This window comes from Heloderma suspectum, chromosome 2 (assembly GCF_057233095.1).
Source record: "Heloderma suspectum isolate Gila_16-S chromosome 2, 16-S_ref, whole genome shotgun sequence".
Taxonomy (NCBI): Eukaryota; Metazoa; Chordata; class Lepidosauria; order Squamata; family Helodermatidae; genus Heloderma; species Heloderma suspectum.
Window position 1 is genome coordinate 396,907,116 of NC_139459.1, and position 142,542 is coordinate 397,049,657.

Sequence of the window (142,542 nt, forward strand, 5' to 3'; positions counted from 1 at the left end):
TCCGGCCTCGTCTTGACTGCCTCCAGTGTGGGAGAGCCCACCACCTCCCTGGGTCATGGGTTCCATTGTCAGATTGCTCTAACAGTCAGGAAGTTTTTCCTGAAGTTCAGCCAGAATCTGGCTTCCTGTCACTTGAGCCCATTATTCCGTGTCCTGCACACATGGTGGAACCCTTTTTTTTTTTTTTTAACAGAATGGCCTTTTGTGACATGTATAATCTCTGCTTTGTCCTGAAAACAAAACTAGTCCTCCATCTCTTGCTTTCCTTAACAGGTCAGTTACGCTTCTGTTCATCATGTCCTTGACAAAACCCAGTTCCCTTTTGTCTTCCGGATGGTTCCAAAGAAAGAACCTCACTATCTGGGGATTGCCAAACTGCTCCTGCATTTCAGATGGATATGGATCGGCCTCTTTGCTTCCAACAATGACAACGGAGAAAGGTTCATAGATGCCTTGACGCCTGTGCTCATCAGGACTGGTGTTTGTGTTGCCTTCTCACAAACCATCTTTGGACTCTCTGTTTTTAACATTCATGTGTATGAAGGGTGGATACGCAAGCATTTGTTTTCCGCACACAGACGGCCCAATGTATTTGTTTACTATGGGGAGTCTCAGTCCTTCAAAGATGTAGCATGTATGCAAGAAATAGTTTTCAGAGCCTTGAAACCGATTTCAGGGAAAGTCTGGATCACGATAGCTTTGCCATACTTCAGCCTGATCATGTCTTACAAGCTGTATCATCCCCCGTACATCCATGGTTATTTATCTTTATTTATCCAGACAAAGAAAAGAACAAAACTTCATGATGTGCTATTTTTAACTGGTGCCTTCATTGGTCCATTTTGGATAGAAGGATTTCACTGTTTATATTCAAAGCATGCGTTATCTGTGAAAGGCCGGAACCGATGCACAGCGAAAGAGAACCTGGGGGGCTTGCCTCAGCATCTCCTTCAAAGAAGCCTGTTCCAAGACACCTACAGCATCTACAATACTGTCCAAGCTGTGGCACATGCCTTAAATGCTGCTTACACTTCCAGATCCAAGCGGATGGTGATGGTGGGTGGAGGCAGGTTGGAATGCAAAAGGGTTCAGCCCTGGCAGGTACTCCTTTTCCTGTTAAAGATGGCTCCATTGTTGCAAAATGCAATCAGTTGTTCAGCTCTGTGAGTGTTACTTTTGGAGCCAGAGTACCTTTTGGAAGCAATGGTGAGATGAAGTAGAATTTACATATTCCCAAGGCAAGGTGGACTCCCCTCATCCTAAGCTGCAACTACTCTGTGTCTCCTGGAGCCCACTGTCTAGACTCCGTCCCTGTAGGAAGCCCCCAGCTTCAAGTGAGTTCAGTGGACAGGGTAATTTTCACTCACTCCATCTCCCGTCTTCTTCCTCCTGACTGGATTCCTGCTCAGGAGGCGACCTGGCTCTTCTGATATCTAGCTCCCTCCACCCAGTTCCCCCTTTTTCTGGAAGAGCTTCTCTGCTCCCATGTAAGCCCTGGGCAGCAGGGTGAACATACCACAATGGATGTCTGCTCTGTATATAAGTCCAGTCCTGGCTCACCTGCACTACTTACCCATTTGTTTCTGGGCCAAATTCAAAGTTGTGGTTTTAACCTATAAACGTAATGATTTAATTGGTGTGTGTGTGTGTGTGTGTGTGTGTGTGTATGTGTTCTGTTTACTTGCACCTGGGCTGATTCTGCTTCAAAGCTGCTGGTCATCTGGCACAGCTCAGTGCCTGGTTGTGTTGTGTGATGCAGAGAAGTCTTACTTACTTACTTACTTATTATATTTCTATACCGCCCAATAGCCAAAGTTCCCTCCCTAGCATGCATACATATATAGTGAAAATATAACGTATAACTGAGCATTTCTGGCCCTTTAGCTGGACCCAGAATCTACTGCCAGAAAAGACTGGCCTTCCTCTTCCTAAAGATAGGAACAGCCTTCGCTTCTGGAATTTGTTTGGGATGCAAATGGGGTTTATATCTCTAATTCCTCTGGCTCTTGCAATGCCTAAAATGGTGATGCAGAAAGCTGAGCGTTGCAGAATTGGACTTCAAGCCCTTGCTGAACATGAACATTAAAAAAAAAACCCTGCATGTCCCCTATATGTCTTAAACATATGTGCACCATTCATGAGTCTTAGGGCTTCATCACACGGAGTTTTTATCCTGCGATTGAGATGGCTCCTTCACAGAAGTTTGCAGGCTCTTTACATGACTCTGTGACCCTACTGTGAGCCTCCTGCACGAAATGCCCTTTGTTCTGTTTTTTAAACATAGAATCATAGAATAGTAGGGGTGGAAGGGGCCTACAAGGCCATCGAGTCCAACCCCCTGCTCAATGCAGGAATCCAAGTCAGAGCATCCCTGACAGATGGCCATCCAGCCTCGTCTTGAAGGCCTCCAGTGTGGGAGAGCCCACCATCCCCCTAGGTAGTTGGTTCCATTGTCGTATTGCTCTAACAGGAAGGAAGTTTTTCGTGATGTGCAGCTGGAATCTGCCTTCCTGTCACTTGAGCCCATTATTCCGTGTCCTGCACTCTGGGATGATCAAGAAGAGATCCTGGCCTTCCTCTCTGTGACAACCTTTCAAGGACTTGAAGAGTGCTATCCTATCTCCCCTCAGTCTTCTCTTTTCAAGGCAGATACTGAGCTATCAAATTACCCCGTTGTGTTCCGCTTCAGTTTCCTCCATGAAAAGAGTTAAAGTGGCAAGAAGAGGAGTGAGATCAATGAAAGATAATGGAAGGCTCAGATATGGGGAAAAGCGGGGGGGGGGGGAGGCGGGAAGGAAGCATGTGTAAAGGGAGTCAGTGGTGATCCTGCATTTAAAACAGAAGCAAAAAGCCCCATTTTAAATGCAGGATTTTAGGCTTGTGTAGAAATGCCCTTAGGACAGCATGGAAATAATCAGCTTCTAAGTGCTGGTGTTTGCTCTGCCATTCTAGCTTTACCCTTTCCTGGGAAACTTCCAGTTCTACAATTCCTCCACAGATGGAGTGTATTTGGATGAGAACGGAGACCTGGCAGCTGACTTTGACATCATGAACTACGTGATACTTCCCAATCTGTCCATCCATACCGGGAAAATTGGGAGTCTAGAGAGACAGGGATCCTCAGATGTGACAGTCACCATTGACCAGGATGCCATTGCATGGCCCAGCTGGTTTAACAAGGTGTGTAAAGCCATGCCTTTTATTTCATTCCTTTCAGCATTTGTTACATTCTAATAATGTGTTCGGTATTATTATATATATTCTTGGATATATATATTTTTAAACATACTTCTGTTTTACTAGGAGAGCTGAGGTTCTTACAAATTCACGAGTGCACCAGAAAGCATAGCATTTAGAAATTAACCTTCCTTTCTTAAACTTCTACACCTGGGAGCAAAAGCAACATTTGGTCGGGGACTAAACTTCCCTCCACCAGGTCCTCTGTGGGCCAGATGGCGTCAGTGGATGTGGTGGAACCGAAGGAGGCTCTGGATGTGGAAACTCTGTGGGCTGGATTCGGGCCACGTGTCAGAGGTTCCGCATCTGTGTTTTACATCATTTAAGTAAAGCGTGTACACAAATGTTGCACTGAATACGACCTTGAGCTGCATTCACCAAAAATGCATCCCAAATATCCTTCTCAGGAAGCAGAGCAAGCCAGCTATACAACCTTGTTAACTGGGTTTCGTGGAAGACTGTAGATTTTAATGGGATTGGAACCACTACTCCACAATGACTCTAAGTTTTTGTTGTGTGTGTGTTGCAGGGGGCGGGGGGATTTTCCTCTCTCTTTCGTCTAAGGTTTTGTTTATGGTGCTCCTGGGGGAATGGAGAAGGTGTGAAAGCCTGAGTCTATTGGTTCAAATGAGCAAATGGAGAGAAGGAAGCAGAAGACAAAGGTGTATACTCCCCACAAGTACAATTAATGTGAGAAGCAGCTGATATGTTTTCTATTCCTAAGTGGCATGTCCCACACACATGCACACCACTGTCTTGGGGCTCTGTACTAAGGATGTCAGAATCAGGAGCTTACCAGAGTTCCCCAAATTCCTTCTCAAAGCTCCTTCTGACGTGAGTCTGTATCAGATTACGAGATTCTATTTTCTTTTCCCATGAAAATCCGTGCATAATTTTGTGCACATTTTTCCAATTGTACGCACCAACTGTGCGCATCTTCGAAATGTGTGCATTCTTCTCCCAGTGATTAAAGTGTATTTGTGCCTATTTTCCAAACATATGCATTTTTTCACATGCACTTCTCAAATGCACGCACACTGTTAAACACAATTTTTTGGTCTTCAAATTCCCTTGCAAGCTCGGAAATGTACGGACTTGGACTGCAGATCGCTTCTGAGTCTTGTGTTTGGTCCAAAAGGTGCAAACTGGGTAAATCCTCATCAACAATGAACTGAAACAAATTTCTCATATATCCCTACTCAGAACCCTGTAAAGCAGATACACTCTGATCTGAAAACCTACTCAACAAACTGTTCGCAGACAGAAGATACAGGTGTTATAAATTCTTCAACCCATCCCAACCGCACAGTTAGTAGGGATTCTGGAAATGATGTGTTGGGGTAATGTCAAACAACACCCATCAGAAACTGAGAGAAAAATGTAGGGATGGCAGAGAATTCCGCCACAGACTCCAGTGATGCCGGATTCTAAGAATCCGGCCCCCTGGAGTCCGCAGCGGAATGAAAGACTCACCTCCACCACCCGGGGGAATCTGTGCTGGCTGGATCCTACCTGCCACCGTCCATCTGCTGCCCTCTGCTGCCGGCCGCTGCTGCCTGTCTTCGGACGCAAATGGCATCCGGCGTAGCGGATGCCATTTGCATCCCTGCCTTTTGCCATGATAGGCTACGTAAAGATTTACGTAGCCTATCACGGCAAAGAGCAGGGATGCAAATGGCGTCTGCTACGCCGGACACCATTTGCGTGGCAGCGGACGGATGTCTGGCTGCGGACGGCCCGGCCAGCAGCTCTGCAGACTTGCCATGGAGTGGAGCCATCCGGGGAGGATTCCAGGGGGAGGCACAGACCCGCCCCCCCGAGCAGACTGGTGAGTATGTTTCATACACCCCTAGAAAAATGAGACCAAACGCATTCCTTATCCTCACTGGAGAACTTTTCTGTTTATTGTCTTCATCCCCTACTTCCATACATTTAATAGATTGTTTCAACTTGTCCAACTGTCACGGAGCAAGCCTTCTTTATATATATTATACCTCCCCCAGAGAATAAAAAATAACAATGGGGAAACATACCTTAGGCAGAAGAACACACAGATTTGGCATAAATGTACTGTACAGAAACAGTTCCTTCCTGTATTGCTGGTAACTACACTGCATTCTGTACCCCCACCCTTCGAGAAAACCAGTAAAAACACTCCATTCAACATCCCCCCCCATGAACTCCATAGCCTAAAATGGGGTGAACAATCACACTTTTTACAAAACCTACACATACCTTATATTTCATATGGGGCACAACACATGTTATACCTTCTCCTTTACCTGTTTTCCAAAGGACGCTGTACAAATGGAGAAATTTGGCTAAACCCCATGTAAATCTATAAGGGTTGTGGGTATAGGCAACACCTGTCAAACTGGGCGTGGTTACTCATCAAATTTCAAACTCCTAAAAATAACACGTTTCCTGCCCTTTCTACTTCAGAATGGGCACAGACCATCCTCAAACCGACCTCCCCAGACCTGCCAAGTTTTCTCAGTAGAGGCCATAGAACCTGCTGCTCTCCATTTCTTGTCATAATGACAGGATCCATAATTTCAGATGACAGGGTTGTGAACTTTAATTCTCACAAGCAACCTCTTGCGAAGGGTATCGTAAACAGAAATCACATACATGATCAACCTAGATTAATAGACAAATTACATTGACATTTCATATATCACTTGTAAATAACAGCTACTGCGTACATGGGGGCTGATCCGAATTGGGAGTTTAAATGTTCCCTCCCATGACAAAGTCCTGATGAAAATTTCCCAAGCACCCCCAAACTGCTATCTGATGTGATAGGGGAAACTCCTATTGGTGCCAGCTAAGGTCCATAGATAGAAATATCCCTAACTCTCAATGCTCTGTCTTGATGGGTAGACGGTGCCTCATTCCAGATGTAGCAGAAGCTGCAGGCCGGGAGATGTCAAGGTGATCCGGGAAGGAGAGCCACGGTGCTGCAATGACTGCGCTCCCTGCCCACAAGGGACCATTTCCACTGAGGAAGGCAAGTGACTCCAAGGGAAAAGGTGGTCCATAGGGGATAGGACAAAGGATTCCCTCTTTTCTTTGGACAACTTTGGACTTGGATGCATGGTGTGGTGCCTGGGTCTGTGTGTGTATGTGGCGGAGGTTCCAGGCATCCTCTCCCAGCCACACACACAAACTATTGTAGGTTTTTTTTAAAAAGAAATGATCGCATCCCACCACACAGACCTCCCACTGTCACATGGATCCACATTCAAATCCCTTCTGGGTTGATTTGGACTTGGCTCAGTGTTTGCGAGTTTTGTCAATAGGTCTTCAGCAAAAGCTTTTCTTTTCTCTCTGAGCTCTGAATGCAAGTGCAAATTGGTTGATGGTGCTTGCAGATTATCAAATTAACTGCAAGGAAATGTAAATTCATTTCACCAGCCCAGTACAGCCACCACCACCATCCCGCCAGCCACACCAGCTATGGCAGAGGGTCACCGAAAAATTTATTTATTTCATTTATTTATTTCATTTCTATACTGCCCAATAGCTGAAGCTCTCTTATCCACAACCCCAGACAAACAAAGTACACATGGGAACAAGAGCATATTCATGGCGTACACCAGCTTTACCCAACGTGGTGCCCTCCAGAGGCTTTGGACTTCAAATCCCAGCAAACCCAGCCAGCATGGCCAATGGTGAGGGATGATGGGGGCTACCGTCCAAAAATATCTGGAGAATCACCAGTTCCCCAGTCCTGCTATAAATGATGTTTCTACCCATAATTCTGCTAGCCCAGTACAGTCTCTCTGATGGACAGTGCCTCTCCCACAGCTCAGGATGAAGTCCACCCCAGACTTAAAAAGTTCATTGTCCTTCTGCCCCTCCCCATCCCTACTGCACTTGGATAGTTCTTGGCCTCTTCTCCACACTTCATTTGTGTACCCGCCATGGCATCTAAGCACTCATTGCAAAATATATCAATGGAAGATTTTATTGATGCTGAAGTTGCTCTTCTTCTTTTCAGATGCAGACCACTGCACTGTGTGTCTAGAAGATCGACATCCAAACATTGACCGAGATCAATGCATCCCCAAGGTTATAACATTCCTGTCTTATGACGAACCTTTGGGGATCATCCTGGCTTCCTTTGCACTATTCTTGTCCTTAACCACAGGCTTTGTGTTAGGAATCTTCATTAAATTCTTAGAAACCCCAATAGTCATGGCCAACAACAGGGACCTCTCCTACATTCTCCTCATCTCCCTCCTGCTTTCCTTCTTGTCCTCCTTCCTGTTCATGGGCTGGCCAAGGAAAGTGACCTGCCTTCTCCGACAAACGGCCTTCAGCATCATCTTCTCAGTTGCCGTCTCTTCTCTGTTGGCAAAAACTATCACTGTGGTGCTGGCCTTCTTGGCCACAAAGCCAGGGAACAGGGTGAGGAGTTGGTTGGGGAAGAGTCTGGCCAACTCCATTGTCATTTCCTGTTCCAGTGTCCAAGTTGTCATCTGCACCACCTGGCTGGGAATCTTTTCCCCATTCCCTGACTCTGACATGTACTCCCAGCCTGAAGAGATCATCCTGCAATGCAATGAAGGATCTGTGGCCATGTTTTATGGTGCCCTTGGCTACATGGGCTTCCTGGCTGCCATCTGCTTCATGGCGGCTTTCCTGGCCAGGAAGCTGCCTGGGGCCTTCAATGAAGCCAAGCTGATCACCTTCAGCATGTTGGTCTTCTGCAGCATCTGGGTGTCCTTTGTGCCCACCTACCTGAGCACCAAGGGCAAATACATGGTAGCCGTGCAGGTCTTCTCCATCTTGGCCTCCAGTGCTGGGCTACTGGGCTGCATCTTTCTTCCCAAGTGCTACATTATTGTCCTGCGGCCTGATTTGAATACAAAGGAGCATCTCATGATGAAAGCTAAACATGGTATCTGATCCTTAGTACATTCTTTTCAGTCTTGGGGATCTTTGTCTAGCATGACAGTGAACCGTGGGCTGCTAGTGGAACTAGTCTCTCTTCCCTTCACAGATACCACAAAAGCAACTGGTCATGACAGCCGAAAGTGAATGCATGATGATCCTGGAATGGCCACAGGCCCTTTTGATTTCATGTTTGCCATATAATACTTTGCCTCCAGTATCAGAGACAGGATTCTTCTGTACGCCAGTTTCTCTAAAGCCAGGTCTTTCATTTTAGGTCTTGAATGTGAAGGATCCCCTGTCTAGTTCTCACCATGCCAACATGTCTTTCTTGGTCCTGTTACAAGCAGAGGGCAGCATCCAGTAGGACACTGCTACGGACATAAATTATGTGGCACCGGCATAAGCAGCCTCTAGCACAATGGCAATAATTTTAGCTGGCACAACAGTTTTTCTGGGTAATCCCATCATACCCACTAATGCTATTGGCAGATCCCTAGAGGTCATTTGCGCTAGCGCACCATAATCTGCATTAGTGGTAGTGCCCAACTGGATACTGCTCAGATACTTTACAATCAAAACTGGATGATCCCAGTTTTCAAATTCAGCTTCCCCTGAGGAAAGGAAAACAGACTGCAGGACCCAGGGAGAGCCACGTACCTAGAAAATATTGCTATATCCTCACTCAAAAACCTTCCCCTTCCTTTTTTCATTAAAAAAAAAATCCATCTGGACCAAGAGCCCTGTGTAACTAAGAAGCTCCCGTATTGCTTTGTGAACAATCATTGCATGTAATAAAGGCTTTTCTCTTTTTTTGTATGGGTCCTGCATATTCAATTTACACTGCTTTCTCAACTCTCAGTGACAGCAGCTCTGCAGGGCAGAGGGAATATGTCCCTTCATCTGCTCCATGATCCTTTTAAAGTGGACATGTCGGTGACTGAATCCCTCTGCATACAAAGCATGTGCTCCATCTCCATATCAGGTGGTCCAAAACTTAATTTGAGCTACAGGGGCATTTGAACTTCAGCTTCTTATTCAGGCTGGTCTTTTACCTCTATGTCAAGTTAGGAACTGGGACCATTTTCCACCTCCTGGGGAAAAGCTGCTGTTCTTCTGCCCCATGTGCCCAGTGCAAACCTCACTGAGCTCGAGGGGGGAAATTGCACACAGGTTGCCAATTCCTGAGCTGGTCTTTAACAGCAGCTGAAGCTGCAGACATTAGCAAGTTTCTGCAGATGAAGTTGGCTGGGAATGATGGGAGTTGCAGTTCAACACATCTGGAGGTTTGGAAGTCTGGATTAGACTCTCCACCTTTTCCAGCCCTACTTCTGAGAATGCAAGTAACAGTCTGATCCTGAGAGCCTTTCACTACAAGGCATTTATTGTGCACTTGTAGTTCCTCACTCACAGTAGTCTTTACACGGCATCGGCATCGTCCTGGGCCTCTCCCATTCTTTGGAACCATTTTAGCATTTGTTTGTTTTCTAATGAGGAAAGCCTGGTATATTTGTGATTGGATGCATGAAACCTCCATGTATTTGCACAATTCAGCTACACCACAGCACCACCTAGTGGTTGTGTTATGGAACATATAGAAAGGCACGGAAAGAAAAAGCCCAGAAAAAAAAAGTGTAAAGGAACCAGTCTTAATCCCGTAAGGAATCCAGAAGCAGAAGGCTCGGTAAAGTGGCGAGTTAAAAGCCTCATGTAGAAAGCCCTGACTGGTAGCATCTCTCTGGTGTCTTGGACAAGGAAGGGTCTGTTCTGGCTCCCAAGATCCTTTTTAACTACAGCACCAGGATTGGGTTTGGAACTTCTTCATGAAAACCAGGTGCTTCAGCGTCAGCCCCAGTCCATGTCCCTTCAAGGTTAAATGTGATGTGTCTATGAACCTCAAGATGATGGACTTGTAAACCTGATCCCCACTATAATGTCACCATTTGTGAGGGGGGGGGCATTGAGGAAATGGCCACAGGGCTTGGAGAGGAACACATTCCATGACAAGGTAGGATAAATCATAGAATCATAGAATAGTAGGTTTGGAAGGGACCTATAAGACCATCAAGTCCAACCCCCTGCTCAGTGCAGGAATCCAAGTCAAAGCATCCCTGACAGATGGCTGTCCAGCCTAATCTTGAATGCCTCCAGTGTGGGAGAGCCCACCACCTCCCTAGGTCATGGGTTCCATTGTTGTATTGGTCTAACAGGCAGGAGGTTTTTCCTGATGTTCAGCGGGAATCCTGTCACTTGAGCCCAGGTTTCCATGTCCTGCACTCTGGGATGATCGAGAAGAGATCCTGGCCTTCCTCTCTGTGACAATCTTTCAAGTCCTTGAAGAGCACTATCCTATCTCCCCTCAGTCTTCTCTTCTCCAGGCTAAACATGCCCAGTTCTTTCAGTCTCTCCTCACAGGGCTTTGTTTCCAGTCCCCTGATCCTCTTCGTTGCCCTCCTCTGAACCCTCTCCAGTTTGTCTGCATCCTTCTTCAAGTGTGGTGCCCAGAACTGGACACAGTGCTCCAGATGAGGCCAAAATGAACCAGCGCTACATCAAAATTGGTTTTCGCTTCTTAACTACATGTCTGCTCTATAAAAACAAACAAACCCATGTTTGGGGGCTCAGAACCTTGCAAGGAAGGAACACTCTCCAATCTTGGGGGGGGGGAACTATTCCAAGTCTTCTGGTTGACTCATTGAGGAGGAAATTCCATTCTGCACATGTTCCAAGGTAAAAGGAAAATTATGGTTTGTATATTACAGAGCTGGGCCCTGGCACAGACAATGATTGCTACAATGAGACTCCAAATCTGGTAAACAGCATCATGCTACTGCCACACATGATGTTGCACTGGCAGTAGAGCTTATGTAACCCACTGGTATATTTTTCTTTAAGAATTCTGAGGGACTACTCCTTCACATGCTCAGTAAAGGAGTGAGATAGGAGTGGCCACCATTTTAGGCAGTTACCAAATTTGCAGCATGGAAGAAGCTTGTCTTCTCCCTGTCAGACCCTGAACCCTTAAGACAGGTTAGTAGGGAGGGTTCCTTTTGAATTTTTTTAAGAGTTATGTTTTTGTTTCACAAACACTGAGTTCCTTGTTTCTTTATGTTCGTTTATATTGTATAAAAGGCTCTTTAACAAGTTGTTCCTGTGTTGCTGGATCCTGATCCTTTTTTGAGAAGATTGCTATGGAGCTGGAGGGAACTGAGTAGAGACTATTTTCCTTCTTCAGCCAGCAGAACAAATCAAGTTTCAGAGAGAAGTTTTATTTATATTTTTGTTGTTGTGGACTCAAGCTAAAAAACAGAACTTTGGGAGGGCTGTGCTCTGTTTTATTGTTTTGGTGGGTTATGCATGTAAAATTATTATATGCGCATTATTATTGTTTTAATTAAGATATTAAAATATGTGTTAATTGTTCCCGTGCAAAGCCTTTGCTGTGAGTCCCTTTAGAGACCCCAAAGAAAAAGTGTTATATTGTCCATTTTCTCACTTATAGTACAATTTAGCACATGCCTACTAAGAAGTAAGACCCACTGAATCTAATCCGCCTTACTCCTGGGTAAGTGGGTATAATAGTGCAGCCACCATTTGCTAAAAGGAAAGATGCTTTAAAGCACTGTAGCAGAGGGATGGAGTAGATGACCTTCAAGGCCCCTCCCAACTCTGAGCATTCTGTGTGGATAGCATTTGTTGCCGATTGGGTACTTGTAACATGAAATGGCAGCTTCAGCTGCATGACAACATGAGTTGCATAGACTCCATGTGCCTATTACAGTGAACAGACAAATCTGGGCTTGGGTCCATCACTGACAGACACTCAGCTCCAAGGTAGTGGTGAAGTTGGAACTAGCCACAGCACAGGATACCATCCCATATGCTTATTGACCAAATCATGTGCCTCTTATTTCGTATTGCCATCGACGAGCACTAATATGTAAATAAAGAGAAACATTCTACAACAGAGGAATTCAAAACAAAACAGAATCTAGGACTTTATCAGATAGGTGAGCAATCCTATGGCTGCTAGGCAGCGGCTAGCTGGCCATAGGATTGGTCAGTTCCCTGAGAACCGACCTCCACCCCCTCCTGCACCCCCTCGTAGGCAGTGTGGATTGGCCGCATGCTCCACGCTCGTAACAGCAGTGTGGAGCGGGGGAAACTGGGAGTTCCTGGGGGCGGGCCAGGGCAAGGAGGTCAGAAATGCTGGTACGACACTTCCTATGTGCCATCTGACCATCGCTTCCCGCACTCCGAGGTCCCATAGCTAGACAGCCGAAATTGGCTGTCTAGCCTCAAAAGCAGGGTGGGGGGAGAGAGGAGGAGAACCGCTCTTCACCACTCCTCCCACCCTGCCCTGGATACGCGGCTGCCCCCGGGGTCACAGGCGATGGTCGATGCAGATAGGATCGCTCCCTAAGTTCCAAACTCCCTTTGATAGTTCCATCAGATTTCTGGCCTCCTTATGTTCCACTCAATACATTAACCATTGAGGGTGCAACCCCGTGGCAGTGGGGCGATGCGAGTGCGTACCCTGTCCTTCTCTCAGCTGTCGTGCAATCCTGTACATGCCTACTCAGAAGGAAGACCTGCCGAGTCTAATCTGGCTTACTGCTGGGTAAGCGGGTGCAGTATTGCAGCCTTCTCTGGATTGTGCCCTCACTGCTCGGAAGCTTCCAAACTTGGAGGCTTCCTGGATTTCAGCGTCCTGCTGGGCTGAAGCCAGGAGGGCGGGAGGGGCAGCGGCGTCGATCTTTGCCTCCCCATCCTCCGTCGGTGCAGGATTTGACTAGATGGGCTTTTCAGCCCTTCTCATGAGAGTGTTCTGCTGGGGGAGAGGAGGAGGCCGGGATACCTCGTGTCTTGGCCTTCCTGGTCTCCTCCCCTCCCCACCCACTGGAACGTCCCCTTTTCCCCTCCTCCGAGGTCCCTTTCCCAACCTCAGATGGAAGCCGGACGTTGCTGGCTGCGAGGGGCCAGAGGCAGATCTCCGACTCCCCCTTCCGAGGTCAGAGTGCCGTCTCCGACCACAGGAGGGTTTGACCGGCCCTCCTGCCGTCTCCGGGATGCTTGTCCAGGAGCCACAGGGCTGCTCTCTTAACAGGCAGCAGGTAAACAGAATGTAAATTCTGGCCCTTCCAAATGGTGTCAGATTTCTTTTGTATTGGCCATGAAATCTCTTCCTTTCTTTTTCCATGGAGTTCCTCATTTCTAACTGTAAGTTGGCCTTGCTAGAGCAGTGTATGCAAACCAGTTGCTGGGGAACATGGGCGGGAGGGTGCCCTTGCGCTCACGTCCTGCTTGGGGGCTTCCCGAGGGCAGCTGATGTCAGTAGCGCCCTAGCTGCCTCTTAAAGTCCTCTCCAGTAGCCCAAACAAGACGCAGACAAAAGGGATTACAACTTAATGACTCTTTCAGGTGCTAATTGCCAGCGACTAAGCAAGGAACTGCAAAGGGTATGCTAACAGGGTAACCTAAGTTCCATCTGCGCAGTTGGTCCCCATTTTGAGGAGAAGGGCGGGAAAGCTCTGAAACTTATGGGCTAGGAGGGGAGGCTCCCCCCTTACCCGTGGGGCATTGGGGCGCAGCCATTGCCGTAGCCCCAAGCGGGCTGAGCGCCTCCTCTCAGCGCCCTCCACCTCGCGCCTCTCTCTGCACCGGCGCCTTGCATCTAGCAACAACTGATCTCCCACTATTTCACTGCCAGGGTCACTATCTCTTTCAGGAATGCGAGCAGGGGGGGCCTCTCCCTGCAGCTGCGCCTCTGAGAGACGAGCGGGCTCCTCTCCCACGGGTTGTAGCTCTTCCTCAGAATCAGAGCTGCTTTGGGGCTCTATGGGCTCAGTTCCAACCCTGACAGCTGGTTGGCCACTGTGTGACCAGGACGCTGGGATAGATGGGCCCTCGGTCTGACCCAGCAGGGCTCTGCTCCCGTTCTTGAGGTCTTACACCGCGCACAGACTTCTGCTTACTAGGCAGTCTTGGGACTGCGCAGCACAATGGAAGGAGTAGCAGGCATTAGAACACAGCACCCTTGGGAGGCCGCCTGCATGGACCGCTTCCCAAGGGCTCGCTGGGACGAGAGTGCAAGACTCATGGGGGCCGTGGGGGGCCTTTTGCCAGTCACGGAGAGGGAAGGAGCAGGACAGGCCGCAAAGCAGCTGTGAGTTGAAGCCTCCCACCCCCACCCTCAACGCTCCTCTTTTGCTTGCCTGGCCAGCATGGTCCCATCAGAGGCAACGGGGAGGGAATGGCCAGAACTCACACACACACACATGCATGCTGCACACAGCAGCTCCCAACCCACTTAGCCACAGTGACAGCCAGGAAACAGAGACATCACGGAGCATCTGTCATCCCCCAGCTGCCAGGCCACAAACCCGGTCATATGCGCCAGCCCCACACTGCTGCATAAGCAGCTCTCGCCCCGAGGAGCTCACGTTTCACGTGATTTATTTATTGACAGGTTTCTTTTTTATCCCGCTCCTTGGCCCTCCCGGTGCAGCTTACATCCAATTGGTAAAACAAGACAATCCCTGACCTCAGGCGTACAATTTCCGCAGCCTTACAGTTTGTGGAGGACACGACACACGAGGAAAAGGTGATGGGAAGGGAAGAGGAAAAATATGGAACAGTCTTTCTGCAGGGCTGGTCGTATGGCCCTGCTTCCTTTCCCAGCTCTCTCTCTCTCTCCCCCCACACACACACCCAAGCCATTGGGGAGTTGTTGTTGTTTATTCGTTCAGTCGCTTCGGACTCTTCGTGACTTCATAGACCAGCCCACGCCAGAGCTTTCTGTTGGCCACGCCCACTGGGGAGAGAGGCTGAGAAATACCAGTTTGTGGAGGACACAATACATGAGGAAAAGGGGATGGGAAGGGAAGAGGAAAAATATGAAATAGTCTTTCTGCAGGACTGGTCGTATAGCGCTGCTTCCCTTCCCTTCCCATCTCTCTCTCTCACACACACACACACACAGACTCAAGCCATTGGGGAGAGAGCTTGGGAGCCCCCACCACTACAAATGCACAGAGCGCGCATGGTTCCTGCGTGCTGCTGGACTAGATGGACCCTTGGTCTGATCCAGCACTGCTCTCCTTAGGTCCTTACATTCTCAAAACGTGATAAAATGCAATAAAGAAAAATACCTGTAGGTTTAACATGTTGCGTTAAGGACTTCCCCTGTCCACTCCTGTTCCAAGGTGCTGGGAAAGCAGGGCTATTAAGGGCCACACCCTGAACAGCCATGTTACGGAGGCAATGCGGAGCCCTGTGCCTGCTGTGGTAAAAGTCCAAAACTGGACTTGGAGGTCTGTGCCCAGCTGCCCTCCAGTTAAGCTCCGGACATGTGGGAAAGATCCAACTCGAGTTTATTCATGTACAATGAAGGCAGCTCTGTCAACTAGCTCTGTCAGCGCAGATCAACGCTCACCAGTTAAATTTATAATCACAGTGTGGCTAAATAAGTGACATCAGCCAAGCCCAGAGCGCATGTCTGCTAATTATCAACTGAACTTTTACTGAACCACCACCCCCATCTTCTTCCCTGAGAATTTCTGCAACTTTCTTAAAATTTATGACCCAATTATTTTGGAAGCACGATGATTCACAGGTGTGGGGTGAGTTGCTGGGCCAACAAGATAACTTATCTCTACTGTCCTAGCAGTTTCTCCATCAATATGGAAGAAACAGAGACAACAGTTTTAGGCCTTTGAGGAATCTGCCACATAGGCATGAAGAAGCCGAGACTACATGGCTTTGCCTTAGTTATTTTCCGCAGAGCTGGGTAGGGATGGCGGAGAATTTCTCCCCGAATCTTCGGGGGGCCGAGCGCCAACGCATTCGGCCCCCCAAAATCGGTGGTGAAATTCTCCGCCACCCCCCTGCCACCCCCCCCCCGGGATGGGACTTACCGTAGCCGAATGTCCCTCCCGGCGGCGGTTCGGCAGGCTTTCGGTGGGGGCGGGGGTGGCAGCCGGTCTTTCGACCAGCTGCCGCCGCCACCATTACAGCTGAAGTAAAAAACAACAACCCCGTGATAGGCTACGTAATGATTAACGTAGCCTATCACGGCTAGATCTCCAAAGTCAGCCATGTTAGGCTACGTTAATCGTTACGTAGCCTATCACGGGTGACTTTGAAAAAAAAAAAAAAGCATGTACACAAATGGCGGCCCCCATGGGGCGCCGCCATTTGCGTTCCTTATTTGGTCCCTGTAGTCTACGTAAAGATTTACGTAGACTACGGTGAAAATAAGGGCAACGCAGCGTTGCCCTTATTTTCGCCGTAGTCTACGTAAATCTTTACATAGACTACCGGGACCAAATCAGGAACGCAAATGGCGGCGCCCCATGGGGGCCGCCATTTGCGTACGCGCTTTTTTTTTTCTCAAAGTCACCCGTGATAGGCTACGTAACGATTAACGTAGCCTATCACGGCTGACTTTGCAAATCTAACCATGATAGGCTGCGTAAATCGTTACGTAGCCTATCACGGGGTCTTTTTTTAAAAACTTTCGTAGTTCGCGGCCGGGGAGACGGGGCGCTTCTCCCAGGCCTGAATTTCAGCTGGGCAAGGCGGGAAGCCTCCCCCCTGGCCTGAATTTCGGCCGGGCGAGGCGGGACGGCTCCCCTCCTCACCTGAACTTCGGGGGGAGAAGCGAAGCGCCTCCCCCGCACCGCGAAGCAAGCTGCGAGACCAGGTAAGTGACTTTCGTACATCCTTAGAGCTGGGTGGCCGTCAGTGGCAGAGTGGGGCACCGAAGTCCCAGGCGGCACAATTTTTTTGTTCTTGGCTGTTACTGTTAAGATGGCTGTTGGTTGTCCAGAGGCTCGAGGCCTCCACGGTTCTATACTCAAATAAATACTTCAATTCCTCTGAAGCTGTGGGCCGATCTACATTGCGCCCACCATCGCAACGAATTCGGTGTCCTGTCGGGCTAAACGCTCTCGCATTACAACGTGATTATCCACACTCACCCACTTTCCCCGTTGCGGTGCTTCATCGAATGCATGAGTCGGTTCACACTCGAGCGCTGTGCTGTTTTCCTGCTCTTAAAGACGGAGGCTCTCATCGGAGGATCAGAAACTCCTCCTGACGGCCCCATGTCGTCTTCCGGCTACTGATCGCATAGCTTCCTCAGCACTCAGTGTTTCCTCAGCAACAAGCCAAGGGCTGGATGTGTGCGTGCTTGTCTGATCTCGGAAGCTAAGCAGGTAGGGATGCCAGAGAATTCCGCCACGGACTGAAATGGGATCGAATTCCCTTCCGTCCGTGCCACGGAATCCTCTGCGGAACGGCGCCACGAGGTCCTGCGGAGCCAGCAGTCATGCGGCTTTTTTTTGGTCATCCGCACAGAGTCGCGAAATTTTTGTTAAGTAAAAACGCAAGGTAGGATATTCCGATAATAAATACGTAAGGTTTTTTTTTTTAATGAATTGTGCTCACTGCCTTGTTTGTGGGTGTTCTTTTTCAATTGAAATCCTCCGTCCCCGTTTACTTTCAGCCAAAACACTTCCTCCTCCTCGGGGCTTCCCAAAACAAGGCTGCCCCAGGTGTGCCTGAGCGATGCACTCTTGGTTTAAAGCAATGCTATTGGAAAGAAAGAAAGAAAGAAAGAAAGAACCTTTTAAAATGACCATGCCGGTCTGGAGCCCTGCACAAGTATTATTCCCCCTGCTAGGCTTTCGATTTCCACATCCAGCCTTGTTGGTGTCGTTGTGAGGCTAAAATGGAGAGGAGAATCAACTCTGTGCATGTCTACTCAGAAGTAAGTCTTACTGAGTTCAATGCGACTTACTCCTACACATGTCAGCACCCCACTTGCCCCCAGCTCAGCTTTGTATTTCCACATCCAGCTCATTATCAAAACTCCTGTTAGTTATCTCAGAAGACCCTTGGGTGAATTTTTTTTTTTCCCCAAGGGAACAGCTGGATGGAGGGAGATTTTACACACACACACACACACACACACACACACACACAATATAGAAGAATACAGTTCTTCATATTCCCTGGTGTGTTTATTCCTCATTTTGTCCATTCCCTGAGCATGTGCAGAGTGTGCTTTTTATTCAAACAAAGAGAAGGTTGCTGATCTTTCTCTTCATGCTGCATTTGTACAAGTGTGACTGCTTCAGAAAGAACTTTCCATTATACTGTCTCTTTTTCTTCATGAGTTTCATAACAGAAGTATGATGTAGTGGTTAGAGTCCAGCCCAAAGTCACCCAGTGAGATAACTAACAGGTTTGATAATGAGCTGGATGTGGAAATACAAAGCTGAGCTGGGGGCAAGTGGGGTGCTGACATGTGTAGGAGTAAGTTGCATTGAACTCAGTAAGACTTACTTCTGAGTAGACATGCACAGAGTTGGTTCTCCTCTCCATTTTAGCCTCACAACATCAACAACACTGGATGTGGAAATAAAAAGCCTAGCAGGGGGAATAATACCTCGTGCAGGGCTCCAGACAGGCATGGTCATTTTAAAAGGTTTTTTCTTTCTTTAAAACGGCATTGCTTTAAACCAAGAGTGCATCACTCAGGCACACCTGGGACAGCCTTGTTTTGGGAAGCCCCAAGGAGGAGGAAGTGTTTTGGCTGAAAGTAATTACTGCACATCTCAGGGCAAGGGGAAAAATAAGTAAATATCTACAAAAAATAGCCTTTCTTATGGAAGTTATGCAGAATTACCGCTGTCGGTATGGATTTATCTTTGTAATTCTCGGAGCGGGGAAAAAAGAGAATTCTGGGGGCTTGTGAACGATGGTACAGAGCACTGGCTGCAAACTGCGGAAGTCAAGCAGCATGGAAGGTACACAATTCATACATCCCTATAAGCAGGGTTGGGCCCCGGTTGGTAGTTGGATGGGCAACCACCTGGAAATCGGGCTTCCTGCATTGAGCAGGGGGTTATTTTATCCCTTCAAATGAGACTAAGTTTTACCCCCTTCTATCCCCCCTTCGGCTTTTTTTTTTTAATTAAGGCATTATCTTCAATGAATCGTGGCTTCTCCAAGATTTTTTTTTTTCTAATTCAGGCATGATCTTCGAAGATTCGAAATGCATTGAGATGCATTTTATTGGCTGAGAGCCCAGCCTGCAAGATCTCATGTCACCACTAGGGGCACTGTGGGCAAGTTCCATGCACCACCACTAGGTGGTGCCCTGTTGCTTAGGCCTGTGGCACAAAATGGTGGATAGAGCACAAAATGGCCACCATGCTTCTGTTAGATAAAAAAGGAGAAGCCATAAGTAGCTAGTGACTCGGTCACGTAGGCATGTCACGTGACCAATGACTCAGCTTAAGCCGAGAGCATGCGCAGAGAGAGAGAGCTGATGGGAAAATACTGAGCCGTTATGGGTGGCTATAAAAGGGTTGGGCGTGCCACGCTCTGGGTCCAGACTGCTCTGCACCCATTTTGCAAAATGATCAATAAAACTTCGTTGGCTCCACTGTCACCTGCCTGGCCTCTCATTTGACCAGAAGCAAGAACTTTTTCTAACAATTTGGTGCCGTGACTTGGATTGTGCCATCTGCGGCGCGTTCTCGTGCATCAAGCTGAGGGGCCGCGGTGGGGAAGTGGCCACAGGCAGTTAACTTATACTGCCTTCCCCTCCCTGGCGGCGGGGAGATGCTTGGGGACCAACGCCATTGTAAGGGAGACGAAGAACACCCTTTTAAGACACCGACAGTGGATCCATGAGGCAGCTGGACGCAGCTGCAGGTGGAGTACTAAGACTTCAGGGTAAGTGACAACTTACATTCGGGGAATTCGCGGGACAGTGGTGTGTGTGTCGAGATTTGTGTGAGACGCCTCAGGGCAAAGCGAGTGAGGAGCCCCGATCTGCATTTCCCTACCCCAGCGACGGGCTGGGTCAGAGAAGGGCGAAGCGTACGAATTGTTAGCTAAAACCACTGCTGTCATGGGCGGATCCCACTCCAGTCCTGAAGAAAAGTCTCAGACACCCTTGGGATGTTGTTTGAGCAATTGGAATCAGTTTAAGTTAGATTATGGTGTCAAGATGACAAAAGACGAGCTCATAAAGTTTTGTAATGGGGAGTGGGTGACATTTAGTGTTGGCTGGCCAACTGGGGGAAGCTGAAAAAAAGTTGTGTCCAAGGTATATAATAAAGTGATTGTTGATAACCATAGAGAACAGCTAAAAAAAAAAAAAAGTTGTAAACTCTAAAGAAAGAGATTTGTTTGAAGTCTTAAAGACTGTGGCAAAATTAAAAGAACAAAGACAATGTCTGGGTCTGTGTGAGCTTATCTCTGCCAGTCTATTGAGAGCAGAGCTAAGGGGGGGGGGGTTGCCCGGCCCCGCTAGAAGATGTCTGTGAGGACCTAATAGAAACAGTAAGATTTGCAAAAGAATTGCTCAAGTTAAAGCATCACAGCTAGAAAGCTGAGCAGTCCTTGCTCTTATCTGTTGAAGAATCTAAAAGAGGTGTAAGGTTACACCTTCCCCTTTTGAACTAATGAAGAGACAGAGAGCCTTTGCTAAAAACATCCCGTTTTTATTGCCCAAAGCTTTTTTGTTTGGATGCATTATTGTTTAAACTTTTAAGAGGCACTCTGCACATAGATTAAAACTTTAGACTGTTAAAGACTTGCCATAAAGAGTACTGTAAGGCTTGTCATAGCCTTAAACTCCCATTGTTGTAGTTTGTGTGTTTGTGATCAGATCAGTGCACAGTTTAATTTGTAACTTCAACACTCAGATAAAAAGCTGTATTCCCAAGGCTTTAATTTCGTTTACCCTAATGAAGCATACAGATGCAAATTGCAGAAGATTCACGGACTACAAAGGAAACACCCTTCAAAAAGTTCAAGGAGAAACTACAAAAGTTAGTTTCCGTTTAAAAAAGGGGGGCAATAAATTCTCTTAAGAAGTGAGAAAGAAAAATCCCCCCCTTCTCCTGTGGCACCTCTAAGCCCAGCTGAGCTTCTAAAGCCTGAAAAAGTTCCTGCCCCACGTGTTCCAGCTCTTTCTCAAAATCTGAACTGTCTAGACACTCTATATGCTCAGAGGCAAGCCTAACACTCTGTCAAAATTCATGAAGTGTGGAGTTGCCGATGCAAAAATGGTGGCTTAAAACTTTTTGCATATATAAAAATGCCCTCCCCTTGATCTTGATGGGCCCTAACTATGCAGCCGGAGGAACAGTATGATTGCTAGATCTGCTCCACCATGCCCTACGATGAAAAAAATGTTTTTCAGTCATGCTGTTAGATTTCAATAGTGTGAAGCAGAAAAGGCAAAAAAAAGAAGAAGAAGAAGAAGCAAATTATATAAAGTCCAGCAAGGACTGACTGAAGACCCTAGTGCATATCTTCAGAGGTTGTTTGATGCATTCCATCAGTATAGTGATATTAACCCTGATGCTCAAAAGAATTTAAGGATAGTTAACATGATGTTTATTGCTCAAGCGGCAACAGACATTAAGAGAAAGTTGCAAAAGACTGATGGGGCAGCGGTGATGCCTCTGCCTCAGTTGATAGAGATTGCTTATAAATCATGAAAAAGTAGAGAAAAAGAAAGTAGATAAGAAGGTCAGATGGAATGCAGCTTTAATTGCAATGGCAGTCACAGGGCAAGTCCCTGATTAGGCAGACAGAGGTTTAAAGAAAGATTTTAAGACTCGGAGAAAGCCGCGTTTAAAGAGAAATAAATGTGCTTACTATAAAGAGAAGGGACATTGGCAAAAAGACTGCCCAAAGCAAAAAGAAAAGAGGGGGGCGATGGTGGCCATAAAAGGAAAAGGCTCAGATTTGCCAGACCCATGTCACCTTCTTGGGCTACCTGATTCGAAAGGGAACCAGAGACCTGAGCTCTGCTTGGTTGGACGTCATACAGAAGACACCGAGGCCTAAAGACCCTCAAGAGTTGCGAGCCTTCCTTGGGCTCACCGGGTTTTATAAAATGTAGATACCTGATTATAAAGAGAAGGCGAAGCCCCTGTATGAAGCTTTGTCAAAGGAAAATATCGTCCACTGGAAATGGACAAATGAAATAGATAAGGCTTTTCTCAGTCTCAAAGCTGCCCTTGTAAGTCCACCCGCGCTGGCTATAGCGAACCCCAACCAACCCTTTAGGCCCTATGTACACTGGCCTGGAGGCCGTGGGATGCTGTTCCAGGGTCATAGACATTGTAGCGAGGGGTTGGCCGAGCTGCCTTGGAGCTGTGGCTGCCACAGCCTTGACGATGAGAGGACCCACTGAAATTTGGGTCCCCCATGGTGTGCCGCAGATCCTGGGATCCAGAGGAGGAAGCAAATTCCTCAACCCTGCTAGGCACTCCAGATGTAAGATGGGCCTGCTCCTCAATAAGAACCTCACTTTTAAGGCTTGTTCCAGCTTTGGCATCGCCACACTACTACCAATACTCCAGGGCCCAAATGAGCCCGGATCACCCGATCATGATTGCCTCGAGATACCAGACTTAGATGCAAGGGGCCGACCTGACCTAGAGGATGAGCCAATTGAAGGGCCCAAATATTTGTTTGCTGACGGGTCCAGTTACATGCTAGACAGAAAGTGGTACACAGGGGCGGCAGTCGTCACTCAAGACAAAAGCATACATGAAGAACAGCTACCGTCACATTTCTCCGCCCAATCCACCGAATTGGTGGCCCTAATGAGTGCGCTTCAAGCTAGAAAAGGGAAGCGAGTTAATATCTACACTGATAGCAAAAATGCCTTTGCCATCGTACACACCCATGGGCGCTTGTGGAAGGAAAGAGGCTTCCTCACGGCTAACGGGTCCCCGGTGGCCAATGGGGGCCTAATAATAGATCTCCTTAATGCACTTCAACTGCCCCTACAAGTAGCCGTCATCCACGTCCAAGCCCACGGAAAAGAGAAGGAGGACAAATGGAGGAAAGGTAATCAAAAAGCAGATGAGGCGGCGAAGAGAGCAGCCCGAGAGGGAGTTCAAGGGGTGTTCCTAGTCCTACCGGAGCAGGACTATTCCTCCTCTGAGCTGCAGATGGTGCAAGAACACGGAGTACATCCTCGGGCCGATGGGTAGATCCAGATGACAGATGAAAAGTTACTCCTACCACAGACCCTGCAGACGGCCATCTTAGAGCAGGTGCATCACTCCCTCGGACCCTCAGCCATGATTCACTACTGTAAAAGACTGTTCGTTTTCCCAGGTTTGACAGTCCGCACCCATCAGCTAGCATCAACTTATAAAATCTGCCAGAAGACTAACCCTGCAAGATCGCCTCTTCCACCCAAAGGGGGGAGGCCTTGGGCATATTATCCCTTCCAGAGGGTCCAGATTGATTTTGCTGAAATGCCACCTTGCAGGGGTTACAGATACCTGCTTGTCATTGTGTGTCAAATGACAGGATAGATAGAGGCATTCCCATATAAAATTGCCAGGCAAAAACTGTAGTCTCCAAATTACTGCAAGAGGTAATACCACGGTTTTCTTTGCCTGAAACTATTGAGTCAGACCAGGGTTCGCACTTTACTTCCACCGTTACCCAAGGGTTGGCCCAAGCTCTGGGGATAGATTGGCATCTCCATTGCCCCTGGAGACCCCAGCCGAGTGGCCAAGTTGAAAGGGCCAATCGTAGCCTCAAGGAAACTTTAGGTTGAGGCCTTGCCCGTCGCTCTGACAAAAGTTCGAAGGATGCCCAGAAAGGGGATAAAACTTTCTCCCTTTGAATTAATGTTTGGATTCCCCCCCCCCCCGGGTGCATTGCAGAAGAAGGGAAGAGGTTAAATGGGAATTGGGGGATCAGATGGTGAGGGGGCAATTAACTACTCTGCAGTCTGTTCTCTCGCAGCTACGAGCTTACTCTGTGCCGTTCCAGAGGCTACCGTTCGATGCACCAATCCACCGATTCCAACCAGGGGACGAGGTACTGCTGAAAAAGTGGGATAAAGAAGCTCTGAAGGAAGGGTGGGAAGGGCCTTACTTAATGGGACCTACTAGTCACTCATGTATAATATAAGTGGACTCACTGCAGTCAAATAAAACTTTTCCTGAGGCCCCTGCCTCCTCCTGTTGCCTGGAAAAAACAGGGGGACACGGGCAGAGACAACAGCCCTCTGCTTCCTGACACCCACCCGGAAGCTGTCAGGAACACAGGCGAAGAGATCAACCGGGAGCCACAATCGCCTGTAATATATAAATCTCAACATCTGGGTAGGGATGTCAGAATTTCCCCACGAATCTCGGGGAGGCCAAATGCCAGCGCATTCGGCCCCCCGAAATCGGTGGCGAAACGGTCTGCCACCCCCTCCCCGGGACGGGACTTAACTTGGGCGAATCTTCCTGGCGGCGGTGGCGGCGGCTCCGGCGGCACTGCATTCCATTTCCAGTAAAAAAACCAAAAAAACGTGATAGGCTACGTAAAGATTTACGTAGCCTATCACGGCTAGATTTTTTAAAAATACCGTGATAGGCTACGTAAATGTTTACGTAGCCTATCACGGCTGAGTAAAAAAAACCAAAAAAACCCCGCATGTACGCAAATGGCGGCGCCCATGGGCCCCGCCATTTGCGTTCCTTATTTTGGCACGTCTAGTCTACGTAAACATTTACATAGACTACGGCGAAAATAAGGGGAATGCAAATAGCGTAGACGCTACGCTATTTGCGCTCCCCTTATTTTCGCTGTAGTCTATGTAAATGTTTACGTAGACTAGACATGCCAAAATAAGGAACACAAATGGCGGCGCCGATGGGCGCCGCCATTTGCGTACACGCGGTTTTGTTTTTTTGTTTTTTACTCAGCTGTGATAGGCTACGTAAACATTTATGTAGCCTATCACGGCTGACTGCAGGGACGCAAACGGCGGTGGCTACGGCCGCCGTCATTTGTAGACCCGGCCGGCCAGGATTCGCGGCAGGGGGGCGCCTCCCCCCCCGGCCAGAATTTAGGGGGGGAGGGACGGGGCCCTGGCCAGAATTTCGGGGGGAGGGACGGAGCGCCTCCCCCCCACCGCGAATCAATTTCGTCATAAGGTAAGTGACTTTCGTACATCCCTAAGCCCGGACAGCCCTGAGTGCCTTAATTGTACATTGTGTCTATTTCAACATCCCAACACTTGGGGGGATACACATTGCCAAAATCAAGCTGTGAGACATGAGTAAAGACTTAAAGGGGGGAGTGTTAGATAAAAAAGGAGAAGCCATAAGTAGCTAGTGACTCGGTCACATAGGCATGTCACGTGACCAATGACTCAGCTTAAGCCGAGAGCATGCGCAGAGAGAGAGAGCTGATGGAAAAATACTGAGCCGTTATGGGTGGCTATAAAAGGGTTGGGCGTGCCACGCTCTGGGTCTAGACTGCTCTGCACCCGTTTTGCAAAACGATCAATAAAACTTTGTTGGCTCCACTGTCGCCTGCCTGGCCTCTCATTTGACCAGAAGCAAGAACTTTTTCTAACACTTCGGATTTCCGAATCCGAATCGGTGGACGGGCCAAGCTAAAACTCCAGAAAGCCAGGAAATGGGAGGCTAACACTGATGCTTTAACAGAGGCGCCCCATGATCAGTGATGACACCGTGCAATATCACAAACTCTGCTTGCTTAGAACTTACCCTCCATGCACATGCACTTTTCCTTGTACTTTCAGGCCTAAATCCCAATGGGGTGCAGGGAGTTTTGCCTGGGACCAGCAAAGGTGCCCCATGTTGAGGGTGCCAAGCTAGCTTCACCACAAGTGTGAGGCCTGGTTGCTTGCGAACCCCTCTCCAAGTGGGTTTTAGATTTTGACGTCTCCCAGACTCCCATTCTTTTATTAAGAATGGGACTGTTCAGAAACCTGTGGCGGGACATTTCAACCTCCAAGGAGACTCTGTGAATGACCTTAAGCTGGCCACCCTTGAACAAAGAATTTCAAGGACAGATTTAAACATAACGTTGCTGAAGTAGAATTCTATTCAACTCTATTTCCTGTGGTTTCAGTAAGAACAAAGGTGTTGTTGTTTTTATCGCACTGCACTGCATATCTTAATCATCACTGTCTGTGCTTTTTGCAGCTGGGGAAGTGGCCACAAAACCTTATGCTAGAATACATTTGTTAGTCTTTACAGTACAACAAGATTATTTGTTGTTTTATCTGCAACAGACCGACATGGAAGTTGGTGATTGTGTATTATTGTATTTTTGAATACAGCTAGATATAAAAAAGTACAGTAACTCTTCCAACTGAAACTCTGTTTACAATTGCAGTTTAAAAATAAAACATTATAGTAATAATGAAGAACATAATCAGGCCTGAATTACTGTAATGGTTTAGCTAAAGATCAAACTGTTTATAACAGTGTGTCCTCTGATTTTTTTAGCAAGGTTCATCTTGCAGGAATTCTTTCATTTTTGCTTGCTGCCTTTTTCGAAATCCAGCAAGGTTTGAAGCTTCTAAGGTGGTCTGATCATTTTATGGTGTCTCCCGTATGTGCATTCTTTGATGGGATCCAAAGTCCGAAGTCCACCGAAAGCTCTTTCCACACTCCAAGCATTTATATGGTTTCTCTCCTGTGTGGATTCTCTGATGTGAAGTAAGGCGTGTGCTATGGCTGAAGCTCTTTCCACAGTCCAAGCACGGATATGGTTTCTCCCCTGTGTGAGTTCTGTGGTGCTGATTTAGTTGAGTGCGGCAGCTGAAGTTCTTCCCACATTCGAAGCAAGAATATGGTTTCTCCCCTCTGTGAAATTTTTGATGTGTAGAAAGGCTTGAACCCTGACTGAAGCTCTTTCCACACTCCAGGCATTTATATGGCTTCTCCCCTGTGTGGATTCTTTGATGGGAAGTGAGGTATGTCCTATTACTGAAGCTCTTTCCACATGTGGAGCATGTATAAGGCTTTTCTCCTGTGTGGATTCTAAGATGCACAGTAAGGTGTGAGCTCTGACTGAAGCCCTTTCCACACTCCGAGCATTTATATGGTTTCTCCCCCGTGTGGATTCATAGAATCATAGAATAGTAGGGTTGGAAGGGGCCTACAAGGCCATCGAGTCCAACCCCCTGCTCAATGCAGGAATCCAAGTCAGAGCATCCCTGACAAATGGCTGTCCAGCCTCGTCTTGAAGGCCTCCAGTGTGGGAGAGCCCACCACCTCCCCAGGTAATTGGTTCCATTGCCGTATTGCTCTGACACTCAGGAAGTTTTTCCTGATGTTCAGTCGGAATCTGGCTTCCTGTAACTTGAGCCCATTATTCCGTGTCCTGCACTCTGGGATGATCAAGAAGAGATCCTGGCCTTCTTCTCTGTGACAACCTTTCAAGTACTTGAAGAGCGCTATCATATCTCCCCTCAGTCTTCTCTTCTCAAGGCTAAACATGCCCAGTTCTTTCAGTCTCTCTTCATAGGGCTTTGTTTCCAGTCCCCTGATCATCTTTGTTGCCCTCCTTTGAACCCTCTCCAGCTTGTCTGCATCCTTCTTAAAGTGTGGTGCCCAGAACTGGACACAGTACTCCAGATGAGGCCTAACCAGTGCTGAGTAGAGGGGAACTAGTACTTCCCGGGATTTGGAAGCGATGCTTCTATGAATGCAGCCCAAAATAGCATTTGCCTTTTTTGCAGCCACATCACATTGTTGGCTCATATTCAGCTTGTGATCGACGACAATTCCAAGATCCTTCTCGCTCGTAGTGTGGTTGAGCCACGTATCCCCCATCTTGTAACTGTGCATTTGGTTTCTTTTTCCTAGGTGCAGAACTTGGCATTTGTCCCTATTAAATGCCATTCTGTTGTTTTCTGCCCAGCACTCCAGTCTATCCAGATCACTTTGAATTTTGTTTCTGTCTTCCAAAGTATTAGCTATCCCTCCCAATTTTGTGTCATCTGCAAATTTGATCAGCATTCCCTGCACCTCCTCCTCCAAGTCATTAATAAAAATGTTGAAGAGCACTGGGCCCAGGACTGAGCCCTGCGGTACCCCACTCGTTACCTCTCCCCAGCTTGAGAAGGTCCCATTGATAAGCACTCTTTGAGTCCGATTCTGTAGCCAACTGTGGATCCACTGGATCGTTGTTTCATCTAGCCCACTTCGAGCTAGTTTGCTCATCAGGATATCATGGGGCACTTTGTCGAAAGCTTTGCTGAAGTCGAGGTATATGATGTCTACAGCATTCCCACGGTCTACAAGGGAGGTGACTTGATCAAAAAATGAGATCAGATTTGTCTGGCAGGACTTGTTTTTGACAAATCCATGTTGGCTTCGAGTAATCACTGCATTGTTGTCAAGGTGCTTCCAGATGGATTGCTTTATGATCTGCTCCAGAATTTTCCCAGGGATTGATGTCAGACTGACTGGTCTGTAGTTCCCAGGTTCCTCCTTTTTACCCTTTTTGAAGATAGGGACAACGTTAGCCCTCCTCCAGTCATCTGGCACTTCCCCGGTCCTCCATGATTTCTCAAAGAGAATAGACAGCGGTTCTGAGAGCTCTTCTGCCAGTTCCTTTATGACTCTAGGATGCAGTTCATCTGGCCCTGGAGATTTGAACTCATTCAAAGTAATGAGGTGTTCCTTGACCATATGCCTGTCGATCTCAAGCTGCAATCCTGCCCCTTCAGCCTGTACTTCGCCTTTGCCAGGGGGGTCATAGACCCTCTTTTGGGAGAAGACTGAGCCAAAGTAGGAATTGAGCACCTCTGCCTTTTCTTTGTCATCTGTTATCATTTTGCCATCCTTATTTAATAGCTGAACAACCATTTCTTTCCTCTGCCTTTTACTATGCACGTAGCTGAAGAAAGCCTTTTTGTTGTTTTTAGCATCCCTCGCTAACCTCACCTCGTTCTCCGCTTTAGCCTTCCTGACGCCATCCCTGCAATTCTGTGCTACCTGCCTGTACTCTTCCTTTGTTACTTGGCCTTCTTTCCACTTCCTATATGTGTCCTTTTTTGTTTTCAGGTCATCCCTAAGCTTTTTGTGAAGCCACATTGGCTTCTTCTGTTGTCTTCCACCTTTTCTTCTTGTTGGAATTGTTTGTGATTGTGCCTTGAGAATTTCCTTTTTTAAAAGTTCCCACCCATCTTGGACTCCTTTTCTCGCTAGCATTGCTTGCCATGGGACCTTACTGATCATTGTTCTGAGTTTGTTAAAATCAGCTTTCCTAAAATCCAGGGTACGCGTTTGAGTACACTCGGCTTTTGCTTCCCTTAGAACCAAGAACTCAAGTACAACATGGTCGCTTTCCCCCAGAGTTCCTGTAACTGCTACTTTATCCACTAAGTCATCTCTGTTGGTTAGGATCAAGTCAAGGATAGCCGATCCTCTAGTTCCTTCCTCTACTTTCTGTAGGAGGAAGTTATCCGCCACACAAGTCAGGAATTTCCTGGAGGGGCCATGTTTTGCAGAATTTGTCTCCCAACAAATATCGGGGAAATTGAAGTCCCCCATTACTACTACATCATGCTTCCTTAAAACATTGGCTATTTGCTTTTCAAAAGTTTCATCCTTGGCTTCTCCTTGATTGGGTGGCCGGTAGTAGACTCCGACCACCAGGTTCCTTTTATTCTTTGCTCCATTTATTTCAACCCAGATGCTCTCGATGGGGCTACCAAGCTCCTCCTCCTGTATTTCTGTGCAGAGATATGTATTTTTCACATACAGTGCAACCCCGCCTCCCTTTCTGTTCCTCCTGTTCTTTTTGAACAAGTTATATCCTTCAACTGCTGTATTCCAGTCATGAGAGTCATCCCACCAAGTCTCAGTTATATTCTTTGATGGGAAGTAAGATGTGCTTTCTGACTGAAGGTCTTTCCACACTCCAAGCATTTGCATGGTTTTTCCCCGGCATGAAGTCTCTTGTGTAAAGTAAGGTATGACCCATAACGGAAGCTCTTTCCACATTCCAAACACGTATATGGGTTTTCCCCTGTGTGAATTCTTTGATGTTGAGTTAGGCTTGGGCTATGACTGAATTTCTTTCCACACTCCATGCATTTATACGGTTTCTCTCCAGTGTGGATTTTTTGATGTGAAGTGAGGCTCGAGGTGTGACTGAAGCTCTTCCCACACTCAAAGCATCTATATGGTTTTTCCCCTGTATGGATTCGTTGATGTGAAGTGAGTTGCCTCTTCTGACTGAAGTCTTTTCCACACTCCAAGCATCTGTATGGTTTTTCCCCTTTGTGAACCCTTTGATGTTTAGCAAGGTTTGCCCTCTGACTGAAGCTTTTTCCACACTCCAAGCATGGATATCGTTTCTCCCCTGTGTGACTTTTCTGATGTTTAGCGAGGGTTGAACTCTGACGAAAGCTCTTTCCACATTCCCAGCATTTAAATGTTTCCTCTCTGATATGAACTTTCTGATGTGAAGAAAGATGTGAGTGCTGACGAAAGCTCTTTCCACACTCCGTGCATTTATAGGGTTTCTCCCCCGTGTGAATTCTGTGGTGCTGATTTAGTTCAGCACTGCAGGTGAAGTTCTTTCCACATTCGAAGCAATTATGCAGTTTCTCCTGTGTGTGAATTCTGCAGTGTGTGTTAAGTTTAGATTTGGAAGAGAATGTTTTCCCACAGGAAGGGCACTTACTCTTTCTCTTTCCCTTCTGATGGTCTTGCTGGACTGAGATTTGATTGCAGCCATCCATCAGGCTAAGAATGCTTTTCTTCCTCCTTTTCTTGCCTTGATTCTCCTGCTGCCTCCTTGATCCATCTTGACCCTCAAAGGTCTTTTCCTCCATCTGATCCTGGGTTGTTTTTGAGGAGATCCCTTCAGAAGGATGGCTATCCTGTTCATCTCCTGCTGGAATAGATAGAGAGAATACTCCATTACGCATGCAGTGGAGAAAGGGAGGCTATTATCAATTAGATAAATTGAAACAATTGCGGTTTCTAACATGGCGATGGGATGGAAACACTTGTGGTTGTCCTGGTGGACCATGAAATACCAACTATTCTGAATTAGAAGTGCCAGGAATGACTTGCAGAGGATGCTTATTGGAAAAAGGAGAGCAGCCCTCCAGCAGAGGTTATAATTGGAGATCCAAAGCGATCTGTTCAATCACCAGTCACTGCTGACGCCCAGCTCTATTTTTTAAAAAACTGATATACTGCCTTTCAGCGAAAACAGTCTATGAAGTGATGTAGAAAGCAAAAACACAAACCGGACACTTCAGACAACAATACTGAAAATAAAATGAGAAGCAGGGGGTTGGACTAGAAGACCTTTGAGATTCATCCCACTTCTAAGAAACAGCTGGAATTTTTTTTTAGAAAAATAATCTGATCAGGGAAGCCATTAAGAACATAAGAACAACGTAAGAACAGCTATGTAGACCCAGGGTCCATCTTGTCCAGCATTCTGTTCACACAGTGGCCAACCAGCTGCCCACGGGAAACACACAAGGAGGACGTGAGTGCAAAAGCACCCTCCTGCCCATGTTCCCCAGCAACATGCATATTGCCTCTGACACTGGAGGTAGCATATAGCCATCACGACTCTTAGCCACTGATAGTCTTCTCCTCCAGGAATTTGTCCAACCCCCTTCTAAAGCCATGCAAATTGGTGGCCATCACTACATCCTGTGGTAGTGAGTTCCATAGTTTAACGACGTGCTGTGTGAAGAAATACTTCCTTTTATCAGTCCTGACTCTCCCACCAATCACCTTCATGGGATGACCCCAGGTACTAGAATTCTGAGAGAGGGAGAAAATGTCTCCCTATCCACTTTCTCCACACCATGCATGATTTTGTACACCTCTACCATGTCTCGCCTTACCATCCTTTTTTTCTAAGCTTAACAGTCCCAGATGTTGTAACCTTTCTTCATAGGAGAATTACTTGATCATTTTAGTTGCCCTTTTCTGCCCTTTCCCCAACACTACACTATCCTTTTTTCGGTGCAGTGACCAGAAGTATACACAGCTTTCCAAGTGTGGTCGCTCCATAGATTGTACAAGGGGCATATGCTCTTGGCAGTTTAATTTTCATTTCCTTTCCTAATTATGCCTAACATGGAATTTGTCTTTTTCACAGCAGCCACCCACACTGGGTTGACATTTTCATGTAGCCGTCCACCACAACCCCAAGATCTTTTTCTGGGCCAGTCATTGCTAGCTCAGATCCCACCAGGGCAGATGTGAAGCTGGGGTTTTTTGCCCCAATGTGCATCACTTTACACTTGCTTACGCTGAACTGCGTTTGCCATTTCGATGCCCATTTTCCCAGTCTGGAGAGATCCTTTTGGAGCTGTTTGCAGTCCCTTTTTGTTTAAAATATCTTAAATAATTTGGCGTCATCAGCAAACTTGGCCACCACACTGCTAATTCCAGATCATTTACGAACATGTTGAAAAGCACGGGTCCCAATGCAGATCCCTGTGGAGACCCCGCTGTTTCCTTCCCTCCATTGGGAGAATTTACCACTTATTCCTACTCTCTGCTTTCTGTTCTTTAACCAGTGACTGATCCATAAGAGGACCTCTCTTCTTATACCATGACTGCTAACCTTGCTCAGGAGACTTTGGTGAGGGACTCTGTCAAAAGTATTTTCAAAGTCCAAGTAAACAATGAGTCACCCCTGTCCCCAGAGCTGACACTCTTAAGAACTCTAAAAGGTTAGTGAGACAGGACTTACCTTTCTGGAAGCAAGGATGATCCTTTCTCAGCAGGGCTTGTCCTTCTATATCCTTCTTCTCTATCAGCACTATTGGCCTCACTTCCTCAGACTCCCTTCCTAAGGACAGTATTCAGGGCCTATGGAAACAAAGCAACATTTATTAACTTTAGAAAGCATGATGGGGAAGAGACTAAAGGCCCACCTCCACATGGGCAAGGCACTGAGAATTCCCTGTCTAATATAACCATCTAAGGTTAAAAAGGTCAAACAATCAGCCCTTCCCCATTCCATCTACTGGGGAGACCAAATACACTACAACACAATTCAGTGAACAAAAAGCCTGCCCATTTAAGACCCGAGTCGGGGCTCTCTCATGCTGGTTCAAGCTCCACAAAGTGAGGAAACTGGAAGCTAAGGCTGATACCTTCACTGACATGCTTCGTGATCAGCGATGATGTTGTGCAACGTCACGTACTGTGCTTGCATGCAACTTACTCCCCATGCACCCAACGCTTCCCCTAGGTCTCTCAGGCCCAAATCCAGATGGGGAGGATGGAGTGCCTGGGAGCAGCAAAGATTCCCCATGTGGAGGGTGCTAAGCTAGCTCCATCACCGAGGGTGTGAGGCCTGGTTGCTTATGAATCCCTCCCCAAGTGGGTTTTAGATTTTGACGTCTCCTGGACTCCATGTAGACAGCCTCTCTGCTATATTTAAAATAAGATTGTATTGATATCTCTGAATCAGGCACACTATATATTGGCACATATACAAAAACTGGCTGCTATTTCTTTCACTTTTGGGGAATTGGCTGCTGACTATATTAATATTTTATTATCTGTTTTTTGTTTGTTGATTTAATGATCTTACGGAGGCTGATGAAGTCCTGAACCTGTTGTCTCGAGGCAGGTTTGGGATGGATGACGGCAAACAAGCTGAGACTTAATACAAGCAAGACACAACTACTGAGGATAGGAAAACTGACTGGTTTGGACAGAGGGTTTCATCTGGTCCTAGATGGGGTTGCACTCCCCCAGAGAACCAGTGTGGTGTAGTGTCTAGAGTGTTGAACTGGGAGTCAGGAGATCTGGGTTCTAGTCCCCACTCAGCCATGGAAACTCGCTGGGTGACTTTGGGCCAGTCACAGACTCTCAGCTGAACCTACCTTGCAGGGTTGTTGTTTTGAGGATAACTTGCAGAGGAGGAGGATTATGTATGCCCCCTTGGATTCTTTAAGGGGGGGGGGAAAGGCAGGATAAAAATGTAATAAATCAATAAATAATAAAATAAATAAGAACCAGGTGCGCAGCTTGGATGTGCTTCTGGACTTGGTGCTACCTGGGGGAGCTCAGCTGGCCAGGAGCACTTTTTACCAGCTTCGGCTGGCATGCCAGTTGCGACCCCCTCTGGAGATGGTGGATCGCCAGTTATTCATGCTCTGGTGACATCCAGGTTGGACTACTGTAATGCGCTGTATGTGGGGCTGCCTTTGAAGATAGTTCAGAAACCTCCGCTGGTGCAGAATACGGCTCCTGGACACTGGAGGAGGTGTGGGGGGGTCACCTTATGCGACACAAATAATGTGCCAGCTGCACTAGTGGGTGGTGCCTTTCTGAGCCCACCACCATGGTTGGATAGTGAGGGCAATAGAGAGGGCCTTCTCCATGGTGGCCCCACACCTCTGCAATCAGCTTCCATCAGGGTTTCATCAGGCCCCTTCTTTCAGGAAAGCGCTGAAGACATACCCGTTTTCGCTGGCTTTCCCGTAGGTCTGGGCTGTTGGTTTTCACTGGGAAGTCTTACCTTTATTGATCTTCATTGGAAAACTCTGCTGTTACGGATTTTATTGAACAAGTTGGAATGGATTTTTATTGTCTCCACTTTGTGTGGTTTGTATCTTGTGCGCTGCCTTGAGAGGGTCCTACCCTTAAAGGTGGCCTAGAAATAACTTTAGATACATTCGGTAGATATTTGTTACGTTGCTATCAGGTAACAAGATTCCGCTGACGGGCATCAACCGTGGCAGAAGATCAACGGAGCTCACAGTTCTCTGACTGGGGAGCCCCGACTCCTTGCAGCCCCACAAACAACAGGGAAGGGTTCTTCTCTTGCTGTCGAGCCCCTGACCACGGAGGAGGAAGCCGAGCTGTTGCTTGCACGCTTCCAAAACAACCCGCTCGCCCTCCTGCCCTTCCCTGGGCAGCCCCAGCCCCAAAGGAGAACTGATCTGGGCCGTGGCAGGGATGCCATCCCACTGCAGAAGGGCCGAGCCCACCGAAGGGCCATTCAGGGTGCCACCCCGGGCATGTTTGGATGGGGAAAAAGGTCCCACAACTTCCAGCTGGCTGGGGCGTGCTGGGAGGGGTGGGCTTTTTTCCTGCCTGAACATGCGGAGGATCGCGCCCTTATTCTCGCCAGCGTCTGCCTGGAGACGGGGGCTTCCGAGGGCAGAGAGGGGGCCCGGTCAGTCTCTCTGCACATGCTCAGGAACAACGGAGATCGTTCTTTTCACTGGCTACGAAGACAGCTCCTCCCAAGCTCCGGCGCACAGAGGCCGCATCAAGCCCGCAGCCAGCCTAAACTGGGGGGTTGGGGGTGCCAAAGGGGGGGGCAGTTCATCTGGTTGGCTGGCTTTTTAAAGACAAAGTTGTCAACTTCTGAAATTGTTTGTAAAAATAAAACAATACAGGGGCGCATATAATTTAGGGGGCTGCCCCCCCCCCCCGCAACCCGCCACCACCAGCTTGGGTTGCATGAACCTGGAGGGGCAGAATCGCATCTTTGCACCCGGACCCCCCCCGCCCCCTCCGATCATCCCCTGCACCGGGACCCAGCCACCGCCCGGCGGGCCGGAGGACCGCGCAATGCACGAATGCAACTCCGGGGCCGCTGGCTGCAAGCAGAAGCCCACCGGGAAGGGCGTGTCTCCCCCCCCTTTTTTTCCTGCTCTCCCCAGAATGCAGCACCTCGAATTCCGGTCGCCCTTCGGCTCTTCGCCTGGAAAGTCACGAGGAGGCCGATTTCCGCCCCGCCGCCCGCCCGCGAACATAGAGGCAGGAGAGGGGCATGGCTGAGACCCGCATCGCCCTCGCGTCCGGCTCCCTTTCAGCCTGCAGACGCAGCCTAAGCCGGCGAGGGGGAGCTGCTCTCGACCATATCTCTATGGTGCCTCCCTCTCGCCTCGCCTCGCCTCTGCGTGGGGCGCGCCAGCGAGACCCCGTTCGCGCAGCAACCGGAAGTGTGGCTGCGAGAAGGGGGCGTTCGCCACTCGGCCCCCCGGTGGAGCGGGAACTCAGCTCTGCTCCCTAGAGGCAGCGTGTCATTTTTTAAATAAAAAAAGGATGGAGACACCCCCTTCCCGGGGGGCTTCTTCTTGCAGCCAGCTGCCCCCGGACTTGCATTTTTGCATTGCGCGGTCCTCCTGCCAGCCAGGCGGTTTCTGCCCCCTCCCATTTTATTTGACTTCCCCCCCCCTTTTTTTTTTAAACAAACAATTTATTTTAAAAGTTCACAACTTTGGCTTTTAGCACCCTGCAAACCAGATGATCTCCCCCCACCCCTTGCTTTTTTGGTAGTTCCCCAAAACTTTTAGGCTGGCTGCGGGCTTGATGCGGCCTCTGTGCACCGGAGCTGGGGGAGGAGCGTGAAAAGGATCGCCGTTGTTCCTGGGCGTGTGCAGAGAGACTGACCAGGCTGAGGCTCCCTCTCTCTGCCCTTGGAAGCCCCCGTCTCCAGATAGACTGGCGAGAATAAGGGCGCCATCCTATGCATGTATAGGCAGGAAAAAATCCTACAACTCCCAGCATGCCCCAGCCAGCTGGAAGTTGGACTTTTTTCTGTCTAAACATGCACAGGATTGCACCCTAAAGGGCCCTTCGGTGGGCTCAGGGCCCTTGTGCAGTGGGATGGCATCCCTGCCATGTTCCAGATCAGTTCTCCTCTGGGGTGGGGCCTGACCAGGGAAAGGCAGGGTAGGGGGGGGGACTGTTTTGGAAGCGTGCAAGGAACAGCTCGGCTTCCTCCTCCTTGGTTAGGGGGCTCGAAAGCAAGAGAAGAACCCTTCCCTGTTGTTCATGGGGCTGCAAGGAGCCACTTCCTGGCATATAGAAGGGGAAGAAATGGAAGCAGTGACAGATTTTACTTTCTTGGGCTCCAAGATCACCGCAGAGGTTGACTGTAGCCATGAAATTAAAAGACGCTTGCTCCTGGGGAGGAAAGCTATGGCCAACCTAGACAGCAGAGTCAGAAGCAGAGACATCGCCTTGCCGACAAAGCTGAAACTACCTCACAGGGTTGTTGTTCTGGGGATAAATTGCAGAGGAGGTGGATTATGTATACCCCCTTGGGTTCTTTAAGGAGGAAAAAAGGCAGGATATCAATGTAACAAATAATAAAATAAGAACCAGGTGCACAGTTTGGTTGTGCTCCTGGATTTGGTGCTAACTAGGGAAGCCCAGTGGGCCAGGGCAATTTTCACCAGCTTAGGCTGGCATGCCAGATGATTTAAAGTGAAACCTCTGTTTTTATGGGGTTTACTGAACAGGTTTCAATGGATTTCTATTGTCTCCACTTTGTGTTGTTTTTATCTTGTACACTGCCTTAACAGGGATCCTAGAATGTACTTTAGGTAAATTAGATATTTGTTACATTGCTATCAACTAACAAGATTCCTCTGCTCCGCTGACAGGCATCAACCATGGGAGAAGATCAAAGGAGCTCACAGCTCTCTGACTGGGGAGCCCCAACTCCTTGTTGTTGTTCGGTGGTTCAGTCGCGTCCGACTCTTCGTGACCCCATGGACCACAGCACGCCAGGCCTTCCTGTCCTGCGCTCTCTCCCGGAGCGTGGTCAAGTCCATATTCATTGCATCGGTGATGCTATCTAGCCATCTCACCCTCTGCCATCCCCTTCTCCTTTTGCCTCCAGTCTTTCCCAGCATCAGGGTCTTCTCCAGAGAGTTTTCTCTTCGCATCAGGTGGCCAAAATATTTGAGCTTCAGCTTCAGTGTCTGTCCTTCCAATGAGCACTCAGGGTTGATTTCCTTTGGGATGGACTGATTTGACCTCCTTGCAGTCCAGGGGACTCGCTTCTCCAGCACCACAGTTTGAAAGCACCAATTCTTCGGCGCTCAGCTTTCCTTATAGTCCAGCTCTTACAGCCATACATTACTACTGGGAAAACCATAGCTTTGATTAGACAGACCTTTGTCGGCAAGGCGATGTCTCTGCTTCTGACTCTGCTGTCTAGGTTGGCCATAGCTTTCCTCCCCAGGAGCAAGCGTCTTTTAATTTCATGGCTACAGTCAACCTCTGCGGTGATCTTGGAGCCCAAGAAAGTAAAATCTGTCACTGCTTCCATTTCTTCCCCTTCTATATGCCAGGAAGTGGCTCCTTGCAGCCCCATGAACAACAGGGAAGGGTTCTTCTCTTGCTTTCGAGCCCCCTAACCAAGGAGGAGGAAGCCGAGCTGTTCCTTGCACGCTTCCAAAACAGTCCCCCCCCCTACCCTGCCTTTCCCTGGTCAGGCCCCACCCCAGAGGAGAACTGATCTGGAACATGGCAGGGATGCCATCCCACTGCACAAGGGCCCTGAGCCCACCGAAGGGCCCTTTAGGGTGCAATCCTGTGCATGTTTAGACAGAAAAAAGTCCAACTTCCAGCTGGCTGGGGCATGCTGGGAGTTGTAGGATTTTTTCCTGCCTATACATGCATAGGATGGCGCCCTTATTCTCGCCAGTCTATCTGGAGACGGGGGCTTCCAAGGGCAGAGAGAGGGAGCCTCAGCCTGGTCAGTCTCTCTGCACACGCCCAGGAACAACGGCGATCCTTTTCACGCTCCTCCCCCAGCTCCGGTGCACAGAGGCCGCATCAAGCCCGCAGCCAGCCTAAAAGTTTTGGGGAACTACCAAAAAAGCAAGGGGTGGGGGGAGATCATCTGGTTTGCAGGGTGCTAAAAGCCAAAGTTGTGAACTTTTAAAATAAATTGTTTGTTTAAAAAAAAAAAGGGGGGGGGAAGTCAAATAAAATGGGAGGGGGCAGAAACCGCCTGGCTGGCAGGAGGACCGCGCAATGCAAAAATGCAAGTCCGGGGGCAGCTGGCTGCAAGAAGAAGCCCCCCGGGAAGGGGGTGTCTCCATCCTTTTTTTATTTAAAAAATGACACGCTGCCTCTAGGGAGCAGAGCTGAGTTCCCGCTCCACCGGGGGGCCGAGTGGCGAACGCCCCCTTCTCGCAGCCACACTTCCGGTTGCTGCGCGAACGGGGTCTCGCTGGCGCGCCCCACGCAGAGGCGAGGCGAGGCGAGAGGGAGGCACCATAGAGATATGGTCGAGAGCAGCTCCCCCTCGCCGGCTTAGGCTGCGTCTGCAGGCTGAAAGGGAGCCGGACGCGAGGGCGATGCGGGTCTCAGCCATGCCCCTCTCCTGCCTCTATGTTCGCGGGCGGGCGGCGGGGCGGAAATCGGCCTCCTCGTGACTTTCCAGGCGAAGAGCCGAAGGGCGACCGGAATTCGAGGTGCTGCATTCTGGGGAGAGCAGGAAAAAAAGGGGGGGGAGACACGCCCTTCCCGGTGGGCTTCTGCTTGCAGCCAGCGGCCCCGGAGTTGCATTCGTGCATTGCGCGGTCCTCCGGCCCGCCGGGCGGTGGCTGGGTCCCGGTGCAGGGGATGATCGGAGGGGGCGGGGGGGGTCCGGGTGCAAAGATGCGATTCTGCCCCTCCAGGTTCATGCAACCCAAGCTGGTGGTGGCGGGTTGCGGGGGGGGGGGGGCAGCCCCCTAAATTATATGCGCCCCTGTATTGTTTTATTTTTACAAACAATTTCAGAAGTTGACAACTTTGTCTTTAAAAAGCCAGCCAACCAGATGAACTGCCCCCCCCTTTGGCACCCCCAACCCCCCAGTTTAGGCTGGCTGCGGGCTTGATGCGGCCTCTGTGCGCCGGAGCTTGGGAGGAGCTGTCTTCGTAGCCAGTGAAAAGAACGATCTCCGTTGTTCCTGAGCATGTGCAGAGAGACTGACCGGGCCCCCTCTCTGCCCTCGGAAGCCCCCGTCTCCAGGCAGACGCTGGCGAGAATAAGGGCGCGATCCTCCGCATGTTCAGGCAGGAAAAAAGCCCACCCCTCCCAGCACGCCCCAGCCAGCTGGAAGTTGTGGGACCTTTTTCCCCATCCAAACATGCCCGGGGTGGCACCCTGAATGGCCCTTCGGTGGGCTCGGCCCTTCTGCAGTGGGATGGCATCCCTGCCACGGCCCAGATCAGTTCTCCTTTGGGGCTGGGGCTGCCCAGGGAAGGGCAGGAGGGCGAGCGGGTTGTTTTGGAAGCGTGCAAGCAACAGCTCGGCTTCCTCCTCCGTGGTCAGGGGCTCGACAGCAAGAGAAGAACCCTTCCCTGTTGTTTGTGGGGCTGCAAGGAGTCGGGGCTCCCCAGTCAGAGAACTGTGAGCTCCGTTGATCTTCTGCCACGGTTGATGCCCGTCAGCGGAATCTTGTTACCTGATAGCAACGTAACAAATATCTACCGAATGTATCTAAAGTTATTTCTAGGCCACCTTTAAGGGTAGGACCCTCTCAAGGCAGCGCACAAGATACAAACCACACAAAGTGGAGACAATAAAAATCCATTCCAACTTGTTCAATAAAATCCGTAACAGCAGAGTTTTCCAATGAAGATCAATAAAGGTAAGACTTCCCAGTGAAAACCAACAGCCCAGACCTACGGGAAAGCCAGCGAAAACGGGTATGTCTTCAGCGCTTTCCTGAAAGAAGGGGCCTGATGAAACCCTGATGGAAGCTGATTGCAGAGGTGTGGGGCCACCATGGAGAAGGCCCTCTCTATTGCCCTCACTATCCAACCATGGTGGTGGGCTCAGAAAGGCACCACCCACTAGTGCAGCTGGCACATTATTTGTGTCGCATAAGGTGACCCCCCCACACCTCCTCCAGTGTCCAGGAGCCGTATTCTGCACCAGCGGAGGTTTCTGAACTATCTTCAAAGGCAGCCCCACATACAGCGCATTACAGTAGTCCAACCTGGATGTCACCAGAGCATGAATAGCTGGCGATCCTCCATCTCCAGAGGGGGTCGCAACTGGCATGCCAGCCGAAGCTAGTAAAAAGTGCTCCTGGCCAGCTGAGCTTCCCCAGGTAGCACCAAGTCCAGAAGCACATCCAAGCTGTGCACCTGGTTCTTATTTATTTTATTATTTATTGATTTATTACATTTTTATCCTGCCTTTCCCCGCCCTCCTTAAAGAATCCAAGGGGGCATACATAATCCTCCTCCTCTGCAAGTTATCCTCAAAACAACAACCCTGCGAGGTAGGTTCAGCTGAGAGTCTGTGACTGGCCCAAAGTCACCCAGCGAGTTTCCATGGCTGAGTGGGGACTAGAACCCAGATCTCCTGACTCCCAGTTCAACACTCTAGACACTACACCACACTGGTTCTCTGGGGGAGTGCAACCCCATCTAGGACCAGATGAAACCCTCTGTCCAAACCAGTCAGTTTTCCTATCCTCAGTAGTTGTGTCTTGCTTGTATTAAGTCTCAGCTTGTTTGCCGTCATCCATCCCAAACCTGCCTCGAGACAACAGGTTCAGGACTTCATCAGCCTCCGTAAGATCATTAAATCAACAAACAAAAAACAGATAATAAAATATTAATATAGTCAGCAGCCAATTCCCCAAAAGTGAAAGAAATAGCAGCCAGTTTTTGTATATGTGCCAATATATAGTGTGCCTGATTCAGAGATATCAATACAATCTTATTTTAAATATAGCAGAGAGGCTGTCTACATGGAGTCCAGGAGACGTCAAAATCTAAAACCCACTTGGGGAGGGGTTCATAAGCAACCAGGCCTCACACCCTCGGTGATGGAGCTAGCTTAGCACCCTCCACATGGGGAATCTTTGCTGCTCCCAGGCACTCCATCCTCCCCATCTGGATTTGGGTCTGAGAGACCTAGGGGAAGCGTTGGGTGCATGGGGGGTAAGTTGCATGCAAGCACAGTACGTGACGTTGCACAACATCATCGCTGATCACGAAGCATGTCAGTGAAGGTATCAGCCTTAGCTTCCAGTTTCCTCACTTTGTGGAGCTTGAACCAGCATGAGAGAGCCCCGACTCGGGTCTTAAATGGGCAGGCTTTTTGTTCACTGAATTGTGTTGTAGTGTATTTGGTCTCCCCAGTAGATGGAATGGGGAAGGGCTGATTGTTTGACCTTTTTAACCTTAGATGGTTACGTTAGACAGGGAATTCTCAGTGCCTTGCCCATGTGGAGGTGGGCCTTTAGTCTCTTCCCCATCATGCTTTCTAAAATTAATAAATGTTGCTTTGTTTCCATAGGCCCTGAATACTGTCCTTAGGAAGGGAGTCTGAGGAAGTGAGGCCAATAGTGCTGATAGAGAAGAAGGATATAGAAGGACAAGCCCTGCTGAGAAAGGATCATCCTTGCTTCCAGAAAGGTAAGTCCTGTCTCACTAACCTTTTAGAGTTCTTAAGAGTGTCAGCTCTGGGGACAGGGGTGACTCATTGTTTACTTGGACTTTGAAAATACTTTTGACAGAGTCCCTCACCAAAGTCTCCTGAGCAAGGTTAGCAGTCATGGTATAAGAAGAGAGGTCCTCTTATGGATCAGTCACTGGTTAAAGAACAGAAAGCAGAGAGTAGGAATAAGTGGTTGATTAATGGGTTGGAGCAACTCCTCTATGAAGAAAGGTTACAACATCTGGGACAATTTAGCTTAGAAAAAAAGGCAAGCGAGGGGAGACAAGATACAGGTGTACAAAATTATGCATGGTGTGGAGAAAGTGGATAAGGAGACATTTCTCTCCCTCTCTCATAATACTAGAACCCGGGTTTATCCCATGATGCTGACTGGTGGGAGATTCAGGACAGATAAAAGGAAGTATTTCTTCACCCAGCACATAGTTAAACCATGGAATTCGCTACCACAAGGTGTAGTGATGGCCACCAATTTGGATGGCTTGAAAGGGGGATTAGACATCTGGAGGAGAAGGCTATCAATGGCTTCTAATCCTGATGGCTACATAATACCTCTAGTATCAGAGGCAATTTGACTATGTACACCAGTTACGTCACCAACTGTTTTCGCTGAAAAGTAGCAAAGCAGTTTTAAATAAACAGAGCTGGGTGTCTTTAGTAAGTAACTGGTGAGTGAACAGATCCCTTTGGATCTCCACTTATGACCTCTGCTGGAGGGCTGCTGTCCTTTCTCCAGAGAGCATCCTCTGCAAGTCATTTCCGGCACTTACTGTATCATTTAGAATAGTTGGTATTTTATCCACCAGGGCAACCGCAATGTTTCCAACCCATCGCCATGTCAGAAACCACAATTGTTACAATTCACAGTAACAGCTAATTGATTACAGCCCCCCTTTCTCAACTGCATGCGTGATGTGGTGTTTTCTCTACCTGTTCCAGCAGGTGAGGGACAGGATAGTAACCGCTCTGAAGAGATCTCATCAAAAGCAAGCCAGGATCAAATGGTGGAAGAGAACTTTGAGGTTCAAGATGGATCAAGGAGGCAACAGGAGAATCAAGGCACTGAAGGCATTCTTAGCCCGACCAATGTCTTCAGTGAAACCCCAGTCCAGCAAGAACATCAGAAGGGAAAGAATAACTGCCCTTCATGTGGAAAAACATCCTGTTCCAAATCTAAACTTAACTCACACTGCAGAAGTCACACAGGGGAGAAACCGTATAAATGCCTAGAGTGTGGAAAGAACTTCACCTGCAGTGCTCAATTAAATCAGCACCACAGAATTCACAGAAACAAGAAACTGTATGTATGCCAGGTCTGTGGAAAGAGCTTCAGCAATAGCACACACCTTACTTCACATCAGAGAATGCACACAGGGCTGACACCTTATACATGCTTGGAATGTGGAAAGACCTTCAATCAAAAAGCACATCTTACTTCCCATCAAAGAACCCATACAGGGGAGAAACCATATAAGTGCATGGAGTGTGGAAAAGCGTTTAGTGTGCACTCACATCTTAGTTCACATCAGAGAAGTCATACAGGGGAGAAACCATATCCATGCTTGGAATGTGGAAAGAAGTTCAGTCACAGCTCGACCCTGATCAGAGAACACACACAGGGGAGAAACCATGTAAGTGCATGGAGTGTGGAAAAAGGTTTTTTCAGAGCTCACAACTTACTAGACATCAGAGAATTCACATCAGAGAGGAAACATTTAAATGCTTTGCATGTGGAAAGAGCTTTCATCAGAGGACAAACCTCACTAAACATCAAAGGGTTCACAAAGGGGGAAAACCATACAAATGCTTGGAGTGTGGAAAGAGCTTCAGTCAGATCTCAAGCCTCACTTCACATCAAACAGTCCACACCGGGGAGAAACCGTATAAATTCATGGAGTGTGGAAAGAACTTCAGTCATAGCATAACCCTAACTCAGCATCAAAGAATTCACACAGGGGAAAAACCGTATACATGTTTGGAATGTGGGAAGAGTTTCAGTACTAGGGCAGGCCTCGTGTTACATCAGAGAGTTCACACAGGGGACAAACCATACCAGTGCTTGGAGTGTGGAAAGACCTTCAGTCAGAAACCTCATCTTACTTCCCATCAAAGAATCCACACGGGAGAGAAGCCTTACAAATGCTCAGAGTGTGGAAAGAGCTTCAGTCAGAGCTCACAGCTCACTGTGCATCATAGAATCCACACAGGAGATAGGCCTTATACCTGCTTGACATGTGGAAAGAGCTTCAGTAATCGGACACATCTTACTTGCCATGAAAGAGTCCATACAGGGGAGAAGCCATATAAATGCTTTGAGTGTGGAAAGAGCTTCAGTCAGGGTTCAAGCCTTTCTACACATCATAAAATTCACACAAGAGAGAAACCATATAAATGCTTGGAGTGTGGAAAGAGCTTCAGTCAGGGTTCAAGCCTTTCTACACATCAAAAAATTCACACAGGAGAGAAACCATATAAATGCTTGGAGTGTGGAAAGAGCTTTCGGTGGAGTTCAAACTTCGCATACCATCAAAGAATGCACATACGGGAGACACCATAAAATGATCAGACCACCGTAGAAGCTTCAAACCTTGCTGGATTTCAAAAAAGGCAGCAAGGAGACATGAAAGAATTCCTGCGAGATGCACCTTGCTAAAAAATCAGAGGTCACACTGTTATAAACAGTTTGATCTTTAGCTAAACCATTACAATAATTCAGGCCTGATTATACTCTTCATTATTACTATAATGTTTTATTTTTAAACTGCAATTGTACACGGAGTTTCAGTTGGAAGAGTGACTGTACTTTTTAATATCACTAGTTGTATTCTATTTCATTCAATAAAACAATAATACGAAATCACTGACTTCCAGAGGGGTAGCGGTGTTGGTCTGTTGCAGATAAAACAACAAATAATCTTGTCCTGTAAGACTAACAAATGTATTCTAGCATAAGGTTTTGTGTCCGCTTCCCCAGCTGCATGGAACTTTAACCTCACCTTGACAGATCTATAGACACGTGTTGGGGGCGGGGCGGGGGGGGAGGCGTGGAGGGGGAAATGTAAGCGGTGTTGTCAGATGTAATTGAACTGTGAAAAAGCACAAACAGTGACTTTTGAGTAACCTGCATAGGATGATAGTTTATAGCAGCTGTAGTTCCCCTCTTTCCAGAGGCATAGGACTTCTGTTTGAGCAAGGCTTCCACCAAAACATCTGTTTCCCCTGTCCTCCCTCCAGTCTTCTGTTTGTCAGGCACATACACAGTCAGCAGGTGCCATTCACTCCCTCCCTGGCTGCGTAAACATCATCTGTTGCACAAAACATACTTATTTTAAATTAAGTCAGTGTACTATAAACCACGTTGCACAAAGTGGTGTGGCAAGCGCATAACGAGGCAGAAGCTCAGTGGGCAGAGCTCCATCCTTCGCAGCCGTTCCCCGAGAAGCGCCGATAAGGTGGAATGGAGCGCAGATGAAAAAAATCGAGACGATCCCTCCACGTTTGCGCACCTCTCCCATGTCGCTATTGGTGCTCAGGCTGCTGCTGGAATAGAGACTGAGAAGCGTTTTCTGGCTTCCACTAGACACAGCTTCAGTGGTAATAAAGTATTTATTTGAGTGAAAACAGTGGAGGCCTCGAGCCTCTGGACAACCAACAGCCATCTTAATGGTAACAGCCAAGAACAAAAAAATTATGCCGCCTGGGACTTCGGTGCCCCGCTCTGCCACTGATGGCCATCCAGCTCCAAGGCACAGGGCTCCCTCCTGTGTCCATATTGCCTCCGTAACATGGCTGTTCAGGGTGTGGCCCTTAATAGCCCTGCTTTCCTGGCAACTTAGAGCAGGAGTGGACAGGGGAAGTCCTTAACGCAACAGGTTAAACCGGCAGGTATTTTTTATTGCATTTTATCACGTTTTGAGAATATAAGGACCTAAGGAGAGCGGTGCTGGGTCAGACCAAGGGTCCATCTAGTCCAGCAGCACTCAGGAACCATGCGCACTCTGTGCATTTGTAGTGGTGGGGGCTCTCGGCGCTCTTCAAGGACTTGAAAGGCTGTCACAGAGGGGAAGGCCAAGATCTCTTCTCGATCATCCCAGAGTGCAGGACTCGGAATAATGGGCTCAAGTGACAGGAAGCCAGATTCCGGCTGAACATCAGGAAAAAAATCCTGACTGTTAGAGCAATATGACAATGGAACCAATGACCCAGGGAGGTGGTGGGCTCTCCTATGCTGGAGGCATTCAAGATGAGGCTGGACAGCCATCTGTCAAGGATGCTCTGACCTGGATTCCTTCACTGAGCAGGGGGTTGGACTCAATGGCCTTGTAGACCCCTTCCAACCCTACTATTCTAGGATTCCCCAGTGGCTGGTGTGTGTGTGTGTGTGTGAGAGAGAGAGAGAGAGAGAGAGGGGCAGGGCAGGGCAGGGCAGGGGCCATTTGACCAACCCTGCAGAAATATGAAAGAACCCTGCTTCATATTTTTCCTCTTCCCTTCCCATCCCCTTTTCCTCGTGTGTCGTGTCCTCCACAAATTGCAAGCGTGCAGAAATTGTACATCTGAGGCCAGGGATTGTCTCGTTTTACTGATTGGAAGTAAGCTGCACCGGGAGGGCCAAGGAGCGGGATAAAAAAGAAACCTTTCAATAAATAAATCACGTGAAATTTGAGCTCCTCGGGGTGAGAGCTGCTTATGCAGCAGTGTGGGGCTGGCGCATATGACCGGATTTGTGGCCTGGCGGCTGGGGGATGACAGATGCTCCGTGATGTCTCTGTTTCCTGGCTGTCGCTGTGGCTTAGTGGGTTGGGAGCTGCTGTGTGCAGCATGCATGTGTGTGTGTGTGTGACTTCTGGCCATTCCCTCCCCGTTGCCTCTGATGGGACTGTGCTGGCCAGGCATGCAAAAGAGGAGCGTTGCGGGTGGGGGTGGGAGGCTTCAACTCACAGCTGCTTTGCAGCCTGTCCTGCTCCTTCCCTCTCCCTGACTGGCAAAAGGCCCCTCACGGCCCCCATGAGTCTTGCACTCTCGTCCCAGCGAGCCCTTGGGCGGCGGTCCATGCAGGCGGCCTCCCAAGGGTGCTGTGTTCTAATGCCTGCTACTCCTTCCATTGTGCTGCGCAGTCCCTACACCAAGACTGCCTAGTAAGCAGAAGTCTGTGCGCGGTGTAAGACCTCAAGAATGGAAGCAGAGCCCTGCTGGGTCAGACCGAGGGCCCATCTATCCCAGTGTCCTGTTCACACAGTGGCCAACCAGCTGCCCTTGGGAAACCCCCAAGCAGGACGTGAGCGTGACGGCACCCTCCTGCCCATGTTCCCCAGCAACTGGTGTGCATACACTGCTCTGGCAAGGCCAACTTCCAATTGGAAATGAGAAACTCCATGGAAAAAAGAAAGGAAGAGATTTCATGGCTAATCCAAAAGAAATCTGACCCCATTTGGAAGGGCCAGAATTTGCATTCCGTTTACCTGCTGCCTGTTAAGAGAGCAGCCTTGTGGCTCCTGGACAAGCATCCCGGAGACGGCAGGAGGGCTGGTCAAACGGTTGGAGATGGCACTCTGACCTCGGAAGGGGGAGTCGGAGATCTGCCTCTGGCCCCTTGCAGCCAGCAACAATCCTATCCCAACGATAGGGAGCGATCCTATCTGCCTCTCCAGTCGCCTGTGACCCTGGGGCGGCCGCCTATCCAGGGCAGGGTGGGAGAAGGGGTAAAGAGTGGCTCTCCTCCTCTCTCCCCCCACCCTGCTTTTGAGGCTAGACAGCCAATTTCGGCTCCCTAGCTGTGGGACCTCGGAGTGCGGAAAGCGATGGTCGGACGGCACATAGGAAGTGTCGTACCGGTGTTTCCGACCTCCTGGCCCTGGCCCGCCCCTAGGCAGCCGATTTCGGTGGTCTGAGGAGTGGAGGCCGGGAGGCTGAGCAGTGCGGAGTGTACTGGACTCCAGCCCCCTCTCAGACTCCCGCAACATCCCTGTCTGTGACATGTCCTGTCCTTGGTATGTCTTGAAGTGCCGCTGGTGGAGATCAAAGGGGGAAGCAGAGAGTGATGTGCAATGGTCAGCAACTGGGAAACATGGTCCCTGGACATGGGCGCCCAGGGGGTGCTACTAGGGACGTGGCGGAGAACAGTGAGCAGTGCCCCTTTAGCAGTGGAGACTGGTGGCTCTGATTTCAGTGGGGTTGTGAATCTGCCCTGGGTTTCAGCCACAGCCAGTCAGGACTCTAAAGGAGCTATCCGAGGTGCCAAACCAAATCCCCCAAATGGGTTTGGCCCCTTGGACAGCTCCTTTGGAGTTCCGACTGAAACCCAGAGTGGATTCACTGCCCCACTGAAATTGGAGTCACCAGCAGTCTGCACCTTAGGGCAATTGCCTCCACTTCCTGGTGGGGAGACTGCAGGGACTGAAGCTGGGCATATTTAGCCTTGAGAAGAGAAGACTGAGGGGAGATAGGATAACGCTCTTCAAGTACTTGAAAGGCTGTCACAGAGAGGAAGGCCAGGATCCCAGAGTGCAGGACACGGAATAATGGGCTCAAGTGACAGGAAGCCAGATTCCGGCTGAACATCAGGAAAACTTCCTGACTATTAGAGCAATACGACAATGGAAACAATGACCGAGGGAGGTGGTGGGCTCTCCCACCCTGGAGGCATTCAAGATGCCTCAGCCCAACCTACCTCACAGGGTTGTTGTTGTGAGGATACAACGGTGAGGAGGAGGATAATGTAAGCCGCCTTGAGTTCCTTGCGAGAGGGAGAAAGGCGGGGTATAAATGCAATAAATAAATAAAATAAAATAAATAAATTCAAGATGGGGCTGGGCAGCCATCTGTCGGGGTTGCTTTGACTTGGATTCCTGCCTTGAGCAGGGGTTGGACTAGATGGTCTTGCAGGCCCCTTCCAACCCCACTATTCTATGATTCTAAGCCATACTTACCCAGCCCCCTGGAGGATGTTGCGGTGGAACTCTGTGTGTGTGCAGTGGCAGTGTGTTCTGCTCCTTGCATCCAGGCTGACCCTGCAAAGCAAAAAACAAATGCTCATGGCGGTTTGGCCGGGAGTGACAGAGGTTGGAACGGAGCGCCTGGCATTTGCGAATGGAGTGTTTACCTGCATGTAGAGGTGCATGCTTCCCTTTGTGTCTCCTCTTTGAGAGACAACGCTTCCTGCTGTTTCAAGGGCAGGGCCGACCCAAGATGCCTGAGGCGAAGGACAAGATAGCACCACCTCCCATTCCATGTACAAAAACTGAATGGACTGGCAGATGAATCTGTCTTCAGCGGTAATGAGGGGGCAACGTTCTCCACTGGACTTGAAGGCAGAAGGCAAACATACGGGGTGCAGAGTATAGGCTGTTCAGCACATAGTTCTCTCCTTGAACAAGATGCAGGAGACTTGGCTCAACAGTGCGAGAAGGATCTTGGAACTGTTGTAGATCACAAGCTGAAGATGAGCCAACAATGTGATGTGGCTGCAAAAAAGGCAAATATTATTGTGGGCTGCATTAATAAAAGTACAGCTTCCAAATCCCGGGAAGTACTAGTTCCCCTTTACTCAGCATTGCTTAGGCCTCATCTGGAGTACTGTGTCCAGTTCTGGGCACCACATTTTAAGAAGGAAGCAGACAAACTGGAGAGGGTTCAGAGGAGAGCAACAAAGATGATCAGGGGACTGGAAACAAAGCCCTATGAAGACAGACTGAAGGAACAGGGCATGTTTAGCCTTGAGAAGAGAAGACGGAGGGGAGATAGGGTAGCGCTCTTCAAGTACTTGAAAGGTTGTCCCAGAGAGGAAGGCCAGGATCTCTTCTTGATCATCCCAGAGTGCAGGACATGGAATAATGGGCTCAAGTGACAGGAAGCCAGATTCTGGCTGAACATCAGGAAAAACTTCCTGACTGTTAGAGCAATACGGCAATGGAACTAGTGACCTAGGGAGGTGGTGGGCTCTCCCACGCTGGAGGCATTCAAGACGAGGCTGGACAGCCATCTGTCAGGGATACTTTGACTTGGATTCCTGCACTGAGCAGGGGATTGGACTCGATGGTCTTATAGGCCCCTTCCAAACCTACTATTCTATGATTCTAACACCTTGCTGCCGCCTCCAAGCATCTGCCACCTGAGGCGACCGCCTCACCCTGCCTAACGGTAGGGCCGGCCCTGTTCAAGGGAATTGTTTCATTGCTTCAGTTCAGCTGTTTAATGACCTTCCGCCACGCATGAAAAACGTGGTTGTTCAGGCAGGGATTTGGGGTGGGTTAGGGTATGTTTAGAAATATGATGTTTGTACTGTGGGATTTTATTGTTTTAAACTGTTTCATTATATACTCTGTGCATCACCCAGAGTGGCTGGGTGACCAGCCAGATGGGCAATTAATAAATTTAATAAATAAATAAAAAATGTTGTTATGCCGTTTTCATAGCCTTGCGTGTTGGGGAAGAGATACATTTGTAGCATTTTCTTTAGGACAAGTAGCTCGAAGCAGGGCCGGCCCTACCATGAGGCAGAGTGAGGTGGCTGCCTCAGATGGCAGCTGCTGGGAGGAAGCAGCACGGAGGTGTTAGAGGACAGTGCTGTGTGCCTCGGGCCGGCCCTAGGATAATTAGTGCCCTGGGTGAGAAGTGCCTTTGGTGCCTCCGCCCCCCCTGCCCCGCCCCGCATGGTCAGTTTTGCAGGGCTACCCAGAGGATTTATGGGGCCTGGTGCAGGTGCGATGTTGCAGGCCCCGCCGTTGCCCCGACAAGGCCCCATGCGTATGCGTACAAAGCTGGGGCCCACGTGCGAGAATCATTGCATGGCAGAGCTTCGTTCTGCTTCCTGGGGCCCAGCCGCACCGGTCTTCTGGTTGGAAGACCAGCGATCCTATCCACTGAGAACGACATTGCTCAACACCTTGATCTCTCAGCCACCGGGCTACAGTTTGCACGAGCCAAAGTTCGAAAAGCCTCTTTCCGAGCAGTGGCGGTGCGCTACGCAAGGCAGCAGAACGATCACCGTTTTCACTTCTAATATCTTTTTGTTTTGTAGCAGTTCCAGCTTTTGGCAAGCATTCTTTATTTTAGAATATCCCGTATTTTTATCTTTAAAAAGAAGAGAGAAAAGTTATACATTTTTTAAAAAGTTAATCAGGTGTCCTCTTACGGCTCAGGGCTTTATGCCATTCCTATTTCTACAGTGCTTATACTGTTTGCAGTATTCGAAGTATTCGGCGCCTCAAAGGAAAGCTGCATCCCGCTGATTTTTTTATTTTACCTAGGCTAGCACAAATGACAGCAAAGTGGAAACTGAAGAAGAGGAGACATGCTTTAAAGCAAATTGAGGGAAGATCGTTTTTGTAGTTGGTACCCAAACATACTGCAGAACCTTGGAAGAAAGGTGACAGACGCTTGCTTTTTGCCACCCCAGCTCACTGCAGACAGTGCATTAAAAAACGCAGCCGTGGAGCTCAGCCTGGCTCCCCGCTCAGCTCAGCTTGGCACCCCCCCAACTCAGCTTGGCACCCCCCTTCAGCTCAGCTTGGCAGCCCCCCCAGCTCAGCTTGGCTCTCAGCTCAGCTTGGCACCCCCCCAGCTCAGCTTGGCACCCCCCCTCAGCTCATCTTGGCAGCCCCCCCAGCTCAGCTTGGCACTCCCCCCTCAATTCAGCTTCCCCCCCCCAGCTCAGCTTGGCTCCCCGCTCAGATCAGCCTGGCTCCCCGCTCAGCTCAGCTTGGCACCCCCCTCAGCTCAGCTTGGCTGCCCCCTAAGCTCAGCTTGGCTCCCCCCCCCAGCTCAGCCTGGCTCTCCCCCCTCAATTCAGCTTCCCCCCTCCAGCTCAGCTTGGCTCCCCGCTCAGATCAGCCTGGCTCCCCGCTCAGCTCAGCTTGGCACCCCCCTCAGCTCAGCTTGGCTGCCCCCTAAGCTCAGCTTGGCTCCCCCCCCAGCTCAGCCTGGCTCTCCCCCCTCAATTCAGCTTCCCCCCCCCAGCTCAGCTTGGCTCCCCGCTCAGATCAGCCTGGCTCCCCCCTCAGTTCAGCTTGTCTCCCCCCGCCCCAGCTCAGCTTGGCTCCCTGCTCAGCTCAGCTCGGCACCCCCTCAGCTCAGCTCGGCACACCCCTTCACCTCAGCGAGTCACCCCTCTTCAGCTCAGCTTGGCGCCCCCATCAGCTCAGCGCCCACCTCACCTGCCCCTAAGGCCGGCCCAGTGTGTGCCCCATGCCCTGCCTTGCAACCCATAAGCCAGCCTGCTGCCCTCAGGTGTAGGGAAGATGTTGCACCATCAACCGTATTGAGGTAAGATTCAGCCACCAGTTTGGTTGGCTTCTGTCTGTATATGGAATTTGAGGGTGTCCTTTGCTTCAGGCAGTAAAACTCCAAGGGGGAGGAGATGGGGGAGGCTTTTTGAGAATGCTCTTTTGTCCATAGAATGTTTGCTTGCGTAATCAATATTTATTTATTTATTTATTTATTTATTTATTTATTTATTTTGTATGCTATTTCTTGGCCAGCTTTCAGGGCAGAAGCCCTCCCAAGGCAGCAAACAGCAATAAGATGCATAACACTTGTATGATATTAAGAGTGATAAAAACACAATAAAAACAGTATATACAACTTATGAGAAAGTTTGTGTGTGTGTGTGTGTGTATATATATATATATATATGTGTGTGTGTGTGTGTGTGTGTGTATATCATATAGTATTTATATATATACACATATATACACACACACACATATATATATATTCACACACACATACATACATAGATACATACATACATACATACATACATATATACTGTATATATACTGTGTGTGTGTGTGTGTGTATATATATATATGAGATAGATAGATAGATAGATAGATAGATAGATAGATAGTTAGATAGATAGACAGACAGACAGACAGACAGACAATCTTTAAGTTCACTCCAGTACATTCAATTCCTAGAAATTCCCATCTGTGATTGATACAGTAAATAACAGCGAAAAATAAAAAGTAAAAGTGAGCCTCACCCTGAATGGCACCATATCTTGTTTCATTTTGAGCTTTTAGTTCAAGCATTTTTCTTTCAGGTTCATAAGAACGTAAAAAGAGGGTCAGAGTAAAAGCCCGCCTAGTTCAACATCTGCTTTCTCACAGTGGCAAACCAGTTGCCTGTGGTGAGCCCGCAAGTGGGACATGAGTGCAATAGCGCTCTCCCGCCCATGTCCCCCAGCAACTGGTGCATGTCGGCATACTGCTTCTGCTATGGGGGTAGCATGGAGCCAGCAGGGCTAGTAGCCATGGATCGCCTTGTCCCCCAGATGTTCCCCCTCACATCCTGAATTCCACAACCACATCCCCCTTTCTTCAGAGGACACAGAAGGGGAGGAAGTGGTGTGGCAAGGGCGTCCGAGCTTCTCCTTTCTCCTTGCTGCTCAGAAGAGGCTGCCCACATCTTCATCCTCGCTGAGCAAAAATAGCTCATGCAACGGCTTCCTGTTATGATAACTGAACAGCCCGTGTGCAGTCGATACGTTTTCACTTGGCAACATTTCTGTTTCAAGCCATGGGTGGTATTTGGAAGCGGTTGCAGGGTGTAGCGTCCACCCACAAGCTGTCTCTGGTATCAGTCCTCACAGTCATAGAATCCTAGAATCCTAGAATAGTAGGGTTGGAAGGGGCCTACAAGACCATCTAGTCCAACCCCCTGCTCAATGCAGGAACCCATCCAGTTTTCACCTGGCTGACTGTTACACACTAATTCAGGATATATGTGCTCCTTTGCATTAGTGAAACAAAAATTATTTGGAAATACTGAGAGGAGATATATTCACCTTCAGATTTTGCTACGTAAGGCATGACGTTGTCATTGGGCGGGGCGGGGGGGGGGAGGGAGGGAAGGAAGGAAGGAACATATATTACTCCTTGTCTACAGACTAAAGCCACCCAAACTCTTCTCCAAATTGTGTTCCTCAAGACAGATGTCAGTGATGAATGGTGTAGCAGGTGAAAACGTACTTATATCATGGGTGCTTCCAGACACAGGGACTCCTAGCATTACCAACCAGATGGCACTGCGCAGCCATTCTGGCTTTTTCTTCTGAAAAGATTTTCTGTGGTAAGAAAAAATATGGGAGGAGTGGTGGAGAAACACAGGAAGATTATGAGTGGAAGACAACATCATCTGGACCCCCTGCAAAATTCTGTGAGTGAGGCGTGGTAATCACAGCTTCATCTGGAAGCACTCTCTGTGTTTCACACTGCAATTATATATATATATATATATATATATAACAACGATTGTCTTTTTAGCCAAAGAAATGCATTTAATGGGTTTTTAACATACATTTCTAAGCAGTCTGTGATAGCTCACTATTACAACTATTTGGACACTATCTCATAAACGCCTCGGGGAGAAATTTCCTTTTCAAAACCCAGGGAAATTCAATGATAAAAAAAGGGGTCAGTTTAAGGACGGTGAAGGCTACCTCATATTGGCTTAAGCTCCACAAAGCCGGGAAATTGGAAGCTAAGGGACGTGCCCTGCGATCAGTAATGATGTTGTGCAATGTCATAAATTGTGCTTGCTTACAACTTGCCCTCCATGCACCCACACTTTTTCTGGGTCTTTTAGGCCCAAATCCAGATGGAGAGGATGGCATTTTGCCTAGGACCACCAAACATGCTCCACGTTGTCCTGGTCCTGTATTGACTTACGAAGCATCTGAGTCTTCGGGGAATTGCTAGAATAACCCTCCCATGAGTTGAATCATGACTGTGTGGCTTACCTCAACAGCTGCTTTTTAGATTTGACCCTTGATGGACTCAACCTTGGGGGAGCTGGAGGTGCCGACGGCCGACAGGAAGCTCTGGCGTGGGCTGGTCCATGAAGTCATGAAGAGTCGGAAGCGACTGACCGAATAAACAACAACAAACCCATATAAAGGTGTGCATCTCCTCACCCCCATTCTTTGTTGAGCAACAGAAAGCAAATAAACAAGAGGTTCAATTTTGGTAATATGGACATTTACCGAGCAACCCTATACTTACTTTAAGCTGGGATCGGAGATAGACTGCCAGTCCTTTGGCAGAATAGCTGCTATATCCTGTATCCACAGCATCTGTGGCTCATGGGTTTAGGAGACAGGAGTTGAAGACCCACCAGGGGGAAGGGGGCAACATCAGGCTGGGGCGGGGGGGAGAGATTGACATAAGAATATAAGAAGAGCCCTGCTGGATCAGACCAAGGGTCCATCTGGTCCAGCATTTTCTTCACACAGTGACCAAACAGCTGCCCAAGGGAAACCCACCAGCAGGACGAGTGCAACAGCACCCTCCCACCCATGTTCCCCAGCAACTGGTGTACATAGACATATTGCTTCTGAGACTGGAGCTGGTAGCCACCAATAGCTTTCTCCTCCAGGAATTTGTCTAACCCCCTTTTCAAGCCATCCAAATGGGTGGCCATCACTACTCCTTGTGGAAGTGAGTTCCATAGTTTAACTGCACTGTATGAAGAAGTCCTTCCTTTTCTCTGTCCTGAATCTCCCACCCATCAGCTTCATGGGATGACCCCCTTGGGTTCTAGTATGATGCGAGAGAGAGAAAAATGTCTCCCTATCCACTTTCTCCACACCATGCATAATTTTGTACACTGCAGTGACTGTATGCTCACCCCTTCCTCCTTTGGCGGGCGGGGCGGGGCGGGGCAGGGCAGGGCGGGGGGAGGGAGTAGTTATAGCGAAACTCTGTGTGCCGTGGCTGTTTGTCCTGCTTCATGTATCCAGGCTGTGACAGAGTAAGGCGTGTTTAACCATCATCTCTAAATGATTCTAGCGAGCGCCTACCCTTTTGGTCATCAATTTGGATGGCTTTCAAAGGGGGTTGGACAAATTCCTGGAGGAAAAGGCTATCAGTGGCTACTAGTTCTGATGGCTACATGCTACCTCTACTGTCAGAAGCTGTATGCCTATGTACATCAATTGGTGGGGAACATGGGTGGGAGGGTGCTTTTGCACTCATGGTTTACCTGTGGGCATCTGGTTGGCCACTGTGTGAACAGAATGCTGGACTAAATGGACATTGATCTGATGCAGCACGGCTCTTCTTATGTTGTTCTAGCTTATTCGTGTGTGTGTGTGTGTGTGTTTAGGAAAGTGAATGCCTCCCCTGTGTGTGATGGACACTGCAGGGAGGGTGTTTGAACAATACAGTTCAGACAAGATCACTTATGACAAAGAGAGCGGGGAATCATAGAATCATAGAATGGTACGGTGACACACACGTGTGTGTGAGGTGTGCATGTGTGTGAGGTGTGTGCAGGGTGTGCCCGTGTGTGCTTGTTGGTGCGTGAGGTGTTCTAGATGTTAACTGGCTGCCTGTGTCTGTGTGAGGTGGCTGGGCCAAACGTGCAGACTGGTTGACGACAGCGTACTTCAGGTGGTGGGTGCCTTTGGATCCTCCCACCCCGTCCTTTAGTGCTATGTCATTAGCCCAATTGTGAATAAAGGCTTGGTCTGTGGCTACCATTTCCTCTATATGTGCACGGAAGCTGAGGAAGGGCAAACGTACAGCAGTTTTATTCTATCACATACGATGAAGACGTCAACCCAGGATGCGGCTGCTGTAAAAAAAAGGCAAACTCCGTGTTAGGCATAATTAGCCAAGGAATGGAGAATAAAACTGCCGACATCACACTGCCCCTATACAAATCTATGGTGCAGCCACTCTTTGAATGCTGCATACAGGTCTGGTCACCACACCTAAAAATTTTTTTTGTAGAGCTGGAAAAAGGGCAGAAAAGGGCAACTAAAGTGATCAAGAGGCTGGAGCATCTCCCCTATGAGGGAAGGCTACAATAGCTGGGATTGTTTAGCTTAGAGAAACGGAGGGTAAGGGGAAACATGACAGAGGTGTACAAAATTATGCCTGGTGTGGAGAATGTGGATAGGGAGACATTTTTCTCCCTCCCTCAAAATACTAGAACCCAGGGTCATCCCATGAAGCTGACTGGTGGGAGATTCAGGACAGATAAAAGGAAGAACTTATTCACACAGCCCCTTCATGGATCACTGCCTTGTTGTGGCGAAGGGGCTTGTGTAACTCAGTGAAGCCATAAGCTATGCTGTGCAGGGCCACCCAAGACAGACAGGTCATGGCAGAGAGTTCTGACAAAATGTGGTCCACTGGAGAAGGAAATGGCAACCCACTCCAGTATTCTTGCCAAGAAAACCCCATAGAATGTAAAAAAACGAAGATCATGGCATCTGGACCCATCACTTCCTGGCATATGGAAGGGGAAGAAATGGAAGCAGTGACAGATTTTACTTTCTTGGGCTCCAAGATCACCGCAGATGGTGACTGTAGCCATGAAATTAAAAGACGCTTGCTGCTTGGGAGGAAAGCTATGGCAAACCTAGACAGCATAGTAAGAAGCAGAGACATCACCTTGCCGACAAAGGTCCGTCTAATCAAAGCTATGGTTTTCCCAGTAGCAACGTATGGCTGTGAGAGCTGGACTATAAGGAAGGCTGAGCGCCGAAGAATTGATGCTTTCGAACTGTAGTGCTGGAGAAGACTCTTACAAGTCCCCTGGACTGCAAGGAGGTCAAATCAGTCCATCCTAAAGGAAATCAACCCTGAGTGCTCATTGGAAGGACAGATACTGAAGCTGAAGCTCCAATATTTTGGCCACCTAATGCGAAGAGAAAACTCTCTGGAAAAGACTCTGATGCTGGGAAAGACTGAGGGCAAAAGGAGAAGGGGACGGCAGAGGATGAGATGGCTAGATAGCATCACTGATGCAATGAATATGGACTTGAGCACGCTCCGGGAGAGCATGCAGGACAGGAAGGCCTGGCGTGCCATGGTCCATGGGGTCATGAAGAGTCGGACACGACTGAACGACTGAACAACAACATTCACACAGCGCATAGTTAAACTATGGAACTTGCTACCACAGGATGTAGTGATGGCCACCCATTTGGATGGCTTTAAAAGGGGGGTGGACAAATTCCTGGAGAAGGCTATCAATGGCTACTAGTCTTGATGGATATGTGCTACCTCCAGTACCAGAGGCAGTGAGCCTATGTACACCAGTTGCTGGGGAACATGGGTGGGAGGGTGCTGTTGCGCTCATGCCCTGCTTGTGGGTTCCTGGTCGACAGCTGGCTGTGACTGGAATGCTGGACTAGAGGACCCTTGGTGTGATCCAGCATGGTTCTTATGTTCTTTTGAGTAAAATTGTCAGCTATAATCCACTTTTTTATCACCTTTGTTCTTCTTGCATGGTAATACGTGATCATGTTTGGACATAATAAACATCTGGGTTAGGTCTTTGCAATATTGTTAGTGCTACTCTTGACTTCTTATTAGCCCATTATAAAATCAGTTAATATGTTTATTTTGCCAAGAAGCAAATTTTCATAATTACCTTAATTAGAACATTTCCCAGTATGGACAAGAATCTAGGTAGCACTATTGTTTTCATCAAACCAATCCCGCTGAAAACTTCAACTTAGACCATGTTATAATATCCGTTCTTATATTCTGCCACAATATAGGGATCATTTTAAGTTACTGATGAGCTATTTCCTCTTTATGTATCTTGAACATATATGCTTATCATTTCTGTCTTTAGTTTATACCTAGAAACTAAACCATATCATTCAATTAGTTGTAACTCATGCACTGTTGATTCTTTAGGATCTTGGAACAACAGAATCGCATCATCTGCATAAAAACTCTTTTCTAAATCATGCTGTCTGAATTTCATCTCTTTAATATTCTGATCTTCCCTAACCCTCTCAACTTTATTCTTATGACAAATAAAAGTAGAGATAGTAGATATCTTTGTCATGTTCCTTGCTTGAGACTAAACAGCAGATGTCTCATTTATCAGTATTCTTGCTGCTTAAAAAAAAGACTGTTCTTACATAATCAAGAAAATACAAATTTTTTTTTAAAAAAATATTTATTTGTTAAAGGTAAATATGTTAAAATCTTTGAAGAGTAAAACAAAAACAAAAATGGCCATTCCAGTCTATTAAAAGTTTTCTCAGCATCAAGAATGAATACAACTGATTTCAATTTAGATTCTGTACAAAAAATTAATAAGTGAAAGAAAACTTCTGATACTGTCTATTATGAATAACACTAATTTGGTCAATATTTATTACATTTTCATCCTCTCTTTCCACTACAAATAGTTCAAGCAATAAAATACAGATAAAATACAAAATCATAATAAAAAACATAAAACACATCAATTAAAAACAACAATAATAAACAGCACCCACCAGATTAAAACGTACTTCCACAAACAACTCTGCTTAAAAGCCAAAAAGTTGGTCTGAATAAAAAATGTCTTTGCTGGTCAGTGGAGGGTCAACAGAGATGAAGCTAAAGCATCTATACAATACTCATGAATCCATCATTCTGAGACTTATTTAATTTTAAACTTATTTTTTTCTCTTCTACTGTTATAGGAGCATTTAAAATCCTTTTATCTTCAGTTAATGTTGACGTGCTCAAACTATTACAAAAGAGTGATTTTTTAAAAAAATCTCTCGACCTATCAACTGATTTACATAAACATTTATAAAATCCCAACCATTTTAATGGTTTATCTCCTGCGTTCATTCTTTGCTGTATAGTACGGGTGGTCAACCAGTGGCTCTCGGCCTAATTTCAACCCCCCCCCCCCATGTGATCAGTTCAGATCTCTGGCAAGAGTTATCTGCCATTTCACTGGCTGCCCGTTGGGCAGGAAGGAAAAGGGGACAGGGAAAGAAAAGGTGACACCACTAATTTTCAGCTCTGACTTTGCCCATCACTGGCTTCAGCCCTGCCCACGATGTGTCCCACATTAACTGTGAGGGATATATAATAAGATTTCCACTTTGAAGATCTTTCCACACTCCAGGTATTTCTATTAGGGCTGTGCACTGCCTCGTTACGAAGTCCGAATAACGAGGCGAAGCGAGCTGTTTTGGAGCAAAAGCCTCATGATACAAGGTGGTTCAGAGCAGTACCAAGGACACCGGGGCAAAGCACCTCCTCCACCTTGTATATTTGGAGCTCTGTTGAATGCCTCAGCAGTCCAGATAGGCCGTCTCCAAAATGTATCAACTTCTCAACTGGGGGCCATGAGGAGGAGGGAGGGGGAAGGCAAGCGCAGGAGGGGGAGGGAGTGTGCTTTGGTGAACAGGAACCCTCAGCCAGAACTGACGCTAGCAGTCTCCAATCAGAGATCATACTGGAGGAAGGGGGTATATAGTTCGGCGAAAGGCTGCGTTCAGTCATTGCGCTAGCTGTGCCTTTGGGAGAGAGGGCTGGTGTGGGTAGATGATCGTTTCTGCATGTGCGTGCACGTGCATTCCTAGGTGTTCCTTCAATTGATTCAATTTTGATTGCCATTAGGCTTTCCTCAGAATTTAAATTAAAAGGAAACAGCTTGGTTTGTACTGGGAGCGTTCCCTTTCCTCGCTCCTTGATCATCGGTCCCCATTGGGATGGTCTTTTGCAGCACCTCTTCCAGCCACTTTCTCCTATATCTTTGTACCTCCAAGTCATTTGTTATTTGTATTTGATTAGATTCTCTCTTCCATCCCAAAGAAAAAGAAATGCAAGAAAGCCAAGTGGCTGTCTGATGAGGCTTTACAAGTAGCTGAGGAAAGAAGGGAAGCACAAAGCAAGGGAGAAAGGGGAAGATATACCCAACTGAATGCAGAGTTCCAGAGCATAGCAAGGAGAGACAAGAAGGCCTTCTTAAATGAACAATGCAAAGAAATCGAAGAAAACAATAGAATGGGAAAGACTAGAGATCTCTTCAAGAAAATCGGAGATCTCAAGGGAACGTTTTGTGCAGAGACGGGCATGATAAAGGACAAAGAAGGCAGGGACCTCACAGAAGCAGATGAGATTAAGAAGAGGTGGAAAGAATACACAGAAGAACTATAAAGGAAAGATCTGAATGCCCCTGATAGCCACGATAGTGCTGTCATTGAAATTGAGCCGGACATCCTAGAGAGTAAAGTCAAGTGGGCCTTAGGAAGCATTACTAACAACAAAGCTAGCGGAGATGACAGAATTCCAGCTGAGCTATTTAAGTTCCCAAAAGATGATGCTGTTAAAGTGCTGCAGTCAATATGCCAACAAATTTGGAACACTCAGCAATGGCCACAAAACTGGAAAAGGTCAGTTTACATTCCAATTCCAAAGGGCAACGCCAAAGAGTGTTCAAACTACCGTACAGTTGCGCTCATTTCACATGCCAGCAAGGTGATGCTCAAAATCCTACAAGCTAGGCTTAAGCAGTATGCGAACCAAGAACTACCGGAAGTACAAGCTGGGTTCCGAAGAGGCAGAGGAACTAGAGATCAAATCGCCAACATTCGCTGGATCATGGAGAAAGCAAGAGAATTCCAGAAAAACCTCTTATTTCTGCTTCATTGACTAAGCTAAAGCCTTTGTGTGGATCACAACAAACTGTGGCAAATTCTGAAAGATGGGAGTATCAGACCACCTTACCTGTCTCCTGAGAAACCTGTACAAGGGTCAAAAAGCAACAGTAAGAACCGGAACAACTGATTGGTTCAAAATTGGGAAAGGAGTACGACAAGGCTGCATATTGTTGCCCTGCTTATTTAACTTATATGCATCATGAGAAACGCCGGGTTGGATGAATCACAGGTTGGAATTAAGATTGCCAGGAGAATTATCAACAACCTCAGATATGCAGATGATACCACCCTAATGGCAGAAAGCGAAGAGGATGTAAAGAGCCTCTTGTTGAGGGTGAAAGTGGAGAGTGCAAAAGCTGGTTTGAAACTCAACATTCAAAAAACTAAGATCATGGCATCTGGCCCCATCACTTCCTGGCATATAGAAGGGGAAGAAATGGAAGCAGTGACAGATTTTACTTTCTTGGGCTCCAAGATCACTGCAGACGGTGACTGTAGCCATGAAATTAAAAGACGCTTGCTCCTTGGGAGGAAAGCTATGGCAAACCTAGGCAGCATAGTAAGAAGCAGAAACATCACCTTGCCGACAAAGGTTCGTATAATCAAAGCTATGGTTTTCCCAGTAGCAACGTATGGTGGTGAGAGCTGGACTATAAGGAAGGCTGAGCGCCGAAGAATTGATGCTTTCGAACTGTGGTGCCGGAGAAGACTCTTACGAGTCCCCTAGACTGCAAGGAGGTCAAATCAGTCCATCTTAAAGGAAATCAACCCTGAGTGCTCATTGGAAGGACAGATACTGAAGCTGAAGCTCAAATATTTTGGCCACCTAATGCGAAAACTCCCTGGAAAAGACCCTGATGCTGGGAAAGATTGAAGGCAAAAGGAGAAGGGGACGGCAGAGGATGAGATGGCTAGATAGCATCACCGATGCAATGAATATGGACTTGAGCACACTCCGGGAGAGAGCGGAGGACAGGAAGGCCTGGCGTGCTCTGGTCCATGGGGTCACGAAGAGTCGGACACGACTGAACAACAAAGATTCTATCTCTCCTTTCCATATTTTTTCATACTATCTTCGCTTTTCCTTGCAAATTGCTGCCACGCTCCACCTCCCCCACCATTGCTGTGTTTGTTTATCTCAATTTTGGACTCACCCACTCTTATTTAGGATTTTAAAAACAAACATTGACTTCTGGGAATGTTCCTCCCCTGCTTTTAAGTCACATTCAAGCATTCAGTTTTCTTTCTTTCTTTCTTTTCTTTCTTTCTTAATCCTTAAAGAAAGACATATTATAGCAGCCTATGTGTGTCGTGTTTGTCCTCCCTACCCCATGTGCTGAAATGAACTGTGTCTTCTCTGTGTTGATCCTCCCAAAACAGAAATTAAAGGTGTTTTTTTTTTAAGGGTTTGATTTGGCTCTTATCTAATCGCCTGCGCTATCACCCTGTATTTCTTGAAGTTATCCTGCCTCCTATAAAAGAACATGAAATATAAAACAATAAATTAAAGACACCTGTCATTTGCTTAGGTAGTTCTGCTTTTCTTTAGCTCTTGTGTGTCTGTGCCTGTGTCTGTGTGCGTGCTAGGTTGTCATTCCACCAACACTATACATACAAATTTCAAGGCGGTGCTGAAAAAGCACCAGACTCGTAGTATTTATATTAATTATCTTCTTATTCCAAGAACAGCCCACTGTGTGGCAAAGCAATTCAGCACAATATGAGGCATCTTCGTGGCGTTGGAAGGAGCAGAGGTGGGGAGAAATTACAGCTCTTTGCTTTGGGAGTTTTCCTGGAAAAAATCAAATTTCACCTGCACCTTGCACACAAGCCAGTGGGCCAAAGTGTCTGGAATTTAGGAAGGGGGATGCCCTCGAGGGGGCTGGGAGGGGCCCAGGTTTCACACACATCTGTGGAAAAAGGGAGAAGTTACAGCTCTTGGCTTTGGAAGTTTTCCTGGAAAAAATCAAATTTCACCAGTGCCTAGCACACAACCCAGGAGGCAAAACTGCCTGGGCTTTCAGGGGTGCAATGCCCTGGAGTGGGGCAGGGAGAGGCCAAGGTGTCACGTGCATGTGTGGAAACAGGGAGAAGTTACAGCTCTTTGCTTTGAGAGTTTCTGTGGAAAACGTCAGATTTCAACTCCACCTAGCACAAAAACCGCTGGACTAAACTCTCTGAAATTGTTCAGGTGGCCTCCTCTCCAGGGGTGCGGAGAGGTGCCCAAAGTCCATGGGGTGCGGAGAGGTGCCCAAAGTATCATAAACACTAAAAACATTATGACCATTTGTGTTTTCCCATGCAAGTCAATGGGAAAATGCCCAAAACAGGCGATCCAGATTTCTGAATCTCGCTTCGGATTCGGATCCAAGTCAGATCGAAAAGGGTCCAAGGCAGATCGGGGTTGCTTTGGATGATCCGGAACGGCATCTGAAGCGGATCAGGGGGCCCATGGACTGCCCTAATTTATATGATTTCTTCCTCACTGGCTTCTGTTAAGTTTATTAAAGGCATCCCTCTGGCTAGGGATGACTGGATTGTGTAAAATCCATTTCATTTACTTTTCACAGCTTGTCAGGTGCCATTCGTTCCATCACCCACTCACCAAACTTGTGCAAATTCGTATTTGCGCAAATTCACACCTGCAAAAGTGCATATCCCCCAAAATGCACAAATTCCCCCAAATGCATATTTTCCCACTTGAGCTGTGGGGGAAATGCGCGTTTTTGACCATTTTTTTTTTATTTTGCATATTTTTCTATTCCTAAATTTGCACAAAATTCCTGAAAGTTAAAAGAAATGGTCCACAAGTCCGCAGAATCTGCCTTACTGGGGAAAAGCTGGTCTGCTGCAGAATCCATGGGTTGGATTCATAAAAATCCGAACTCATTTGATTCCATTGCGGATTTCCCCAACACCCCTACCTCTCGCTGAAGCTCATTCCACACTCCAAGGACTTTAATGGTTTCTCTCTTATGCGTGTTCTCTGATGTATAGTAAGCTTTTCACCCCAACTGATGCTCCTTCTATTTGCTAGGCTAGGTGTGGCTCTCCAGATGTCATAGTCCAACCACTTCCATCATCCCTGACCATTGGTGATGTTTGCTGGAGCCGATGGGACCTGGAGTCCAACAACATCTGGAGAGGCACAGCTTCCCCATCCCTGCTCTATGTATTTAAATGGTTTCTCCCCTGTGTGGATTCTTTGGTGTGTAGTAAGGGCATCTATGCGGCTGAAGCTCTTTCCACACTCCAGGCATTTAAATGGTTTCTCTCCTGTGTGGATCCTCAGATGTGAAATGAGTTTCCCGCTCTGACGGAAGCTCTTTCCACACTCAAGACATTTAAATGGTTTCTCCCCGGTGTGGATTCCTTGATGGGAAGTAAGCTGCCTGCGCTGACGGAAGCGCTTTCCACACTCCAGACATTCATACGGTTTCTCTCCTGCAAGAAGTGTATGAATCTTTGCATGGGAATTAAGGCTTTTACAATCAGTGAAGCCCTTCCCACACTCCAAGCATTTAAATAGTTTCTTCCCTGTGTGGATTCTGAGATGTAAAGTCAGGCTTGAGCTCTGACTGAAGCTCTTTCCACACTCCAGACACTGAAATGGTTTCTGCTCCGTATGAATTCTCTGATGAGTAGTAAGGTTTGTCCTCTGATTGAAGCTCTTGCCGCACTCCAGGCATTTAAATGGTTTCTCCTCCGTGTGGATTCTCTGATGAGTAGAAAGGTGTATTCTCTGAGTGAAGCTCTTTCCACACTCCAGACACTGAAATGGTTTCTCATCTGTGTGGATTCTCTGATGAGTAGTAAGGTGTGTCCTCTGACTGAAGCCCTTTCCACACTCTGGGCACTGAAATGGCTTCTCCTCTGTGTGGATTCTCTGATGAGTAGTAAGATTTGTCCTCTGATTGAAGCTCTTTCCACACTCGAGGCATTTAAAAGGTTTCTCCTCTGTGTGGATTCTCTGATGCGTAGTAAGGTGGGTCCTCTGACTGAAGCTCTTTCCACACTCCAGGCACTTAAATGGTTTCTCCTCTGCATGAATTTTCTGGTGAGTGGTAAGATTTGTCCTCTGACTGAAACTCTTTCCACACTCCAGGCACTGAAATGGTTTCTCTCCCGTGTGACTTCTTTTATGCGAAGTAAGTTTTCCATTCCGACTGAAGCTCTTTCCACACTCCAGGCATTTAAATGGTTTCTCCTTCGTATGAATTATCTGAAGGGAGGTAATGCTTGTGCTCTGATGAAAGCATTCATACGGTTTCTCCTCTGCGTGGGTTTTCCAGTGTTTATCAAGGACTGCTTTACGAGCAAACCTTTTTCCACACACAGGACACTCGTTCCTTCTCTCTCCTTTGTGTGTTTTTTGATGGACTGGAACTTCACAGAAATCGCCGTCCAGGCGAGCAAAGGATTTCATCCTCCCCTCCCTGGTTTGGTTTCCTTCCTGCTTCTCCATTCCGTCTTGATTCCCGACGTTCTCTTCCCAGTCTGGATACGTACTGATTTCCTCCAACACTTGATGTCCTACCCTTCCATTTGCTGTTCCCCACGCATCCCTTGCTGAAATAGAGAGAGAAACCGAATGTGAGTGTCAAGAATGACAGCCTGTTGTCCACCATAAGATTAGGTCAGGCGGTCATGTCAGATGTAACCACCTGGAATTGTTAACTAGAGGATCCTCGGCCCTTTGCTTGAGGCTGGGCGCAGTCCCTGCTAACTGGGAGGTGATAACAGCTGGAGTTATTGGGAAGTTCCAACCTTTTGGAGGCAAAGGCAGTCCATCCAGGGACTGAGCCAGTGATTGGCTGAAGGAAAATCTGCCCTGGGTTGCCAGAGTTGGGCTTTAAAAGAGGGCTGAGGTCGAGGCATGGGGTCTCCCTTCATCCTATCCGGGGAGATCCATATTTAGGTATGAAAGGACAGGCCAGGTAGATTTATTATTTTGCTTGGGTGTGTGTTCACGAAGCTCTCTGTTTATACTTAGGTGATATGGCTTTGTGCCCTCTTGTGTAACTTGCTACTTCCATTCTTCCCTTTCCCTCTACCCCTTTATTCTGACCCTAATAAGCCTTTATCCAACTTTTAGTTGGTGTGGTCTCTCTGCATAACCTCAGTGCTAATTTCAGTGCCTCTTGGCTTAAGAGGGTGGCTACTGGGTATTTTGGGGGGACTGGAAGGCTGGGTTTGGCCAGTCCAATTTTTGGAAGGAGGGCCGGGATCGGGTCCTGAGCAGTCCTACCTCGCAGGGAGGTTGGGGCCGGTCCCGGCGGATCCTTCACAGTGAGAAATGGGCTTCCGACCAGGGAACAAACCAAATCAACTACTGGGAAGAATAGCGGGATATAAAAGCCAGCTTGCCTTTGGAGACATGGTGGGAAGGCAGATCCTGCCACAAATTAGAATCTAACACAGTGTTCCCCAACCTGGCACTCTCCAGAGGTCTTGGACTACAACTCCCATCATCCATAGCCAGCACTGACCTATGACCATGCTGACTGTGGATAACAAGAATTGTAGTCCAACACATTATTTATCTGCTTGTAGTATTTATTACAGCTGTGCACAAATGGCCTCTCAAAATTCTCCAGTCTATTTCTGTGTGGGTTGTCTTTTTCCATTGCTCTGCAGCCTCCCAGGCCACCTAGACTTCCTGGACTGAAAAAGCCTCATGGGAGGAGTTGCTTCTTGATGCCTTCCTCATGATGGCTTTAACTGAAGGGCGGGGAGCCGAGGAGGCTACAGGCTGCCACAGAGATTATTGTACAACGACAGACAGGACACTCATGCACGCTCCGCACGCTTACTCCGCATAAGTAAGGTAAGCACAAGAACCCCAAACCCAGCCTGTGAGAACTTCCCCGAAATGTCTTCTACTTCGAATTTCTTTTAGAAAGCAATTTCTTTTCTATCAAACTGAATGAGGATGGTTGAAAAAAAGTGGGATAAATTTTCAGCACAGCACTAATATTTATAAAGATACATGTATAAATGTAATAAATGCAATAAAATCCCTAAGCAGTTAACAAATGAATATTAAAATCACATTTGAAATGCAATATTACACACCCAACGTTTGAAACAAGTCTGATTATAATAAAAGCAATACAAGGCGCAATAAGATGGGGCAGCAGAATTAATTGACTTACAGCCCAGGGAAAGCCTGAGCGAAGAAGTGTGTTTTCAGGAGGTGTTTGAAAGATGCCACATTTTCTGCCTCCTGAACTGCAGGGGGTTTTCCAAAGGGTGGGTGCCACTACCGAGAAGGCCCACCATTGGGATATTGCATGGCAACATTCCGTTAGTTTCGGAATGACCATCAAGGCCTCCTCTGCAGATCTTAGATGTCTCCTGGGTAGGCATACGGGAAAGCAGTCTGCTAAGTATCCTGGTCCCAAATTGTTTAGGGCTTTGTATGACAACAACATAACCTTGTACGTGGCTCAGTGGCTAACAGACAGCCACTGCAGTTCATTTAATACAGATGTTATGGGGTGGTAGCTGGGTGTCCCAGTGTGCACTCAAACTGCTGCATTCTGCACTAGCTTCAGCTTCGGACCCACGCACAAGGGCAGCCCCACATAGAGCGTGTTGCGGTAGTCTAATGGTGAGGTTGCCAGTGCATGGATCACCGTGGCTAGTCATCTGTAGGGTGCCAGGTTGGGAAAGGCTGCTCTATTGATTTGAGATTACCTTCCCTTCAAAGAGAGAATATAGTTTACCAGGGATGGGCATTAGATGGGAGATTTGTTTTTGAACAGAACTGGAAGCCAGAAGAGCTATCACAACTTAAGGGGAAGCCAGGGAATCTCTCTCCTGGCCCCAATTCAGCTCTCAACTCAGCTGATGGACCCGGGAAGGAGAAAAGCTTGCGAGAACAGGCAACAGGAAATGATGCGGCTGTGGAATTACCACAAAATGCAGTGGGACTTCTCTGCCAGGGGAACTCCACCCACACACTTCCCCTCTTCCTCCTCCCTGGATGTTTTTGAAGATTCCTTACCAATTTAGACTCCACAATGCAGGAAGATCAGATTTAAGATTGGGATCCTGCTTTCTGGTTAAAGACGCCTCCCCCGCTCCCCCAAATACAACTCACAGCAAATAAAGTATGAAAAACAAAAATAAGCCAAATGAAATAAGCACCCCAAACAGATCAAAAACAAGAGGCATCTCGCATCGACGATAAAAATAACCACGCTAGTGGACCAAGTTAGCTGATATTTAAAGCCCACTGAAACAGGGCGGTCTTTACTATCCGTCTAAGAACAGGCAGGGAAGAAGCTAGCCAGGGATCCCAGGAGGAGTTCCACAGAGCCACAGGTGAGAAGGCTCTGTCCTAAGTACCCACCAACATAATCTCAGGCAGTAGTGGGATAAGAAGCAGACCCTCCCCCAATAGACTGAATGGGCAGGAAGAATCATGTGGCACCATGGAGGTGTAGATACCCTAGGGATGTACAGACTTCGTAAAATCTGTTCTGCCTGCGTTTTGCAGTTTGTCAGGTGCCTTTCGTTCCATCCTCCGCTCATTGTAAAAAAATCCCATTCTGCCAATCACCCAAATTTGCGCAAATATGCACTCGCACAAATATGCACTTGCGCAAATCCGCAAATCCTCCCCGAAATGCACATTTTAATGCTTTAGCCTATGGGGGAAATGCACATTTTTGGCTGGTGTTTTTTAATTTTACATATTTTTTGATGACTACATTTGTGCAAAATTCTGGAAAGTAAAAAAACAAACAAACAAACTGGTCTGCAAGTCCACAGAATCCATTCAACTCAGGAAAAGCCAGTCTGCTGTGGAATTTGCAGGTCGGATTCATAGAAATCCAAACTCATTTGATTCCGCTGCAGATTTCGCCAACATCCCTACCTTGGACCCAAATCTGGGGCTCTCCAATAATCCCTGACCATTGGCTATGCTGCCTGGGGTTTATGGGAGTTGTAGTCCAAAACATCTGGAGGGTACCAGGTGGCCTAACTCTGGTTTAGGGCTTCAAAAAAAGGCAATACCTGATATTTTGAAATTGGCTAGGACACAAACCAGGAACCGGTGAACATCAAAGAATACTGGAGTAATGTGCTCTGAATAGTGTGTCCCTAACAGTAATCTGGCATCAGATGCATGATCCAAGCACTCTTCAAGGGTAGCCCCATGAAGAGCATATTGCAGAAGTCCAACCTAAATGTTGCCAAAGCATGCCAAAGCATTTTGGCGACATTCAGTGGCCAGAAACATTGAAGGGGGAGGCCCTGTGAGGAATGCAGATGACAAGAGATACAGTCAGGGCCAGAAATATTGGAACAAGGATAACTGTTTTGGCAGTTGGCCTCTGTACACCACCACATTGAAGTTGAAAGGAAACACACCCAGATGGGAGCGAAGTCAGGACTTCCAGCTGTAATTCAAGGGGTTTGGCAAAAGTGGGGCACTAACCATTCAGGAAGGACAGCCAGTGGCATACACACACCCCCATCGGTGGTGGCGCATAAGTAATGGAACAAACCAACAACATTTCAAACTTAAGGATCGCCTTTAAGACCTGGATGAAAATCCTTTGCAGTCAATGACTGCCTGAAGTCTGGAACCCATGGACATGACCAAATGCTGAGTTTCCTCCCTCGAGATGCTTTGCCAGGCCTTTACTGCAGCTGCCTTCAGCTGCTGCTTGTTTGTGGGTCTTTCTGCCTTCAGTCTTGTCTTCAGTAAGTGAAAAGCATGCTCTATTGGGTTGAGATCAGGTGACTGTCTTGGCCATTGAAGAACATCCCACTTCTTTGCCTTGAGAAACTCTGGGGTAGTTTTTGCTGTCTGTTTTGGGTCATTATCCATCTGCAATATGAAGCAGCGTCCTATCAGTCTGGCAGCATTCGGCTGAATCTGAGCAGAAAGTATAGCCCTATACATTTCAGAATTCATCCTGCTGCTTTTATCAGCACTCAGGTCATCAATAAACACCAGTGACCCAGTTCCATTGGCAGCCATACATGCCCATGCCATAACACTGCCTCTACCATCTTTGACAGATGTTGTGGTATGCTTTGGATCATGAGCTGTTCCTTTCCTTCTCCATACTTTTCTCTTCCCATCATTCCAGTACAAGTTAATCTTTGTCTCATCAGTCCAAAGAATCTTATTCCAGAACTGGGCAGGCTTTTTTAGGTGTTCGCTGGCAAAGGCTAATCTGGCCTGTCTGTTCTTGAGCATTACCAGTGGTTTGCACCTTGTTGTGAAGCCTCTGTATTTACATTCATAAAGCCATCTCTTGACTGCAGATGTTGACAATGACATGCCTACCTCCGCAAGGGTGTTCTTGACCTGGCTAGAAGTTGTGAAAGGGTTGCTCTTCACCATGAGCAGAATTCTGTGGTCATCCACTTTAGTTGTCTTCCATGGCCTGCCAGGCCTTTTGCTGTAGCTGAGCTTGCCAGTTAAGTCCTTCTTTTTCAGGATGTTCCAAACTGTTGTGTTGGCCATTCCCAATGTTTTTGCTATCTCTCAGATGGGTTTATTTTGTTTACTCAGCCTAATGATGGCCGCCTTCACCCACATGGACACCTCTCTGGACCTCATGTTGGGAGTTCCAGTGAACAGCTACCAAATGCAAATGTAACACTCAGAACCACCTCCAGGCCTTTCATCTGCTTGATTGGTCATGGGGCAACCAGGAAACAGGCCACACCTGGCCATGCAGCTGCTTGTCAGCCATTCGTTCCATTACTTATGCGCCACCAACGATGGGTGTGTGTGTATGCCACTGGCTGTCCTTCCTGGATGGTTAGTGCCCCACTTTTGCCAAACCCCTTGAATTACAGCTGGAAGTCCTGACTTCGCTCCCATTTGGGTGTGTTTCCTTTCAACTTCAGTGAGGTGGTGTACAGAGGCCAACTGCCAAAACAGTTATCTTTGTTCCAATATTTCTGGCCCTGACTGTATTTGAAGGATAACTAACAGCCTCAAAAGACTATCCTGTTCTGATAAAACAGGACTGTGAAAATCCACCAGCCCTCTGAGGAAGCCTGGTTATTTGTACTCAAGGACCTACCTGTCACTCTCTCCTGGACAAGGAGATCTTCCTCTTCTTCAAGCTTGGACAGGAGGTCAGATGATGGTATCAGAGGCCCTCCTGCATGGGATAACAGAACACAACTGGTATTTATGGCCAGTAATGTGGGTTTCCCAGGAAATTTTGAATTGGAAAATTTTCCTGTGCCGATAAGGCTAATTTGCATAGGCTCCTTTGCATTGGGGGAAAAAATGTGTTTGCATTAGAAAATTTTCAGTTTGCATCAAAAATTTTTCAGTTTGCATTGGAAATATTACTGCAGAGTGATCAAATTTAGCACCTTTATTAAATACAAGTAAAATAAACTACAAAACTAAAAGAGTACCCTAGGTTAATTTTTTGTCCCAATACATCACAACTGTTTGACCTCAAATATTGGAGGGAAAAAAATTAAAGCACACGTAATGTGACTGACAAGTTATATTATGCAGGCATTTTTCTTGGAATACTGGCAAAACTTTAAAGACTATAGCATGTATTTCCTTTACGTTATTTAAAATGTAAGAAACAAAGATTCTGAAAACTCTCGAATCACTTATTCAGCCTTTGCCAACCGGGTGCCCTCCAGATATTTTTAATTACAACTCCTAGCATCCTTCAGTCAGCTGGGGATGCTGGGAGTTGTACTCCACATCTGGAGGGCACCAGGCTGGGAAAGGCTTCATTAATTAATTTTAGCTACAGCTACAATTTTAGCACAGCTAAAGAACTGTGCATGATATGCTGACAATCAGTGATCTGTTTCAACAGAGTTCAGCTGCCTCGTTTGTTGGGGCACCTTCAGTTTCGATGTCATTACTTATTAGTCCCCTTTCACACTGAGACATATATATACTTCAGTTACAAAAGTCGGTGTGGTGTAGTGGCAGGAGTGTTGGGCTGGGAGCTGGGAGATCCAGGTTCTAGTCCCCACTCAACTATGAAGCTCACTGGGTGACCTTGGGCCAGTCACAGACTCTCAGCTCAACCTACCTCACAGGGTTGTTGTTGTGAGGATAAAAAGGAGAGGAGGAGGATAATGTAAGCCAAACGGTAATTCCAAATGAAACTTTATTACTGGGGAGAAAGAGGGACGGCGTTATAAAGAATTGTTGGCGATGCTTGTAGGAGCTGCGAGAACCGAGATTGCTAGAACTTGGGAAAATGCCCAAGGCCTTCCATTTCGGAGATACCTTGGTACAGAATATGGTTAGTTGCACTGGTGGAGAAATTACCCAGCTGTTTTCCTGTGGCTAGAGGAGAAATAAAGGAAGGTCACTTTGTAGCAAATTGGTATGCATTCTTAATGTTTTTCCTAGAACTGAACGTTGAAGATGGACCTCCAACTGATAAACTGGATTTTTGGCATAGTAGATTCTAATCTGGCATAGAAACGGACCAATTAACGATAGATACAATATGTTAACTGTATTATTTACAGGTTATTGACAATGTACATGTGGGACATGTTTGTCAATATTTGACATATTGTTATAATTATTTGTTAGTTTGGGGGATTGGTGAGGGAGGAATTGATGTACTTGTTAGCGTTGGAAAATGCAAATAAAATGCAATAAAAAGTTAAAATGACTTATTAGTCCCATTTCACACTGAGACATATATGCACTTCAGTTACAAGAGCTGGTGTGGTGTAGTGGTTAGAGCACTGGAGGTCTAGGTTCTAGTCCCCACTCAGCTATTAAAGTCACTGGGTGGCTTTCGGTCCGTCACTGACTCTCAGCCAAACCTACATCACAAGGTTGTTGTGGGGATAAAATGGAGAAGAGGAGGAGGAGGAGAATGTAAGCTGCCTTGGGTTCCTTGGAGGAAAAGAGGCAGGATATAAATGTAGTAATAAATAAAAAATACATATATGTCTTCTTTAACATACTTGCTAGGGATAATCACCTGAAATACACAGATTCCAACAAGGTGACCTAATATTGCATTTGCAATTGGCATCCATTTATTGTTACTAACAAACTTAGGGAATAGAAAAAAAATGTTTTTATATTTTATATTGTTTTACCCTGCGCTTTTTGGTTGTAATTTTTGTGAACTGCCCAGACAGCTTCAGCTATTGAGCGGTATAGAAATGAAATAATAATAATGCTGCTGCATTATTATTATTGCAGCAGCAATAATAATAATATTATTCCAATAAATTGGGTTTTTTTCCTGGCATGTGTAACTGCAAAAGCATTCCAAAATTCCAAGCAACACTGTCTCAGTTTCCCATCCAAAGGACAAAGGGAATGAAGGCCAGATTTTTTCAGATAGGGAACTGAAAGTTAGAAAAGCATGTGACTGAACTGGCATCATCCATCTGGCGTTCACTCCTTGCCCAGCTAGGGCTGAAATACCAGATGAGAAAGTGTGTTGCAGAGGGGAAGCCAGCTCTGTTCCCCCTGAGAGTTGTATCTCAGCACAGGGAAGGGAAAGCCCAGCCTAGAAAGAAACACCTACTTAGACCATCCCAACAGAAGCATCATTTGGCATCTGCTCTGATCCCCCCTCATATGGGCCTAACTCGGGTTTTGCCAGGTAGGGGGCTTCCCTCTCTGCAGAGAGCCCCCAAATTGTAGCCAAGCCAGACGGAAGCAGCCCTTGAAGGTTCAGCTTAGTCAGAACGGCTACTGGCCACAGACTTCCTCTTTACTGGTAAGTAACGAGAATAACAGGAGCAGAAACTTTTCAGCATCGAAAGAGAAAGGGAAAAAGAGGATCCTTACCCACAGAGGCCAGGTGCCTATAATTCTCCGCCATTACTTCCCCATGCAAAGCCCTCTGGCCTGGATTCAGCAGGGCCCACTCCTCCTCCGAGAAATGCACAGCCACCTCCTCGAAGGTCACCAGACCCTGAAAGGAGGAGGAGAAAACATTTTCCCAAAGCAGATAACGTCATCGTCGGAAGAGGCAGTAAAGGCGAAGTGGCTGGAGGTTCTCTCGCAGGTTCCAAAGCTTCCGCGGCGCCATTCAAAGCCTTCCCAGTGGGGACGTTTTGGCAGAAAGAGAGGAAAAGAAACAAAACTCTTCCAGGCCCAGGGAGCTGTGCAGGGTGTGTGTGGAAGGGAGGAACCCGGACTAACCCCTGCTCATCTCTCTAGTTCAGGGGTGGGGAACCTCTTTCACTCCAAGGACCAAATTCAATTTTGGAGAATCTCTTTGGGGCTGCATTTGTGAGACCTTGCCCCAATCCAAGGGAGCTTGGATTGGCCAAGGGAGCTATAGCCCATGACACCGATTCTGAATCAAGGGGGTAGCTGAAGAGCATCAGGCCCAGCCATGGGAAGCCAGACGCTGGAGAATTCAGTTTGACCAGGCCTCCCACTGTCTTATGAGCTGGGAAGGGGTGAGACTCAGGACGCTGACGGGCCCTCGCTTCCACAGCTGGGAGACCTGACCTTGACAGAGGCCTCTGCCTCTCATCCAGGGATGTCTTCCATGAGAACAGGGCAGCATAAGAACATAAGAAGAGCCCTGCTGGTTCAGACCAAGGGTCCATCTAGTCCAGCATTCTGTTCACACAGTGGCCAACCAGCTGTCGACCAGGAACCCACAAGTGGGACATCAGTGCAACAGCACCCTCCTGCCCATGTTCCCCAGCAACTGGTGTAAAGAGGCTCACTGCCTCTGGTACTGGAGGTACCACATAGCCATCAAGAGTAGTAGCCATTGACAGCCTTTTCCTCCAGGAATTTGTCCAATCCCATTTTAAAGCCATTCAAATGGGTGGCCATCACTACATCCTGTAGTAGCGAGTTCCATAGTTCAACTGCCCACTGTGTGAAGCAGTCCTTCCTTTTATCGCTCCTGAATCTCCCACCCATCAGCTTCATGGGATGACCCCGGGTTCTAGTATTGTGAGAGAGGGAGAAAAATGCCTCCCTTTCCACTTTCTCCACATCATGCATAATTTTGTAGACCTCTGTCATGTCTCCCCTATCCCTCCTTTTTTCCAGGCTAAGCACCCAGCTGTTGTAACCATCTCTCACAGGGGAGATGCTCCAGCCCCTTGATCATTTCAGTTGCCCTTTTCTGCCCTTTTTCCACCTGTACAATATTTTTTTTTAGGTGTGGTGACCAGCAGGGATAGGACTCAGCTAAGTGCTAAGGCATGTCTGCATTGGATTTGGTATCCTAGAATAACGGACAGTTTTTGCCTAACCAAGTAGGCCTCTCACACAAAATAATTGGTATCACACAAGTACACCTTCACATGTAAATAACCTTGAAGCTGCTTGGACTCTGCTAAGTTACCTTTCAAGGAATTGCAAGTAGATAAATAGGTGCCGCTTTGGCGGGAAAGGTAACAGCGTTCCGTGCACCTCGGTGTTCAGTCATGCCGGCCACATGACCACGGAAGTGTCTCCGGACAGTGCTGGCTCTTCGGCTTAGAAATGGAGATGAGCACCGCACCCTAGAGTCGGACACGACTGGCTGGGGACACCTTCACCTTTAAGTTACCTCACCCCTCCAAGATAAGGATGTTTTGCCCTGCCTCATCGAAAGCTGAGAAACTCCTCCTCCCTTGCTGGATAGCTGGGGCCTGTTCTCACGGGAAAAGGGGATTTATCTCCCAGCTGGTGATTTTCCAGGGAAAATTTTAAAATGCACTTGAGCCCATTATTCCGTGTCCTGCACTCTGGGATGATCGAGAAGAGATCCTGGCCTTCCTCTCTGTGGCAACCTTTCAAGTACTTGACGAGCGCTATCCTATCTCCCCTCAGTCTTCTCTTCTCAAGGCTAAACATGCCCAGTTCTTTCAGTCTCTCCTCATAGGTCTGTTTCCAGTCCCCTGATCATCTTTGTCGCCCTCCTCCGAACCCTCTCCAGTTTGTCTGCATCCTTCTTAAAATCTGGTGCCCAGAACTGGACACAGTACTCCAATTGAGGCCTAACCAGTGCTGAGTAGAGGGGAACTAGAACTTCCCGGGGTTTGGAAGCTATGCTTCTATTCATGCAGCCCAAAATAGCATTGGCCTTTTTTGCAGCCACCTCACATTGTTGGCTCATATTCATCTTGTGATCTACAACAATTCCAAGATCCTTCTCACTTGTAGTGTTGTTGAGCCAAGTATCCCACATTTTGTAACTGTGCATTTGGTTTCGGAGCTCAAATCACACATGCTCAGTTTTTAATAGGTAATTAAAATAGAATCATAGACACAAAGAAGGGTTGGAAGGGGCCTATAAGACCATCGAGTCCAACCCCCTGCTCAGTGCAGGAGTCCAAGTCAAAGCATCCCTGACAGGTAGCTGTCCAGCCTCATCTTGAATGCCTCTAGTGTGGGACAGCCCACCACCTCCCCAGGTCATTGGTTCCACTGTCGTATTGCTCTAACAGGCAGGACGATTTTCCTGATGTTCAGCCGGAATCTGGCTTCCTGTCACTTGAGCCCATTCTTCCGTGTCCTGCACTTGGGGATGATCGAGAAGAGATCCTGGCCTTCTTCTCTGTGACAACCTTTCAAGTCCTTGAAGAGCGTCCATTTATCAACTGTGTATAATCATTACACTGTCATTTGGTTGCATCTGTGACTCTGTTTCATTTTGGCAATCCTCAAATCTGGTCCGACTAGGACCTGAATGGATCAGGCCCCCAGAATTGTAACACCACGTTCAACTAAAGAGGATGGAGCAGGTGCATGTCGTGAGGTGCAGCAACCATTTGCAAGCTAGGTTTCCCTGCTAGGATTGGATGTCTGACAACAATCTTTGGTGGCCGCTCCCCTGTATTTAAACCAAGGGGCAGTTGTTTTTGCTTGAAGCAATGTCTCAGAAACCTTGAAAGCGTCCTCTTTTTACTGGAACTGCAAACCTGTTTGGACTTATTCTGTGTGCTGAAGCCAGGGCTGATTGGGTCTTTTGTCGTGATGTTCACAAACTGATTCTGGTCAAGGAACTCCACTGTAATCTGTTGTCCGGAGTTCTTTACTGGGACTGTGAAGGCTTATAGCTAATGACTAGAATTACTGCAATGAACAGGTTTACTGAGACCTGTGTCTCCACATGTCAGGGTGGACACTGAGCCCATAGAATCTCAGAGTAGTTCTGATTCTGAGGAAGAGCAGCCGCTCCTGGGAGAGGAGCGTGCTCATCCTTCCCAGGGCCAACAGCTGGCACAGATTCCTCCCACCGGCATTCCTGGCATAGATAGCAGTCCCGGGAGTGAGAGAGCACGGCAAGAAGACTTGCTGGACGCGCGACGCCGACGCAGGGAGGGGTGCCAAATGGAGGGCGCGGAAAGGAGGCGTAGTGCCCGGTTGGCGCGCAAACAACGGTTGCGCCCAGAGGATCCAAGGGAAAAGGGGAGGGACTCTCCCTAGGCCCAAAGTTCAGGGTCTGCCAGTGATTCTCCTTCAAACGGGGACCAACTGTTCCCACCTAGGGCATAGGTACTCTGCTGCTCATAGCTAGTTGCTAACAGTAGAGTTGTTAAGTTGTAATAGAGGAATAAAGCTTTGAAAAGAATCCCTTTGTCTGTGTCTGGACTTGGCTACTGGATTAGACTGAAAGAGGCCGCCAAGGAGCCCTTGACACCACACTGGGAAGTTCGGTTCTGACAGCACTCCAGTGGCGGGTGGGGAAAAAGTGACAGGGCCCCAAATAACAGCATGTTCTAGCTTCAAGGTCTTACTGCCAGTAAGGAGAGGCATTTCACCCTTTCAGAATGGGAGGAAAAAACATGCAAAAGCTGGAGAAAGCACCAAATGATTAGTAGTTAAGGCGAAGGGGGTGTGGCTATCTGAGGAAACTCAGAGGGCCAGATGGTGACCTTGGTCCTTAAGTTCCCCACCCCTGCTGTAGCTTTCTTCTCCTACCTGATCTGGCTGTACAGCAACCAGTTCCATTCCACCAAGAAAAGGCCTGGAAGGAAATGCCGGGCTAATTCCACCACCTATGAGGGAGAGAGAAGAGATGGGAAAACGTTTCATCCTTGATACGCTCTTGGCATTTCCGTTCTGGGCTTGAAATCAATCCCTTTCCCACAATTCCTTTGGGCGCAAAGTGCTAATTCAGATTTATAAAGTATTAACCTATTTAACTCCGGGAGAGAGCGCAGGACAGGAAGGCCTGGCGTGCTATGGTCCATGGGGTCACAAAGAGTCGGACACGACTAAACAGCAACAAAACCTATTTAAAACAAAGCTCCATTTAAAAATGTGAGGGGCTAGGTCTCTTGGTCTTGGCTAGAGATGTAAAATTTCCAGAATTTTCGAGGCCCTGGGAAAACACTGTTTCCCCCCCCCGCTTTTTTGGGAGGGGGATTGAAATTTTGGAAAAACTGAAAAATAAGCAATACTTATTTTTTTAGTGCTCTTTACAGATTTAAAGCAACGAAGTGATCTTAGGAGAGCTTTCCCCAATTTGGTGCCCTCCAGATATTTTGAACTTCCGCTCCCATCAGCCTCAGGCAGCATGGCCAATGGTCAGGATTGCTGGGCATTGTAGTCCAAAACATCTGGAGGGCACCAGATTGGGGAGAACTGCTTTAGGAACCTAAAGCAACCTTTCTATTCCTAAGGTTATTTTATGTATGATTTAGTTTGCTCATAAAAATTATCATTACATTTTAAAACTTTTAAAAGTAAACTCAGTTAGTAAATTTGTAATCTCTGAATAGATTAGTACTACATTAAATGACTTCTACAGCATCAGAAACACAGGACTCTATTGAAGAAAACCCAAGCTGTCAAGAATGCACATTTCCTGTAGAAAATGCGCAATGGTGACTCCAGTCACATATTGGGAAACTGAGCATAAATGTCTATCGGTAAAATATAATTTAGATCAGTAGTTTTAATAAGGAATGAAAGAACTAACTATGCTGGGAAGCTCACAGAGAGGATGAAAATATATCTTTCCCCATGGCTCCTTTATTTCCAGACATTTTACATTTCTAGTCCTTCTATAAAAGTGTTCTTACTACATAGGTTTTAGAAATCATTTTGGGTGGAGTAAAGACTGGGTAACAATATATACATTGTCTTAAATTCTAAAAGAAAATATTTCATAATCCAAAGCTGTTCAATTTTGGGGTCAGGGGGGAAACAGTCCTCGAGGGGAAAATGGTTCTTTTCCGATGTTTCTGGGTGTTTCCAGGCCTTCACATTTCTAATCTTGTTGGTCCCAGATTGGGAGGGGAGGGTAGAGGAGGGTGCCTTGGGCGGGCAGCAATAGCAAAGAAGAAGAACAGGGAGCCCCCTTCTGCAACGTGGGCCTTGGCAGGTGCCCCACAATGCCGTCTTCTGGCACCTCCCCCTCAAGAGGAACATAAAAGCAGCCTGTGGTTTTCAGGCATATCCCAAGGGAGGGAGGCCAAGTTGAAATACACCCCCTCAAACCTTACCCAGTAAGGTGGCACCTCTGTCACCCTCTTGCACGATCCATCTGAACAGCTGGGTGGTGTCCGACGGAGCCTTTCCTGCCTCAGGGAAATGCACGGCTGCTTTGGCTAACATCCCCTGCACCTGGAACAGGAGAGAGAAACCCAGGAAGGGAAGGGAAACGAGGGATGAAGAAAAAAAAGTGGCATGGGAAAAGGCTAAGGACAGCGTTTCTCAATATCCTTGAACCCAAGTCTCCTTCTGAAATTATTCTGTCCTCCAGGTCTCACAACACACTCCCAGCTGTGATCTGGGAGACAAGCACATCACGATCTGTGGACTGGAAGTCGTAATCCCAATACTGGCACGAGAAGAGGACACTGGCCGTAGGTCAGTGGTATAGCCCTCCCTTGGCATGCAGGAGGTCCTGGGTCCAATCCCTACATCTCCAGGGAGGGCTGGAAAAATTCCTGCCTCAAACCCTTGAGAGCTGCTGCCTGTTAGTGTAAAAACTACGGAGCGAAATGGACCGATGGTTTGACTTGGTATAAAGTCAGCTACATAGATGGATGGATGAATGGATAGATAGATAGGGTTGGATCCAGAATCAGCCTTCCATTGACGGAAGGGCTCCCTTCACAGAAGGCGCCTCTGTCTGATTTTGGGGAATCCCTCTTTTCCTCCACACCAGACCTCCCCATATTCAGCACAGCCTTTCTGCGTGGCATTTTCAAGGGGCTGCCAAGCGGAGGAGAGAGCAGGTAAATCGGTTCCCTACGGCCCTGTGACACGTGCCTCAATCTGGATCCAACCCTTATTTAACTTTATATATTCTATGTATTTATTTACAACCTTTGTATCCCATTCTATATCATCAATATAATCTCAGGACGGCACACAGATAAAATCAATTTAAACACTAAGAAACAATGAACAACTTTAACAGTTTTTGTTGTTCAGTCGTGTCCGACTCTTCGTGACCCCATGGACCATAGCACGTGACTGTAGCCATGAAATTAAAAGACGCTTGCTCCTTGGGAGGAAAGCTATGGCCAACCTAGACAGCATAGTAAGAAGCAGAGACATCCCCTTGCCGACAAAGGTCCGTCTAATCAAAGCTATGGTTTTCCCAGTAGTAATGTATGGCTGTGAGAGCTGGACTATAAGGAAGGCTGAGCGCTGAAGAATTGATGCTTTCGAACTGTGGTGCTGGAGAAGACTCTTACGAGTCCCCTGGACTGCAAGGAGGTCAAATCAGTCCATCCTAAAGGAAATCAACCGAGTGCTCATTGGAAGGACAGATACTGAAGCTGAAGCTCCAATATTTTGGCCACCTAATGCGAAGAGAAAACTCCCTGGAAAAGACCCTGATGCTGGGAAAGACTGAAGGCAAAAGGAGAAGGGGACGGCAGAGGATGAGATGGCTAGATAGCATCACGGATGCAATGAATATGAACTTGAGCACGCTCCGGGAGAGAGCGCAGGACAGGAAGGGCATATTAAACCATTAAACAAGCTAATACCGATTAGAAAATCTAAAACAAAGAAACAGTTAAAACAGTGAGCAACTTAAGGGAATTCAATTCGCCCTCAAAGGCTTTGGTGGAAAGCCATGTTGTCACTTGGCACCAAAATGAAACCAACATCTGCGCCAATCGGGCCTCCAAGGGGAGGGCATTCCACAACCGGGGTGCCACAGCAGAGAAGGCCCTCTCCCACATCTCACCATAGCGTCAGAACAGGACATCTCAGACTCCCTCCTACAATCAACCAGCCAAGAAAACAGCGAGAAAGGTGAGTTCCCTGCCTGCCTGCAGCTTCCGTTGTTAGCACAGTCATTTTCATGAATTCAACACGCCAGTCTCTCATGCTTGTTGGGGGGCAGGGGATGCTTTTGTCTCCTGTAGCAAAGGGATTCTCTCCATTTCTGGAGCTTTAGGATGTATGCCGTGGCTCCCCCCAAAGGAACACCATTCTAAGACATTTGGGGCAGCCTTTCTTGGGATGATTTCCAGAAAACATTCCTGTAATGCACTTTATGTGAGGCTATTCTTGCACTTGGTCTGGAAGCTGAAACTGGTGTGGCAGCCATGATGCTGAGCAGGGTATCTGGCCAGGCATATATTAAGTTATTAATTAATTCCATTTATACCCCCACCTTTCTTCCATTGTGGAACTCAAGGTGGCTACATGTGGTTCCCAGGCAGTCTCCCCTCCAGACACTGACCAGACCCAGACCTGCTTAGTTTCAGCAAGGTGGCGGCCTCCTGTGCCTTCAGACCATGTCTTGGGACAACTGTGTTGTCTTAACTGCACTGGCTAAGTATTATCTACCGAGCCATGTTCAAGGTCTTGCTGTTGGCATATAAAGCTGAATTTCCAGCTGAACATCAGGAGAAACTTCCTGACTCTTAGAGCAATACGACAATGGAACCCATGACCTAGGGAGGTGGTGGGCTCTCCCACACTAGAGGCATTCAAGACGAGGCTGGACAGCCATCTGTCAGGGATGCTCTGACTTGGATTCCTGCATTGAGCAGGGGGTTGGACTTGATGGCCTTGTAGGCCCCTTCCAACCCTACTGTTCTATGATTCTAAGCCCTGAGCAGCTTGGGACCAGGATACCTGGCACATCACCTTCTCTGAGATACAGCTGTGTGATCATTCTACCATAACTTGCATACCGCACTCTTCAAGTACTTGAAAGGTTGTCCCAGAGAGGAAGGCCAGGATCTCTTCTCCATCATCCCAGAGTGCAGGACACAGAAGAATGGGCTCAAGTGACAGGAAGCCAGATTCCGGCTGGACATCAGGAAAAACTTCCTGACTGTTAGAGCAATACGACAATGGAACCAATTACCTAGGGAGGTGGGCTTTCCCACACTGGAGGCATTCAAGACGAAGCTGGACAGACATCTGTCAGGGATGCTTTGACTTGGACTCCTGCATTGAGCCGGGGGTTGGCTCAATGGTCTTATAGGCCCCTTCCAACCTGCTATTCTATGGTACTATGACGATGATCTTGCAGCAACCAGGAAGCAGGGCTTCTCCGTGGTGGCACCCACCTTGTCGAATGACCTCCCCGTTATGCGGGAGGCAGCAAATGTAGTGGGCTTTCGGTGCCGATTAAAGACCCATCTTTTCACCCAGGCCTTCCCTGAGTCAGTGTGCTGTGCAGTATGTTTGTTAATTATGGTGTTGTGAGTACTGGCTTTAATGTTTTTATCAATATTTCATATAAACGTTTTAGCAGTTACTATGGATTTTAATGTATGTTAATGCAATATATGTTCATCTCCTTTTAAACCACTCAGAGATATTTTTTAAAGATGGTCAGCAGTATATAAATCTATGAAATAATAGTAACAACAACAACAACTAGTAGGGACTTTTAGGATACTGTTCCACACATTTACCGCCCCTTGGAGTTATTGGGAAGAAATTCTCTCTCACCTGATGTTCTTTCTGCTTCTTCTCCTCAGCCTGGCTCAGGAGGAAACCTTCCGCCAGGGCCACCGCCTGGGAACTGGTCTCCGCTCCACACTCCCTGACCCAGCTCTCCATCTCCGGGGGCAGGACAGCCAGGAACTGCTCCAGGACCACCAGGTCCAGCACCTGAGCTTTCGTGCGTCTTTCTGGCTTCAGCCACCGACGGCAAAGGTGGTGGAGTCGGCTGCAGGCCTCTCGGGGCCCCTCGGCCTCCCGGTAGCAGAACCCCCTGAAGCGAAAGCGCTCTGCGTCTGAGCTGGTGCTGCTCTCCGCCAGGTTCTCCTGCACTCTTCTTTCCCAGAGCTCCGTACTGCTCCCTTCCTGGATGGTTTGGGGGCCTTTTCCTTCCCCAGGGCCAGTGAAGTCTTCCATCTTCTCTCTCCTCTCCGTTTTTGCTGCCAACAGGACTCAAATGGTCTCCTTGCCCTACTATCACTTTCTTTCTTGAAGCAAGGACTGCCTGAATTTGGAGGGGGAAGAGAAACACATTTTACAAAGGTCACAGGCACAGCCTCTCTTAGACGCCCTAAGCAGCATGAATTCTGGCAAGTGTCCTGGGCTTCTTCCCCATAAAGAAGAGAGATGAACACCCAGCCTGGGAAGGACACTAAGGACTGGGGATGGGGAAAGTGGGAACTTATTCCCTATAAGAGGCACAGATGACCCAGAATACTCACCTGCTTCACAACCAGAGCATTTTATTTTATCGGTTACATTTCTATACTGCCTAATAGCCGAAGCTCTCTGGGCAGTTCACAACAATTAAAACCGTGAAATACATCATGAGAAAATATAATATTAAATATATTAAACTACAGCATGAAATAAAAATATGAACCAAAATGAGCATAAGAACAGAAGAAGAGCCGTCCTGGACCAGACCAAGGGTCCATCTAGTCCAGCATTCTGTTCACACAGTGGCCAGCCAGCTGCCCACAGGAAACCCACCAGCAGGGCATGAGTGCAACAATACTCAAGGTCATACCCTGGACTCAAATACTGGACTGTCATATCTGATTTGCCTTCTTTCGATCCACCAATATAAGAACATAAGGGTCAGACCAAGGGTCCATCTAGTCTAGCACTCAGTTCCCACAGTGGCCACCCTTCTGTAGACGGGAAACCCGCAAGCAGGACCTGAGTGCAATAGCACCCACCTGCCCATGTTCCCCAGCAACTGGTGTACATGGGTACACTGCCTCTGATACTGGGGGTAGCATAGAGGTATCAGGACTAGTAGCCATGGGGACCCTTCTCCTCCATGAAGTTGTCCAACCCCCCTTTTCAAGCCATCCAAATTGGTGGCCATCACTGCATCTCGTGGTAGCAAATTCCATAGTTTGACTCTGCGCTGTGGGAATCATAGAACCATAAAATCATAGAACAGTAGGGTTGGAAGGGGCCTACAAGGCCATCGAGTCCAACCCCCTGCTCAATGCTGGAGTCCAAGTCAGAGCATCCCTGACAGGTGGCTGTCCAGCCTCGTCTTGAAGGCCTCCAGAGTGGGAGAGCCCACCACCTCCCTAGGTCTTGCATTGCACTGTCATATTGCTCTAACAGGCAGGAGATTTTCCTGATGTTCGGCCGGAATCTGGCCTCCTGTAACTTGAGCCCATGATTCCGTGTCCTGCACTCTGGGATGATCAAGAAGAGATCCTGGCCTTCTTCTCTGTGACAACCTTTCAAGTACTTGAAGAGTGCTATCCTATCTCCCCTCAGTCTTCTCTTCTCAAGGCTAAACATGCCCAGTTCTTTCAGGCTGTCTTCATAGGGCTTTGTTTCCAGTCCCCTGATCATCTTTGTTGCCCTCCTCTGAACCCTCCCCAGTTTGTCTGCATCCTTCTTCAAGTGTGGTGCCCAGAACTGGACACAGTACTCCAGGTGAGGCCTAACCAGTGCTGAGTAGAGGGGAACTAGTACTTCCTGGGATTTGGAAGCTATGCTTCTATTAATGCAGCCCAAAAGAGCATTGGCCTTTTTTGCAGCCACATCACATTGTTGGCTCATATTCAGCTTCTTGTGATTTGGAGTTTTGATCTGTCTTGAGTCCCCCACCCATCAGCTGCATAGGATGACCCCATAGGGTTCTTGCATCATGGGAGAGGGAGAAAAATGTCTCCCTCTCCACATTCTCCATACCATGCATCATTTTATACACCTCTGTCATGTCTCCCCCCCCCTCCCACCCTCTCTCTAAGCTAAACAATCCCAGATATTTTTATTTGCTTTAGTGGAAGACAAAGGGGGCAATCTAGCGTCCCGCCGACCCCAGCTCCCCCCTCCCCTCCAGCCCTCTTGCTCACAACTGCCCCATCTGCTTTGCCCGCACAAGCCACCCCCCTTTAGGGTGCTCCCCTCTCCTCCGCGCCCCCCAAGTCCTTCCACCAGATCCCATCCGCTGAGCCAGACGGAGGCGGCTGGGGGGGGGGGGGCTCCGACTGTCAGCGGGGCAGCGCACCCGCGCTGGGTTTCGGCCAGAGCCAGCCAGCACTCCGGGGGAGCTGTCCGAAGTGCTGAACCCAAACTGGGCTCCCGCAGAGTGCGGCCTGGCCCCGACGAAACCCGGCACAGAGCCGCTACCCCGCGAACGTGGGAGCCGCCGGGCCCAACCGGCACCAGTCCTGCCAGCGAAGCGGTGCCGTTTTCTGGGGCGGGGGCGCGCGCGCGCGCGTGCGGGAGGGAGAAGCAGCTCCGAGACGGGAGTGCGGTGGGGGAGCCCCGCGAAGGCAGGTCCCGGTTGCGCCTTCCTGCGCACAGCTCGCCTGGCCATGGGGCAAGCTGCGTGCGTGCGCGCGTGTGTCTTTTGTCTCCACGCTCCGCCTGGCCACGCACAGATCTCCCCCCCCCAGCCCACCCCAATTTTACGTCTCCCCCCACCTCCCCCGCCCCCGCCGGCACTCTGCACTCACGCGATCCCCGGGGACGGCAGGAGCGCGCAGCCCGCGGGGCCCGCGCCCGCCCGTGGGAAAATCCCGAGCGCCTTTCCCAGGGAGACGGGGCGGGGAGGCGCGCGCGCTCGCGGCGGGGGGGGGGCAGGAAGTGAGCGGCCCCGTTCCCGATTCCTCTTTCGCAGCGGCCGCTCTGGGCATCGCCGCTCTCTGCCTTTAACCCAGCGGCACCGCTTCTGCCCCGGACCGGTCCCGAGACGAGGAGCGGAGGGCGCGGAGGATGATCTCAAAGCGGGCGCCCGGGGACGGGGGGGGGGGGGGGTTCTGTCCTGCCTGTGCGCGCGGCGCGGCGCGTTCACGTCGTCCTGCGCGCTGGGGAAGGCGCTTTGTGACCGTGCTTACTTTTTCGAGCCTCCCGGAGACCTTCGGCTACGGGCGGTATCGACATATATGCGCGGACGTGAAATGGAAAGCGCTGAGATGGACTCTCCCCAAAAGACATCCCCACCCCGCTCCGGAAAGGCTCTTCCGCTCCTTTGGCATGGCTCCTGCGCCCCCTGCTGTCTCTTCTTCCGCTCCTGCGCCGGCCAAAGACGGGGGGGGGGGGTGTCTACGGTTGCTGAGTCTCCTGGGCCCGTTAGAAGCCCCCCCCCCAAAAAATCCTGGCACTTTCCAGATGTGTTGGACCACAAATCCCATTTAGGATTAAGCCAGCTTTGTGCAGCCTGCCGCCCTCCAGATGTGTTGGACCACAAATCCCATTTAGGATTAAGCCAGCTTTCTGCAGCCTGCCGCCCTCCAGATGTGTTGGACCACAAATCCCTTTTAGAATTAAGCCAGCTTTCTGCAGCCTGCCGCCCTCCAGATGTGTTGGACCACAAATCCCTTTTAGTATTAAGCCAGCTTTCTGCAGCCTGCCGCCCTCCAGATGTGTTGGACCACAAATCCCATTTAGGATTAAGCCAGCTTTCTGCAGCCTGCCGCCCTCCAGATGTGTTGGACCACAAATCCCATTTAGGATTAAGCCAGCTTTCTGCAGCCTGCCGCCCTCCAGATGTGTTGGACCACAAATCCCATTTAGGATTAAGCCAGCTTTCTGCAGCCTGCCACCCTCCAGATGTGTTGGACCACAAATCCCATTTAGGATTAAGCCAGCTTTCTGCAGCCTGCCGCCCTCCAGATGTGTTGGACCACAAATCCCTTTTAGTATTAAGCCAGCTTTCTGCAGCCTGCCACCCTCCAGATGTATTGGACTACAAATCCCATTTAGAATTAAGCCAGCTTTCTGCAGCCTGCCACCCTCCAAACGTGTTGGACTACAAATCCCATTTAGAATTAAACCACCTTCCCCCAAATGGGCACCTTCCAGATGTGTTGGACTGCTGGCTGAAGGATGAGGGGATTTGTAGTCCGACACATCTGGAAAGCGCCGGGGGGGGGGCATTCTAACGACTAAAGCCACCAGCTTCATTTCTATAAAGGGCTCTGTGTATGTGTGGGTGTGGGTGTCACTTCCTCTCCCCTCCAACTTTTTGGGCAACCTGGGAGGGGTTTCCTGAATGTGGAAGGGTGGGGTGGGGTGGGGTGAGAGGTGATGGTTCCCAACAGGAGGTATTGGCGGGGGGGGGGGAGAAATATAGGAGGGGACAGTTTTACTAAGGTTTACTGGGCAGCAGGAGTTTGGAGTCTTGTTGCAAATGCAGGGCAATCTTTTCATTCCCAGGCTGTTGTAAAGAGAGGATAGAGAGGCAAGAAAGCTCTGGGATCCGAATAAAGCGTTAAGATCTAACATCATCGCCCAGAGTCAAGCAAGGAAAGGGAGGGGACATGGATGGGGGGAGGCAGAAAGGCTAGCTGGGCCCTTGAGGACACTCTGGCAAGACACATTTAACAGTGAAAGGGGGGGTGCACAGGTGGGAGGGGGCAGGACTGGATTGCAGCTGAAGCTGAAGCCCCTGCTTTGCCCCTAGGAAGTCCTGGGGTCCATAGCCAGGAATGAGCTTTCCCTGCCCAAGATCCCACAGAGTTACTGCTACTCAGGGGAGACAATACCACCCCAAACTTCTACCCAGAGGGACCATTGCAAAGCTCAGAATCAGGCTGTTCCTGCATCTTCGGAAGTAGGGAGTCTCACCCAGACTTCCCCCACCCTGATGGCCTCTAGAAGTGTTGGACTGCACCTACCATCATCCCCAGCCAGCATAGCCATGTTTGCTGGGAATGATGGCAATTGTAGTCTGACACATCTGGAAGGCACTACCTTTGGGAAGGCTGGAATAATGTGCTTGCTAGGGATTAGAAATGCTGAAACAAAGGTTTTATTTGTCAAAAAAAAAAAAGCCCAACGTGTTTTGGCCTTAATTTGTATATTAAGGTCTTCTTCGAGGGGTGTAAGATAATACAGGGCTGCACATTAATAAAACAGCATAGAATTTTTAGCATTGAAAAACGTATAGAACATTGCACACTGCAGAAAGGTCTGGGCGTACTTACACATAACAACATCTGCAGAAATGATTATAATACGTATCGTCTACTAAAATTCCCTGGCGACTTGGAAAAGTGTTCGGAGGGCTGTAGTTTATATTCTATCAGTTTGTTGTTGTTGTTCAGTCGTTCAGTCGTGTCCGACTCTTCGTGACCCCATGGACCAGAGCACACCAGGCCTTCCTGTCCTGTGCTCTCTCCCGGAGCGTGCTCAAGTCCATATTCATTGCATCAGTGATGCTATCTAGCCCTCTCATCCTCTGCCGTCCTCTTCTCCTTTTGCCTTCAGTCTTTCCCAGCATCAGGGTCTTTTCCAGAGAGTTTTCTCTTCACATTAGGTGGCCAAAATATTGGAGCTTCAACTTCAGTATCTGTCCTTCCAAGGAGCACTCAGGGTTGATTTCCTTTAGGATTGACTGTTTGTTGCAGGCATTCACAAGTTACATCAATTAGCACAAGGCCTCTCATATCTGGACCAGACTGTGTTAGAGAAGAAAGGGGATGTCTGAAAACTACATAGTTGTTACAGAAGTGGTAGAAACCAGGGCTGTGCAGGGACCCCCTGACCTGCCTCAGAGGCCCCTTTGAGGCTTTCAAGGCGGGTGTGACTCGCTTCACGCCGATTGAGCCCCCCCGACCTGCTTTGGCCTCCGAATCCTGCTCCCCCCCCCCGGATATCCCTACCGTACCGCGTGAGCCCCCAGCTCCTTACCTGGGCCCTCAGGATGCATACCAGCAGCTGTCATCTTCCAGGGAGTCGCCATGGTGACTCCCTGTATTTCAGGAAACAGATCCTGCGCAAATAGTGGCTGTCCAGCCATTGAGGACGCTACATTAACATTGCGTACTTGACGGCTCGAGGGCCACCATTTGCGCAGGATCTATTTCTGGAAATACAGGAAGTCGGCATTTTAAAAACGGCGACTCCCTGGAAGAAGGTGATGGCTGCCAGCGCGTGTCCTGAGGGCCCAGGTAAGGAGCTGGGGGCCGGGCAGTGGTGTGGCTGGGCTGCCGGATCGCTCTGAAGTGCGCTGAAGCACTTTGGAGCGACCCGACCTGCTTTGTGCCACTTCGTGCCCCCTCTGCTCCACCTCGGAAGTGGCCCGAAGTGCCCCGCTTCAGGTCAGAGTCTGGGCTTCGGGCCGAAGCAGTGCACAGCCGTAGTAGAAAGTCCAGCTTCTCCTTTAGTCCCTGACGGGATGAGGTGTTTAATCTTAAGATCCATTCCATTTCCTTTCTCGGCAGGATCTTATCGCCTTTCTTATTAAGCCTTTCCAGTGGCCAGAATCTAAAGTTGCAAGAATTCAAGGAACTTAGGCAGACATTTGGAAAGAACGAGAGGGTTTGGTGTGGGATTCTGCCTTTTCATCCTGCATATATCAGAGGAGGGGGGCAAAGACTTAAAAGTGTGTTGCTTTTAGCTTAGGAATGTATTGTTTTGCCATAGGAGACAGCAGAGGCCTGGAAAGGAGGGTACTGACGCTGCAGCCATGTCACCCCTGAAAGGGAGGATGTCCTGGTTTATCTCATGGCTGTCAGTTTTGGCAGGGGTTTAATTAATTAATTATATTTCTATACCACCCAGTAGCCGAAGCTCTTGGCTTGAGCTGTAGATAAAGGTTCTTATCTACAGCTTAAGGTCATAAAACCATGTGGGCCTACAGTGAATTAGCCCCAGATGGCGAGGCGTGAATCATGCCATCCCATCCTCTGGAGGGAGTGTGGGGGACAGAGTGGCTAAAGTTGAGCCGCACATGGTATAAATTTTGAAGGGATTTCTAGCTCTGGGTCCTTTGTCTCCATCTGGTCTTGGAGGAGGTGGTCAGGTTGCCATGGCTGATGATGTAAAGGACCCTACTTTGGAGTAAGTAGCTTAGGCCAGATAGCTTTATTGTTTTATCTGTATTGGGTTTCCAATAGGGGTTTGGTTTCTTGGATTTCTGTACTTTCATACCATTTACTCTGCCCTTTTCCTCCATCTCTAACTTGTAAATAAACCAGCTACCTCAATACTCTGTGCTGCTATTTTTTCTCTTGGGTCAGCACTAATCCAGTGGGTCACCAGCCAAAAATGCCAGGCTACGGGTTTGGGGCACCTAGAATGTTCCTCTCAAGTGCAGAGACCCGAGGAGGTGGTGGCAGCAGGTAAATTGTGTCTGGCAGAGTCATGGTGCCACAGTCTACCTTTACAATATTCCCTAACCTTTTATCACTTACATCTACGCCCAGGGGACATCATCCATATGGGCACTGCATCTATTGTAGATACATGTCTAAAATGACTGACTTCGAAGATTCATTCAATCGCAAAGTGCACGTTTCGCAACATTTCACCACCTGTAGCAGCCATTTTGTTATTTTTGCTATCCACTGCAAATGTCAAATGATCTATGTGGGTAAAACAATTAGGCCCCCGAAGAAACTGAGAGGGGAACCTCTCTGTAATACTAAAAACAAAAGAAAAATAGGTGCCCCTTTAGTTGGTCATTTCGCTGAGTATAAACATCTTGTAACAGACTTTAGATTTGGAATGCTTATGCTAGTGCCAGGTAATTTGCGTTGGTGGTAGTGTCCGAATGGATACAACCCTCTGCTTCTAACAAGACCAAGAAAGACATGTTGGCATCCTGAGACTCAGCAGGGGTTCCTTCACACCATTCAGGACCTAAGAACGAAAGACCTGGCTTTAGAGCAACTGGCATATGGAGGAATACTGCCTCTAATCCTGGAGGTATACTAAGTAGTACATGCATTGAGCAAGGGGTTGGACTTGATGGCCTTATAGGCCCCTTCCAACCCTACTGTCAGGATTCCCTTTTGTCCCTGCTGAACTTCAAAAGCCAAATCAAAACACGGACAAGAGGCTTCTCTCCACAGCTCTTTAATCCTTTACCTCAATGGGTCATACAGAGGCAAATTGTCAGTCACTCACAGTCTACAAAGGAAAAGCCTTCAGGGAGTTCGAGGGGAAGCTACGAAGGTTGAAAGTTGCCCAACGTTTGAGAAAAGGCGGGCAGGCTATCCTAACTTAAGGTTTTCCTCCTCTGATGTTCTCAGGCAATGACTTGTCAGCTGGTACCAAAAGTGGCACTGTGGTTTACAACTAACGTGACTATACCACGAAGCAATTTTAGCAGCATAGCCAATATGTCTCTCCTCCAGATAAACATTGTAGGAGCTGAGTGAACAGACATCACCTGCCAGTTTTTTCAAGGAGGACCTGAAGGTGGAGATGAGAGATTTCATTTTCCATCACAAGTTCACCCTGGTCTGGCGGATGACGGTGTGTTCAAAGTAGAAAATTACTTTTGGAACCCGGTATTGTCTCCTACAGCACTTCTGCGGAGGAATCCCCCTTTTAGGTATTCTAGTCTATTTGGCACTCTGCCCTCTTTCAGGTACCAAGCAACACCTCCTCCAGGACACCCTTCCCTGTCCTTCTTTTACAGTTTAAAGAGATGACCATATCCCACAGGTTGTCCCCATTCCATATCAAATCCCATAGGCTCAAATGAGGTGAAAAATCACATGTGTTTCCAAACCTTCACACGCTTTAAACTTCTTTAGGGGCAAAGCACATTCTACAACATCTCCCTTACAAAAGACGAAAGAGCAGGGATTGGACTAGATGATCTCAAGGGTATCTTCAAGACTGGCCTGAATGAAGAGCTGAAGTACAAATGCCCTTGCTCAGTCATCAGCATCACCAGTGAAAAAGGTTCATCTTGGGTGGGACGGGAATGCTTCCTTTCTATCTGATCCCCTGCAGAGCTTCTGCTGGTGAGAACTGAGAGTTCAACACACAGGCCCAGAAAAAAAAAAGCCTTTATTGCACTCAATGAGTGTTCATGGAGCAGTATGTTAGCTTTTCAGTTACGCAGGATTCTTAGTACAGATAGGTTTCTTTAAAAAAAAAAAAGGAGGAAAGGGTTCTGACTGAAGATACAGTGTCAGTGATTTCTTGTTAAGTTTCTTTCAATCAGGAGGAGCTCAAATTGAGAGCATCCAATTTTGTTTGAAAGTATCTGGTCAGTATCCCATTGGACATAATCACTAACCTAAATTATGTGGTGCTCGAGTCATTAACGCTAGTTTTTAATTACTGCCCACTACTACATGCGAGAAGGATCTCGAAATTGTGGTACATCACAAGCTGAATATGAGCCAACCATATGATGTGGCTGCAAAAAAGGCAAATGCTCTTTGGGGCTGCATTAATAGAAGTATAGCTTCCCCTCTTCTCAGCACTGGTTAGGCCTCATCTGGAGTACTATGTCCAGTTCTGGGCACTGCACTTTAAGAAGGATGCAGACAAGCTGGAGAGGGTTCAGAGGAGGGCAATAAGGATGATTATGGGACTGGAAACAAAGCCCTATGACTTGGATTCCTGCATTGAGCAGGGGGTTGAACTCGATGGTCTTAAAGGCCCCTTCCAACCCTACTATTCTATGATTGTATGAAAGACATGCTGCCTTCATGAGACTAAGCAGGGAACCCTTCACATAATTCAGGACCTAAGAATGAACAAAGTGCCTTTAGAGCAACTAGTATACAGAGGAATGCTGCCTCAGGGTGTGGAGGTAAAATATTACAGGCAAAGCATTATATCACTATGGCTGATTCCAGGGTCACCATCCATTCACCTCCATCAGATGTGAACAGTTGCTTTTGTGACAACTGTGAACAGAAGAGAAACTATAATAGCAACCCATGGTTGCACCTCAGGGCTAGTAGCTTGCATTCATGACTACCATGCTGGAAGCAGATTCCAAAATGGAAAACAATATGGACGGAATCAGATGCCACTTTCTGTTTTCATCATTAGATGCTCCTTTGCATTCAGTTCAGGCCTCAGTACAATAATGTAGCACTTGGGAAGAAAGATGCAGCCCAGCAAACCAGCACTGGAGGCCAAGATAGAGAAGACCTGCACGGCTACCATGTATTTCCCCTTGGTGCTCAGGTAGGTGGGCACAAACGACACCCAGACACTGCAGAAGACCAACATGCTGAAGGTGATCAGCTTGGCTTCATTGAAGGCCCCAGGCAGCTTCCGGGCTAGGAAAGCCACCGTGAAACAGATGGCAGCCAGGAAGCCCATGTAGCCAAGGGCACTATAGAACATCGCAACAGACCCTTCATTGCATTGCAGGATGATCTGTCCAGTCTGGGAGTGCATGTCAGAATCTGGGAATGGGGGAGAGATTCCCAGCCAAACGGTACAGATTAAAACTTGGATACCAGAACTGGAAAATACAATGGAGTTGGCCAAACTCTTCCCCAGCCATTTTCTCACACTGTTTCCTGGTTTTGTGGCCAGGAAGGCTAGCACCACAGTGATAGTTTTTGCTAACACAGAAGAGACGGCAATTGAGAAGATGATGCTGAATGCTGTTTGCCGGAGGAGGCAGGTGGCTTTTGTTGGCTGGCCCATGAACAGGAAGGAGGACAAGAAGGAAAGCATGAGGGAGACAAGGAGAATGTAGGAGAGGTCCCGGTTGTTGGCTTTGACTATTGGGGTTTCTAGGTTTTTAAGGAAGATTCCTATCACAAAGGCTGTGGTTAAGGAGAGGAAAAGGGCAGAAGAGACTAGCATGATGCCCACAGGCTCTTCAAAGGACAGGAAGGTTATATCCTTGGGAATACATTGATCTCGGTCCTTGTTTGGGTGCTGATCTTCTGGGCATGCAGTGCAATGGTTTGCATCTGAAAAGAAGAAGAGAAAGTTCAGCATCATTAAAGTCTCCCAGCGATATAGCCTGCTATGAGAGTTTAGATGCCACAGGGGCCACGCAAGCCATAGACGGGGAAGAGGCCAGGAACGATCCTTGTGTAGTGGGATGGGGAGGGTCAGGGGCTCAGGGGTTGAGTCCATGGAAAGGATGTTGGGTGGTAGGGCTGAGGCGGTATTCTTCCTGAGCTGTGGGAGAGATACTGTCCATCAGAGAGACAGCACTGGACATGCCAGAATTATAGCAGGGGTGGGAATATTGTGTCCCTCCAGAAGTTGTTTCATTGCTATTCTCATCATGACCCACCACTGGCTATGCTGATTATAGATGAGGGGAGATATGATAGCGCTCTTCAAGTACTTGAAAGGTTGCCACAGACAGGAAGGCCAGGATCTCTTCTCGATCATCCCAGAGTGCAGGACACGGAATCATGGGCTCAAGTTAGAGGAAGCCAGATTCCGGCTGAACATCAGGAAAAACTTTCTGGCTGTTAGAGCAATATGACAATGGAACCAATTACCTAGGGAGGTGGTGGGCTCCCCACACTGGAGGCGTTCAAGATGAGGCTGGACAGCCATCTGTCAGGGACGCTCTGACTTGGATTCCTGCACTCACTGAGCAGGGGGTTGGACTCAATGGCCTTGTAGGCCCCTTCCAACCCTACTATTCTATGATTCTATGATGGGAGCTGATGGCCAACCACATCTGGAGGGGATATTCACAACCACCTGGCTGAGATTTGGTGAAGAGAGGGGTGGATTCATTCTGCTTCACAGGAAGCCTGGTGTGTAATATGGGATCTGGAATGAGTTCTATAGCTTTTCCTTTTACAAATCATCACCACCCTGCCAATATCACAAACCAACAAATGTAGGGTATTTTTTTAACACACATTCACACACACATTTCTCAGAGTCTGAGAGGGAAAGGGGGGGGGGTGTCTTTCACCTTCTTCCGGTGGGAGCAAAGACTACCTGCACCCCTTGCCTTCCTTTCAGACTCTCCAGTCTTGCTATATCTAGATTAGACTGGTACTTCCCAGAAAAGCATGGGCCCTGGTGCCACCTTACTCCTAAGGTGCCACCTTACACCTTACATCCGCCACCACATCCACCGCTGGAGCTGCCACCTCCACCTCCAGGTACGCTCCGTCCCGGGGAGATTCCGCAGGGTGGCGGGGGGGGGGGGAGGCCGTTCCGCCACGGATTCCAGGTGAAATCCAGCCTCACTGGCGTCCATGCCGGAATTCTCTGACATCCCCACAAATTGAGCCCCCTTTCTTTGAGCAATCTTTTTCAGCTCAGAATGATGACAGCCAGTGTGGTGTAGTGGTTAGAGTCTTGGGCTTCATCTCCACTTGTGCTTTTTATAGGAGCTGAAGTGCACCAATCACAGTTGGGGCACATTACACATTCCATATACCACTTTTGTAGCATTATTTCCCGCTTTGTATTCCATATTATGCAGAATACCGCAGCAGATGTCATTGTGCGTGATAGCAAGTTATACATGTGCAAGAGGGATGTAACATCACCATGACGGGATCGTATCGATATGACACGAGGTGTAGATCAGGCCCCAGGCGAAGACTGGGGATACTTGGGTTCTAGCCCCATAAAACTCACTGGGTGACTTTGGGCCAGTCACTGACTCTCAGTCTAACCTACCTTACGGGGTGTGGTGTGGGTAACACAGAGAGGAAGAAGACCATATAAGCCACCTTGGACGGTTTGCCAGAAGGAGAAAGGTGGGATATAAATGTAATAATGATAATAAATAATAGCCACCACTTTCTAGATGTATGGACTAATATATAAACCACGGACAATCAACAACTGCTGTGGATGTACGGACAAATATATTAACCACGGACACTCAACAATGACCCTCCCGCTCATTTCTTCCGATATACATAGGCATATTGCCTTTGACTAACAGCTATTGATAGCAAATTCATCCTCCATGAATTTTTCCAATCCCCTTCCATCCTTTCCTCCATAAAAGATATTTCGTGGAAAGACACAAGGTGGAAGAGGCAGGGGATGATTTCCGGGTGTCCCTCTGACATGGGTGATGGCGTGCGTGGAGAACTGGGCTGGTGAAATGAGTTTGCATTTCCTAGCAGTCAGTTTGACCCTCTCCGTACAGCAGTGGATTTACAAATACCGAGCCAATTCCAAATCAATCTGCAGGGGATTTGGCCGTGAATCCCTAGGACAGCGATAGACCTGTGTGTTTAAACATGATCTGCCCAATCATGTGTAAAGTAGGGGGTGGGATGTGATCCTTTCAAGAAGAACAGACTGACATATAACGATAATCATTGGTTTACAGCACAACCCACAATCGCCTCCTTCACAGGATGTGCAGTGTGGGATGTGAACCTGGATTGCTGGGTTGTTCAGAGGCTAAGCAACCCAATGGTAAATGCGACACCCACCCCCCAAACCCATGTGTTAACCACTGGGTTGTTTAGCTCCCAACCAACCCAGCAGTCCAGTTCGCACATCATGCTGCACGACTTATAAAGGAAGGTTGTGCACTGAAGCGGATAAGGTGGGCAGGGCGCGGGCAGCATGTTGGGATGTCCCTGACAGCTCATCAGTTTTGAAACTGATGGATTGTCGTTACATGCAAACAGCCCCTGTGTGTGTGTGTTGCAGGATTGCTGGAATCTCCATCACAGCCACACACAGACTTTGCCAACCATCCCCCTTTTCTTGTATCTCCAAGTACGAAGATGTCAAAGGAAAAGAGGGAATCCTTCACCCTACACCTTATGGACTGCCCTTTCCTATGGAGTCACTTGCCTTCCTCTGTGGAAATGGTCCCTTCCAGGCAGGGAGCGCAGTCATAGCAGCACCGTGGCTCTCCTTCCCGGATCACCTTGACGTCTCCAGGCCTGCAGCTTGTGGTACATCTGGAACTAGGCACCGTCTACCCATAAAGACAGAGTACCAAGAGAGAAGGGTTGTTTTGTCCATGGAACTTCATTAGCACCAACAGGCATTTCCCCACCATGTCCAATGGCAAATTGGGGGTGATTTCTGTCACGACTCTGGCATGGTAGAAATATTTAAACTCCCAGTCCTTATCACTCCTCTCCACCGTCCACCCCCAGCTGCTATTTAGATGGGATGCATTGTATGTCAGTGTAGCTTGAGACTTGGTTTTGGTGAATCACGCATGTGCTCGCTGTTTAGGATACCCTTTGCGAGAGGTGAGAATTCAGATATTAGGATTCACAACCTCAGCATCTTAAACGTTAGTATAGCGATGACCCCAGAATCAGTGCTGGGCATGGACTCAGTGGCAGAGTGCACGTGCTGCATCCCAAAGGTCCCGGGTTAACCCCCTGGCATTTCTATCCAGCCATCTTGCCTTCTTGGTTTTCTGTTTCTTTGGGACGTTTTTTGTTGTCTCTGTCTCTGAGACTTTGGAGGACCAGTGCTAGTCCATGTTGGTGATCCTGAGCTAGATAGACCAATGTTCTGACTCAGTGTAAGTTTGCTTCCTATGATGCCTCCAACCCAAGTAGGAAGCAGATTGTGGCTGAATTTGGTATGAATGCAGCCTATGTTCTGAGCAGAAGGGGTGATAATAGAATCATAATAGTAGAGTTGGAAGGGGCCTATAAGACCATCGGGTCCAACCCCCTGCTCAGTGCAGGAATCCAAGTTGAAGCATCCCTGACAGATGGCTGTCCAGCTTCATCTTGAATGCTTCCAGTGTGGGAGAGCCCACCACCTCCCTAGGTAATTGGTTCCATTGTCATACTGCTCTAATAGGACATTTTTCCTAATGTTCAGCTGGAATCTGGCTTCCTGTCACTTGAGCCCATTGTTCTGTGTCATCACTCTTGGATGATTAAGAAGAGATCCTGGTCTTCCTTTCTGTGACAACCTTTCTGTGATCTCATATGTATACTTTATTTGTGTGGTGTAGAGTGGGAATGCAGAACATCTGGTCCAGGAACCTAATCTGGCCCCTAGAGTTGCTGCATGCAGCCCACAGAGCTTCCTTGGTTTCCACCAAGCTCACTGACATCATCTGGCCCATGGATGACCTGTTGGTGGGTCATTTGTCCCCCCACCACACCATATGAACCTGGAATGTAAGATCTATGAGCCAGGGCAAATTGGATGTGGTTATTGGGGAGATTTCAAGATTAAATATAGACATTTTGGGTGTCAGTGAACTGAAATGGACTGGAATGGGCCACTTCACATCAAATGACCACCAGATCTACTACTGTGGACAAGAGGACCACAGAAGAAATGGAGTAGCCTTCATAATTAATAATAAAGTGGCTAAAGCAGTGCTTGGATACAATCCAAAAAATGATAGAATGATCTCAATTTGAATTCAGGGTAAGCCATTTAACATCACAGTGATCCAAATATATGCCCCAACCACAGATGCTGAAGAAGCGGAAGTAGTTCAGTTCTATGAGGATCTGCAGCACCTACTGGATAGTATGCCAAAAAAAGATGTTATTTTCATTACAGGAGACTGGAATGCTAAGGTGGGTAGTCAAACGACACCTGGAATTACAGGCAAGCATGGTCTGGGAGAACAAAATGAAGCAGGACATAGGCTGATAGAATTTTGCCAAGACAACTCACTGTGCATAACAAACACTCTCTTCCAACAACCTAAGAGACGACTTTATACATGGACTTCACCAGACGGTCGACACCGAAATCAGATTGACTACATCCTTTGTAACCAAAGGTGGCGGACATCTATGCAGTCGGTAAAAACAAGACCTGGAGCTGATTGTAGTCAGATCACGAACTTCTTATTGCACAATTTAGAAACAGACTCAAGAGAACAGGGAAGACCCACAGATCAGTTAGATATGAGCTCACGAATATTCCTCATGAATATGCAGTGGAGGTGAAGAATAGATTTAAGGGACTAGATTTAGTAGATAGGGTCCCGGAAGAATTATGGACAGAAGTTCGCAACAGTGTTCAGGAGGCGGCAACAAAAAACATCCCAAAGAAAAAGAAAACCAAGAAGGCAAGATGGCTGTCTGCTGAGACACTGCAAGCAGCCCAAGAAAGAAGGAAAGCAAAAGGCAACAGTGATAGGGGGAGATATGCCCAATTAAATGCAAAATTCCAGAGGTTAGCCAGAAGAGATAAGGAATTATTTTTAAACAAGCAATGCACGGAAGCGGAAGAAAATAATACAATAGGAAGGACAAGAGACCTCTTCCAGAACATTAGAAACATCGGAGGTAAATTCCAGGCAAAAATGGGTATGATCAAAAACAAAGATGGCAAGGACCTAACAGAAGCAGAAGAGATCAAGAAAAGGTGGCAAGAATATACAGAAGATCTGTATAGGAAGGATAATAATATCGGGGATAGATTTGACGGTGTGGTCAGTGAGCTAGAGCCAGACATCCTGAAGAGTGAGGTTGAATGGGCTTTAAGAAGCATTGCTAATAACAAGGCAGCAGGAGATGACGGTATCCCAGCTGAACTGTTTAAACTCTTGCAAGATGATGCTGTCAAGGTGATGCATGCCATATGCCAGCAAATTTGGAAAACACAAGAATGGCCAACAGACTGGAAAAAATCAACCTATATCCCCATACCAAAAAAGGGAAACACCAAAGAATGTTCAAACTATCGAACAGTGGCATTTATTTCACATGCCAGTAAGGTAATGCTCAAGATCTTGCAAGGTCGACTCCAGCCATTCATGGAATGAGGATTGCCAGATGTACAAGCTGGGTTTAGAAAAGGCAGAGGAACTAGAGACCGAATTGCCAATATCCGCTGGATAATGGAGAAAGCCAGGGAGTTTCAGAAAAACAACTATTTTGTTTTATTGACTATTCTAAAGCCTTTGACTGTGTGGATCATAACAAATGGTGGCAAGTTCTTGGTGGTATGGGGATACCAAGTCATCTTGTCTGCCTCCTGAGGAATCTGTATAACGACCAAGTAGTGACGGTAAGAACAGACCATGGAACAACAGACTGGTTTAGGATTGGGAAAGGAGTACGGCAGGGTTGTATACTCTCAGCCTACCTATTCAACCTGTACGCAGAACACATCATGAGACGTGCTGGGCTTGATGAAGCCAAGGCTGGAGTTAAAATCACTGGAAGAAACATTAACAATCTCCGATATGCAGATGATACCACTTTGATGGCTGAAAGCGAGGAGGAGCTGAGGAACCTTCTGACGAAGGTGAAAGAAGAAAGTACAAAAGCTGGGTTGCAGTTCAACCTCAAAAAAACCAAGATTATGGCAACCAGCTTGACTGATAACTGGCAAATAGAGGGAGAAAACGTGGAGGCAGTGACAGACTTTGTCTTTCTAGGCACAAAGATTACTGCAGACGCTGACTGCAGCCAGGAAATCAGAAGACATTTACCTCTTGGGAGGACAGCAATGACAAATCTTGATAAAATAGTGAAGAGCAGAGACATCACACTGACAACAAAGGTCCACATAGTTCAAGCAATGGTCTTCCCTGTTGTAACCTATGGCTGCGAGAGCTGGACCATAAGGAAGGCTGAGCGAAGGAAGATCGATGCTTTTGAACTGTGATGCTGGAGGAAAATTCTGAGAGTGCCTTGGACTGCAAGAAGATCAAACCAGTCCATCCTCCAGGAAATAAAGCCAGACTGCTCACTTGAGGGAAGGATATTAAAAGCAAAACTGAAGTACTTTGGCCACATCATGAGAAGACAGGAGAGCCTGGAGAAGATGCTGATGCTAGGGAAAGTGGAAGGCAAAAGGAAGAGGGGCCGACCAAGGGCAAGATGGATGGATGATATTCTGGAGGTGACGGACTCAACCTTGGAGGAACTTGGGGTGGCGACAGCCAACAGGAAGCTCTGGCGTGGGCTGGTCCATGAAGTCACGAAGAGTCGGAAGCAACTGAACGAGTAAACAACAACAACACAGTTTGGTTCCACACCCTGGGGTAGACATTAAGAAAGGAACTCTAATTTATCATTGATATCCTTTCCAGTGCATGGGTGAACCTGTAGCTCTCCTATCAAACCAATGGTTGTTGGGATGGGCTTAAATCCAATAAAATTAATAATAATAATAATAATAATAATAATAATAATAATAATAATAATACCCAACCAATTGAAGGGAATAAAATGAAGCCAATGGTTTCCCTACCTTATTAAACCAGCCAGGCCAGACAATGGCCTCCTTGTCAATGGTGAATGTGACATCTGAGGTTCCCTGTCTCTCTAGTGTCCCAACGTTCCCCATATGGACAGACTTATTGGGAAGCATCACATAGTTCACGATGTCAAAGTCAGCTGCCAGGTCTCCATTCTCATCCAAATACACTCCGTCCATTGAGGAATTGTAAAACTGGAAGTTTCTCAGGAAAGGGTGAAGCTACGATGGCAGAGAAAACACCTGCATTTAGAAGCTGGAAATGTCTACCTTGTCCTAAGACTCATGGCAGGTGCATGTGTCCTTTAAAGAGAGGGCGCACATGCAGATTTTTTTTAAAAAATCTTGTTCATAATGTACAGGAGGTCTAATGCTGTTGCTCCTCTTTCTGCAAGGCTGGGTTAAGAATTCGGCTAATTCTGCAGCCCCCTCCCCCCAGCATCTCAGTGGTGGGGATGTACGAGAATGTTGTTTTGCCTCAGTTTTGCCTCAGATTTGCTGTATTTGCGCCTTTTAATGCAAACACAGAGGACATTTTTCCAGGAAAAGCTTGCATGTTCCCAAAGTTGCACACTTTAAAAAATGAACACTTAAAAAAAAATACATATTTTCACCTATGGGGGAAAGTGCACATGAGGATGCACACTTTTAAAAATAAAATAAGAATAAGAACAGTTAGTAATCAAAAACAGTGGCAAGGAGGATCAAGGTGGAATTGGAGGAGGGAGGTGGATCGAGCTTCGAGGTAGAATTTGGAGAACTTGATATGGTTGAGCTTTACTGAGCATGATGTGCACAGTTTCCCCCTTTTTAAATTACAGTTATGCTCCTTCTTTCCTCCAGCACCTGAACGTCTTCCTATTTTATCCTCACAAACACCCTCTCAGGTAGGTTAGGCTGGGAAGTACTGCCTGGCCCAACTCAACCAGTGAGAAAGGGGAGGCATTTGCTGGTCCTCCTCATGCTGGAACAGCCCCGCCCTCTCTCTCTCTCTCTCTCTCTCTCTGTCCCTGTCCCTCTCTCAATCTCTGTCCCTGTCCCTGTCCCTCTCTCTCTCTGCGTGTGTCTCTGTCCCTGTGCCTGTCCCCCCCTCTCTGTCCCCCCTCTCTCTGCATGTGTCTCTGTCTCTGTCCCCCTCTCTTTTTCTCTGTCCCTGTCTTTCTCTGACCCTGTCTTTCTTTCTCTCTCTCTCTCTCTCTCTCTCTCTCTCTCTCTCTGTGCATGTGTCTCTGTCCCTGTGCCTGTCCCCCCTCTCTCTGTCCCCCCTCTCTCTGCGTGTGTCTCTGTCTCCGTCCCCCTCTCTTTCTCTCTGTCCCTCTCTCTCTCTCTCTCTGCGTGTGTCTCTGTCTCAGTCCCTCTCTCTCTCTATGTCCCTGTCTCTCTCTGACCCTGCCTCTCTCTCTCTCTCTCTGCGTGTGTCTCTGTCCCTGTGCCTGCCCCCTCTCTGTCCCCCCTCTCTCTGCGTGTATCTCTGTCTCTGTCCCCCCTCTTTCTCTCTGTCCCCCCTCTCTCTCTCTGCGTGTGTCTCTGTCTCAGTCCCTCTCTCTCTATGTCCCTGTCTCTCTCTGACCCTGTCACTCTCTCTCTCTCTCTGCATGTGTCTCTGTCCCTGTGTCTGCCCCCTCTCTGTCCCCCCTCTCTCTGCATGTGTCTCTGTCTCTGTCCCCCTCTCTTTTTCTCTGTCCCTGTCTTTCTCTGACCCTGTCTTTCTCTCTCTCTCTCTCTCTGTGCATGTGTCTCTGTCCCTATGCCTGTCCCCCCTCTCTCTGTCCCCCCTCTCTGCGTGTGTCTCTGTCTCGGTCCCTCTCTCTCTCTATGTCCCTGTCTCTCTCTGACCCTGTCTCTCTCTCTCTCTCTCTCTCTCTCTGCGTGTGTCTCTGTCCCTGTGCCTGCCCCCTCTCTGTCCCCCCTCTCTCTGCATGTGTCTCTGTCTCTGTCCCCCCTCTTTCTCTCTGTCCCCCCTCTCTCTCTCTCTGCGTGTGTCTCTGTCTCAGTCCCTCTCTCTCTATGTCCCTCTCTCTCTCTGACCCTGTCTCTCTCTCTCTCTCTGCATGTGTCTCTGTCCCTGTGCCTGCCCCCTCTCTGTCCCCCCTCTCTCTGCATGTGTCTCTGTCTCTGTCCCCCTCTCTTTTTCTCTGTCCCTGTCTTTCTCTGACCCTGTCTTTCTCTCTCTCTCTCTCTCTCTCTCTCTCTCTGTGCATGTGTCTCTGTCCCTGTGCCTGTCGCCCCTCTCTCTGTCCCCCCCTCTCTGCGTGTGTCTCTGTCTCGGTCCCTCTCTCTCTCTATGTCCCTGTCTCTCTCTGACCCTGTCTCTCTCTCTCTCTCTCTCTGCGTGTGTCTCTGTCCCTGTGCCTGCCCCCTCTCTGTCCCCCCTCTCTCTGCATGTGTCTCTGTCTCTGTCCCCCCTCTTTCTCTCTGTCCCCCCCTCTCTCTCTCTGCGTGTGTCTCTGTCTCAGTCCCTCTCTCTCTATGTCCCTGTCTCTCTCTGACCCTCTCTCTCTCTCTCTCTCTCTCTCTCTACGTGTGTCTCTGTCCCTGTGCCTGCCCCCTCTCTGTCCCCCCTCTCTCTGCATGTGTCTCTGTCTCTGTCCCCCTCTCTGTCTCTCTCTGTCTCTCTCTCTCTCTCTCTGCATGTGTCTCTGTCTCAGTCCCTCTCTCTCTATGTCCCTGTCTCTCTCTGACCCTGTCTCTCTCTCTCTCTCTGCGTGTGTCTCTGTCCCTGCGCCTGCCCCCTCTCTGTCCCCCCTCTCTCTGCGTGTGTCTCTGTCCCCCTCTCTTTCTCTCTGTCCCTGTCTCTCTCTGTCCCTCTCTCTCTCTCTCTCTCTGCATGTGTCTCTGTCTCAGTCCCTCTCTCTCTCTATGTCCCTGTCCCTGTCTCTCTCTGACCCTGTCTCTCTCTCTCTCTCTCTCTCTGCGTGTGTCTCTGTCCCCCCCTCCCTCCCTCCATGAGTGTGTGTGTGTGGGGCAGGGGGTGTTCTGTCCTGTCTAGTTCCTGTGTCTGAATGAGTCAGAGTATGTCACTTTTTTGAGTCGTGTGTGTGTGTGTGTGTGTTTCTGTTGTGTGTTTGTCTGGTGTGTGCTGGCAAAGGGGAAAGTTGTGTTTGTAATTGAATGCTCTGCCATGGAAGAGATATATTAGTCTTTTGCTTCTGGGATAGCATGGACATGATTTCCATTAAAATGTGTTATAAAAAAATGTTTTTGCATTTTCGTTGTCCATAAAACAGCAGTGTGTGCATGTACAAATATTGTCTGCGAGCTCAGTATTGGGGGAAGTCTATGGGGTCTGTGTAGATGGTTCGCCCCAGGTCCCACCATGGGCATGGCTTTGATCCAGCCCTGTCTTTCTGCATGGTATGGCAAGAGCGAGGGTCATTAGGGATATAATAGGTTAAAATCAGCACTTTGAATATGGCCTGGGGACAAATTGGCAAGCAGTGAAGGCGAGCCAGGACTGGACTCATACAGAGAGCTGACATCCATTGTTGAGTGTTCACCCTGCTGCCTGGGGCTTCCATGGGAGCACCAGAGAAGCTCTTCCAGAAAAAGAGGGAAGTGGTTGGAAGGAGCTGGATGTCAGAAGAGCCAGGTTGCCCCATGAACAGCAGCCCAGTCAGGAGGAAAAAGCCAGGAGATGGAGCCAATGACAGTTGCCCTACCCACAGATTTCACTTGAAATTGGGGCTTCCTATGATGGTGGAGCCTAGACAATGGGCTCTAGAAGACGCAGAGAAGTTGAGGATGAGGAGAGTCCTTTGTCTCAGGAATATGTGGTGTGGTGTGGTGTAGTGGCTAGAGTGTTGGACTGGGAGCCGAGAGATCTGGGTTCTAGTCCCCACTCAGCCATGGAAGCTCACTGAGAGACTTTGGGTCAATCACAGATTCTCTGCCCAACCTACCTCACAGGGTTGTTGTTGTGAGGATAAAATGGAGAGGAGGATAATGTACACCACCTTGGGTTCCTTAAGGTGGAAAACAGGCAGGATAGAAATGCAATAAATAAAAAATAAATGTAATAAATAAAAAATAAAATTCTACCTCAACTCACTACTGGTTCCAAAAGTTTCTCAGACTCTGCCTCCAATTACAGAGCTGGACAGCTGACTGCATTTTGCAGTAACTTAGCCACCTTTGAGGGAGAATGGAATACCTGCCAGGGCTGAACGATTTCCCTTTCTAATCTGCCTCCAGCAATCATCGGCTTGAATCTGGAAGCGTAAGCAGCATTTAAGGCATGTGCGACAGCTTGGACAGTATTGTGGATGCTGCAGGTGTCTTGGAACAGGCTTCTTTGAAAGAGATGCCTAGGCAAGCCCTCCATGTTCTCTTTTGCTGTGCATCGGTTCCGGCCTTTCACAAATAACGCATGCTTTGAATATAAACAACGAAATCCGTCTTTCCAGATTTGACCAAATGGGGTACGAGCTAAAAATTCCAGATCATCATGCTTTGTTTTTTTCTTGGTCTGGAGAAATAAAGATAAATATCCATGGATGTACGGGGGACGATATTGCTTGTAAGACATGATCAAGCTGAAATACGGTAAAGCGATTGTGATCCAGACTTTTCCTGAAATTGGTTTCAAGGCTCTGAAAACGGTTTCTTGCATGAACAGTACTTCTTTGAAGGACTGACACTGCCCATAGTAAATAAATACGTTGGGTCGTCTGTGTGTGGAAAGCAAATGCTTGCGTAGCCACCCTTCATACACACGGATTGGAAAAACAGAGGGTCCTAAGATGGATTGTGAGAAGGCCACACAAACCCCACTCCTGATGAGCACAGGCATCAAGGTGTTCACGAACCTTTCTCCGTTGTCATTGTTTGTAACAAAGAGACCGATCCAAGTCCATTTGAAATGCAGGAGGAGTTTGGTAATCCCCAGGTGCTGAGGTTCTTCTTTTGGAGCCATCCGGAAGACAAACGGGAACTGGGTTTTGTCAAGAATATGATGGAAAGAAGTGTAACTGGCCTAGTAAGGAAAGGAAGAGATGGAGGACTAGTTTGTTTTCAGGGCAAAGAAGAGATGATAGCTGTGCGATGGGTGCGTGCCTTGGTTTCTTTTCGGTCCCAAGCAAAAACATGGCTTTTCAAGTTTTCACCAAAGCCTTTGAGGGCACGCTGTTTCAACTGTTGTGTTGTTTTGGATTTCATTGGTAGTAGCTGGCTTAGGGCGCAATCCTATGGCCTGGTCAGCGGCTAGACGTTCATAGGATAGGTCAGTTCCTGGGAACCGACCTCGGAGCCCACGATCTGAGGTCGGTTCCCAGAGAACTGACCCCCTACCCCCTACCGTGCCGCCTCGGAGGCAGTGTGGATACTGGCCCCGTGCGCCCCACTCGTAAGGGCAGCGTGGAGCGGTGAAAACAGGGTGTTCCTGGAGGCGGGCCAGGGCAAGGAAGTTGGAAATGCTGGTACAACACATCCTATGTGTCGTCCAGCTGCCTCTCCCCTTGCTTCAAGGTCCTTCAGCCAGACAGCCAAAATCGGCTGTCTAGCCGCTAAAGCAGGGCGGCGGAAGCGTGGAGGAGATCCGCTCCTCACCACTCCTCCTGCCCTGCACTGGATAGGCGGTTGTCCCTGGGGTCAGAGGTGACTGTTGATCCAGATAGGATTGGTCCCTTAACGGTTTAATATGTTTTTAGCTGTTAAAATTATTCATTGTTTTATACCATTTAAATTGATTTTATCTGTACGCCGCCCTGCAATCTCACTGATATAGGGTGGGATACAAATATTCTACATAAATAAAATAAAATAAATAAGTAAAAGGCCCATTGGTTAAAAAAGAAAGAAGGATTCCACCATGTTAAAGGGTGATTGTGTGTGTGTGTGTGTGTGTGTGTGTGTGGTCATTCTGAAATGTGTTCCAAAATCAGAACGGTTTTACGAATCATTTTGAAATTTACAGGTGCCAGGAAAACAACAACAACAACAACAAGATGGTTTTACATACCCTGAAAGTTTCAGGATGATTGGTGAACGTTTGGAGGACGAACAACAGTTTAGGCTGAAATCCTATGGATGTTAGACAGAAAAGAAACAGTGTGGGGTAGTGGCAAGAGTGTTGGACTAGGAGCTGGGAGATCCGGGTTCTAGTTCTCACTTGGCCAAGGAAGCTCACTGGGTGACTTTGGGCCAGTCACAGACTCTCAGCCCAACCTTCCTCATAGGGTTGGTGTTGTGAGGATAAAATGGAGGAGGAGGAGGAGGAGGTTCATGTACGCCGCCTTGGGTTCCTTGCAAGAGGAAAAAAGGTGGGATATAAATGCAATAGATAAATAAGTAAGTAAGTAAGTAAGTAAGTAAGGCTGACAGCTCCTGGCCATCCACTCAGGGTCCAGCTTTGGAGCCCCCCATCCCTGCCAACAGGACAGATACTTTTTTTGCTCCTTATACAAGTCTATGGATGGATTCTTCATAGGCTTTTATAGGGAGGCACCGCCTGCCCCTGTCAAAAAATCCACCCCCACCAAGGACCCTTGGGCAACACACTTCTTGGTGTGGGGAGATGTCTCCCCCCCCCAGTCAATTTTTGTCTGAGGGAATTTTTTGTTCCTCATAAAAACATATTGATGGATTCCTTTATAGGCTTGTGTGGGGAGATAGAAATCCACCCCTGCAGAAAATCCACCCCAGCTGTTCCATCCTCCCCGTCTGGATTTGGGCCTGAAGGACCATGGAAGCGTGGGGTGCATGGAGGGGAAGCTGTAAGCAGGCAAAATGTGTGACTTTTTACAATGTCGTCACTTGTCACGGGACATATTTGTTAAGGCTTCAACCTCAGCTTCCATTTTCTTGGCGTTATGCAGCTTGAGCCAACATGAGATAGCTTGAACTCTGGTCATAAACAGGCAGGGTTTGTTTTGTTTTTTTAAATCAATGAATAGTATTTAACAACCAAAAATTTTCGTCTGATCTTGGAAGCTCAGTGGGGTCAGCCCCGGTTAGTACTTGGATGGGAGACCGCCTGGGAATCAAGCTCCCTGCAATGAGCAGGGGGTTGGGCTCGATGGTCTTGTAGGCCCCTTCCAACCCTATGATTCTATGATTCTAGTTGGTTATATCATCACATGACCTGTCATTCATTCTGTGGACAATGAACTCTATATGCCGTGTCTTTACATCCCCTGCAAAGGGTCTGTCAGCAAGAAGCAGTGTCCAGAGCGGAAGACAGATTTCACTTCACATTTCAAAGCAGCATTCGAGCAGGACTTTGGGGCAGAAGTCCAAGGCCCTACTCAGAACCATGATGATGGGGGCCCACAGTGGGGGTAAAGCACAAGGGGATAGCGGCACAGCCACGGTTAGCATCTACTCACAATGTGCTTGGTTATTCATTTGTTATATTCAGCAGTAATATATTGTTCCCTATTGTTATACGAAGTATTTTGGGTGGCTTGGTCTTGAATGGGCAATTAAGACCCATTAGCATTATGAACGACCTGCTCCTGGTGGAGCAAATTCTAGTAGAACATGGAGTATCTCCCATGTGCCTGAAGTCTGCCCGTAACTGTCTCAGAAGTCAGAAGGCCATGTGGAGACTGCATTTCTGTCTCCCTGGGATGGGATTTGAGTAGGGATGGCGGAGAATTCCGCCACGGATTTCAGAGAGGCCGAATGCCAGTGCATTCAGCCCCCCTAAATCCGTGGCGGAATAGCCTCCTGCCCCCCGCCCCCCCCGTGGAATCCCCCCAGGATGGCACTTACCTGGGGCGGATGCGGCGGATGCGGCGGATGCCGCGGCGGCAGCTGGTCTCCGGCGGTGGCTGGTCTTTGCCATTGCCGTCCTTGCAGCCGTGATAGGCTACGTAAGAATTTATGTAGCCTATCATGGCTAACCCCCCCCCCCAAACCCGAGCATATGCAAATGGCGGCGGCTACAGCGGCCGCCATTTGCGTTCCCTATTTTTCGCCGATTTATCTTACGTAAATATTTACGTAAGATAAACCAGCGAAAAATAGGGAACGCAAATGACAGCCGCCGTAGCCGCCGCCATTTGCCTACGCTCGGTTTTTTTTGGGGGGGGGTTAGCCGTGATAAGCTACGTAAATTCTTACGTAGCCTATCACGGCTGCCTGGCTGGATGCAAATGGAGCCGGCCATCGAGGATTCCGGGGGGGAGGACCGGATCGCCTCCCCCCCATCGAGGATTCCGGGGGGAGGGACGGAGCACCTCCCCCCCCACCGCGAAAGATTCCCGGAAAAGGTAAGTGACTTTCATACATCCCTAGATTTGAGCCCTCACCTCCTTCCCCACCTTACACTACTGGGAAGCTCACGGTGCTGGAAGATGTGGATTTGCTATTGCTGCTTGCAAGAGTCTCTCTCCCTTCAAAAAAGGAACCAACCCAACTGTGTTCCATGGAGTCCTGTAATGACTAAGGGACAGAGGGAGCAAGCCTATGGCCACTAGTCTGCAGCTAGACAGCCATAGGGTATGTCAGTTTCTGGGAACTGACCTTGGAGCTTGTGCTCCGAGGTTGGTTCCCGGAGAACCGACCTTCCCCCACTCCCATGGTGCCTTGCACGCAGCTTGGAACAGCTCTGCTCTCTGTGCTCGGAAGAGGAGTGCAGAGCGGCGAACGTGGGGTATTCCGGGAGGCGTTCCAGGGCAGGGAAGGCAGAAATACCAGCACGACACATCCTATGTGTCGTCAGGCAGCCGCTTCCCCTGCTCCACCATCCCGTGGCTAGACAGCTGGAATTGGCTGTCTAGCCGCAAATGTAGGGTGGCTGAAGTGCGGAGGGGCCAATCCCCTCCGTGCTTCTCCTGCCCTGCATTGGATAGGTGGTCACCTCTGAGTTGGGAGGTGGCTGCCTATCCCCATAGGATTGCGCCCTAAGGGATTTCGTTTATTGGGCTCTGGTTTACACACTACTGAAAAATAATAATTGATAGTGTTGCAGTGTTTGATTTTGCCTATTTTGTAATTAATCTGAAATGTTATTATGTTGGTATCAGTGGAATAAGTTGTTTATGATTGTAATGAGGTCCTATTGTAATGTTGCTGTATTGCTGTTTTGTTAGCCGCTTAAATTAAATGCTGCTGCTGCTAGAATGGCAGTCCTTCCTCCTCTGCACATTCCATGGCATTTTCTCTGGCCAAACGGTGATTCATTGCAGGATGCCTGTGTTTGTGCGTTCATACCTGGGGGGCTTTGTAGATGCCCAAAATAGTCGAAATCTGCATGGATGTATCTGTCTCGGTCCCTTCCATGAAAATCAGCAGCTTCTTCTGTCTTCCACAGTTGTAATTTGGAACATTTGCCTGCCCAGGAGAGAGCTGATCTACCACAGCATCATAAGTCATTCTTGCATTGAAATAATTCTCGTTGATGTCGTAGCCCAAGGTGATGTTGGGTAGCAGTCTGGGATTCTGATTGGTATCACGAATGGCTACCAGGAAGGACAGGATGTGCCAGTATGCTTTTTCAGCTCCTGTCCTGCAAGAAGATGCACATCATAGTGTCATTCTCCAGTCAAGGACAAAAAATTGCCAAATGTCTGCTTTTATAATTCTAAGATCCTTTCTAGGCAATATAAATCTTTTTATTTTACTCATAGAACGATAATGGTGTCAGCAAAGATCTATGCAAGAAGCATAGAACACACAATGTGACGTGGCTGCAAAAAAGGCAAATGCTATTTTGGGCTGCAATAATAGAAGCATAGCTTCCCGATCCCGGGAAGTACTAGTTCCCCTCTACTCAGCACTGGTTAGGCCTCATCTGGAGTACTGTGTCCAGTTCTGGGCACCACATTTTAAGGAGGATGCAGATAAACTGGAGAGGGTTCAGAGGAGGGCAACAAAGATGATCAGGGGACTGGAAACAAAGCCCTATGAAGAGAGACTGAAAGAACTGGGCATGTTTAGCCTTGAGAAGACTGAGGGGAGATATGATAGCGTTCTTCAAGTACTTGAAAGGTTGTCACAGAGAGGAAGGCCAGGATCTCTTCTCAATCATCCCAGAGTGCAGGACACGGAATCATGGGCTCAAGTGACAGGAAGCCAGATTCCAGCTGAACATCAGGGAAAACTTCCTGACTGTTAGAGCAATACAATAATGGAACCAATGACCCAGGGAGGTGGTGGGCTCTCCCACACTGGAGGCGTTCAAGACGAGGCTGGACATCCATCTGTCAGGGATGCTCTGACTTGGATTCCTGCACTGAGCAGGGGGTTGGACTCACTGGCCTTGTAGGCCTCTTCCAACGCTACTATTCTATGATTCTATGATTCTAAGCAAAAGGGGAGATCCCTCCGTAATCACTTCTGTTCTTTGTAAGGTGAATTTGTCAAGCAAGCGAAGATGGAATTTCTGCACAACATGTTATGATTGTTAGAGCTAGCAGCCCTCTCTCTGGAAACACCCCAGATCCCTGGACTTGATGGTCTTATATAGGCCCCTTCCGGTCCTACTATTCTATGATTTTAGTCATAGAATGATACCAGTGTTAGCAGAGATCTAAGCAAGATGCAATCTAACAGCTTCTCTTTGTTTTTAGGTTAACTGTGGCTTGCCACTTAAACAAAACCGGTGCAGATGTGCACTCTGATGCTGGAGAGGGCGAGTGCACAACCAGCAGGCATGTTCCTGATCCAAAGTTCCTGATCCAAAGTTCAGGAACTGACAGGGCAGTGCTTCAAGGGGAGTCATAGCTTTGCTGCTGTTCACAAGTTTTTAAAGGGGGGGAAAAGGGTGAATTTCCTTGCTCTAAAACGTGAATTGGAGTGCCCAGCCTCTGAACTGGTAATAAATAATGTACATGAGCACAGGTTTTACATTGGTCTGTTGTCTTTTAACCTGACTAGGTATAGGCTTCTTTATCATGTACTGCATCAGTGGAGCAAACTGGTATGCTGAGTCTCCTGCATGCAAGTGAAAGCAGATGAAGGGGACATTCCCAATAGCTGGAAAGCCTAGTTGGGATCTTCCCTTCCCTGTGGCATGGAGTTGTCCCCAAACCCCATCACAGTTATCTCCCCACCCCACCCCATCACAGGTTTCTTCAGCCAAGTATAGATTCCCTGTATGTGCCCACAAGCGTTTCCTTTTGAATTGGGTAGAAGAAATAGTCAGTTCCTGTTGGAAAATGTCCACTCCGCAGTATAAGAGTGATCCACTGCTATTATGCCTCTCTAAAAAGGTCCCTATTCCAAGCAGGGTCTGTTAGCTAGGTCTATTAGTTTCACAAATGCTCTCTTCACCAGTTGAGGTGAGGTGGGTGGCTTCATGAGAGAGGGCCTTTTCAGTGTTGGCCCCTCAGCTGTGGAATGGCCTCCCAAGAGGGACTTGCTGGTGTCATTTTGATGCTAAGCAAAGACATTTATATTTTCTAGGGCCTTTTCATCTGTCTTCGCTTTTCGCAGACTTTACTTGCTAGGACCGTAAGGAGTAGCAGATAGACCAGCATGGCCCAGAAGTTACATCTGACCTATGAGGACACTTTTGCAACCGCACAACAGTTATTCTGGAGTAGTCAGGGCTGCTGGGGGGGGGGGAGGGCTGCTCCCACTGGTGGTTCTCTGTTGTAGGTATTCCCATTTGAGTAGGCATGATTGTTCTTAGCTAGCCTTTTGAGGGTATTTGCTGGCCTAGAAAGCATAGGGAGAGGTTTTGGATTGCCTCCCATTGTGCAAACTATTGATATTGGACGTGTACATCAAAAAAAAAAAAGTGCATTTTGTTGACATTTATGTACATTGATTTATTTTTTTATCCTAAACCCCTGAATAGTTACAATGATGTGGTGGTGAGAGCACCATTTAATTTCTCTTGTTGGGTTCAGCTGTTTTTAGTATTTCTCATTATATGTTCAGATCTCCAGACCATATGCATGACAATTAGAGAGCTGGTGAAATCACTCTTAAATAATTTCGCTTGGGAAGGCTTCCTTCTATTCTTGTCCCCCGATGTTGTGGATTTACAGTGTTATATTAGATACGTATATGTTGGCTTTGTGTATACTGTCTGTTTGTGTGTCTCTTGTATTTTTAAAATTTTGCATATTGTATTTTTAGTGTTTTAAGCTTTGTAAACAGCCCAGAGAGCTTCAGCTCTGGGGTGGTATAGAAATGTTGTCATTATTATTGTTGTCATTATTGTTGTTGTTGTTGTTAATATTGTTGTTTGGTGACTGATTTATTGAATTTTATTGCATCTCTTGTTGTATTAATATTCTCTTTACTACTTTGATGGCCTTTGGGCTGAAAAGCAGAATATAAACTAGCCATCATAATAATATACTGTTTTAAACTTTTATTATTGTTTCTGTTTTTATTCCTTTCTTCTTGTGAGCCATCCCAAGAAGTCTTTCATAAGGCAGCCTATAAATGCTGATAAGGAAAAAAGAAATCATATCCGCTGGATGAGTAATGACACACTGTGGGTTTAATGCATTCTAACAGACATTCAGAAATTCACTATCTTCCTTTCTAAGGCCATTTGGATGGAACCAAATATATTTCAATTGCTGTTCCCTTCTGTTTGTTTTAATTATGCCTACTTCGGACACAGGAAACTGATACCTAGGCAGTCATGGACTGTGGGTGTTAAAATTTGGATGCCCACTAGCTTATCGCACATGAAAATAATACACTAACTCCCTCTAAGGATCACTGCCTCTAACCAAACCCACCTGGTTGCCTGATACTGTTACAGATTACTGGAGATTCTTTTCTGCCTTCTCTGCAATCTATGTATTCATTGATTCTGAAACAGCCAATCTTACAGCAGCTTCTAGAGCAGATGTTTTGGCAAACGTCTTGCTAAAAGAAGACATTTCCTATACAATAAAGAACATTTAATAACGCACATTTTAAATACACATTGCTTGTGTAATTGGTTTTGCTTATTAAACAATATCTGGAACTCAAACATGTCCAACAATGCTTGCTATTTCAATAAGCAGGGGAAAAGAGGAAGCAATATATTGGCCTTTTGTTTTGTGTGTGTTTTGGTTGGTTGTTTATACACCCAAGAAAGGACCATGTTCAGTACACAGCCTGCCCGGGACACTGGTCTCATAGTATGGAATCAAAGAGAGCATCTGTCGGTTGGTTAAAGTTATGCCAGAAAATAATCTATAATAGTTTAAAATCAGTCTCAACACCTTCTGTTGGTGAAATCACAACCTATGCAGTTGATGGTCATCCAAAGAAACAGATGAAGCACATACCACCCATGAAAGAAGTATTGCTAACAAAATCATTGTTTCTTTAACAGATGGTTTTCCAAGTGCGTGCAAAAGTTGGTGCCTGTGTGTTCCTCTGTTCTCAAAATCTTCCCCCAAACGCAAAACAGAGGCAAATACAGACAGTGATTTACCAAGAACAAGTTCCACCAAACAAGGACTGTTTCATATATATATATATATGATTAGCAGAGTGTACAAAATCAAAATGAGGTATCATAGCATTAAATCCAGAGATGCATAATTGCTTACAGATCAACTGTGATTCGGGGAGGGCTGTGGAAATCGAGCCATTCAAATCCAGCATGCGTTGTCGATATAACACCACTGATGAGGTGGTCTCCTGGCTTGTAATAATTACATGCATTTGGATCATCCTGTATTAAGTTCAGAGGGCATTTTGACGTCAGCATCCCAGAGGCTGCACAGGGTAGCAGCAGCAGCAGCAGCAGCAGCAGAAGCGGCAACAGCGTAATTCTGGATCCCCTTGCTCTAGCCAAGGCACTTGTGACTACTGCTCTCAGCCTGACAAGCAGCTCATCAGAAGAAGCCCCGAGTCTCTTGAAAGACCAAGGCTCCAGTCACTTTGCAAACCAAGGCATGATACTGAACGGTGCAGTTGCACAGTCCGTGCCTTCCGTAAATCTCAAGAGAAACTCCCAATGGCACACAAGGTATTTATGCACACCAGCCCTTTCCATCTTGTTAGAAGAAGTTACTCCACGCTCCTCTTGATTCTGATGTCGATGTCATGCATCAAAAATGCAGCCTTTGGTGGAAGAATCCCTTGAGCTTTGGCAAGAAGACCAAAAAATTACTATGATTTTGATAATTCTAAGGGGAAGCAGCATGACCTCTCCAAGTTCACGGACTCTCTTGTGCGGCTCCAGGTTCAAGGCTGGAGAAAACATGTTTGCACGCACTCACTGATGCAACCCCATAGGCAAAGGAGGGGCAGGAGTGGAAAAAGTTGAGCTTGGCCTGAACTTTGTGAGAGAATCTCTATCTTAGAAGCCATGATCAAGCAATTGTTTTATGGCCATTTGCAGACCTTGGATTAATTACTCCTAAACGTTATGAACATATAGATATGCATATGCACCTCTAGCATTGCTATGATATGAGGTTTATTCACACACGCATGGACTTTATTGACCAAGACTTATTTTCATCATGTTCTTTTTCCCCCCAGGGCAAGCTGAACTAATAAGCTGCCTGCCAGTAATAGGCCAAGAACCTATTTTTGGTTCAGAAAGCAGCCTTTTTCGCTAGACCTCATTAATGTGTTTAATATGACTGTTGCCTTAAATAAGCTTTTTCACATTTCATTTTAAACTTCTTACAGTAAAGACTCCCCCTAAATGTTTTACACAGCCTAAGGCCTCCCTTCATAAGTCACCATAACCAAGGCAATCGTGTTTAAGGCTCCATACACAGTAATAAAGCTAGGCCTCGGGACTACGCAGATACGCTATAACCACACAGAGGTCACACAAAGTGTCCAAACATAGCAGAGCAAAAACATTTCCAATAGGATGCTGGCCACTGCTTGTAACGGGACCAAGAAAGACCTGCTGGTGCTGTGAGATGAAAGAGGGAGCCCTTCACACAATTCAGGACCCAAGAATGAGCAGAGTGACTCTGGGTCAACTGGAATACAGAGGCACGCTGTAGTAAAAATGTAACCTAAAAGCCATTGTATGTGTCTTAAGCAGCACATAGTACTGTAAGAGCTGCGCATGCCTGGAATGAGCAGACAGTAACCCTAAGATAAGGTTGCTAAGCAAACCGCTGGCAACCAATCAAAAGTAACACGCTGGCTGAGGAATGCAAGCTAAGTGATAAAACTGTAGCGCGGAGGTTGCCCAGGGTCGACTCTGCTTTGAGCGTGAGCTCCTTTGTCGAACTGTTTGCAAACAATAAAATCGAGTTGGACCCAGCCTGAAGTTGACTCTCCTCTTTGGGGCAAATTGGACTAGCCTCCAGGGGGCGAAACTAGCATTTTGTGCAACAAACTGGCGAGCTGGCAGGAGTCCCTTGGACCACCCTGGGGTCAAACGACAGAACCGGCGAAGGTGCCTGTGGGGCGCGCCGGACCGCCTTTGAGGTCTGCCACGGCACCAGAGAACGGGGGTCGGGACACCCAGGAGGTTAAAGGCATGGACTCCATTGATTGAGTCAACCAGGCTGAATGGGTCTGAAGAGACGGCACTAGGGTGTTGGGCAGAGTAAGTACTTGATTTCCCTTCTGTCTTTCTGTTTGAGTTGCCTTCGGAGCGTCTGAGGTTTGTCAGACTCTGTGTAAACGTCTGAGGTTTGTCAGACTCCGTGTAAGTGTCGGAGGTTTGTCAGGCTCCGTGTATGGTTTCAAATAGAGGTAGGCACAATGGAGGCGGGTAGCTCCCGTTTAGAAAGCTCTGCCACTCCCTTGGGATGCATGCTAAAGAACTTTAGCAAAGTCAAGCGTCTGAGGTTTGTCAGACTCCGTGTACTAAGATGTCGAAAGGCAAGCTGGTTACACTGTCAATTGGACTGGCCAGCATTTGGAATTAGTTGGCCAGACATAGGATCCTTTGGTGTAAATCTTGTAAATGCTGTATATAAAAACGTGGTGAATAATGGGCAATGGGATCAATTCGCCTATATTGATGGGTGGTTGAATTGGTGCGGAAAGAGACCCCGGGTGGTGTCTGAATCAAGTAGTAAGAGATAAATTTGCCTCAGGGAAGGTGAGGTTATCAGCATTTGGATGAGTGCCAACCAAAATCCACTGAAGGTGAGAAAAGGTTGAATATAAAGTTCAATATTGTAAAGTCATGATGGTATGCTCCGAGGTGAAGCCCAAAGCCCCTGTTCCCCCCGATTCAAGCCCCACGGAAGGAGCTTGAAGACTGGGAGACCCTGCCCAAGGTGCCCTGAGCTCCCCCCGGTCTGATTCGGCCTGTTAGGTTGGGAGGAGAGGTTGTTGGGGGGAGGGAGGGGGCCCTCCAGAGACAGTTTGTCTGCCACCGTATCCAAGTTTGTTAGAAGAAACAAAAGCAGTTGAAAAAGTTGCAACTTCTGAAGAAAGAGATTTGTTTGACGACTTAAAGACTGTGGCAAAATCAAGAAACAAAGACAGAGCAAGTTCTTAAAATATCAGGGTCTGTGTAAGCTTATCTCTGTCAGCCTGCTCAGAGCAGAGCCAAGGGGGACTTGCCTAACCCCCCTTCGCCGCGGCTGGTTTAGCCTTAGCAAGCAGAGAGGCTGGAAGGTGTCTGTGAGGACCTGACAAAAGAGTGAGATTTGCAAAAAAAAAAAAAAAAGCATCACAGCTGGAAAGCTGAGCAGCACTGCTCTGTTCTTATCTGTGGAGGAATCTAGAAGAGGTGTAAGGTTACACCTTCCCCATTCGAACTGATGAAGAGACACAGAGCTTTTGTTAAAACGCATCCCTTCTTTATGGCCCAAAGCCTTCTTTGTTAGAGGCACTCTGCACATGGACTGGAACTTTGGCCAGTTAAAGACTTGCCGTAAAAAGTACTGTGAGGCTTGTCATAGCCTTAAACTCCCGTTGTTGTAGATTGTGTGTTTGTTTGTGATCAGCTCAGTGTACAGTTTGATTTGTGATTTCAACACTCAGATAAAAAGCTGCATTTGACTGAAAGAACTGGGTATATTTAGCCTTGAAAAGAGAAGACTGAGAGGAGATCTGATAGCACTCTTCAAGTACTTAAAAGGTTGTCCCAGAGAGGAAGGCCAGGATCTCTTCTCAATAATCCCAGAGTGCAGGACACGGAATAATGGGCTCAAGTGACAGGAAGCTGGATTCCGGCTGAACATCAGGAGAAACGTCCTAACTGTTAGAGCAATACGACAATGGAACCAATTACCTGGGGAGGTGGTGGGCTCTCCCACCCTGGAGGCATTCAAGACGAGGCTAGACAGCCATCTGTCAGGGATGCTCTGATTTGGATTCCTGCAGTAAGCAAGGGGTTGGACTCGATGGCCTTGTAAGCCCCTTCCAACCCTACTATTCTATGATTCTATGATTTCCAAGGCTTTGATTTCATTTACCCTAATGAAGCATACAGACACAAATTTCTAGAGATTCATAGACTACAAAGGAAACAGCCTTCAAAAAGTTCAAAGAGAAACTACGAAAGTTAGTTTCCCTTTAAAAAGAGGGCAGCAAATTCTCTTAACTTAAGAGGTGAGAGAGAGAGAGTCCCCCACTCTCCCGTGATACTTCTAAGCCCAGCTGTGTTTCTGAAGCCTAAGAAAGTTCCTGCCCCATGTGTTCCAGCTCTTTCTCAAAATCTGAACTGTTCTGACGTTCCATTTGCTCAGAGGCAAACCTGACACTCTGCCAAAACTCATGCAGTGTGGAGTTGCCGATGCAAAAATGGTGGCTTGGAACTCTTTCCACATATGAGAACGCCCTTCCCTTAATTTTGATGGGCCCTGACCATGCAGTCAGAGGAGCAGTATAATGGTTAGATCTGCTCCACCATGCCCTACTATACAAAACAAATGTTTTCCAGTCATGGTGTTAGATTTTAATGATATGAAAAAGGTATAAAAGAAGGCAGAAGAAAGTAGCAGACAAAAAGGCTTAAAAAAAAGAAAGCTTATTCCAAATTTGTGTCGTTGAAATTAGTAAGATCTAAGCAAGCAAGTCTCTGTCGAAGCAATGGCAAACAGCCTAACTTGCAGAGAAAACAAAGAGTTAAAACTGGTGCATGGCACAGAGAATTTAAAACATGATTTGCAGAACAGGCAAGCCAAAAGATAAGTGTGCCTGTTACAAGAGGGAGGCTATAGTAGCCATAAAAAGGGGTGAAGCCCCCGTATGGAGCTTTAACAAAAATATTACCCACTAGAAGTGGACAATTAAAATAAAAAAAAGGCTTTTCTTAAATTGAAGCAAGCCTTAATATCACCGCCTGCTTTAGCCTTATCAGACCCCAGATCATGAAGTTTTTAGAGCTATGGTGCACATGAGAGCACATAAAAAAGTGCCATTCCTGGAAAAAGGAAAAGGCAATGCTGGCAGCCACCATGGGCGGAGATATAAACAGCAGCTTGAGAGCACAGAAGCAACCAGAGGGGGGGGGGGCAGAAAAGGAAAGGGCCGACCGAGGCTCAATAAATGTGCCTATTGCCGAGAGAAGAGACATTAAAAGAAAGATTGTCCAGAGCTGAAAGAAAAAAGAAAAGAGACTCACCCTGAAGGCTGCCAAATGCTGGCAGGGTCCTCCAGTGGGGGGGAGTCTAGCTGAAGGGCCACCACCCTACGAACAAATGCTCGGGAGAATCCCAAGGTAAAAGTAAGGGTTGGTGGCGAGGACTGTAAAGCCCTAGTAGATACTGGAGCCACATTTTCTATGATCCCTGTGTAAGCCCCTCCTCACGAAGACTGGAAATAACATACTGGAACATGCCTTTGTAGTTTCATCTGCATACCTGGTTGCCCTCATGGAGCGGGACTTGTTAACAAAACTGCAAGCTAAAATCTTCTTCAGGGATAATCAGATTGTAGTACAGCTGCCAGCAATGCAGGGCTCAAATTATCAAATGGCCTTTCAAGCAATCAAGATTGTGTCAGAGGCCAAAGAGACTGAGATTTTAGAGAATGTTGATCCATGTGTGTGGGCAGACAGAACCCCTGCCCAAGCAAATGCATGACACCAGTTAAAATCTTCTTTAAAAAGGGAGAGCCCTGTGTGCGTGAGGCAGTATCCTCTGAAAAAAGCCACCTGTGCAGGCTTGAAGCCGCTCATTGAAAAGTTCAAAAATTATGGTTAGCTAATAAAGGGATCGTCCCCCTTTAACACCCCAATTTTAGGTGCGCCCGAGGCAAATAGCACCTTCTTCAGGTTAGACCAAGACCTGAGAACAGTGGCTGATTGCCCTTTGTGCCTCAAAAATGATTCAAAGATGTTTGAGCCCCCAGCTCAAATGAGAAGTCGCCCATGTGCTTACTATCCTTTTCAGAGATTTCAAATTGACTTTTCAGAGTTGCCCCAGACTCATGGCTATCGGTACCTGCTAGTAATGATAAAAGCAATTGACTGCACCGCTCAGACAGTAGCCAAGATCCTGTTAAAAAGTAATCCCTAAGCTCTTGTTACCTAAAGAGAGTGAATCAAATCAGGGGCCCCATTTTGTTGGACAAGTGACGCAAGTAGTGGCCCAGGCATAACAAACTAACTAGAAGCTACACCCCCCTTGGAAACCTCAATCTACAAGTCAAGTTGAGAAGATGAACCGCACCTTAAAGACAATGCTCATTAGAATTTGTTGAAAGATTAAGTTGAAAGGCCACAGGCCTTGCCAATCACCTTGACTCGAGTATGGTGCGCCCCCAAGGGAAGTATTAAATTGACACCTTTTAAACGTTCCATAAGTGCCCACCTCGAATATTACCTATGGCTGATAGCTTAAATGTGAATTTAAAAGTAAAAGTTTTAAGATTCAAGGTTATGTTACTGCTTTGCAGTCTGTTTTGTTTTCACAGGTTTGCGACACCGCACCAATCCTGGCCTTTAGATGCTCCAGTGCATAATCTCAATCTCAGCGATTGGGTGCTAATCCAGTCCTAGAAAGATGAACCACCTACCAAGAAGCAGAAGGGTCTGTTTCAGATCCTACTTACCACTCCCATTGCTATGAAAGTCGCCAAAGAAAAGAAGTGGATTCATCACACTGAATAAAGGCATCACCTGCACCAGAGAGGGTCACACCGGAAGCTGACCCACCTGAAGGTCACCGTTGGAATAATGAACCCCTGAAAGGACTCAAGTAGCTCTACAGAAAGAGGGTGCTCTCGTCTCAAGGGTTCCTGATGAACGGAACAATACTGAGTTCCAAAAGTTCAAAAAAAAAAGTGTTTTTGTTGTCAGCATTCTAGTAGCTAGAACAAAGGCGTCCCAGGCCTCACTTGCTGTTTAGAGAAAACCGTCAATGCCACAGCAATAATAGTTTGCGCCTTTAAGTGCGCAGTCCACCGCTGGACCAAAGAGAGTATAAATTTGAGAAAAGCCTTTTGAGGGGGGAATTGTAGTAAAAATGTAACCTAAAAGCCATTGTATGTGTCTTAAGCAGCACATAGTACTGTAAGAGCTGCGCATGCCTGGAATGAGCAGACAGTAACCCTAAGATAAGGTTGCTAAGCAAACCGCTGGCAACCAATCAAAAGTAACACGCTGGCTGAGGAATGCAAGCTAAGTGATAAAACTGTAGCGCGGAGGTTGCCCAGGGTCGACTCTGCTTTGAGCGTGAGCTCCTTTGTCGAACTGTTTGCAAACAATAAAATCGAGTTGGACCCAGCCTGAAGTTGACTCTCCTCTTTGGGGCAAATTGGACTAGCCTCCAGGGGGCGAAACTAGCATTTTGTGCAACAACGCTGCCTCTGATTCTGGAGGTAAATTATTACAGCATTGAATCAAATGTGTCTGAGGCCTTTTTAGTGTCACCACCGTTCATCTCTATTGGCTGTGACCAATTACTTCTGTGACATCTGTGAAGGGAAGAGAGATAATTTATAATAGACAAGTTTCATCTCGGGGCTAGTAGCTGGCATTTGTGACTGCCATGCTGGATACAGATTCTTAAACAAAAAAGAATGTAGAGATAATCAGATGCCACCTTTTGTGTTTATCACTAGATGCTCCTTTGTATTTAGATCAGGCCTTTAGCAATAATGTAGCACTTGGGAAGAAAGAGGCAACCCAGTAACCCACCACTGGAGGCCAAGATGGAGAAGACCTTCATGGCCACCATGTATTTCCCCTTGGTGCTCAGGTAGGTGGGCACAAAGGGCACTCAGATGCTGCAGAAGACCAGCATGCTGAAGGTGATCAGTTTGGCTTCATAACCATGTAGCCAAAAGCGGTATAAAACATGGTGACAGACCCTTCATTGCATTACAGGATGATCTCTCCAGGTTGGGAGTGCATGTCAGAAGCAGAGAAGTGGGGAGAGATTCCCAGCCAAATGGTAGAGATGATAACTTGGATACCAGAACTGGAAAATACAATGGAGTTAGCCAAACTCTTCCCCAGGCATCTTCTCACCTTGTTCCCTGGCTTTGAGGCCAGGAAGGCCAGCACCCCAGTGATAGTTTTGGCCAAAAGTGAAGAGACAGCAACTGAAACGATGATGCTGAAGGCCATTTGTCAGAGGAGGCAGGTCACTTTCCTTGGCCAGCCCATGAAAAGGAAGGAGGACAAGAAGGAAAGCAGGAGGGAAATAAAGAGAATGTGCGAGAATGTGCGAGAAGTCCTGGTTGTTGGCTTTGACTATTGGTGTTTCTAGAAATTTAATGAAGATATGAAGGCTGTGCCAGCGCATTCGGCCCCCCGAAATCGGTGGCAGAACGGCCTGCCACCCCCCCGCCCCCCTCCGGGACGGGACTTACCTTGGGCGGTTCTTCCTGGCAGCGGCGGCTCTGGAAGCGGTGCGGCTGGCTCCCCGAGATTCGTGGCGAAATTCTCTGACATCCCTACTGAGACGTAAGCAAGGAAGTGGGTTTCTTACTGCCTCAAAGAAGCAATCACATGACTGGAAAGTCACCAGAAAAACTTGTATCTTCCAAGCCAGGATCGCAGAAGGAAAAGACACCTCGCACTCATTTCGCTGGTGGCTTTTCTTTATTTCTAGATCGGCTTGGAACTGACTCTCTCCAATTACTGTGGATTATATGCTGAGACCTCCTTTGGCTGGGCGACTATCTTCTCTATCTCCCTTGGGGTGAGAGAGATATTTCTATCTCTCTTCCATCTTTGCCTCCTTAACAGATGTTTTATGTACAGTGAAAACATGGAAGAATGGGGGAAGAGGAAAGTTACCAGTGGGAGACGATGTCTGGAGACTCCCCTCCTTCATAACGTTCCATGACTGAGGCAGTGTGATTGCACCATAAAAGCCTCATCTGGAAGCACCCTAAATTGTTTTTTTGCAAATGGTTTATACAAGTCATCACCAAACTCCTGCCCTCCAGATGTTTTGGACTACAACTCCCAGCACATCTGGCTATTGGACATGCTGCTGGAGCTGCTGGGATTTGAAGACTAAAACATCTGGAGGGCACCGTGTTGGGGATGGCTGGTTTATGCCATGCATATGCTCTTGTTCCCATGGGTGCTTTGTCTGTCGGGGGGGGGCATTTCTAGGTGACGCTCTCCATGGTTGGTTCTGTTGGGGGAAGGGGAATGGCACTGGGCTGCTGAAACAAATTTACATCTCTTGTTCACACAGCGCATAGTCAAAGTATGGAGTTCTTTGCCACGAGATGTAGTGATGGCTACCAATTTGGATGGCTTTCAAAGGGGATTAGATAAATTCCTGGAGGAGAAGACTACCAATGGCTCCTAGTCCTGATGGCTCTATGCTACCCCCAGTATCAGAGGCAGTGAGCCTATGTACACCAGTTGCTGCGGAACATGGGTGGGAGGGTGAGTCTGTTGGCATTGTGGGGAGCTGAAGCAGCAATCTGGTGAGGTGCGGTGGGGTTGGGAGGGAGGGAGGGGAAGGGAAGTCCTGTCCCTTCCCCCCAAAAGCCTGGATCACAACTTCTGCACCACTCATGATGGTGCTGAAGCGGCCATCCACTGAGGGTGAGTGGGGAAGGGACAAGGCCTTGGGCAATGAAGGTCCATCAGCATTATGAAAGACCTGCTCCTGCTGGAGGGAGTTCAAGTAAAAAACATGAAGTACAGTAGATCCAACATGTCGGAAGTCCACCCATAACTGCCCTAAAAGGCCATGTGGAGGCTGCATTTCTATGTCCCTAGAGTGGAATTTGAACCCCCCGCCCCGCCATTTCCCATCATAGGCTACTAGGAGGCTCAGAGCGATAAAACTCATGGATTTGCTATTGTAGCTTGCAAGATTCTCTCTCCCTTCCAAAAAGATCCTTCCTTTCCAAAAAGAAACCAATACTACTGTTTTCCATGGAGCTCTCTGATGACTCCCTCGTGGAACACTTATTCCCACAGTACAAAAAACCTTTCTCTGGGGGATCCCATGAGTTCTCCACACATATCTTGTAGCCACTGGACTAAAGGGCTGGGTGACTACTGCTGGGATGGAAGACCTTCCTTCTCCGTATGACCTGTGGCATTTTCTCAGCAGACAAGTGTTTATGCATTCCTACCTGGGGGATTTTGTAGATGCCCAACACAACTGAAATGTGAATGGAGGCATCTGAGTCAGCCCCTTCAATAAAAATTAGCATCTTGTTCCATCGTCCACAGTTGTATTTTGGAATATTTGCCTGCCCAGGAAACAGCAGATCCACCATGGCATCGTACGTCATTCTTGCACTGAAATAGTTCTCACTGATGCTGTAACCCACGGTGATGTTGGGGAGCAGCCTGGGATTCTGATTGATTTCCTGAATGGCTATCAGGAAGGACAGGAGGTTCCAGTATGCTTTTTGAACTCCTGTCCTGCAACAAGATGCGCATCATAGTGTCATTTTCCAAGAAACAAACAAACAAAAAAATAAAATTTCATCCTTTGTAATTCTAAGGCCTTTCTAGGCAATATACATCTTTGGATTTTACTCATCGAAAGATACTAGTGTCAGCACAGATCTATGCCAGAAGCAAAAGAGGAGATCCCCTCATAATGGCCTTTGTTCTTTGTAAGGTGAACTTGTTAAGCAAATGAAGACAGAATTGCTGCCTTCCGTCTGGCAGCACCCGAAGTCTCTGGATTTTACTCACAGAACGATACCAGTGTTAGCACAGATCTAACCAAGATGCAGAACAACAGTTCCCTACATAACAGCTTCTGTTTGTTTGTTATTGGATTAATTGTGGCTTGCCACTTAAACAAAACCAGTAAAGACGTGCACTCCAATGTTGGAGAGGGGGAATGCAAAACCAACAGGAATGTTCATCCGAAGTTCAGGAACTGACAAGGCAGTGCTTCAGGGGGAGTCATAGCTTTGCTGCTGTTTGCAACTGTTTAAAGGAAAGATATGGTGAACTTAGAATCATAGAATAGTGGGGTTGGAAGGGGCCTATGAGACCATCTAGTCCAACCCCCTGCTCAGTGCAGAAATCCAAGTCAAAGCATCCCTGGCAGATGGCTGTCCAGGCTCATCTTGAATGCCTCCAGTGTGGGAGAGCCCACCACCTCCCTAGGTCATTGGTTCCATTGTCATATTGCTCTAACAGTCAGGAAGTTTTTCTTGATGTTCAGCTGGAATCCGGCTTCCTGTCACTTGAGCCCATTATTCTGTGTCCTGCACTCTGGGATGATCGAGAAGAGATCCTGGCCTTCCTCTCTGTGGCAACCTTTCAAGTACTTGAAGAGCGCTATCCTATCTCCCCTCAGTCTTCTCTTCTCCAGGCTAAACATGCCCAGTTCTTTCAGTCTCTCCTCATAGGGCTTTGTTTCCAGTCCCTTGATCATCTTCATTGCCCTCCATGCTCTAAAACCTGAATTGGAGCACCCAGCCTCTGAACTGCCAGTCAATAGCATACATGGGCACAACTGTTAAGTATATTTGCCATCTTTTAACCTGACTTGTTATAGGCATTGTAATCATGTCTGGCATCAGTGGAGCAAGCTTGTATGACTGAGTCTCCTGAGTGCAAGTAAAAGCAGGTGAGGGGGACATTCCCATAGCTGGGAAGGCTAAGGGATTGCAAGTGGCAGGGGGCCAGGCAGGGACAACCACCTCTCCTGTGGCAGTTTGCTTCAGCCTATTATATATTTCTGGTGTGTAGGCACAGACATTCCCCTTTAAAGTGGGTACTATGTTCCTGTTGGAAAATGTTCATTCAGCAAGATAGGAGGGATCCACTTCCATTCCAGAAGGTAAAAGCTACCTTGTCCATCCATTTCTGTCTTTTGGGGAAGAAGATGGCTCATCCATTATTTCAGAGACACAAACTAGGACAAATTTCATCAGCCATGAAGATGTGCAAATTTGTGGATGGTCTTTAAGATGGTCCCTTCTCCAAGAGAGGTCACTGCTAGGCCCATTAGTTTCACAAATGCGCCCTTCTCCAGTTGAGGTGGGCCAGGCGGCTACATGAGACAAGGCCTTTTCAGTGGTGGCACCCCAGCTGTGGAATGGCAACCCAAGAGATCCTTGCTCATATCATTTTGGTGCTAGCGACGACATGTATCTTTTTCAAGGCATTCTAATCTGCCTTCGCTTTAAGCAGATTTTATGCACTATGACTCTTGGGAGCAGTGTACAGGCCCAGAAGTTAGCTCTGCCCTGTGAGGGCAGTTCTACAACTGCACGGCTGTCTTTCCAGGGTAGTCAGGGCTGTTTGGGGGTAGCGGCTCCCACTGGTGGTTCTTTATTGAAGGTATTCCCATTCAAGTTGGCATGATCCTTCTTAGCTAGGCTTTTCTGGGATTGTACTTGCCTAGAAAGCATAGGGGAGATGTTGGATTCCCTCCCATTGTGACAACTAATAATAGTGTACATGTTCACATAAAAAGCTGCGTTTTGTGAACAATTATGTACATTACTTGTTTGCCCTGAACCCCTGAATAGTTCTAATGAGCTGGTGTTGAAAGCACCACTTCATTTCTCTTGTTGGGTTCACCTGGTTTTAGTATTTCACATTATATGTTAAGATTTCAAATAGGGATAGTAAAGAAATCTGCCACGAACTCCAATGAGGCCGGATTCTTTGGATTCCAGCCCCCTGGAGACCGTGGCGAAATGGACTAACCCCCCCTGCCACCCCCCGAAATCCTCCCTGGACGGAGCCTACCTGCTGCCAGCTGGTCCGGGTCTGTCCGCTGCTGCCGACAGTCCGCTGCCCTGGACTGCGGATGCAAATGGCAGCCGGCGTAGCGGCTGCCATTTGCATCCCTGCTCTTTTCGGTGATAGGCTATGTAAATATTTACATAGCCTATCACTGAACAGAGCAGGGAAGTAAATGGCGTAGTGGCTGCCATTGGCGTCGCTACTCTTTTCGGTGATAGGCTACGTAAATATATATGTAGCCTATCACGAAAAGAGCAGGGACGCAAATGGCGTAGCGGCTGCCATTTGCGTCCCTGTTCTTTGCCGTGATAGGCTACGTCATGGCTAACTGCAGGTTATACATGTGGTGGTGTACAGAGGCCAACTGCCAAAATAGTTATCCTTGTTCTGATATTTCTGGCCCTGACTGTATGTACACCAGTCCTTTCATTCTTATTTGAAGACATTTCTCCATGCTGCTCTTGGGTCTGATGTATATGTTATTGGTCTAAAATGCAGCCTTTGGGGGAAGAATCCCCCAAGCATTGGCAAGAAGAAAAAATAACCACTATGATTTTGATAATTATAAAGGGGAAGAAGCCACACCTCTCCAAATTCATGGATTCTCTTCTGTGGCTCCAGGCACAGGGCTGGGGAAAACATGTTGCAAGAACTTACCAAGGCAGCCCCATAGGCCAAGAAGGGTCCAGGAGGGAAAAAGAGCATCAAGCAGTTAGGGTCAAGCAGTTGTTTTAGGGTGAATATGACCAGTCACAGAACTTGGAGTGGTTACTCCTAAAAGTATGTGCATGCGCATATTAATCTGGTATGAAGTTAATTTACACATATATACAGGTTCAGCAGTAGGGGAGCACCTGCAGCATTAACAGCGGGACAGATTCCTTTTGGGCAGGAGTGCAGAACCTTTGGTCCTGGAGCTTCATGTGGCCCTCTGCCGCTCCTTGTGCAGCCCCAGAAATGTTTGTGTGGGGGGCAAGGAAGTGTGTGAAGTGTAAGCAGCTCCCTGCCTCCCAGCCGACATGGAATGTAGGCCGACTGTCTTGTGCACCCCTGTTTTAAACAGATTCCTGCTCCCCATCAGATGTCCTGCGGGGTTGTCTCCACGACAACAGAAGGAGAAGTGAAAGGAGCAGTACTGGATTGTTTAAAAGGCATCAGCTTTGCTGTGCTTTGATCCATACAGGGATCCATATTGGGAGTGCTCTGCACCAATAAACATCGCTTCATAGAATCATAGAACAGTAAGGTTGGAAGGGGCCTACAAGACCATCGAGTCCAACCCCCTGCTCAATGCAGGAATCCAAGTCAGGGCATCCCCGACAGGTGGCTGTCCAGCCTTGTCTTGAATGCCTCTAGTGTGGGAGAGCCCACCACCTCCCTAGGGAATGGGTTCCATTGTCGTATTGCTCTAACGGTCAGGACGTTTTTTCCGATGTTCAGCTGGAACCTGGCTTCCTGTCACTTGAGCCCATGGTTCCGTGTCCTGCGCTCTGGGATGATCCAGAAGAGATCCTGGCCTTCCTCTCTGTGACAACCTTTCAAGTACTTGAAGAGCGCTATCCTGTCTCCCCTCAGTCTTCACTTCCCAAGGCTAAACATGCCCAGTTCTTTCAGTCTCTCTTCATAGAGCTTTGTTTCCAAAAACAGGAAGTATGTTCTGCTTCACAGAACATACTTCCTGGTGGGGTTGGGGGTTGGAGTGAAGTCATCTGACTGGCAGGGGCTGCTCAACCAATAAGAGAGGCTTCCCCCCCCAGTCTCTCCCCCCTCATCACTGAGTTCAGCTCAGTGCCCCACACCAGCTCAACTTGGTGCCCCCCTCTACCTTCAGTTCTGCTTGGTGCCACCTGCAAGGTCCACTGGGCTCCCCTCTCCAGCTCTGTTTGGTGCCCCCCCACCAGTATGCTGACACTATTTATACAACTGAAGTATTTAAAACTTGAATGGCTTTAGTAAAAGTGATATTCCACATGGTTAGTCCATATCAGATAGGAATCATTCCCCCCTCCTTTTTCTGGAATGAATAATTCTTTTTGTTGGAATGTTGGCATGTTGGTTGAAAGAATTAATGGTGCTGTTTGGTTAAACTTTCAGTTTCAGAAGGTAGCAACTGAACATGGGATCAAGGCATAATATGTCTATATTATTATGATTTTAATAGATTTTAATTTGCTCAGGAGGGGGTAAAAGAATCTGTCATAACAGAAGCCATTTTGGAGAAGGGAGGAAACATCTGTTGGAGTGTAGAACAGTCCATTTGTTTTTAAAAGGGCTTTCTAAGCTCAAAGGTCATTTGTGAACTGACTGCAAAGAAGCGCAGCTGGCACCCTGAGGCCGGCCCTGTGTACTCCCCGACAAGTCCTGGCTCCCCCAAGATTTCAGAGAATACACTGCTACCGCTCTATGTGACACCCTGCAGAGCTTCTTTCAATGAGATTTAAAGGAGCAGTCTAAGTGAGGGCAGTGTAAGTTCAACACACAGGACCAGAAAAAGAGAGCCTTTATTGCACTCGACAAGTGTTCACAAAGCAGTATGTGAGCTTTTCAGTTACACAGGACTCTTAGTACAGATGGATTTCTTTTTTTCAAAAAGGAGGACAAAGGTTTGTGACTGAGGATATAGTGTCAGTGTTTTCTTGTTAAGTAGCACTCTCTCAATCACTAATGCAAATCATGTGGTGCTGGAGTAGTTAGCACTATTTTTTAATTACTGCCCAGTACTTGTAACTAGGGATGTATGGAGTGTGTAAAATGCGTTCCATCTGTGTTGTGTTTTGCAGACTGTCAGGCACCTTTTGTACTGTTTCCCAATATGTGCATTTTCATGCTTTAGCCTATGGGGAGAAATGTTTATTTGGGGCCAGGTGTGTGTGTTTTTTTAATATTGTGTATTTTTCTATGAAAAAAATTGTGCAAAATTTGAGAAAGTTAGAAAACCGGACTGCCAGTCTGCGCAATCCGACTAGGGGTGTACGAAACCCCGCTTACCTGGCTCCGCCAGGTTCTGCAGGTGGGGAGAGGCGATCCGTTCCTCCCCCCCGGACTCCTGCCTGGCTGGCTCCACTCCGCGGCCAGGCCGCAGAGCTGCCGGCTGGGCCAACTCGCAGCGGGGCCTCCAGCCGCTACCAGGCTGCTGCGGACGTAAATGGCGTCCTGTGTAGGGGACGCCATTTGCATCCCTACGCTGGCTCGTGATAGGCTACATAAATATTTATGTAGTCTATCATGGCTAAAGCAGGGACGCAAATGGCGTCCCCTACGCCATTTGCGTTCCCGCTTTAGCTGTGATAGGCTACGTAAATATTTACGTAGCCTATCATGGCAAAAAGAAAAAGGGAACGCAAATGGTAATGGCTATGGCAGCCGCCATTTGCGTTCCCTTTTTTAGCCTTTTGTAGCCTATCACGGTGAAAAAGGGAATGCAAATGGAGGCCGCTGTAGCCACCGCCATTTGTGTTCCCTTTTTTTGCCGTGATAGGCTACGTAAATATTTACATAGCCTATCACAGCCTCCGCAGGGACACAAATGGCATCCCTGCATTAGCCATGATAGGCTATGTAAGTATTTACGTAGCCTATCACAGCCATTTGAAAGATGCGAATGGCAGCTGCAGCCATTCGAGGAGCACCGGAACGGCCGACAAAGGTAGGCTCCATTCCTGGCCCATTTCGCGGGGTGGGGGGCTTCATTCTGCCATGGATTTGGGGGGGGGGGCGAATGCGCTGGCATTCGGCCTAACTGAGATCCATGGCAGAATTCTCCGCCATGCCTAAATCTGACCTGTGGGTCGGATTCATGAAAATCCAAACTCATTTGGTTCCATTGCAGATTTCTCCAACATCCCTGCTTGTAAGAGGACTAAGAAAGACGTGCTGGCTTTGTGAGACTAAGCAGGGAACCCTTCACATAATTCACACCTAAGAATGGACAAAGCAGCCTCAGACCAACAGGCATATAGAGGAATACTGCCGCTGAGTGTGGAGGTAAAGTATTATAGGCAAAACATTAAATCAGAGTGGCGCATTCCAGGGTCACCATCCATTCACCTCCCTCAGATGTGACCAGTTGCTTCTGTAAAATCTGTGAAAAGAAGAGAAATGCTTTATAATTGGAGCCCATGGTAGCAACTCAGGGCTAGTAGCTTGCATTCATCACTGCCATACTGGAAACAGATTCCCAAACTGAAAAGAATAGAGACACCACCTCCTGTTTTCAGATGCCACCTCCTGTTTTCATCCTTAAAAGTTCTTTTGCATTCAGTTCAGGCCTCAATATAATAATGTAGCACTTGGGAAGAAAGATGCAGCCCAGCAAACCAGCACTGGAGGCCAAGATAGAGAAGATCTGCACGGCTACCATGTATTTGCCCTTGGTGCTCAGGTAGGTGGGCACAAAGGACACCCAGACACTGCAGAAGACCAGCATGCTGAAGGTGATCAGCTTGGCTTCATTGAAGGCAGCAGGCAGCTTCCGGGCTAGGAAAGCCACTGTGAAACAGATGGCAGCCAGCAAGCCCATGTAGCCAAGGGCACTATAGAACATCGCAACAGACCCTTCATTGCATTGCAGGATGATCTGTCCAGTCTGGGAGTGCATGTCAGAATCTGGGAATGGGGGAGAGATTCCCAGCCAAACGGTACAGATTAAAACTTGGATACCAGAACTGGAAAATACAATGGAGTTGGCCAAACACTTCCCCAGCCATTTTCTCACACTGTTTCCTGGTTTTGTGGCCAGGAAGGCTAGCACCACAGTGATAGTTTTTGCTAACACAGAAGAGACGGCAACTGAGAAGATGATGCTGAATGCTGTTTGCCGGAGGAGGCAGGTGGCTTTTGTTGGCTGGCCCATGAACAGGAAGGAGGACAAGAAGGAAAGCATGAGGGAGACAAGGAGAATGTAGGAGAGGTCCCGGTTGTTGGCTTTGACTATTGGGGTTTCTAGGTTTTTAAGGAAGATTCCTATCACAAAGGCTGTGGTTAAGGAGAGGAAAAGGGCAGAAGAGACTAGCATGATGCCCACAGGCTCTTCAAAGGACAGGAAGGTTATATCCTTGGGAATACATTGATCTCGGTCCTTGTTTGGGTGCTGATCTTCTGGGCACGCAGTGCAATGGTTTGCGTCTGAAAAGAAGAAGAGAAAGTTCAGCATCATTAAAGTCTCCCAGCGATATAGCCTGCTATGAGAGTTTAGATGCCACAAGGGCCACGCAAGCCATAGACAGGGAAGAGGCCAGGAACGATCCTTGTGTAGTGGGATGGGGAGGGTCAGGGGCTCAGGGGTTGAGTCCATGGAAAGGATGTTGGGTGGTAGGGCTGAGGCGGTATTCTTCCTGAGCTGTGGGAGAGATACTGTCCATCAGAGAGACAGCACTGGACATGCCAGAATTATAGCAGGGATGGGAATATTGTGTCCCTCCAGATGTTGTTTCATTGCTATTCTCATCATGACCCACCACTGGCTATGCTGATTATAGATGATGGGAGCTGATGGCCAACCACATCTGGTGGGGATATTCACAACCATCTGGTTGAGTTTTGGTGAAGAGGGATATCTTTGTATGCCTAGATTATCCTGGTACTTCCCAGAAAACTGTGGGACTTGTGAAACCCTAAAGCTTTGTCTCCGGGTAAAACTCTCTTTTCCAAATTTCAATCCCATTGTTCCCTCAAAGGGTTTAGGGTGACATATGAAACATCCAAATTTATCCTAACAAATTGAGAGGTAGGCAAGGCAGGAAGTTGGTGGTTCGCTCAAGATCACCCACTGGAACTCCAACAACCCTGTCCCAAGCCCAATATTTGAGTCAGTTCATCCCATAGGTTCATTCCAAGGAACATCATGGACCATGAAGTTGCCAAATCAGTCCAAAACATAATCTCCCTCATTCATGATTTGATTGTAGATGAGGAGAGCTGCCCTGGTATGTATTACTGAGACCTGGGTGGGAGAACTGGGAGGGGTTACACTCTCTCAGCTGTGCCCTCCTGGGTACTCAGTGTAGGGATGTACGAAAGTCACTTACCTTTCGCGGATTATGTTGATGGTGTGGGGGGAGGCATTCTGTCCCTCCCCCCAGAATCCTCGACGGGGGGGGAGGCACTCCGTTCCTCCCCCCCGGAATCCTCCGCGGCTGGCTGTGCTCCGCGGCAGCTCCGCGGAGCAGCTGGCCAGGCCCAGCCAGGCCAGAGCCGTCCGCAGCTGGATTTCCGGCCGTGGAGGGCTCTGGGTAAAAAACACAAACCAACCAACCATGTATGCAAATGACAGCGGCTATGGCCGCCGCCATTTGTGTTCCTTCTTTTTGCTGTCTTAATCTACGTAAATATTTACGTAGACTATGACAGCGAAAATAAAGCGGAACGCAAATAGCATAGCGGGCGCTATTTGCATCCCTTTTTGATTCACTGTTTTAGCCTATGTAAATCTTTACGTAGGCTAAAACAGCAAATCAAAAAGGGACGCAAACAGCGCCCGCTATGCTATTTGCGTTCCCCTTTATTTTCGCCATCATTGTCTACGTAAATATTTACGTAGATTAAAATGGCAAAAATAAGGAACGCAAATGGCGGTGGCCATAGCCGCCGCCATTTGCGTACGCGATTTTTTTGGTTTTTTTAAAACCCACCCAGCCATGATAGGCTACGTAAAGATTTACGTAGCCTATCACGTTGTTGTTGTTGTTGTTTAAACCTAGCCATGATAGGCTACGTAAATCTTTACATAGCCTATCACGTCTTTTTTTTTTTTTTTTACAAGCCTGCAAATGGTGGCGGTGGCAGTCAGTCGGAAGACCAGCCACTGCTGCTGCTGCCACTGCCACCGGAGCCGCCGCCACCCGGAAGATTCGCCCCAGGTAAGTCTCGTCCCGGGGGGGATCCGCGGGGGGAGTGGCAGGCCATTCCGCCACGGAGTTCGGGGGGCCGAATGCACTGGCATTCGGCCTCACTGAGATCCGTGGCGGAATTCTCTGACATCCCTAACTCAGTGCAGCACAAACACTGACTTGAGGGTTGGGGGGGGGGGTTGCTTTTGTCTACAGGAATATGATCTTTCTCTATAGACTTCCTGTTCATTCAAGTGTGGATCTTGAGTGTCTGTACCTTGTGTTGGGTACCAAGGACAAATTAGGGATTCTGCTGGTGTACCACCCACCTCGCTGCCCATCAGATTCCCTGTTCAAGCTGACCGAGGTGGTCTCAGATTTGGTGTTGAAGATCCCCAGGACAATGGTTCTGAGGGATCTTAGCTTCCATGCTGAGGATGCTGTATCCGGGGTGGCTCAGGACTTCATGGCCACCATGGGGCTATCTCAACATGTCATCAGCCCAACACATGTAAAAGGACACAAGCTTGATCTGGTTTTCTCAACTGGGCAGGAGGATGGTGATCTGAAAGTGGGCGAATTGACATCTGTGTAATAGCAAATGCAATGTTTGTGAACTTGTTAGAGGCTCCTGAGTCCACCATGGCAGAACTATGAATACTGGCCAGTCCTGGCCCCTGAACAGTCACTGGCAGGAGTGGTTGCTTTTGCAGTGCATGCACAGGGCAGTGGACCATGGTCTTAATGTCCAACCATTGAGCTACTGCTATGTCTCAGGTGCGTTGGTCGGGAACTTTTGGCAAGGCATGTGTTTGCAAAATGGCCTGCAGTCCCACAGTAAAAACAGAGACCCTCTGTCTCTGCCGGTCCTTCTCCTTGGGAGTCCACTTTGTCTGGGCTCCCCTTTGTGGCCTGGGTACTTGGGAGCGGGTCGGGTGGAAAGCTGACTTTCCAGCCACCCATCTATCCACAGATATAAGTGGCTCAAAGCCTGGACTGTTGATGGCCTCTCTGCTCGTGCCTGTTCTTGAAGGTTATCATCAGACAGCCCATCCTGAAATTGGTCCATTAGGGCCGCTTCATTCCACTCCAAGTCTTGGGACACCAGGCGGAACTCATTTGCATACTCAGCAACTGATTTCTCCCCTTGGTGAAGTCTCTTGATCTTACGGTTAGCAGTTTCAGCCTTCTCGGGGTCCTCATAGACCTGGCGCATCTCTGTTACGAAGCCTTTGAAATCAGAGAGGAGCAGACCGGGTTGTAACAGGCATGGGGTGGCCCATTTGGCAGCAGACCCCATCAGTAGACTGATCAGGAACTCCACCCTGGTCTTGTCACCTGGAAAGTCCTCAAGATTCAGTTCCATGTACAGTACACACTGCACCAGGAAGGTAGGGAACTGCTCAGGTGAGCCGTCAAACTTTTCTGAGGGCACGGCCCTCAGTTGGTCCAGCTGGGCCTGCAAAGCTGTTGTGCTGGCAGCAACCTGATTTACCTGGTCCCTGAGAACCCGGTTTCCTTGTAGCACAGCCTCCATTATGCAGAGGGTTGGAACAAACTCTCCTGCTTTGGCTGTAGTGAACTCTTGACTGCAGTGAAGTCCGGAAACCTTCACACCTACAGGTGGTGATCCAGTGGATGTTCAGGCTTCAACAGGGGTGGTCTAAATCCAGGCAGAAGTCAGAACACAGTCAGTCAGTCGGACCAGAGGATCAAGCAGCAGCAGGAGCAGTCAAAGTAACAAGCAAGAGGCCAAACACAGTAAATCAGTCAGGTACGTTCCGCAGTCCAGAAGCAGAGAATCAATCACAGGGCATGGTTCAGGAGGCAAAGTACATGGCAGAGGCTGGATGGACCATGTTGTTCCAATGTTGGCTAGGTTACTATTGACGGCTTTGAAGCCCAAAGCCTGCTGGACCCTAACCAAAGCTCAGCTGCAGTAATCACAGCTCCCTTTCCAAAGCCTACTCCTGAAGAGTCCCTTTCTCCTGAGGAGACCTTTTCTGGTGGTGAGCCCTCCTTCGCACAGGAACCCTACTAGCCTGTTGCTTGGGGTGGTGATGCTCCCAGGGTCAGGGGGTGGCTCAGCCTCTGCCTCAGAGGCAGAGTCCCTTTCTCCTGACCGGGATGGCCCTGCAGCCGAGGGCTCAGGACCCTGTGGGTCTGGTGGCAGTCCCTGCTCCAGGGTGCCCTGGGCTTATGGGGCCTCTAGCTCTTCCTCTGTGGAGGACTCCTCCAGTTGGGGCATGACATCCAATGGCCGCATGACAGCTGATATAGCAACTACACCCTTATCTGGATGGAGTTAGCCTAGCTACAGTTATCCATGCTCTGATACCCTCCCGTCTGGATTATTCCAAGGTGTCGTATGTGGGGCTGCCTTTGAAAACGGTCCGGAAACTTCAGCTGGTCCAAAACAGGACAGCGAGATTGTTAACAGGACTGGCCGATGAGATCACATTACGCAAATACTTTTCCAGCTGCACTGGCTGCCAGTCCATTTCTGGGCCCGATTCAAAGTGCTGGTATTAACATTCAGTGCCCTAAATGGCTTCGGGCCAGGTTATCTGAAGGATCGCCTCCTCCCATGTGTGCCTGTCCAGACCTTAAGATCATCCTCAGCGGCCCTTCTCCGTGAGCCCCTGCCAAAGGAAGTGAGGCAGGCGGTTACTAGGAAGAGGGCCTTTTCTTCTGTGGCACCCTGGTTGTGGAATGAGCTCCCTAGTGAGGTTCGCCTGGCACCTACATCGCACTCCTTTCGGTGCCAGGTGAAGATTTCATAGAATAGAATAGAATAGAATAGAATAGAATAGAATAGAAAGGTCCCAGCATTTTAGCTTGTTATCATCCTAGACTTTTAGCTCTGCTGTTCTAAATCTGCATTTTAAACCCCTGCATTGCTACTAGGTTTTATTCTGGTCGTACTTCTACATAGTGGTTTTAAGCTTTCATATTTTACATTGCTTTATGCTATACGTTGTGGTTTTAATTTCTGTGAACCGCCCAAACAGCTTCAGCTATTGTGTGGTATAGAAAAAAAATGAATAAAAGCATACCTCCATAAAGATAGCTGCCTCAAATATAAATGGGATGTGTTGCCATGCTTTCTCTGTGAAAAGGCTAGTCTGCTGTAAGGCACTCCAGACTTTGCAACAGCCCTAAGGTCACTTTTTTAAACTCAAGGTTCAAAGGTATTCAAAGGAAAAAAGGGAATCTTTGGCCCTATTTATTTATTTATTTATTTATTGCATTTATATCCTGCCTTTTTTCCTCTTGCAAGGAACCCAAGGCGGCTTACATTATCATCCTCCTCTCCATTGTATCCTCACATCAACAACCCTGTGAGGTAGGCTGGGCTGAGAGTCTGTGACTGGCCCAAAGTCACCCAGTGAGCTTCCATGGCCAAGTGGGGACAATAACCCGGATCTCCCGGCTCCCAGTCCAACACTCTAGCCACTACACTACACTGGCTATTCCCTTTGCTCTGGAGTCACTTGCCTTCCTCGGTGGAAATGGTCCCTTCCGTGCAGGGAGCACAGTCATAGCAGCACCGTGGCTCTCCTTCCCGGATCACCATCACATAGCCAGGCCTGCAGGTTCTGCTACATCTGGAACGAGGCACAGTCTACCCATAAAGACAGAGCATCAAGAGTTAGGAGTATTTCAGTCTATGGAACTTCATTGGCACAAATAGGAGTTTCCCCACCATGTCAAAGAAGAACTTGAGGCTGGTTTTTGTTGTTGACTGTGGCATGGTGGAACTATTAAAACTCCCAGTCCTGACCAGTCCTTCCCATCCCCACCTGCTATTTGCAAGTGATGCACTAAATGGCAGTGCAGGTGGAAACTTCATTTGGGTTAAACATGCATGCTATTTAGGATAACCTTTGCCAGAGGTGAGAAGGAAGGTATTAGAATCCACAACCTTATCATCTGAAATATTAGTATAGTGATGACCCAAAATCATCCTATGAAGCTGATGGGTGGGAGATTCAGGGCAGATAAAAGGAAGGACTCCTTCACACAGTACAGAGTTAAACTATGGAATTCACTACCACAGGATGGCTGTGTACTATGTCCAGTACCACTGGCGGTGGACCTGTGTATACTAGTTGCTGGGGAACATGGGGGGAGGGTGCTGCTGTGCTCATTCCCTGCTTGTGGGTTCCTGGTCAACAGCTGGTTGGCCACTGTGTGAACAGAATGGTGGACTAGATGGACCCTTGGTCTGTGTCAAGTTCTGGGCACCGCACTTTTAAGAAGGATGCAGACAAACTGGAGAGGGTTCAGAAGAGGGCAATCAAGATGATCAGGGGACTGGAAACAAAGCCCTGTGAGGAGAAAGAACTGGGCATGTTTAGCCTTGAGAAGAGAAGACGGAGGGGAGATATGATAGCAGTCTTTGAGTACTTGAAAGGTTGTCACAGAGAGGAAGGCCAGGATCTCTTCTCGAACCTCCCAGAATGCAGAACACGGAATAAGGGCTCCAGTTACAGGAAGCCAGATTCCGGCTGAACATCAGGAAAAACTTCCTGACTAGGGATGTCAGAGAATTCTGCCATGCATCTCGGTGAGGCTGAATGCCAGTGCATTTGGCCCCCTGAAATCCATGGCAGAACGAAGCCCCCACCCCCCCACCCCACAAAAGGCACACAGAACAGAGCACTTACCTGGTGCCGTCCAAGCTGACTTGCGAATGGCGGCCGCATCTGTGGCCGCCATTCGCTTCCTCATCATAGCCGTGATAGGCTACGTAAATAACTACGTAGCCTATCACGGCTAATGCAGGGACACCATTTGCGTCCCTGCGGAGACCGTGATAGGCTACGTAAGTATTTACATAGCCTATCACGGCAAGCCCCCCCCCCAAAAAACAGCGTACGCAAATGGCAGCAGCCACCATTTGCATTCCCCCTTTTTTTTCCCGCCGTAATAGCTTACATAAATATTTACATAGGCTAAAACAGTGAAAAAAAGGGAATGCAAATGGCGGCCGCCGTAGCCGGCGCCATTTGCGTATGCTGTTTTTTTTTTTTGGCTTGCCATGATAGACTATGTAAATATTTACGTAGCCTATCACGGGCTACCATAGGGACGCAAATGGCGTCCCCTACTCAGGATGCCATTCGCGTCCACACCAGCCCGGCAGCGGTTAAACATTTATAGGTGTTTTCCTATAAAAACAGTTTACTTATACTGTGAGCTGTTGGTGGGAAATTTGTGTAGAAGATAAGAAAGGAACCATATAATTTATAATTGCTCTTCCTTCAGGTACATAATGAACTTGAAGTCACCTCAGCTCTCCTATCATACCTACGGTTTAGGGGTGGGGGAGTTAAATTCAAGAAAATAAATAATAATGCGCAACAAGTTGAAGGGAATAAAATGAAACAAAGGGTTTTTCCCACCTTGTTAAACCAGCTGGGCCATACAATGGCATCTTGGTGAATGGTGAATGTGATGTTTGGGGACCCCTGTCTCTCTAGCGTCCCAACGGTCCTCATATGAATGGATTCATTAGGAAGCCTCACCGAGTTCACAATGTCAAAATCAGTGGCCAGGTCTCCGTTCTCATCCAAATACACTCTGTCCATGGAGGAATTGTAAAATTGGAAGTTTCCCAGGAAAGGGTGAAGCTAAAATGGCAAAGAAAACACAAGCACTTAAAAGCTGATTATTTCCACCCTGTCCTTGGACTCATGGCTGGTGCACATGTCTTCTAGACATATAGACATATAGTCTTCTAGATCATCATTGTCGTCGTCATCATGTAGCTGAGGTCTAATGCTGCAGCCCCTCTTTCTGCTAGGGATGGGGGAGAATTTCTCCCTGAAACTTTGGGGGGCCGAGTGCCAACGTATTCGGCCCCCCGAAGTAGTTTCAGGGAGAAATTCTCTGCCCCCCCGCCCCCCCTGGGATGGGACTTACCTTTCCCGAATGTCGTTCCCGGTGTCTGGTCGCAGCGGTGGTTCAGCAGGGCTTCGACAGAGGCAGGGGCGGCAGCCGGTCTTTCGACTGGCTGCCGCCGCCACCATTCCAAGAAAAGTAAAAAAAAAAAACGCCCCCGTGACGATTAACGTAGCCTATCACGGCTAGATTTGCAAAGTCAGCCGTGATAGGCTACGTAAATCGTCACGTAGCCTATCATGGGTGACTTAAAAAAAAAAAAAAAGCGCGTATGGCTAATGGCGGCCCCCATAGGGAGCCGCCATTTGCGTTCCTTATTTGGTCGCTGTAGTCTATGTAAAGATTACGTAGACTACGGCGAAAATAAGGGCAACGCTATTTGCGTTGCCCTTATTTTAGCCGTAGTCTACGTAAAGATTTACGTAGACTACAGCGACCAAATAAGGAACGCGAATGACAGCTCCCTATGGGGGCCGCCATTTGCGTACGCGCTTTTTTTTTTAAAGTCACCCGTGATAGGCTATGTGACGATTTACGTAGCCTATCATGGCTGACTTTGCAAATCTAGCCATGATAGGCTACGTAAATCGTCACGTAGCCTATCACGGGGGCGTGTTTTTTTTAAAACTTTTTATTTCGCAGCCGGGCGAGGCGAGGCGCCTCCTCCCCGGCCTGAATTTCGGCCGGGCGAGGCGGGAAGCCTCCCCCCCGGCCTGAATTTCGGCCGGGCGAGGAGGGAAGCCTCCCCCCCCCAGCCTGAACTTCGGGGGGAGCAGCGAAGCGCCTCCCCCCCACCGCGAAGCAAGCTGCGAGACCAGGTAAGTGACTTTCGTGCACCCCTACTTTCTGCATGACTGGAATAAGAATTTGGCTAACGGGCTGCAGACCCCGCCCCACCATCGAGAACATTGTTTTGCATCAATTTTTACTTGAATTTGCCCCATTCACAACTCCAAATGCAAGCACGAATATGAGAGCATTTTTCTGGGGAAAGCTTCCACATTTCCAAACTTGCATTCACTTTTGAAAAATGTGCACTTTTTAAACAATGCAAACAATTTGGGAATGCACACTTTTAAAAATGCACACTTAAACGTACACGTTTTCATGGTTTAGTCTGTGGGGGGAAAGTGCGCATTTCGGTGCGCAATCTAAAAAACTTTATGTTGCAATGCGCACTTTTTCAGATCGAGCAATAAGAAAAAAAAACAGATAGCAGTTGAAAAGGGGAGGGAGGTGGAGCAAGTTTCAGGGTGGAATTTGGAAACCCACAATGTGCTGGAGCTTCACTGAGCAAACTGTGCAGAGGTAGCCATTTTGCATGCTAGGGAGGCTTAGAATGAGCATACTGTAAGGCAATTATGATTCTTTTTAATGCTTTAACTTAATAACAATAATGTTAGTACGGTTATGTTCTGCCTTTCCTCCAGGAGCTGAAGGACTCCCCATTTTATCTATTGAGGTCGGTTAGGGTGGAAGGTAGTGTCTAGCCCAAGCTCAACCAATGAGAAATGGAGGCATTTGCTGGTCCCCTCAGCCTGGGCCAGCCATGGCTGTGTGTGTGTGTGTGTGTGTGTGTGTGTGTGTGCATGTGAACACATGTCCTGTCCTGAATGAGTCAGAATATTTCACTGTCCTGAGTCACTGTGTGTGCACATATGTGCTTCTAAGAGAGAGTTTCTATGTGTGTGTGTTGTCATGCCCTACCTGGAGGAGGATTTGTCCGAGAAAAAATAGGAGGGGGACAGCAAGCACAATGGGCCCCAGAGCTAAGCAAGGAACAGGAGTCCTCGGCTGGCCCCTCTCGAGCAGTTCCTGAGCTTCCCCAAATGCTGGAAGCAGAGCCTGAGATAATCCATCCCCCTGAAAGGCGCAGAATCAGATGCGAGCAGCAAAAGCACAAAAGGAAGTCATAGCTTGGGGCCTCCCTTAAAAGCAACATAATGACCTAATTAGCCAACTGTGCTGATTAACGACCAGCTATAAATCAGCCCCTCCGACGCCAGCTCTCTGTTGTGAACAACAGCACCTTCACCTCGGCTTTGCATTCCAAGATACTAGGTCTGACAGGCTCTTAGACTCTTAGCTCCCCATCTGGACGATGCTTTCAGACACCCCACTGTCTGGCCTTGACACTTGATAAAAC

At 47.9% G+C, this 142,542-nt stretch overlaps 3 protein-coding genes and 1 pseudogene across 10 annotated transcripts; 1 reads left to right on the forward strand and 3 right to left on the reverse strand.

The window, feature by feature from the left end:
• Positions 1-26,251: 26,251 nt before the first annotated feature.
• LOC146356559 (uncharacterized) lies at positions 26,252-43,702 on the reverse strand. 4 transcript variants are annotated; one of them, XM_084841242.1, is made up of 3 exons: positions 35,637-35,864; positions 32,692-32,810; positions 26,252-30,858 (listed from the first exon to the last, which is right to left on the reverse strand). In XM_084841242.1, exon 3 carries the CDS (start codon positions 30,794-30,796, stop codon positions 29,822-29,824), a length of 975 nt encoding a protein of 324 aa, XP_084697368.1. In that variant the 5' UTR covers positions 30,797-30,858; positions 32,692-32,810; positions 35,637-35,864; the 3' UTR covers positions 26,252-29,821. The 4 variants fall into 4 exon arrangements, with proteins under 4 accessions (XP_084697368.1, XP_084697369.1, XP_084697371.1 ...); XM_084841243.1 differs by having other exon boundaries at positions 26,253-30,855; positions 35,637-35,858; XM_084841245.1 differs by lacking the exons at positions 32,692-32,810; positions 35,637-35,864 and adding an exon at positions 43,681-43,702 and having other exon boundaries at positions 27,068-30,858.
• On the forward strand, positions 39,045-45,031 carry LOC146356560 (uncharacterized; annotated as a pseudogene). The gene is made up of 3 exons (XR_014788656.1): positions 39,045-39,181; positions 42,010-42,128; positions 43,108-45,031. The product of XR_014788656.1 is annotated as an uncharacterized LOC146356560 (transcript).
• Positions 45,032-59,089: 14,058 nt separating this feature from the next.
• LOC146356561 (uncharacterized) lies at positions 59,090-86,966 on the reverse strand. 3 transcript variants are annotated; one of them, XM_084841136.1, is made up of 7 exons: positions 86,753-86,966; positions 83,427-83,922; positions 79,997-80,117; positions 78,468-78,544; positions 74,376-74,502; positions 71,644-71,724; positions 59,090-66,154 (listed from the first exon to the last, which is right to left on the reverse strand). In XM_084841136.1, exons 2-7 carry the CDS (start codon positions 83,832-83,834, stop codon positions 64,665-64,667), a joined length of 2,304 nt encoding a protein of 767 aa, XP_084697262.1. In that variant the 5' UTR covers positions 83,835-83,922; positions 86,753-86,966; the 3' UTR covers positions 59,090-64,664. The 3 variants fall into 3 exon arrangements, with proteins under 3 accessions (XP_084697262.1, XP_084697261.1, XP_084697263.1); XM_084841135.1 differs by lacking the exon at positions 86,753-86,966 and adding an exon at positions 86,372-86,638; XM_084841137.1 differs by lacking the exon at positions 86,753-86,966 and adding an exon at positions 86,372-86,570 and having other exon boundaries at positions 83,427-83,918.
• A 4,738-nt stretch (positions 86,967-91,704) lies between these two features.
• On the reverse strand, positions 91,705-122,241 carry LOC146356562 (vomeronasal type-2 receptor 26-like). Of its 2 annotated transcripts, XM_084841154.1 has the most exons (6): positions 121,572-122,241; positions 110,889-111,183; positions 105,886-106,707; positions 101,730-101,957; positions 97,380-97,506; positions 91,705-94,543 (listed from the first exon to the last, which is right to left on the reverse strand). In XM_084841154.1, the coding sequence occupies exons 2-6, from the start codon at positions 111,048-111,050 to the stop codon at positions 93,633-93,635; spliced, it is 2,250 nt and encodes a 749-aa protein (XP_084697280.1). In that variant the 5' UTR covers positions 111,051-111,183; positions 121,572-122,241; the 3' UTR covers positions 91,705-93,632. The 2 variants fall into 2 exon arrangements, with proteins under 2 accessions (XP_084697280.1, XP_084697281.1); XM_084841155.1 differs by lacking the exon at positions 105,886-106,707.
• Positions 122,242-142,542: the final 20,301 nt, after the last annotated feature.

Excerpts from the sequence above, each read along its gene's own strand:
- LOC146356559 (XM_084841242.1), bottom strand. The coding sequence starts at position 30,796 with ATGGAGGAAAAGACCTTTGAGGGTCAAGATGGATCAAGGAGGCAGCAG.
- LOC146356561 (XM_084841136.1), bottom strand. The coding sequence starts at position 83,834 with ATGGAAGACTTCACTGGCCCTGGGGAAGGAAAAGGCCCCCAAACCATC. Across the intron at positions 80,118-83,426 it reads AGAAGCAGAAAGAACATCAG|GTGCAGGGGATGTTAGCCAA; the intron begins GTGAGAGAGAAT and ends CTCCTGTTCCAG. Across the intron at positions 71,725-74,375 it reads TAGGCACCTGGCCTCTGTGG|GAGGGCCTCTGATACCATCA; the intron begins GTAAGGATCCTC and ends TATCCCATGCAG.
- LOC146356562 (XM_084841154.1), bottom strand. The coding sequence starts at position 111,050 with ATGACTTATGATGCTGTGGTAGATCAGCTCTCTCCTGGGCAGGCAAAT. Across the intron at positions 106,708-110,888 it reads GCATCTACAAAGCCCCCCAG|GCCAGTTACACTTCTTTCCA; the intron begins GTATGAACGCAC and ends TTTCCTTACTAG. Across the intron at positions 97,507-101,729 it reads GGCCTGGCTGGTTTAATAAG|ACGGTGCCTAGTTCCAGATG; the intron begins GTAGGGAAACCA and ends CTTTATGGGTAG.